Source organism: Numenius arquata, chromosome Z (genome assembly GCF_964106895.1).
Source record: "Numenius arquata chromosome Z, bNumArq3.hap1.1, whole genome shotgun sequence".
Classification (NCBI taxonomy): domain Eukaryota; kingdom Metazoa; phylum Chordata; class Aves; order Charadriiformes; family Scolopacidae; genus Numenius; species Numenius arquata.
Genome location: NC_133616.1, coordinates 74,537,568 through 74,681,746, shown reverse-complemented (window position 1 = coordinate 74,681,746; position 144,179 = coordinate 74,537,568). Strand labels below are relative to the sequence as shown.

At 40.8% G+C, this 144,179-nt stretch overlaps 4 protein-coding genes across 4 annotated transcripts in view; 2 read left to right on the top strand and 2 right to left on the bottom strand.

Moving 5' to 3' along the window:
* The first annotated feature begins 32,886 nt into the window (after positions 1–32,886).
* On the top strand, positions 32,887–85,618 carry SHOC1 (shortage in chiasmata 1). The gene is made up of 28 exons (XM_074166888.1): positions 32,887–33,057; positions 34,490–34,664; positions 35,551–35,687; positions 37,516–37,593; positions 40,376–40,505; positions 41,103–41,184; positions 43,420–43,610; positions 46,397–46,559; positions 47,933–48,035; positions 48,683–48,839; positions 53,968–54,097; positions 54,950–55,044; positions 56,069–56,311; positions 57,489–57,941; positions 60,204–60,329; positions 62,223–62,399; positions 67,095–67,202; positions 67,995–68,182; positions 72,192–72,264; positions 73,709–73,778; positions 74,364–74,548; positions 75,076–75,181; positions 79,078–79,171; positions 80,184–80,315; positions 81,008–81,157; positions 82,277–82,448; positions 82,663–83,211; positions 85,524–85,618. Exons 1-28 carry the CDS (start codon positions 32,887–32,889, stop codon positions 85,616–85,618), a joined length of 4,533 nt encoding a protein of 1,510 aa, XP_074022989.1.
* A 954-nt stretch (positions 85,619–86,572) lies between these two features.
* Positions 86,573–96,071, bottom strand: GNG10 (G protein subunit gamma 10). Its single transcript, XM_074165864.1, has 4 exons — positions 95,881–96,071; positions 92,505–92,637; positions 87,814–90,227; positions 86,573–87,710 (listed from the first exon to the last, which is right to left on the bottom strand). Exons 1-2 carry the CDS (start codon positions 95,959–95,961, stop codon positions 92,512–92,514), a joined length of 207 nt encoding a protein of 68 aa, XP_074021965.1. The 5' UTR covers positions 95,962–96,071; the 3' UTR covers positions 86,573–87,710; positions 87,814–90,227; positions 92,505–92,511.
* A 3,706-nt stretch (positions 96,072–99,777) lies between these two features.
* On the bottom strand, positions 99,778–108,054 carry DNAJC25 (DnaJ heat shock protein family (Hsp40) member C25). Its single transcript, XM_074165863.1, has 4 exons — positions 107,725–108,054; positions 105,660–105,812; positions 103,475–103,945; positions 99,778–100,826 (listed from the first exon to the last, which is right to left on the bottom strand). The coding sequence occupies exons 1-4, from the start codon at positions 108,043–108,045 to the stop codon at positions 100,704–100,706; spliced, it is 1,068 nt and encodes a 355-aa protein (XP_074021964.1). The 5' UTR covers positions 108,046–108,054; the 3' UTR covers positions 99,778–100,703.
* A 77-nt stretch (positions 108,055–108,131) lies between these two features.
* The window catches only part of ECPAS (Ecm29 proteasome adaptor and scaffold), a 69,884-nt gene continuing 33,836 nt past the window's right edge, over positions 108,132–144,179 (top strand). The window contains 22 exon segments of the mRNA XM_074166887.1: positions 108,132–108,182; positions 109,245–109,341; positions 109,852–109,983; positions 109,986–110,036; positions 110,039–110,194; positions 122,072–122,202; positions 127,729–127,845; positions 129,360–129,478; positions 130,199–130,351; positions 132,517–132,685; positions 133,177–133,316; positions 134,818–134,899; positions 135,166–135,285; positions 135,466–135,551; positions 135,828–135,906; positions 137,004–137,053; positions 137,606–137,672; positions 137,779–137,901; positions 138,914–139,017; positions 140,030–140,153; positions 142,761–142,841; positions 143,600–143,828. Coding sequence (XP_074022988.1) covers positions 108,132–108,182; positions 109,245–109,341; positions 109,852–109,983; positions 109,986–110,036; positions 110,039–110,194; positions 122,072–122,202; positions 127,729–127,845; positions 129,360–129,478; positions 130,199–130,351; positions 132,517–132,685; positions 133,177–133,316; positions 134,818–134,899; positions 135,166–135,285; positions 135,466–135,551; positions 135,828–135,906; positions 137,004–137,053; positions 137,606–137,672; positions 137,779–137,901; positions 138,914–139,017; positions 140,030–140,153; positions 142,761–142,841; positions 143,600–143,828 — 2,461 coding nt within the window.

The following is a 144,179-nucleotide window of genomic DNA, read 5'->3' as shown; positions in this document are numbered from 1 at the left end:
GCAGAGCTTGGTAGTCTTACAAGGGAATTTTCTAAAATATCTCACTAGATCAAATAACTATTTTACATTGAAATCAAGGAAAGTTTGACAATTGTGCATGTGAGTGTCTTTACATCTTATTATCCAAATACTTTTAGAAATCCAATCTGCACATGAATCACAGAATCATAGAATCATTCAGGTTGGAAAAGACCCTTGGGATCATCGAGTCCAACCATCTACCCTACTCTACAAAGTTCTCCCCTATACCATATCCCCCAACACCACATCTAAGCGACTCTTAAACACATCCAGGGATGGTGACTCAACCACCTCCCTGGGCAGCCTGTTGCAGTGTCTGATCACTCTTACTGTGAAGAATTTCTTCCTAATGTCCAGTCTAAACCTACCCTGTTGCAACTTGAAGCCACAGCCTAGAGCTTGAGCTTAGCTGTTCCTTGTTCTTGTCTATCTGTACAGGATACTATATGAAGCAGTAGCTGGTACAGTGTTAATTTAAAATTAACAGGAAGGAGTGAAAAAAAAAAAATAAAGAGAGATAAAGTAACAGAAAACCACTCTCAGTTGTAACAGCTAATCCAAAACTTGAAGGAGCAGAAAACTTTCTTCCCAAAGGTGCTATAAACTCACTACTTGAAAGAAACAGGATAAGCAAGTAAAACTGTACAGGCTGAGTAGAAGGAACTGTGCCCTCTGTTTCTCACATGGGCTGGAGGGAAGGGCATCAACAAAGAAGCAGTAGTAGCAGAGTATTTGAGATTAAATATTTGTTAAATAAAAAAAAATCAGGCCATTTCATTTTATGCATCTCTGTTAAGTGTTGGTGCTGTGTGGTACTAGCTGGGAATCCTCTTCAGCAGGCTGTTTTAAGCAGAGAGTGAGTTAGTTCATTGAGTTAGCCCTTCCTTGGAGCAATGACAGCTTTAAATCCTAAGTATTATTTTGTATTATTCTATGAAAAGAAGTGTTCTGCTCAATGCAAATTTACCATTCTAAAGTGAGGAGGCAAAGCTGGTACACAAAGGGGTGCAGAAAGTCTATTTGCAGTAACTTTTACTCAACTCAAGCCTGAGTGGCAAAGCTTGAACTGGAGATCTCCAGGTTTGTGTTTGGAGCCGACTTTAAGGGAAGTCACTCTGGAAACAGCATGAAATTACAAGTAAAACAATTTGCTAAACACAACTGGATCTGAATATTTTATCTATATATCAGCCCTACTTCAAGAGTTGTAACAGTTATGATTTTTTTATTACCCAATAATTTGCATGGCTGCAACAGATAGGAGCCCAAAGCAAACTATTTTCATATCTATTCCTTTTTCACTCATCTCTTTCCCCACAGCCAAGATTCACTGGAGGCTGAAATCAAATTGTTTGGAGAAAAAGGTACTTGCCACAGTACATTGATCAGAACAGAACCCATAAAAACTATGTCACAGAACCAGACGAATTTTTCCATTTCATTTTAAGACCAGTCAGATAATTTTCCAGAGGCAATTTCCTCTTTTAAACTATCCATGTGTGTTTCTCCCATTATTCATTTCAAGTGCCTACTGTATAGAAAAAGGATACAGGAGTTGCTGTTCTGACTGCTGCAGAGCATTCCAGAGGTTGGAGGCCCTTGCAACAAATTAGGGTCAAAATTCCATATTTCTAATGGATCTTGGAAATGAAGGAAAAAAAACAAAACAAACCTCTTATAGTGTCTTCTTCTTTACCAATGCATATTTGCCACAGACAGCAAAGAGGGGTCTCTTCTGAGAGAGTTTTTCTAAGAATTGGATATTATGATCTTATTTAATTACTATGAGGACCTGCACCTAACTACTAAATAACAAGTTCTTACGTTTTCATCTGAAGATTCTGGTGCTGGACATTTTGAAAAACATGACTCTGGTCATCACAACTTCCACATATAACTCGTGCTTCTCCAGCCCTTTTGGGATGTTCTTTTGGTGTGTTCTGTTTTGGGCAGGAAAAAAAAAAAAAGGTATTTACTTCCTACAAGACAAGGAAGCAAAGCAGAGAGAAAGAACCTGGCTAACATATGTAGAAATCCAGACATCTGGATTCCTCAGCTGTCCAACACTCTGCACTTTCGTGTTGTCATGTACTCTGTTATAATGGGAGACAAAATACTATTTTTTCTGCCGAGGCCAGTTTGCTAATTGCATTTATTGACTTTGTTGAACACTAAACATAAACAGCAGTGGAAAATTGTGCCGAATATATAACATTGGGCACAGCGCTGCCTAACACACCCACTGAAGCAGAAGACTGCAGGTAGAGGTGGAGTTTTACAAACTGGGTTCATCTGTCAGCTCTGTCATTGAGTTCAAAAGACAAGCTCCATTACCTGGTCTGCTTGAATTTGTCCACAATGACATATATACTCCAGGGATACTAACACTAGCTAACTGTCAGGGTTTGTGAATGAAAAATTGCCCATTTCCTAAAGATCTACAGAGGAAAAAGGCTAAAGAAACAGAAAACAAATGCATGTACTTTGTGGGGCAGGGTGGTTACAAACCATTTGGTTGAGAAGGCTCCAATGGAGCATGTGAGATTATGAGAGGAGATTAATAGGGCTTTTGCCTCTCAGTTTGTTTTAATTAGTTTGGTTTCTGCTTTTGGACTGCAGCATGTTTGAACAAAAGTAGTATGTTTACCAAGAACTTTTGCATGTAGAGAGTAAGTGATTCCTGGAGCACCAGAAATTATCAGTCATAAGCATGACCACATCCAGAAGAGTTTTTAAAAACATCTGAGCATTTTAATTATCCCTATTTTCCTGAGCTTTGTCAAGGTTAAACATGAATACAGAAAATTATTCTTGAGAAAGAAGGGCAGAAACTGAGCCCTTGGGTTGGAGATACACCGTGATCCTTTGCACTGCGTTTGTAGCGTGGAGAAGTTTGGAGCTGAAGGTAGATATTGCCCCAACCCAGAGTCAGCCCTGTGACTGCAGGCAGAGTTGCATTCTAACCTGTTTGTGCTCCTCGGTGTTCGGGGTATCCCATGCTGCTGCTCAGTGTCACCAACAGCAAGCCTTGAAGCATCAGCAGAGAGATTTGCCTAAAACCACGAGGTGGGCTTGAAAGTCACACAGTGTAAAAATGCTCTGGTTTCTTTCTCTGGTTTTGGTTTCAAAGCCCAGGCTGCGCTGAGGATGCTTCTAAGCCTGCGATCTTGAGAGATAGGAATGTCTAAATAGAAATTGTGATTCTTCCGGAAGCATGTGAAATTAGAATCAGAGGCTACAGGGAGGAAGAGCAACTTCCCTCAGAATCATGACATCTGAAATTCTACTTGCAACTGCGCCTGAGATCCAGGCCGCCTGAGTATGCAACTTCAAAGCTCTTTTTCTTGGCAGAAAAACTGTCTTCAAAGGTTCCCCAATTCTCTCATTCCTCAAACCCTCACTGCAGTTCACTGTTCCTGCTTTTGCACTCGTAGCTCAGCAGGTTTGAGGCCAAGCTATAAATTAGTGCACTGAAGTGGTAAGTGTTAAAAATATGATTGTTTTCTCTATAACATTTTTTTCACCCAGGTATCTCCAGTGAGGGTTTACGAAACAGAGGGCGATGAGGCAGTTTCTGCATTTTTCAGCAGCTGCTTTAAGGTGGATCACCTCATCCTTGACTTTTTTTGTGCAAGGATAGTAAGATGAAGAGTTTCTTTTCTAATGCAGAAAAGAGAAGCACTGGAAGGAAGCACAGCTAGAGAAAACATATTACATTTACTTAAAAATTTTAAATTATCTCAGACAAAACAGTGGACAAAATAATGCCTCACTATTTAACTTCTCCCAATATTAAAATGAAAGGGAATAAGCAGACAGTGATCAAGGTAAAATCAAGATCAAGGTAAGATTTACTGTGTATCAGCATCCCATTGCACTAGTCTTAAAGCAAAAAAAATTTCCGCATTTGTAGGGCAAACAAATCTGTGTCCAAGTTGCTAAAAACTATTAATAGAAAGTCCCAAGGAAACTGCTTGCTTTTCCTCATGATAACAGTGCAATTTAATTGGTTAGGTGCATATTAATTAACCTGGAATTAGCTATTAATGAAGAAACTAAATGAAAAGCTTATGTGTTCCTTTTCTAAATCATCTACCAAGACCTCAGTCTGGACTTTTCTCACAAGATTTGACCATACTCATAATCAGAAGTGATACGGCTTTCCAGACTAGCTACAGACTAACTCATGTGGCAAAAACTATCATATCTTGTAAGTGATCCAGGGTCCAAATCTAACCTGCTTTTATATACACAAAAATGGAATAGTCAAATTTCCAGCTTGTGGGAAGTACTGAGCTAAAAGTGATAATCTCTGAATTTTTTTTTTTCTCTTTTTTTATATAGAAAAAACAACTCAGGTCTGAATGTACCTTAGCCTTGAGAGCATGGACCACAAAAGGAAATAGTATGCATTTTAAAACAAGGAGGCCGGAGGAAAAATTATAGTTGAGCCACAGTAAAAATATAATTGCTCAACGCTTATAGTTTGCCTGCAGAACATTGAGGAAAAAGACACTTCTGTGATTCCGATCCAAAATCAGAGACAGATATGAGTATTTATTCTTAATTTCCCAAATTATATTTCCTGTAGGTCTTCGAGCAAATCTCTTGCAATAGTGTCTCCATAGGGGTTCTTTTCCTTTTCTCTAATACAGAAAAATGACAACTTCTTCTCCTCATAAGGTTACTTCAAGGTTAATTAATTCATTTTGCTAAAGTAATTTGAGAGTAGCTGCTTAACTTGTCATTTAAAATTAATTAAGAGCAGCTAGTTTTCAAAGAGGCCTTAAGCTTGACCTCTAATGATACCACTGTATCAGAGTGGCAACAATGACTGTGATGGAGTGCAGACCCATCTGAGACAGCTTAAACCAGCTGTCTCCCGTGCTCATAACTGCATGATTTTGGCAGTCCACATCTCTCATGAGCTGTAATTCCTAAACGTTAAAGCCAACGTGGCATTTATTCCCTGAACAAATGACACATGAGCTTTGCTATCCCAAAGGGGTGAAAGAATCATAGAATGGTTAGAGTTGGAAGGGACCGTAAAGATCACCAAGTTCCAACCCACCTGCCATGGGCAGGGACACCTCCCACTAAACCAGGTTGCTCAAAGCTCCATCCAGCCTGGCCTTGAACACCTCCACGGACAGGGCATCCACAGCTTCTCTGGGCAACCTGTTACAGTGTCTCTCCGCCCTCACAGTGAAGAATTTCTTCCTGATATCTAATATAAATCTACCCTCTTTCTGTTAAAACCATTATCCCTCGTCCTATTGCTCCACTCCCTGATAGTGTCCCTCCCCATCTCTCCGGTAGGCCACCTTTAAGTACTGGAGAGGGCTATAAGGTCTCCTCAGATTCTTCTCTTCTCCAGGCTGAACAACCCCAACTCTCTCAGCCTGTCTTCATAGGAGGGGAGCTCCAGCCCTCTGATCATCTTTGTGGCCCTCCTCTGGACCTGTTCCAACAGGTCCATGTCCTCCCTGTGCTGAAGGGCCAGAGCTGGGCGCAGAACTTGAGGTGGGGTCTCACCAGAGCAGAGTAGAGGGGTAGAATCACCTCCCTCGACCTGCTGGCCACGCTGCTTTTGATGCAGCCCAGGATGCGGTTGGCTTTCCAGGCTGCAAGCGCACACTGCCAGTTCATGTCCAACTTTTCATCCACCAGTGCCCCTTAGTCCTTCTCCTCAGGGATGCTCTCAATCCCTTCATCCCTAACCTTGTATTGATACCAGGACTTGCCCCAGCCCAGCTGCAGGACCCTGCATTTGGCCTTGTTGAACCTCATGAGGTTAGCCCAGGCCCACCTCTCAAGCCTGTCGGCGTTCCTCTGGATGGCACCCTTTGCCACCACAGTATCAACAAAGAAATATTCCTCTGTAAAAGACTCTGCTCACTATTAATCAGTACTGTTGCAAATTACTTTAATTTTCCATAATTCAGATACATAACACTCAGCAGATGTCAAGGGTTTTTTATTGTCATTTGCTTCAACTGGGAAAATACTTGTATATATTGCACTTTCAAATTATGTGCAGTTCAATCACCTGCAGCAAATTTTCCTTTCACTTAGGTACAACCTAAATTAGGAAATAAGTGAGAACACGCTAGCTATCATTTGCCTGCACTGAGCTCTTTTACTTCCATAGCGTGATCCTGGATTGCACAGTTTGTAACTGATCTCTTTTCCAGCTGTTCAACCACACAATCTCATGGAGGCATTTGTGGGGAAGGAGCAAAGGAAGGACATTTCCTGTTTTTTCTAACAAAACTCCCTTTCTGTTTCCAGGAAAGCTGGCTCACATTATTGCAGTGCTGTCCTCTGACAGTTTCCTGCATAAAACATTTCCAAGAGCTTTTCACAGCTTGCAATTCCTCAAATAAAAGGATTTCCAACTTTTCCTCTGGGTGATCACCCCCCAGTCTGAAAGACGTCATTATGAAGAAATGTGTTTCCTGACAATCCACCTACATATTCTTTGACTCAGTTTATCTCATTACACTTTATTGTACTATGGAAATAAAGTGTTTCCTGGTCTTATGGCTGTAGGTAAAAGGTCTGATAAGGCCTGTTAATATCTATGAATATTGTTAGAACTACAGGACTGGACTTGAATGAAGATACTTCAATAAAGCTGTTAAAAATTAATTTTTCAGTATTCCACATACTAGCAAGTTAGACTTGATATGTAGTAACAAATCAAACTTCATATGTAGCACCTAATTAAGGAATTTGGAATCTTTTTTTTTACTTCTTGTGTTTACATGTTTACATTTTTTTAGTTGATTAAGAGGTCTTTTTCTCACCCTCTGTTGAGAAAATGGTTTTGAGCTTAATCTTCACCATTTCTTTGAATCTCATTACTTGTTTACTTGAATCTTATTTCTGCTTACAAGTGGATTTTTTTTAATCTGTTTTCTTTTTTAAAATTGAGGTAAAAGGAAGACAATGAGTTATAAATATTGGCTTACAGAAAAAATTACTAAGCAAATAGCCTTTTTAGAAAAAAAAAATCAATCTTCTTAGTCCTATGTCCTTTAGCTTCCAATATTTGGGGGGCAGGGGGAGGGGGTTATGTGATTTATGATGTACAATTAAAATTGGGTCTCTAATGAGATATAGCATCAGCTAAAGTGGTATGTAGACTGATAACAATGGAGCACACCTCAGCGTGTCCCCACAGCATTTACCTTTTGCAAACATGCTCTTCTTTAGGCAAGACATTATTTTTTAACAGGAACTACTGTACTCAGTTCAACACTTCAGAGATGACTGAAGGGCAAAAGTTCAGAAAAAAATCAATTTCAAGCTGGTTTAAACAATATGACCGTATCTTTTATCACATGCTTGTACTGAGGATCTAATCTCCACCATAGCCGTTCAGGTGATCTTTAATGCAAAGGATAGAAATAAAAAGACATACTTGCAACTGATTTAGGCTAAGAAAGCAGCTTTCATGCAGACTGAAATTATTTTACATACACTTAGGCAGTCTATACCTGCTGTCATATAGAACAATGACAAACTACCTAAAACATGAGAATATGAATAAAAAAATCACATAGGGAAATCAAAGATAGGCATTTAATATTACTTGTCTTTATTTCTGTCTTCATCCATGGTGAAAGGCATTTATGGATATATTACTGCCTTCCTAACTTACCTGGATCATCATTTGACCACTATAGTAGAGACTCAGATTTTCAATTATTTGACCCTAATTATACAAATAATTGTTTGTCCGCTAGAGATCAAACACCACCTATGGATAGTATAGGTGTCCAGGGCCTCTTTAATAAGTAATTGCAAAGTCACGCTCTCTCTCTCCAAACCACCTTACCACTCTACATAGTGCTCAGCTCAGGAGCTTTAAAATTAGGTCATAGAATATTTTAGATGGCAAAATACCCGTGTCAATCTTTGGTCCAACCCCTTCTCAAAGCAGACGCAACTAGACCAAGTTGCTTGGAGTCTTGCTGAATTTTGAGTATCTCCAAGAATGGAGAATCCATAGCCTCTCTGGGCACCTGGGCCAGTGTTGGATCATACTCATAGCGAAAAATTTTTCTTCTTATATTCAGCTGAAATTTCCCTTGCTGTAACTAGTGAATAATGTCCATCTCTTGTCTTTCCACTGTGCACCTCTGGCTCTGTCTTCTCTGTGGCCCCTCTTTGGGCCACAGAATTTGAATTCAGTTAGATCCCTGCTTAGCTTTCTACTCTGCAGGCTAAATGTCCCAGTTTGAAGTAAAACAGAACCAACTTTCTGTTCAGTAATTTTACATTTTAGCTTGGCCTCTTCTAACTCTCTGACATTAACGGCATATTGTGGAGAAAACTGCTCCTTCTCAGAGTGATAAGACCAATGTTTGTGCTCCATGCCAAGGAATGGCGTGCAGGGAGGCCCTTGCTTATACTTATTGCTATAACAACCAAAGTCAGCCAATTTCGTTATTTGCCCCGTTGGAGGACTGGAAAGGGAAAAAGCGTAGAGGGGTGACACCTGTGGGGAGGAGCGGACAAGACAGGTGACTCGAACCTGGCCAACGGTATTCCATCCCATCTGCCCCATGCTCAGTATAAAAGCTGAGGGATCAAAGGGTCAGCTCTCTTTCTTCAGTGGCCGACATCCGAAGAGGACTCTGTCTGTTCATCTGCCTTTGATCCCGATCCGTGTGTTCCTGACTCCAGAGCTGGAACCAAGTTCCCATCCGTCGCTGAGTCCAGTCTGGGTCTTCACCAGTGCCTGCCAGCGACATCATCCTGGGAGCTTGATACGGTTTTGTATATATTATATCTATTTCATTATTTTCTTTTTTTTTATTTTAATATTAATACTTTATTGAAGTAGTTTCCTGGGTCCTCTTCTTGCCCTTTTTGAAGAACATTTGTGTAGAAACTGCCAAGCTACTGAGCAAAGCATTGGCTGGGATCTAATCTTAACACTACCCATAATAACAGATCCTGTCAAAGGATAAGCAAGTGAAAAAGACTGTACAGAATTTCAAATACCAATGTCTCTTTGTCCTTGACCTTCCTCATGTGGATCATTTTCATCATATACATGTCACCATTTTTCTGTCAGCACCCCACCTCTGAGCGTCCCCAGTGAATACATGTTAATTCTATGCTTCCCCCAGGATGTCTGTGAAAGCCTTCATTTGTTATACTATTTTCAGGAACACTAGGTACACTTACATTATTTATAGCATATCTGAAGCTGTTTCCCAAATTGTAGCTGTTCTGTAATAATTTTCCTTCTCCTTTTATTCAAGGTGCATGGCAATTACTTTAACATTGCTCTTGGAAAATGTGCCAGAAACTCTCATCTCATCTAAGCCCAGGATGTATTTATTGTTTTTTAGTTTTTGCTTACTGAAATACTTCAAGTATAGTATAGCAATATTATAAGCATATGCCATCATACATATTACATGGAAACAATTACTAGATATCCTTCCAGAATATTCATTCCTCCATTACATTCACATTCATTGAACCTTGCTGATCCAATGTTTCTTTTACTAAAATAGATAGAACCACTTATTTCCCTGATAAAAGTTGCTAATACTGTCCTGTAATATGGCGTAACCAATCCTAATAACCAAAAATAAGAGGCTCAGCATAACCGGGCACAGGCGTCACCAAACAGGAAAAAACAAGCCAAGATTCTGGTTGGTTGGATGAGGGGAGGGCAGCAGATGTCATTTACCTTGACTTCAGCAAGGCTTTTGACACAGTCTCCCATAGCATCCTCATTAGGAAACTAAGGAATTGTGGGCTGGATGAAGGGACAGTGAGGTGGATTGAGAACTCGCTGTGTGACAGGACCCAAAGGGTAATGATTAATGGAGCAGGTTCAAGCTGGAGGCCTGTAACCAGTGGTGTCCCCCAGGGGTCAATACTTGGTCCAGTCCTGTTCAACATATTCATCAGCGACCTGGATGAGAGGACTGAGTGTATCCTCAGCAAGTTTGCTGATGATACCAAACTGGGAGGGGTGGCTAACACCCCGGAGGGCCGTGCTGCCATCCAGTGAGGCCTGGACAGGCTGGAGAGCTGGGAAAGGAAGAACCTCATGAGGTTCAACAGGGAAAAATGTAGGGTCCTGCACCTGGGGAAGAAGAATGTTAGGCACCAGTACAGGTTAGGTGTGGACCTGCTGGAGTCAAGTTCTGAAGAGAAAGATCTGGGGGTCCTGGTAGACAGCAAAATGACAATGAGCAAGCAGTGTGCTCTTGTGGCCAGGAAGGCCAATGGAATCCTGGGCTGCATAGGGAAGAGTGTGGCTTGTAGGTCGAGGGAAGTCATTCTCCCCCTCTACTCTGCACTGGTGAGGCCACAACTGGAATACTGCATCCAGTTCTGGGCTCCCCAATTTAAGAGGGATAGGGAACTACTGGAAAGAGTCCAGCGAAGGGCAATGAGGATGATTCAAGGATTGGAGCATCTCCGTTACGAAGAAAGGCTGAGAGAGCTGGGACTCTTTAGCCTGGAGAAGAGAAGGCTGAGGGGAGACCTTATCAATGCTTATAAGTATCTAAAGGGTGGGTTGAAGGAGGAGGGAACCAGACTCTTTTCAGTGGTTGCCAGTGAGAGGACGAGGGGCAATGGGCACAAGTTGGAACATAGGAGGTTCCACTCAAATATGAGAAGAAACTTCTTTACGGTGAGGCTGACAGAGCACTGGAACAGGCTGCCCAGGGAGGTTGTGGAGTCCCCTTCTTTGGAGATTTTCAAGACCCGCCTGGATGCAGTCCTGAGTAACAAGCTCTGACGTGCTCTGGGCAATCCTGCTTCGGCAGGGGAGTTGGACTGGATGATCTTTATGGTCCCTTCCAACTCTAAAAATTCAGTGAAATTCAGTGAAATTCTTGGCTTGTTTGCAAATTCTTCATAGATTCATAGATTATAGATTGGTCCAGGCCGGAAGGGACCTCCAAAGGTCATCTAGTCCGACCTTCCCGCAGTCAGCAGGGATACCCCCAACTAGACCAGATTGCCCAGGGCCTTGTCAAGCTTCACCTTGAATATCTCAAGGGAAGGGCCCTTTATATTTCATATAAACAGGAATGCTCTCCTGCAAAGCAGAAGGAAGATTCTTTGGTCGTGGCTATGTCAAATAGCACTGAAGTTCCTCTAACATCTCAAGCAGACACACACTTCATCCACCAAGAGCTCTGGATGCAGTAGTGGCTTAAACTCTCTTCAAGAAAGCAGGTGCACACACACACAGAGACATTCACATTCCTCTCTCTTTGCATTGGCAGTGCTTCTTTAACGACTCACTGATGAGGCGGAAAACCATTCTCAGGTTTGTTTATGCTTTTTGGTTATCTGACAACTAGCATAAGGAATCCAGATTAAGAGGAAGAAGGAGAGAAAGGCTTCCCCTTTTTGGTGGGAGCTTCAGCCAAAACAAGAAACTGCATCAGTAAAATACAGTGTCGTGGTGGTGTAAGGAGAACCAGCTGCTGGCTGTCCTTTTGGGAGCTGGGAGTTTCCTCCCTCAGCAAAGGGCCCAACAGATGCCAGAGCTGGTACAAGGCAAAGGCTGGGATGTTCCCTTAGGGTGCGGGTCCACCCAGGACTGTGGCAATCATGCCGTGTACAGGTCTGGAGGCTTTGAAACATATCCACTGAAGTAGTAAACCACATATAACGTTAAAAAAAGAAATAAAAATCTAAGGTACTCTCTTAGGATGATGCTGTGCCACGGTGTTCACCAGGATTAACACCTAACACACTAATTTCATAGCTTCACGGGGAGGAAGTTATCTTGCCACCTTAACTATGTGTTAACACCTTAACTATGTGTTAAGTCTTGGAGCTGAGGTCTGCATTGTTATCTGCTGATATTGTTACCAAAGTCAGTGGCTTTTACAGCCACCTCTCAAATCCCTTCCCAACCAGAAAAAAAATCAGCCTATATAAATGTGAAATAACCCTACAGAACTCTGCAATGTATAGCCCTATATGCTGATCAAAAATGTCCTGAATTGAAGATTCATTTCTTTAGTAGGTATGAAGGAAATATATGTAGATGTTTAGCAGTTTACACCACAGACTTTCAGACATTTGCAGCCATGTCTAAGAACAGACATTTTATTCAAATAGAGAAGTGGTTCCAACAGAGAAAGATTAGAGCTGATATATACTGAAAGCAGACAGAATTCAAAACTGAGAGATACTAAAAGGGAAGAGGCAGTCCCTTACTCTGAATCAGGAAATAAAATAGCTGAGGTGTGCACTTCCCTAAATATTCAGGGGGGGACACATTATTTCTGTAAGAAAACAAGACAGTAAAGTTGGTAGGATAATGGAAAGTCAGGAAAACTAGATGACATAACAACTTTTAGTACTGCCCGCTGGGAAAACACACAGCTATCAAGGCTATCTTTGTGTAGCTGCAGTATTTGAAGCATTGTAGTCAGTTGTGATGCATTATTATAATTATAGTCATTTAAACAGTGGTAATACTTGGATAGCATGTCCTACAATTAAGTATCTTCTGGTATTTTCTCATCACAAAAAAAGGGGGATGACTCAGTGACACATTTGCTCCGGTGACGAAGCTCGCCCGGGAAGCTCCTGCCTCCCCATTCCTCCTGCCCTGCTGCTCGTCACTCATGGCTCTCACACACCCATTGGCTCTGACGTGCAGCTGTCTGGGGGCTTACGAAATTATCTGGGCTAAGGATCAACCATTTTTTCCCTACCTGAGACGGTTTATTTGAGACCCAGATAATTTTGGAAGCAAATCTGATCTCCCTATCTGTCTATGTGTTTACACTTGCCTGAACGCCAAGTCATTTGACAAGCCTTACCTATGTTCCACCTTGCCAGCATGAAGTGGTGGGACTCACCAGCCATTATATCTATTATAAGCAACTCCAACAATGCATGTGGGGCAATCCCCAGGTGGGGTGTGGCCACCCACACAGGATGGCCCATGAAGCACCTAGACAATACAAACAATAAACACTAACAAAAATAACGTCAGCTCTTACTCATCTTTGCCGTAAGAAAAGAGGAAGTGCATTCAAGTGGCCACCTTGTCAGCTTAAGGAAAAACAGGTCCCAGGGTTAGGGTACGGTACAGGTGAACTACTCTAATTTTAGGCTGCTGCTGAAGACAGCGGTTAAATTATCCAGCTGCCCTGCTTCTCTTTCACCACTATTGGTGCTTGTTTGACCAGCCTGATCAGAGAGCTGACATAAAACCAGCCCTACCAAAGAAATAAGTTAATAGTTTTGTCCTTGTTTGGCTTCCTACACTGACTGACCTCACCCACTAAACTCCTGCAGTGGGTCCTGCTCATTGTACAGCGTTTACCCCCCACAATCATGACAGCAGTGCCCTATCTCAGATATTGGAAAGTATCACCATTAGCTTAAATGTGTGTAAACCAGCAAGTATTGGTTTAATTAGTCTGGGTTTGCTAGGATTTGGTCTGAGGGTAACATCTTTAAAAGCAACCATGTCATACTGAGGAAGTGTTTTGCTGAATGACTTGGCACAGAGCTTCTGAGGACAGACGGGACAGAAACTGAATTCATGAAACTTACCCAGTAATTTCTGCATCAAGCGTGTACCTTCTGCCTCAGCATTTCCACACTTTTTTTCAGCAGATTTCCAGTCCTGGAGGAGGTGAAGAATTTCTGGATAAGTGCAATTTCCAGTGATTAATTTGCTTCATTTTTAAAAATCCATGCCTTACTTCCAGTCTGAATTTGATTAGTTTTGACTTACAGCAAGTGGATCTTCTTGTACTGTTGGTCCCTTGACACTGGTGTCTGTTCTATATAACTATGGAAACAGAACACTATAAAAAGCAGTTTTATAAAACTGTTATTTCACTATCAGTCTCAAATATTGCTGATAAGATGTACATTCCTGTGAATCTTCATATTGTCGCCTTCACCTCTTTCCTCTGGGCTCTAGGGAAGTCTGTCAAGGGACACATAGTGTACCTATAGCATTTATTGCTTTGCAAAGTTCAGGCAGTCGTGCTGCCAAAAACCTGGAATGGTTTTGTTTTGCTGAGAACAGCACACTCAGCTGCATGTATTACGGATTTTTCTTTTTAGCCATTATCTGATGTGCTAGGCAACAGCCATAGCTGGAGAAGAGACATCAGATGGTTGAGACCACTGGGCAAGAGTGATGCCAAGATGTCTGTTCTTGGATGCTCAAATGATCTGTTGACCTCACTAGCAGACTTACAATCTGGGATGATTTTTCTAAAGTTTGTCAGGAAGGGCCAGCTGGTTTTATTGTTCTTTTGCAGCTGGAAGATAAATAATCTGTTGGATCATCTGGGCATACGTCATCTAAGCAATTCCCTTACAAGGTCCATGTGGCTTCACTGCATGGTGAGAACAGAGGACGAAAGGAGTCCAGGCTTGCATTTGTGACCATGCAAGCCATCCTTGTTGGTGGTAGTGGCTTCTCCATTAGAATCTCATTTATTGTGAGGGCAACATGGCATACCTATGGTGGCCTCCAAGCCTGTGAGAGAAGCTTTTTTCTCATGGCATTAAACTTACACACACAAAGCCCACCTTCTCATCCTTAGAGCTGCAAAACACATTCATGACATTCAGTAATTGAATCCCATAGGAAAAACAGAAAGAAATCCTGTAGAGCGTGACTTTTTTTTACATTTAGGTATCAATGAGACTTTGCAAATTATTTTGCCTTTAATGTAATGAATATAAAAAAACAGACACAGATCCCTATGTAGACATATGATATGTAATAATACATCTAATAAAATTATATGATATATAATAACAAGGAACTAATACAATGTGTTCGAAATTTCCTAGGAAGGAAAATCCCAGAGTACCTAACAAGCTTTCAATGTTTGCTATGAATTAGTTATGAAATAATCTTCACCATCTTAAAATACAGTTGTGTGCTACAAGGCTTCATAAGGGTTACCATGGTTTCTAAGACATTCCCAGGATTTAGTAACATGTGGAAAACAGCTGCCCCATGCAGCTGTGTGCATGTGTGTTCTCACAGCCAGCCAGGCTGAGCCTCCTTTTGTGTGCTGCTCACTAGGGCAGCAGCAGCTGGGAGTACAGCCCTTGCAGGTGTTCAGACAGCGAGCCAGATTCACCCTCTGATTTTTCCAGGCCATTAGCCTCCAGCTGTCTTGTCTCAGGGGGACCATTCTACCACCCCAGAACCACACCACAGGACAAGCCCTCCTGATGGCTGACCAGCCCCCAAAGAGGTCTGAGGCTGCACAGTGCATGTGCTGCAGCAGCAAGACAAATGCCCTTTGCAGCCCAGTCTCAGCAGGAAAGCTCAGTCCTGCCCTCTTCCCTTCCAACTTTGCTCTCCTACATCAGCGGAGGAAATGATTCAATGAAGAAAGAGCTGAGCCCAAATCCAGTCATCTGTTTTACATGGTGACTTCTGAATTCCTTCACCTTTATAGGTGCTGTTTGTAACTCTTTGAGAGCGAGGACCTGGGGAAGTGCCCTGCACAGCCATAGTCATGGTATGTATGTACCATCCGTGACAGAACTTAGCTGACTGCTTCAGGTATGCTGACAGTACACACACGCCACACAGCTGCTGACTTCCTCTCACAGGTGAAACACTATGTGCCAACACACTCTATAAACGCTCTTTGGACTCCTCTTCTTATACACTGTTCTGAAAAGTCATGCTGTCAACACACGATGGGCCATTTTGAGAGAGGGGTAATGACCATAACTTTTGCATGAAAGAGACCTGGGGCAAAATAAGATCATACTGCTACTCTGTAGATCTGTTCAACCAAGGAAGATACTCCACCTTGGATACAGGACAATTTGCTTGAGAGTCATATTAACGTCTGCTTGAAATCCCAGCTTGAGATTGTAAATACTCAGCACATAAGACCCCACAGGCTGCACTGAAGAGAGTCCTTGCAAGGATGCTTAGATGTTTGAAAGGTCCCTAACAACTGAAGGAAAGGAAACCTATCTTCACCTATCTTCAAGAAAGATTGAAAGGACACACTGGGGAATCACAGGGAAGTCAACCTCACTGAGGCTCGAGCAAGTCCTCTTGAAGCACTTTTCTGGGCACGTGAAGGAGAAGGGGTGACAGTGGACAGCCAGCATGGACTTTCTAGACAGCAGCTGGCTGTCTTTTGTGATAAAATGACTGGAACTGCAGATGAGGGAGCTGGGGTTGTTCAGCTTGGAGAAAAGGAGGCTCCGGGGAGACCTCATAGCGGCCTTCCAGTACCTGAGGGGGGCCTACAGGAAGGCTGGGGAGGGTCTGTTTACAAAGGCCTGCAGGGACAGGACGAGGGGCAATGGTTTTAAGTTGGAGAAGGGGAGATTTAGATTGGATATTAGGAAAAAGTTCTTTACCATGAGGGTGGTGGAACACTGGAACAGGTTGCCCAGGGAGGTGGTTGAGGCCCCTTCCCTTGAGATATTCAAGGTGAAGCTCGACAAGGCCCTGGGCAACCTGGTCTAGTTGGGGGTGTCCCTGCTGACTGCGGGGAGGTCGGACTAGATGACCTTTGGAGGTCCCTTCCGGCCTGGACCAATCTATGAATCTATGAATCTATGAGGGGAGAGTAGTGAATGTCATTTACCTCAACTTTAGCAATGCTTACAACACTATTTCCACAATATCCAAGTTGGGATATTACAGCCTGGATGGGTAGACAGCCAGATGGGTAGATACCTGGTTGTGTGATGGGCCTCAGTGGCTGGTGTATAATGACTCATGTCATACTCTGCCTTGAGGCTAGTAACAAGGAGGGTCCACATGGGCCTGTACTGGGACCTGTCCTGTTTAAGACCTGTATCACCTGACGAGGTGGACAAGGTGACAGGGTGCAGTCTCATCAAGTTAGCAGATAACACCAACTTGCAAAGACCAGTTTTATGTTGAACAGTCTAAAACCTCTGTGTGAAAAAAAATAATCCTTGACCCCAAAAATTCCTATAAGACTTTTCATCCCCTGTGGTTGTCTTTGCCAATGTACTGAGAGTGGATTCACAACTAGAATTATTCCTACGGATTAATTGTGATAGAATTGTCTTTGGGAGGCCTTTGGCTGTATTTCTTCCTTGTTATTGGTTGCTAGAGATTTAACTCTGCTGGAATGACAGAAAAAGCCCCTTCAGCCCCAGAGCCCTTGATACCGATTCCTGTGGTGTTTTGTGTAGCAGTCCCTCTGTTATGGTCATTTCTTGTGCTGACTGTTCTTTCAAAGATGCAGTTTCCTAAGCTGCTTCTAAGGCTGAACGAAGATGTTCCCATGCCATCCACCACTAGACTCTCACAAAACACAATGGAATAAAAGCCAGTGTACCTGAAATTCTTGTCACACCTCAGAATCTGGTTAGGCTTAAAATAACAGGACAGATACTTGATTCATAGATTAAAATAAGTTGACTTACTATGTAGCTAGGTAGCTTCCACACATATGTTTCATGTGTAGCTTCCATAACATGTTTTAATGATTGCCAAATGGACAAAATAGGATTAAGACAATAAAAAACAATCTGCAGCTTTTCTGAATAATTACAGTACATCTGTCTTATAATTACAGTATATAAGTCTTATGAGGAGCAGCTGAGGGAGCTGGGGTAGTTCAGCCTAGAGAAGAGGAGGCTGAGGGAAGTACCTTATCGCTCTCTACAACTACCCGAGAGGAGGTTGTAGAGAGGCAGGAGTCGGTCTCTTCTCCCAAGTCACAGGCAATAGGACAAGAGGAAATGGCCTCAAGTTGCACCGGGGGAGGCTCAGGTTGGATATTAGGAAAAATTTTTACACTGAAAGGGTTATTAAGCATTAGAATGGGCTGCCCAGGGAAGTGGTTGAGGCACCATCCCTGGAGATATTTAAAAGACAGGTTGACATAGTGCTTAGTGACATGGGTTGGTGGTAGCTTTTTACCAGATTTAGGTTGATGGTTGGACTAGATGATCTTAAAGGTCCCTTCCAACCTAGAAAATTCTATGATTCTATGCATGCTTTAATATCACAGATGGGGATTTCATAGATGGGGATTTCAGATTTACTGATTACTTCTGTTTCTCTGTTTTGTCTGTCACATTGTCTAAAACCAACTTTTCCTGGTTGAGATGATGACTCCTCAATACAAAAACAGCTCCCGCCTGGGCATATTCCCAAGACTAGCCCAAGCCCTGCTAACTCCTGATCAAAGGTTTTCACTGGGACTGCTCATGGACTGCAGTGCCATTAAGCATGAATTAGAGAGACACAATCTGCATCTGCACAAGCAGTATTATATTAAAAATATCAATAGGCTTAATATATGCATACTGGTAAGCAAGAAGCCTATCACTTTTCACTAACAGTCCTCCCTCCTATTTCCATTACCTTGTATAGGGGCACCTTTGTAGAACACATCCAACCTAAACTGCAGGCTTTTCAGGATGGGTTCTCTCCTTTACCTGTTCATTTAAGTGACAATAATAATATAATGCAGAACTAGTCACAAAACCAGAGGTGGAGCTTCTTGTCACCATTTCAGACAGCTAAACACTGAGTGGGAGTAGATTTTGGCAGACCAAGGCAAAAAACAAGTTGGCTTGTCTTTGTCCTGTATTGTAATAAATCTTCTAGCCATGTAAAAGTGCCATCTCAAGACACAGGACCTCAAGAGAGTTCCACAGATGTGAAAATTAGGTGAAAGGTGAGTCTATAGCATAAATCACTGGGAGCTGAGTCAGCAACACGAAGAGTTTTGTTACATGAAAAATGTTTCTCTCTTTCAAACAGATCCTACTGTGTAAATACTTTAGTATGTAATACTGAGTCTGACTGAGAAAAACCTGATTTGCTTATAAGCACATGTGAAGCTCACTCTCTTATTAAGTGTATGTGCCCAGTGCAGCATAATGGGGCCCTGGTTTGCACTGGTATCTTGTAACCACCATAGCAAGTATCACTCGCAGTGAGGATGTTCATCTTAGGAAAAAAAAAGACAAATTTCTTGATTAGTGTAAGACTGGACAAAGCCCAATGAAACATCACATGAAGATCAGAGAATGGAGTAGCTGTCTTATTTTTAAGAGTGATTTTTATCTTTGCCTTCTGTGATTTTAGTGTCTCTAAGACCAGCTGCAGTCACGGACATAACTACCCACAGAAAATGACTGTCATACTGAAGAAAGTCTTTGCTCATTTGATTTTACCCAGCAGAAACAAAGGCTCTGTGTTCCCTGGCCAAAACTAATATTTTTTTTTGCCTGTAAACAAATTTTATTTAAGAATTATAAAAAAAAAAAAACAGGAGGGCATGTAAATATTATACAGTAAGTTAGTATATAAAGCATACTTATATAACATATGCAAATCAATATAAAGGGGAGAGTGAAATTGTGTCGGAGGGTGTTTAAATCTTGGGGACAACACCGCAGCCACACATTTCAAGTAATCTTACAGCTGTGAGCTGCTCCTTTGATTCCGGCTGCTTGCCAAAAAAATTTCTAAAGGGGATTACTTTGTTGACTTTGTTGCCTTAACCTTGACCTTGTAGATTTTAGGAAAGTGTGGAACACCCCAAAAGGGATTTTGCATGATACGTGTTTCAAGGGTGTACCAATCCACCCCGAAAGACCAGAAAGAGTCTGTTGGCTCACTTTAATACCTGCCTCCTTACAGGACAAGCTTTAAGAAAAAAAATTATCAAGATTTTTTGCTTCAAGTAAGAGTTAAGTAGTTGATTATTATAGTGCAAATGAAGTTAAACCAAATGAAAAGTGAACAAAATACTTTTTTAAACTCTGTTTGAAACTATGGCATTGCCCATTAATTTCAGTCCATGGCACATACTAATAAGGAAATTTCCTCAGCTGGGTCTGGTGTTAATCAATAACCAAGGGACGCTTCTCAGCTTTTATAGCTGAGGGTCTCATTCCTAAAAAGAACACCACAGCCTCTAAATACTGCATTACAAAACAAGACACAGGCATGGGATCCAGCTTACACAGCCTGAAATTTCTTCATTTTCCTTTCAATCAAAGTATCAAAAACCTCTTCTTTCTTCTTTAATTCACATTAGATGAATCCACAAGGCATGTAAACGTATCAGAAAGATCTCTACATGGTGCTTTACTTTGCTTCTCTCTGCTAATTTATGAAAATACAAATTAAGCACTGTTAGATTTGCTTCTCTGTATAGACATTTGATTTTTATGCTTTTGCTATTCAAGAGTTCTCTCCAATAGTAATTCTCTGCTCTCATCACCCTGCTCAGCAGATGGCAGGGAGAGCTGACTGGACTGAAACTTCAGCTGGACTTTGTCTTAGGCCACACAACACACATCATGAAAACCTGCCCTTAATTTTCCAAAGTCATACAAAAGCTATAACCAATGTCATATAGGTTCCATGGGAATTCTGACAATGTCAAAACTTCTGACAGATGCTGTGAGTGAGGCACCGAGAGCATGACATGACATATCAACGTTGCAGAAGACAAACGTGGCAAAGAGTCTTGTAACTCCTGGCAGTACTGACGGAACACGAAATTACGCTCTGGAGGTGTAACGTAACCTGTGTTATGCAAAGCTCTTCTTGCATGACTCTATCATTCTTACGCCTGTACATAATAAATCATGCACTGTAAGAAGCCTTCTCATTCAAATAACTTACTAATTTTATAGTTTACCATTGCTGCATGACATTGCAGGGAAACTAAACACAACACATGATAATGGACGGATGCCTGGAAATGGATGTCAGAATGGGATTATTTGGCTTGATGTGAGGGTCCAGCCTTGGTAGCTTTCTGATCTTGAGGCTAGGGAAAGCATGTTTGATTTTTAACCTTACTCCTTTGTGGGCTTGGTTATTTGGCCTTGTTGGGGGGAAAAAAAAAAAAGGTGGCACCTGAAAAAACACACAACCTTTTCCTCTCTGTGGGTAGTGGTACAACAGGAATATTGTGATTTCACTACAGAAGAATATCCTGGTGACCCCCAAACTTGTCCGCCTGAGAATTTCCACTCTCTCTTTAGTAAACTTCACACAACTGGTGCCACATGAGCTTTTTGCTACTACTATAGCTTTCAAAGCTGTGTTTCTTCCACTTTTTCCATGAGTCATATAGAGTACAGGGTGATTACAGCCTATTGGGACAGATTCTGTGTATAAGCTATTGCAACTATATTGATAACCCTGAATTTGCATCAGCTGTCTTTTCCCTCTTTTCCATGTCTCCAGTAGTTAATATTAAGTGTAATGTTTCAGCAGGAAGCCAGGCAACATCACTTTCATTAATTTATGCAGAATAAAAAAATCTGCCCTTATGTACTGCAGCCAAGATAGGAAGGGAAAGTTCCAGCACAGAATCGTAAATATACTTGGAAGGTCTCAGTATACCAAATCATTTGCTTGAATACAGTCATAAGCAGAAACCTGACTTAAAATGTTTTGCAACTATTATGACACTTTTGATCCATGATCCTGAAAGTACTTGGTGGTGAAATAATCTACTCAAGGTCAGGCTTGGAGCCAGTGATAAGAATTGGCATCAGAAGTGAGAAGACAGCACTTAGCAGGTAAAATGAAGTTTTATCTCTGGCTCTTGAGCAAATAACATCCTCAAAATTGTCAGTCCCCCAGAGTACATTAGCCACCGTGTGTTAATAAAAGCTTGTGTCTAACAATAGTAACATACGCATGAGAAGAACTGGACCTTTACCCCAAATCAATTGATCCTGGCTATGAAGTACCTATAGAATCCATTTTCTGAAGTTTAATTTCTTTTTTTCCCTTAAAATACCAAAACCTTGTTATTAGGTTTTACAGACCAACATAAAGAGAAGCCAGTGGTGTTTACACGGATTTGCTAAAGATGACAATTTGGAAAATATTTTACTCAATTACATTTACAGTTTCAGTGACACTACACTTCAGTAAACAATGGTTGGTGGCCTTTTAGTAGTTAATCTTTTACGGCACTTTAATGTCAATGCAAAACAAAGCCTCCCTCTGTTCTCCATCAGGTGTGGAACATGAAACCAAACATATGACTAACTAAAGTCTAAGCTAAAAATGCTTGGAGACTCACAGATATTTTGAAACATGAGATGTAACTTCCTAGATTAAACCACTATTACACCCAGCCTGGCCTCACGCCTCCTCCAGCACTTACCAATATTCAATGCTTCTGTGGAGGGAATAAACAGATAATAACTGGTTGGTGTGGAAACACCTAATGGAAGGTGAAAGGTAAAGGGAAGAGGAATAGTCTGTCATTACTGGTGTATGGCTTTCTGACCGCAACGCTGCCTTTCACCACCACCAGCTGTTGGAGGGGTAGTTATCAAAGTGCAGCAGAAATAGCATCAGCACAGTCCTAAGGCAGGCGACTTGGCTTGGACTTCTCCTGATCTCAGGTAAGTTCTGATCCTGATCATTATGTCAATGCTTCCGTCTCGTTAGAAGAACTGAGCTCTCCTTGGAGCCAGCACTGCTACAGTGAAGCCTTGAAACATCTCATTGCAGAGCTCTACTTACTATAGCTCCATAAAAATCACATCTTGCAGGGCCAATTCCTTAAGCATCCTTTCCTATACCAGACATCACAGTTCCTGAGTGCACTCCGAATGCCATTAGTGTGTTATCTCATGTATTAAGTCACAAGCCTTGCAAAAAGCTGCATTTGTTTTGGATTATAACGTCCAGGAAGCTGTCAACACCTTATCATTCTGGCAGCATTCAGTGTACAGTTAAGCCTATGAAAAAGGAATTCACCACCAGCTGTTGGTCCTCCTGAGATCATGATGTCACTCCCTGCTTGCTGCCCACTGTAGTATGGGCTGGGACACTTACCCCATGCACAAAAGATTTCACAGGGCAGTTGCTCCCTTCCTCAAACTCTCCAGCTAGGAGCAGGTGAAGCCACAGAAGACCAGGCTCAAAGTCTGCACTGACCACAGGGAGATCTTTTGAATGCCTTTTCTGGCCAGATGGATAGCACTAGATGTGGTGACACAACTGAAGACCAGGCTCTCAGTACACAATGTCCACTCAAATTTCAAAGCCCACGCCCAGCCTCCTCCTGCCTCTGTTTGTCAAGAGCATCAGTTTTTCCAAACTTCTGACTCCTCTTTTCTTTGGAAGGGAGTTTTCAGGACATATTCTCCTGAGCCAACTTCTTCCCTCATTTCCTTACAGCTTTGCTATGTTTGTTCAAGGCCTTCCATCCTAATGATCACAGGGGGCTGATGACTCCTTTGGCAGAGGGAAAGAGCATTCTCATTCTGTGATTTTTTTCTCATTATTGTCTGAAAGGCTTGACAGACAACAGCAGGCCATCCTTCCAGCAGAAATGGGATTACTCAGTGCTCAAACTAGTGCCTCTGCTCTCCTAGTTGTAAGTCACTCCTAGCCACAGTAGAAACTTCTGAGATGGTATCTGAACTGCAGTTTTGTTGCGAAGCTGGCAGTTATCTGGCTTCCAAGTCTCTGGAGCTGCTATTACCTGTCAAATCCAGCACGCTGCAGAATGTCAGCTGCTTGGCTTCATTTCAGCTCAGGCCAAAAGACGTTGAGTCTGACTCTGATAAGGAAGCATCCAGAGGAACTGCCAAAAGTCTCTGTCAACCCTGTCTACCAAGGGAAACTGCTCAACCATAATTAAAGAAGCTCATAAGTTCAGACACTGTCTAGATGCACCTGTGCTACTCTTCACCCTACCATCAGAAATATCTTCCTCTAGTTCCAGCAGGGAAAAAATTAGTCTCTCTTTTCTGTCATGGAGTGCATGTCTCTTTCACTCAAGCCACTTCAGCAGGTTATAACAAGGTATTCTCCCTGTTCAGGAGAGTTATGAAAACTTATATACACCTCATGAGGTATAATGCTTTCTACCACTGTCAGCATTTCCTTGTTTCTGTTACAGTTTTCTGTCCTGGTGAATGTAGCTTGCCAGGTATAACTGAAGTGCTATTGTGACAAAATACTAAACATTAGCTGGTCTAGATGTTTAAAGATGCAAATCATATTACTGTGTCTTTATTACATAGTTATTCTTCATTTTACGTGCAAAAATGTTCAGTTAGAAAAGATGTCCATATTTAAACCCATATGTAAGCCTCACAAGTAAAAAGTGTCATACGTAAAACAAGCAGATTCTTACTAAGCTTTTACATTAGAATGCAAGAGTTGATAACTTGCATGAGCCTCACAGATTTGCCGTAGCATCTTATTTGCTACCCCAGTCTATAAATACATCACAAACTATTTGACTTAACAAATGATCTTTTCAGCTGAATTATTCAAAACTTGTTATTTTGCTGCTTATAAAAAAAAAAATGGCCACATCAGCAATTTATATTGTAGCCAGTGCTGAAGCACTTAGCTTCTCCATACCTGACTGCCAAGGTGCCTGATGTTGGCTGCTCGAGGTGGCTGCCCAGGATGGTAGAGCAGTTCTATCCAGTCATAGACCCATCCTGAAGAGAACTATTCAGCAGAAAACATAGCCACCATGACTACACTGCCTCTTTATTTAGGACACTGAAAACATAGACACTGAAAACATACAAGGTGTTGGTATGCTTCAGACACTGGAATGAAAGGTATCGTAGTTAATACCATCCCTTACCATGCTAGAAATCTCTGTGTCTGCAACAAACAAACTAAAAAATGTGAATGGAAAAAAAGGCCATTGTAATTGCTCTCTTAGCAATGAATACCTCACCCTGGCTAGGATTATGACTTACTGAAAACTTGTTTTCTGTCAGACCTCCAAACTGCACAGAAGGAGAAGACCACCAAAAGTTCTGCTGCATTAGTCATGGCATATCCTAACACACAAGCAGGTTGGGACAGTAGCGAACAATTCTAAAGAAAGTTTTATGGCAACTGATATTTAGGTTGGGATATGGCTGCAAGACTTTCAGATTTTAGAACTGAACTTGTGCATTTAAAAAGAAGATGTCGGAGTGGGAGATGGACCCGGAGTAACGATGAGTCTCAATATGAGTATGATCGTTCTCACTTTGTTCAAGTTCTCACAGAGTATATAAAGACAGACAAGCAGAGCACGCGCTAGCGACAGCTATACGATTGGCTTACAGTCTCTGTTCACGCGCCTAGAGCACTGACACAATTAGTGCAGACCTCTTGTCCACGCGCAGCAGATGTTTCTCTATCTCCCGGAGGCAGTACCGCTTATCTTTTGTTTATCATGTAGCTACTTCTTCATACTTCTGTTTTTCAAGGAGAGTTCACAGCCTCCTCTGGGCTTTCATCCCTATCAAAGACTGGGTTGCTCATTGCAATCAAGTCATGCCCCTTTTCACTCAGCCATTCCTCCACAAGAAGATAGTACTGTATTGAGTCTTTGTAAACTGCTGATTTGATTTTTTTTTTCTCCCTCTATTGCCCATACTTTTGAACAGGGTGATTAGAAGAGGAGTGCTATGGTGACAATCCTCTCTCCAACATGAAAGCTAAGAGCCCAGCCAAAATTTATAACAATAAAGTTGGCAAGGCTCATATTGCCTGCCTGAGACGCTGAGGCTTCTGCAGCATCTCCACTGTAGGAATGCTCCTATTTTCTGTGCCTGCAGAGTCACAAGAGAAAACATTCCTGTAAATTAAGGCTCTTTTCTAAGACTATATGCATCCTACCACTCAATGGCTTCCTTTTCTAAGGTTTACAGTAAGTACCCTTGCAAGCTGCCACATAAAGAACTGTACCCATGCCAGCTCCATAAACCTGAAGAGAAACCAGTAGCCCATGACCCATTGTGAGGAAACTGCAAAACAATTAAAATTTTCACACCAATGTCTTTATGGTAACAACATACACTTCAGAATTGCGCTTCACTTCTAAGATTAAAACAGATAATACACTCAGTAAGTGCTACATCTATACGGCAAGTGCTACATCTGACATTAAACTTGGATGGAAACAAGAACCGTGAAGGCAGAGCATAAGAATATGTATCACAGGTAACACACCTCAAAAGACGAGAGATGCATCAAAAGCCTGTGAAATAGAGATTAGTCTCAGGGTGAGAGAGGACATCAGTTTATAAGGTCACCTTTGAACCTTGGGAGAGGCATGACTGAAGCTGTTGATTACGTCTTGCTTAGTGTTTCATTAGTTAGACTAGTTAAGAAACTGAAACATTTCATCAATAACCAACCTTATCTGCAACTTTTAAAAGTTTCATCTGCCTCTCCCCTGAGAGTTCCCTGAGAAATGCTGTTTTGCCTTGTGGTTTTCACTGAAACCACGCTCAAAGACTAGGTCTCAGTTAGCCAAAATTTAATTGTTCTCTGAGGCAGTGCTTTATGCTTTCACCAAGTTTCTACAGCTAGCGTACCTGTGGCATGCTATACTTCATTATCACACCACAGAATGTCTTAGTCCTGTTTGTAAAATAAACTATAATAGAACTCCAATCTTAAAGAAATCGATGAAATAAAAACTCTTTCCTTCCTAAGGATTTCATGTGTCTCCAGGGATGTCTGGGGCTAGCACTTCTTCATAGGGTCACTTTTAAATGGGTCTCCTCCACCATGAAACGACCTAGGACTGCAGACATCTTCTACTGTCACTCTGATGCTTGCTTTGCTTAGTGTTAGATGAGGTTTGCAAATGTACTTCAAAAAGTATTCTTAATATTAGACTGGTACTACTCAATTATTTGAAATTCTTTCATGTGTGAAAAGTATTTTTCACACACACAAAAAAATGTAGAAATATTACATGATACTTCCTCCTCAACAAGCAGAGTGTGCAAAAACAATGCAAAAATCTTTAGTGTTATATGTGAACAACTGCATACCCTACATACATTTTTTTTTCAAAGAAGATGATGTGATAATTTGCAGCATTCAAGTCCAATTAAACAAAAACGTTGAAGTTCACAATGTTTCTGTGGCAGCATAATAATTTAATTGTCACTAACTTCCATTTATTTTTTCCTTTGGAAGTAAATAAATCAAACAGCAAAGAAAATACATCAAAATTCCATGAAAGCATTGCACTTTTTGTTGCGCAGGGTCTATTACTAAAGCCAATTCCCCTTTTGAGCTTCCTCTGTTCTGACAGAGGAGTTGTTTCTTTAGGCTGATAGAAGATCCCTTGCTTGGGAGATACCTGGAGAGCTGAAGCCCTTCTCTTTCACTCCCTGTGGGATTTTTCTGCCTACATGTTGCTTTTCCAAGTGGAAGATGTTTACCTAGATGCGTGACAATGACAGCCCCTAGTGGAGCACAATTATATCCACAGCAGCCTTTCACAAAGCCTCTTCCGCAAGCACTGCAGGGTTTGCTTTATTTGCATGTATGTTTTCCTACAAATGTTGGTGATGAATGGATATGACCACAGGTTTCTCCATTTTGCATTCACTCTAACTAGATATTAGCTGCATGCCCTGGTTCATCAGGTTGTTTTATTTTCCTCCCTTTATCATTTATAGACTTAACAATTATATTTTCTGTTTACTTTTTTTCTGAAATGAAAGTGGGTATAAAGTTTTATTGCTATTCTCATTATTCTGATTCACAACTGAAAAAAAAATTATTTGGCATTTTTTCTCACTTGAGTTGGCACGGTATTACTTACTACCAGGTATCTTTAATATCTTTGCTTTTCTCTGCAAAAGAGAAAAGCTGTCATGTTTGAAAGTGGAATTTTTGTCTTTCTCTCCCTCATGAAATTGTTTGCCAATATCATGTGACTTCCTGCCAATAAGCAGGAATTTTACCTTGATGTGAAAGTTATTATTATCACTGTTATGATGAAAATTGGCAATTCTGGTTGAGACCTTCTGAAAAAGGGCAGTCTCTTATTGACTAAAATGATCTAACCCATGGTAAGATCAATCGTGATATTATCTGATTCAAAGTACCTGTGAAAAAGTAAACAATGAAATAATGCTGTAGGTGTGAGCAATGTTGCAAAACAAAGACCAATTTAACAAACCGTAACAAATTATAAGATAGATAATATGGTTCCTTGTGGGATAAACATAATCTCATCAACCCACATTTCTTCATACGGAGGCATCAATCTTAGAGGTCCATTATATAGTTGATGGAACTGGAGCAGCTGAGGCTGTAAAAACCCAAAGACCTTACAGCTCTTGTTTACCAGTTAAGCTCTTCCAATTTTCTCAGGGAAGCAAAATTTTATAACAATGTCTATCTAGCAATAAGGTGATTTCATTCTACAAATCACTGTTCTTTTTGTTTGGACAGTAAATTACAAAGGTGGTTTCCCAGAGCCAAACACTTCTTCATTAGGGAAATGGGACTATTGCCTTGTACAAACCAGGCCACCAACTTCAGTAGGTTCTCCAGTCACAATGGATCATTCTTTAAACCTTTACATTGAATAGGATGGGCCTTGCTAACTCTAAAATGCAAATGATCCAGTAATCACTTAGTAAGATCAATCCACTTCATGCCTTTCCTCCCTATTCTTGAAAGGAGAATACCATAGACACGCAACATAACATATAGACATATAACAATAGATCTTAGAATAAGAGAGGAAAACCTGGTTCACACGGATTGTGCAGTATGCGTTTTGTGAAGAGGGACAGATCATTCCTTGTTTTATCTTCTCCTTTTCACTTAATTGTAAACGAACCACAAGTAAAACAGAAAAGCAAAGCATCTATTTGAAAATTTGGCTACCATGCCATGATGTGTCCTCTACCATTATTAAGTGCCTATGCTTCCGTAAATAACAAAGCAAGCCAGGGAAACGAACTAAGTACGATCAGGAGGAAAGGACTTGTCAGCTGAAAAACAAGTTACTGAAAGTCAGGATGCCTATGAAATGACGTGGAAGCACATTAGTCAATCTTCAGAGGTGCTGAAGGCTCTTGAAAAGCCATTCCTGATCAACCCCCAGGGGTTGCAGGTATCAAGAAACTGCATTGGTCTGGACAGACAGAGATTTTCTTGTGCTGCAATGACTGCATCAGTTGATTTTATCTGAATCCTAGTACTTTTAATGAAAGATGTTTGGATAGCAACATCTAGATTCATTCACCACCTGGTGCTTACAGATGTATTCCAAACTTCTAGTGCATCTGTAAAGTATATCATGGATAGTTTTTATTTTTTTTTCATTTTCTGTTAGATGTATCAACCACAAACCATCCTCATGCACTAAATCGCAGAACTACTGTGACTGAAACTTCAAACGCTGAATATTGTAAAAATAAGTCATTGGCACAGGAAGTATGTCAGCTTTATTTGATACTGCCCTAATCTCTGACTGCCAGTTGACTCCAAGGCTGATGTCTTAAATAGGCATTTTAGCATAATCTTTCGACTGTCAGAACTTAGCATATGTGGCAGCACTGAAACAGGCCTACCAGCAGCAGATAATGCCCAGGCAATTGCTGAAATAAGTGCAAAAAGGGCAAAAATTGCAGCAGATTTCAGAATACCAAAGTACTGTTCTTCTAAGAGAAATATTTTGCAGTAGAGGCAGAAATATAGATTTACTAAATGACAGAAAAGAAGCCAAAACCCCTTTCACTGGGATTGTTAAGAAAAATCCCATTGGCTTCAAGAATGCTGCTTCAGCATGTACATTGATAGACTTCTGCTTGTAGTTGGGAAAAACTTTCATCGATCAAGGTAGTCTTGCTGAGATCAGGACTTCAGGGTTAGCTGCTGTTGCCAATATCTAACTGAAAAGCCAAAAGATTTGTTATGGTTTTGCATTTAAGAAAAAGAATCAGGGCTGAGATGCCTTTCCAGAGAAGTCAATTACAAAAGCAGATCACTGAGAAGTCTTCAGACCCTTCTGCGTGCTGAGCTACAGAGCTGTGAGAGACAATTTTCCCTATTTCAGGCTATTTCAATCTGAGAGTGTTAGCTGTTATCAGCTAAACATACATGTTTGGTAGCAGTAACAGATGACTTTAGCTACAGGATTTAGTTGCGGAAGGAAGACAATGTGGCTTTGTTTCTTCTAAAAATCTTAATCAAAGGTCAGTCAGACAAGTGCTTGAAAACTCATATTTATCTTCTGGACAGCTTTTTCCATGCTGTTACCTTTAACTCCAGCTGGTCAGATGTAAATCAATGACTATAAAAAGTATTCAAGGAAATGGTATTCATAAATCACAGTGATGCAGTGAAATGGTCTTAACTTTTATTTTGCTGTATTCTTCCCCCATATCCTGTATCTGTAGGTTTGTTCTCTAAAGAATTTAAATTTCAAATAAATAATTCAGATTTTTAGTAACAGTTGGAGTATATGCTAGACATCAATAAAAAGTGCCTCTTTTCTTATAACGATGATGGCCAAATAAAAGGCCAGATTACACCAAATAAAGTGCAATGTAAAGCACATTACAACTATGGTTGAATTAATAAATGCACACAATTTGATTCACATTTGCAAAAGAAAGACTGGCAAGACAGTATGGCCCTACCAATTTGACCATTTAAGTGACTAACAACACAGAATCAATTTGTTTTCTTTGATGGAGATTTTATCTAACGTATTTTCTTTCAAAAAAACGGTACTTTACTGAGATGTAACGTATCATGATGGCAATCTACATGAAGATGCAAATTTAATATTCATGTAGTTTAGTTTAAGTAAAATTAGGCACATGCTTACAAGTGAATGAGTGTAAGTTACTTGTAAACACTTGCAGTGAAATGCAGTGAAATGCAAAGTCGGCTCTGGCCATCAGGAGCCTCTATATCGAAAGTTTTCCTCTTCCCAGTATCTTTAGCTACCACAGAGCTGTGAGCAATTGCTACAAAATTAAGGAGTTCAAAGAGCAGGAATTCCCTTTTCCTATTACAAGTTATGATTAGAAATTAGATATGAATATTACTAGCTCAGGCATGTTGAAGGAATTAATAACTAGAAACAGTCACTTCAATTCACAAATAACTCCTTTATTTTAACAAGTTCACTTCAAATGGCAAATACAGTTTTGCATAAGAAAAGACAAAAAAAAAAAGTTTTTATAATTTATTGAATTTCAGTTTCTACCCAAACAGACTTTGAGACAACAATAAAAATGTGAGTCACACATTTTAAAAAGCATCACCTACCATTTGCAAACAAAATAAAACAGATCAAAATGAAGAACCCAAACAAGACCATTTGAAGCTATTTACCTTAATAAATATCCCTATAAATGTTTTTCACTGGAAAAAAAATATCAAGCGTCATGAACTGACTGCATTTATTTGACAATAAACTGGGGGAAAAAAAAAACAAAACAGGCTAATAAAGATTTTATTTAAAAAAGATTAAGTAAAATCTGAAAAAAAATATTAAATTGTGAGGAGAGGAAGAGATGAAGCAACAGTACTGTTGTTTGGTCTTATCAATGTTTGGAAGACAGCTCCAAATAGTCCCTCATTTAATGCTTTGCCTTTAGTACCGGTTAGTCTTGCCCCACTGGACTCCATCGTTTTGGGTTTTTTTGGGTTTTTTAAGTACAGAGTTTCTCATTTCTGTCATTTTTTTTATGTTGACATCTTGTTCTGTATCCACTGGTGAAGGCTGGCCAGCTACATAAATATTATCCACTTTTTCCTATCTGTAAGGATCTGTAATTTCTCATGTTCTTGGCTTGTTCACATACCACAGGTCAGGGCTGGCCACTTGCATAACTCAACATGATTTAGTTTATTTAAAACATGTTTACCTGATGGCTGATTTAACCCATGACCAAAACAGATTAGCTCAATCATTTCAATGCTTTACCCTACCCTGCATGTCTACTTTATAGTTAGTAACTTAACACTGTTTTATTCTACTTTTCAGAGAATCAACCCAAAAGATACATGAAAATTTTGTTTTCTGATGCAGATTCACCACAGTATTTGAAAAAAGACTACCCAAGGTTGCCATTAACATATCTGCTTCAAGTTGCTTCCTGTTAATTCTGTGAAATTATGAAGCATCAAATGGCTTTCCAGCCCCCTGCATTTAAAATCCAGTAGAAACATTGGTTTCACTGGACTCATTGGAAGTAGAGCTGCAAAAGCAACTTTAATGTCATATTCATGTGTTAAAATTGTGAATGACTGACTTTGCATTAAGACACTCACCTGTGATGAAGTCAGGTTTCTTTAACTGGAGCACACATTAGCAGCATTTTCTCTCTTAATAGCCCAGTAATGGAGTCACACCCAGATTAAGTGTATTTATCACAGAAAAAAAGCTTTATTCACACGAAGCTTTGTGGAGTCAGAAGGCAGCGAGACTACGCACTGGGTCTGCTCACACAATCAGAGGTCAGATGGCACAGCCCTCTTACTCACCCTACCCATAAGAAAGAATTCTTTCCACTGAGCTCAGTGGGAGTCTGCAACATGAGTAAGAGAGAAGCACCAAGACGTAAAGGATGACCCTCTAAGAGTAGTTTTCATCCTGAAATGCATGCTTATCTGTGATTCTTGCCACTTTTCACAGTACTGTGACACAGACCACTTTGTAAGATGGATTCTCCCTGCTCTCCCTCCCGTCTTCATTCCTCCTCCTGCACAGAACAGTATTTTACCTTGCAACTAATTTAATTACCTCATTCACAAGGAAACAGACAGCTCATTAAGGACTCAGTCACATACTTTACAGAGACGGCCCTAAGTAGGATATGAGGCAATTAGACCACCACAGAGGTATTTTTAAAAGCTTTGTGTTCCTTCATATTAGTGATTTTTCTGCATTCTTTTCTTCTGCTAGATAAGCATGTATGTATAAGCCAGATTTTTCTCGGCTGCTGTTCTAGAACTGGCACAACTGATTGTATTTATATAACCATATTTACAAAAGATACAACAGTTCTAGCAACAAGACCTGTGCCACTCAATTCACAGAATCCAAAGCAAGGACTGGGACAATGAAGTACTTGCTGCTCACCGTAGGAGAAGATCAGGTTCAAGACCATCTAAAGAACCTGAATGTGCACAAGTCCATGGGACTTGATGAGATGCATTCGAGGGTCCCAAGGGAACCAGCAGACGAAGTCGCTAAGCCACCATTCACCATATTTGAGAGTCATGACAGTCTGGTGAAGTTCCCAGTGACTGGAAAAGAGGAAACATAACCCCCATTTTTAAAAAGACCTGGAGAACTACAGACTGGTCAGTTTCACCTCTGTGCCCAGCAAAGAACATGGGGTGGATCCTCCTGGAAACTCTGCTAAGGCACATGGAAAACAGAGAGGTGATTGGTGACCGCCAACGTGGTTTCACAAAGGGAAAATCATGCCTGACAAATCTGGTGGCCTTCTACGACGGCATTATAGTGTTGGTGGATACAGGAAGAGCGATTGATGTCATCTATGTGGACTTGTGCAAAGCATATGATACTGTCCCAACACAACACCCTTGTCTCTAAATGCTAATTGGCACTCATGTTATTCTCTTCCATAACATTCTCAGCTTCACTCACAAAAAATCCAACTAAGATGCAGCATGTTGTCTTATGAGGAAAGTGTGTGCTTGTCCTGTGAGTACCAAAGCTACCACTTGGATTTCACACAGCCCCCACTGGCATCCTGTATGGAGGAAGGCTTTGCCTGGATTCAGGTAGCAAGCTGGAAAGACTTCTTCCATTCGTGATCTTAATCGTAACAGCAGTAATATAACTAGTATACACCACTTGCCACCTTTGTCAGCCATCCAAACAATCCCCATGCATCTGTTTAAAAGACACCCAGATCTACAGTTATATCTGAGGAAAAGTCGTGGATGTAACTATGAATTGCTGCCATTTTTTTCCTGTAGGATGTGTACCCCATTAACCCTTCAATCTGATGAAGAAAAACTGGAAATATTGTAATCTTCACAGAACACGTCTATCACCTTACTCAGAGTACGTGTTGCTGCATTGTTTCGTGGAGTAACTGCGTAAGGTGCTTGATCTGCTGTAGTGGTTGTCATTACTTTTACATTTTCCAGGTACTTCAAAGGCTTTGGTATTAAGGGGCATTTCTCTGCTGTAACATCCTGTTCAGTTACCCACCATACACTGTTATTTTGTTTCCTGGTTTAGGATAAAAACATGCCTTTCTGTATATTCCAACTGGGAGAGGAATGCTTATGAAATACTTTAATTGGAAGTTCCTGTGCTTTGTGCATTATGCCTACTTGGCCCAACAATTTGTCTTCTAATTCTTACAGATCAGAAGATAAATACTTTTTAAAAATATAAATACTGAGATAATAATAAAGTATTGGCACTTGCACTTTTTATAGGAACAACTGTCTGGGAAACATTTGCAATATGCCTGTGCTTGGAAAAAACTCTATGCTAATGCTGGGCTAAACCCATCCTCTCAGTTAAAAAAAAAAAAAAAAAAAAAAAAAAAAGGAGTACTTTGTAGCTGTAAAGACAGCACTAGACTGCTTTTTGCTTACTTTTTCACTCACTGGGATGTACAAAAGCTGACGGAGCACTTAAAACCAGAGTGAAAAGTGTAACTTTTGTTTTCCCCACAGAAATCTATCTCCACCTGGGACTCAGCCCGCAAGGAGTTCTTGGAGGGGCTACATTTTCCAGACTCCCCGGACTACGGCAGCAACAGGCTGAATGCACCTGCTGCAGCATTAGCAAAGATTCCTGCACTTCTGATGCATCCCCTGTGGGTATCCGCTTCTAAGGTAAAAGGAGGAGGTAAGGACACCCAATACACTGACTTTGTGGTGCCAACCACAGTAAGAAGAAGGTCCCATTTCAGCAAGAACTACACCAGGAGCCTAACTGTAGCTAGGACACATGTAAAGACAAGGGAGGGAGAAGAAGGAACATTCTCACAACTCATCTTGAAATTTCTGTCAGTCCAGCGATTAGTTAGAGCCTGGACCACAGCAGAAATCTGATGCTAAACTGCCTGCTGAGAAACATAGTGATTTGTTCAACAGACAGCAGCCTGATTTAATTTATGCAGCCAATTAAAAGCCGGGGGGTGGGGGGCCTTTTTCTCGAAGTTGACAGCTACTTGTATAAATTGACATTTCATAGGCTTGCTGGGCATATGAAACGGAAGCATTTCTGGGTATTAAATTCTGGCCTCGTTCGATCTCTGCTCCCCAGGTAACAGACAGCAGGTCGGCAGAAGTTCTAGATACAATCGCTTTAAAAAACAACCTTATCTCTTTCTTTAGCTTCTTCTCCCATACAAGCTGCTACTGGTGGACAAAAGATGAAACTTAGTTATTTAATTGCATGTACTGCTTTGAAAGTATTTTCAGCTCTGCTTTGAGGATCACGTAAGTTTACCTATCTGCTCCTCCTGACAATTTTTCTTTTATTTAGGGATTAGGGGCTATCCGCTTCTAACCCCTTGGTGATGCTGCCTGTAGAGGGAAGACTGCAGTATTTAAGAATAACGCAGCACCCACGGTCGGTTTCCAGGGGCCTCCCGCGGACCGCCCTGAGCCAACTCCGAGTAAATAGCCCTTTCCCTGAGGTAAAATGTCTGTCCGGATACCCTCAGAGGCCATGGACGAGGCTCGCAGTTAGCAGGCAGCCCGTCCCCTCTTTCTCTGCCCCCTGGCAGCTCCGCAGTGGGGACTGACGGAGGCGAGGGGCGGCCATTGGGGGCCAAGGGCGGGAAGGCTGCAGCCAATCAGGGGCTCGGGTGGCGCTTCCCGCGCGGGCGGAGGGCGGGGCGGGACCGGCGGCGGTCGCCCTGAGGTAAAGGCGTCGGTGGTGGCTGAGGCTGTGTGGTGTTTGACTCCAAGTTAGTTTGTGTCTTCACTGCTCTCCTTTTCCACCGTACATCGCCAGAGTCCCTGCCGGTTTGTCACCGATTTTGAAAACTGCGGGTTTAAAAACCTTTCATGGCGGTAGAAATACCTGATAACTGCGTATTTCACCTACTTAAAGCGGTGTTCCTCTAGAGTTCTCAGAGATTGAAGCGGGATGCCGTTTTTCTGCAGTTGTATTGTTTCTTCTTAAAAAGCTTAAAAGGTTTTAAGTATGCTTGAATTTCCTTGTGTCCTCACAGGGTAGCATTTCTAAGTCCCACTTTCCCATTTTATACTGGAAACTTCAGACACACCTGATTGACACAGTTTTGATGTTTACTGGTTGACACAGCTTTAAGAAACTGCTAGTACCTTAAGTGGCTACTGTAAGTTCACTACTATTAGCTGTATTAATTCTCAATTGTATCACTGCGAGTATTAGTTGCAATTCTAATGCTTGTTTATATTGCTATAAGGAGACCTTATGAAGTGATACTTATCAGTAATACTAAGTTGCAGTTCTATTCCCTGCATCAATTTCCTTGGATAGAATTATTCCTCCTGCACTTAGTACTGAAGTACAAATCTGTCCCCCCTTGCAAATGCATCCCTTCATGTTCCACCCTCCCACACCAAGTCTGTTGGACATAGACCTGATAGAAGGGCCAGCAGGTTGTCCAAAGAGTTTTCCTTCACATTCCCAGAATTTTTGGTCTATGGGTCAGGTTCACTCCCATCTCTAACCATCCACACTCCTTGCATCAGAAGGTTCCCCTAAACTTCGTTCTCCATCCGATTTTATACCTTATCCCCTGATTCTTTTCTTTTCCTGAACCTACCTTTATAGCTCCACTGCGTTTCCTTTTCTCTGCACAGACTCCTCTCAAGTAAGCAATCAGCCTCTTACTACTTTTTCCTCATTGGTCCTAATTCTGTTATATCTGTACCCAAATTTGGTGTTTCCAACACTGTTACCGAGGCAATTCTAGCCTAATATCAGCCTTGACTCTCCTGCCTGATTTTAATTAAGAGCAAGTATTCCCTTACCTTATGCATACCTGAGCAACAATATGTCCTGTTTTGCACTCACACTGTGTCTCTGTCCATGTATAGTTTTCATCTCACTCCTGGTTCCCATCAGAAGCATCAACTAATTTAGAGACCTGGTGTTCCAGCAGGACCTCTTCCTCACAACTAGCCTACACAACCACCTTTTCCCTTGTAAAACTGAAGGATGGAAAAAAAGTCCCCTCATAAATACATGAGGCAGTGAAAAGTTAATAGTTTAGAAAGTTGGAATGCTATCTTTAAAAGCTAATTTAGAATCCATAAAAATTAATTGAATCAGTTCCTTTCTCAAAATTAGTGCTTAGGGGAGGTAATTTGTATTGCTTAATGTTCGTTTAATGGTTTGAGAGGTTTTCTGTGAAACAAACAGCAAAAGGCCAAGCTAAAAAAAACAACCCCACCACCAAAAAACCAAAAAAACCCCCCAAAACAAACCAAAAAAACCCCACCAAACCAAAAGCCCAGTTCTCTTGGAAAAAAATCAGGTTCAAGTGTCTGTGGTCTGTAGTTAGTCTGTTACACCCTTCCAAAGGAAGAATTCTGAATGCTTTGGGTAGCCTTCCTCTATAGGAAATTGACTCCAAGGTGCATGTGCAAATTAGAAATTAGGAAGTTATTCTTGTTGAACCTTAATTTCAACCTTCTCTTTCAGCATTTTTCATGATACAGGAAGTTTTTAACTAATCCATAGTCAGTATATCTTCTAGACAGATGAAGTGTTGAAAACATCACAAAACAAGATGTTTGCAGCTTTGAAGTATCATTCAACAGACTATTTATATGAGGTATAGTTTTATCATTTCCCTTAATATCTGAAAGAAATATATCAGTAACTGAAGAAAAGATTGAGTGCACATTAAAAAAGACATAGAGAACTACTTTCTTAGGAATTCTATTTCAGTGAGGCTGTACTGCATTTGCTAGGATAACATAGTTAAGTGATTACAGGTTTTTTAAGCAAAAAATTAAAGTACAATTTTGCCAAAACTAAAGAGCATCCATGTTTTTTTTTAGTGTCTGTTGCACTTATAATTGTGTTTTATAGTCAGTTTCCTGCATACAGCTTTCTTTGGAGAATGCACTGTGACTTCTAATGCATAAAATTCAATTAATTGTCTTTTTGGAGAACAAATCCAATTTTCCAGCTACTCCAATATGTATTAGAATAGTGATACACATACATCAGTATTCCCTACTGATGATAGGGAAGAGTTTTTACAATGTTTTAGATTAAGTTCATGGAGAGCAGATGTTCTTTTCACACCTACAATGAATATTTTGGCTTGATAGATATTGATCAGTTAAGACATAGAAACATTATGAAGTCTTCTTTTCCTTCCTGTCTACAGCTGCCTGATGTTACCAACTGCTTATCACTGAAGCACACAATCTTACTTAATTGAGTTTTTACTTATTTATGTTTTGAAAGAAAAGCTATGAGCCAAATAAAAAACCTCTCTGGCAGAGTGGTGCTTTGCAAAGAGGGGATATTGCCAGTATGTGAGCAGAAGAATGAGGTAGTGAGACATGATGCCTTCAAGAGTTCAGGGAGAGTGCAAGCCCATATACCACTTCTCCTGGCACATAGCTGGAAAAATGCTATGTGCCTAACTTTTTCTGTCCTGCTAGAAAGTACGTGGGAGTTAAAGTGACTTTTCAGGCCTCTGATATATCAAATGCATTTGCTGAATGCCTCCAATTCTTAGGAAATGCTGGGATTCAATGAGTGTATCAAACTCTGATTCCTGCTCACATCTGGCTCAGCTGGATGTGGAATCCTTCTCTTAATCATAGAATGGTTTGGGTTGGAAGGGACCTTTAAAGGTCATCTAGTCCAACCCCCCTGTAATGAAGAGTGGCTCAGAGCCCTGTCCAAAATGACTGTTCTTTCCAATTTCTTTCCAATTTCTTTCTGGTCTGTGTCATATTATTTCTTGTAATTACTTGTTCAGTAGTTTCTACTGAAACTCCAGCAGGTCATTCTTATGTAAGAGTACTTTGAGAGCTCCTATGTCACAATCCTTGAAGCTTGTTTTAATGAAGAGAAAGGTTATCATCAGCTCTTTCTGTTCCTGTGATCTCTACCGGGAACTTCACTAGCTGGACTATATTTTATGATAAATGCAGTTGTTTAGCAGTAACTTCAATACAGATTACTTAAAGTGATGTGTGGCCAGTAATATGTAGAAAACATGTCCAGTTGCCTGTACCTGTCTGTTTTTACCTTCTTTGTTCAGAATTTGCAAAGAAGATCGCTGAGGAAATGTCATGCTTTGACTTGGGCAAGAGGGAATGCATTGGATCAATATGGTGTTTATCAATTTTTTACAAGAGTCTTCTAAAGAAAAGATGCAATGATGGCAGTATTTTTTGCCTTTCTTGTTAAAATTAACTGGCATTTACAGAATTGTAACTACCCCACAAAGGATTAAACTGGAATGGAAAAAGGATCTGTAATAGTGACCTCTCACAGATGTGACACTGTTTGTTCACATTGCTTCCCACATCTTTTTTTGTCGTGTCCCCCCCCCCCCCCCCATTTTATCTCTGCCTATACAGGAAGGTTTGACAAGTGCACCAACAGCACTGCTGTTCTGGTAAAATCCAAGTCAGTGAACCATTTCTAGTTTGTCACCTGAGATGTCTAATGGTAGAAGCTATAACTGGTTTGACTGTATATGCTGAAGTGGGTGAATGTTTCTAGGACCTTGAAGCAAGAGAGCTGAAGTCAGGCAATGGACCTAGAACTAGAGAGAAGTTTCTGGTGTCATTCATGATGTTCTCCCCATTTGTATAGTTAGTTGCCTTTTCCAATATGCCTTTTACATCCCAGAATATTTGAGGACAACTTCTTTCTAAGTTATATACTTGTTAAATCCAAACCCCTGTGTAAGAATAGTTTTTCTCTACTTTCTAAACTCACTGTTTATTCTGTGGTTCTGTGCTATTTATACAGTACTGCACATGGGCTTGTGTGACAAAAGAAGTGTTGGGTAATTTATTGAAGTTGGCCTTTAGTGAAGATTTACTGAATTTGCCATGTTGACTATTTAATTCTAAAATGAAATTGATTATTACCATGCTTCCCTGTTGCTTCTCTTGAAGATAAAAAATTTTATATAGGCCTTTTGTTGGCTTAGAATGGTCCATGAAAGCTGAGAAGCTTTAGAATCTGATGAGCACTTGAAACAGCAATAGTAGGAATGACTTAAAATTGTTTCTGGTCAGCTTATACACGTCAGTTCAGGAGACCAATGCAAGTGTTAAGATAAGCCCTTATAATTGCACATGCAAAGTTCAGGTAAGTGTAGCTAGGCATATGTGCAGTTTTGCATATGCAGAAGTGTAGATCAAAAGTTAAATATCAAGTGAGGTGAATGTTAGTATCTTCTTTTAGTTTGGACTGTGTCAGTTTTACAAAAATTAAGTTTAAATATAAAATATCATGTGCTGGCAGAAAACACATGAAAACAGTGGAACTGTTCAGTTCAACTGGAAAGGCAATGCACAAAAAGAAAAAGAATCAAACTGTCTCATAATTTTATCACGTGCCTTGTTTTTGTGCAGAGCATGGCAAGGCAGAAGTTTTCCATCTGGAGATTATCACTTTGCTTGCCTCCTTGTTTACATCAAGATGAAAAGTACCATCTCACTGGACTCTTTGCTGATGATAAGTATAGGAAGCCATGGACTAGAAGTAGGTTATACAGTCCTTAAGTTTCAGTTTAGATTTAATGTGGATTAAAGGAAAAACTTGTGTTTGTCCATAATATGGTAAGTCTGGTAAAAAAAAAGTAATTTCCAGAAGTAACAGTATGTCAGTTCATATAGCTCTTGAAGGTAAAATGTGTTCATTGCCTAAGTAGAAACAAATGGGTAATGGATATTTATTTGTGTATAGCACCATAAATGAGGATGATATTTGATTAATTTGTAGATATCTTTGGGAAACATTCTGTCTGGCCATGTGGTTATGGAAGAAAAGCAATTATCAGGGATAAGTAAAGTACTAAATCTGATTAGTTGGGAGAGGTTTGAGAGATGACATTGAGGTTTTGAGATGCTGAAAAAAATGGGGATTTCCAAGTATAGAGGTAAAAATATATATGAATGTATTTGCATCTTTCTGGTGTATTTGCATCTTTCCTTTCACTAAAGGAAACTAAAAGCATTGTTTCTTCTGTATGTCCTGTGTAAAGTATGGTTAGCCTCTGCAACGGTTTGATCAGTACATAAAAATAAAAATTAATTTTAATATTTTCTTTGTGATTCTTTTTGTCTCTTCTTGTCTCAGTTACTTCAACGCAAAACATGATCACTATTTCAGTATTGGATCAATGGAAGCAAAGTTCATCTGTGGAGGATTTCCTGGAAAAGTCAGTAATGTTAAGTTAAAAACATATATGATTCCTTTGATATCATTCAGGTATTTTGTGAATCATAAGCTAATGATGATAACACAATATGGGAATGTTGTTGACAGTAGCAAGTGTAGAGTGCGCTGGAGTTGTGCACTGTAGCAGACAACTTAGAGTTGCTCTTTTCACTAATAGTATTGTGGTTTTATGGAGTTCTCTGCTTCATTATCTCACTTTTGTAAGTGCTTCTTTTATCTCACATATGACTGATTGGAAGAAGTCTCTGAAATCAGTGCAGGAACATGAAAGTAAACCATGGGGACATTTTTTCCCCCCTTTCTGTCTAAGACAGTTATCTCCCATAACTGTAGATGAAGCTATTCGAAGAATTGTATTTATAATCTTTGAAAAGGTGTAAAAAGCATCTATAAAAAGTCAAATTTGCATTATAGCAATTGAAGATAGATGTATTTATTTTGAAATTATATATATAAAGTGAAAATATATCAGATGGACTCTAAAATAGACTTAATTTTAAAAACAGAATTGCAACACAGTCTTTACAGCATACATAAGACAGGAAAGAAAATCATGGTTCTTCAAACCAGTAAATTGTGTGTATTTCTGCTCTCAAACATTTGTCGGTGTGAAAGAAATAGAGAAATTACAATTTTGATTTTACAGCCCAGTCTAAAATCTGTTTTATCTTCAAATCTGCATTAAAAAATGGTTGTGAAGAAAACTTGTGGTTGTGGAATCAAGTAATCATGTATGGAAAATGCTGGCACCAGGCTTGCTGGTACCTTACAGTGGCACTCTTCTGTGATTTCACTGTGATACAGTCTTTAATTGCATTGCTTCATACTGGTTTTTCAGCATAATCCTCTGCTTATTCGTGGTATGGAAATGATCATGCTTATAGAGTGGGTCAGGGCTGTGCAATGAACGATGTGGCTGGCTGTGAAATTCTGCCTCTTGTAGGAATGGAGAGGTGCTTTTCCAGGGGAAATGGTACTACATGTGCGTAGCTTTTCAAGGGGCTTACTAAGGGCTTGCCTCTGGAAAAGGCTGGCCCTGTAGTCTCGAATCAGCAACTCACTTAGGCACGATCGTTCTATAAAACCATCAGGATATCCATTGATTTCAGTGAAGTTGGCCCATGTGTAACTTGGCAGAGTTCTAAGGTTAGTGGGTTTTCAAAGGCTTATACCATGCTAAAGTTTGGACATTAATTATTATCAATACTGCATATTTATTGCTTGTGAACTATACTACTTGTAGTTTCAAAATTAACTTGCGAGCTATGCTATGTTGTAAAATAGTTGATTTTTTTTAAGATGTGTAGTACAGATTCCTCCCTGTTGCTGCCTAAACATTAAGGTCTATACTGAAATTCAGAGGGGCAGTTCATATACTGATTCCATTTATGAGATTTACCTCCAGATGGATATCAAACAGCAAGATTTTGTAATGCAAACAGCCATTTTAAAATTGAATTAATCAATAGGATACACAGTTGATTAATCAATCATCTGAAATTAGAATATTAAGTTCAATAGATATAGATGAGCAGATAATTTGGGTTCTTCAGAAACATCAGCACTCATTGGTCAGAGTCAGTTTATTGTTCCAGTCAGTTTACACAGATAACAGCATTAACATGATCATATTTTAATTAACAATTCAAATATTTTGTTCAGATGCATGATTAGCTCAGGACTATGATGTTTTTTTTCTGTAGTCAAATGATTTTCCTATTTTTTTGGCAAGCAGGTTTTTTTCCTGCTAGTAGTAGTATTGAGATTAGTAATAAAAGTGACAGGAAAATGAAGCGGTTTTGTTTCTTCATTTATTCTCTCTTTTCCCTATTGCAGTTACTGCTGTCCTTGTCCTTTTGAAACAAGACTGTACATTTAAACCAGCAGCAATTTTTTGTCATAGATCTTATGACATCAATAGATTTGATGCTTTTTTCTAGCCATTATCCTTTTGTTAGTTTAATGTTGGGGGTAAAGTTAAAAGACTTTTTTTGGGGAAGAATTAAAAATATAATTTGACCATGGATCTAGTGAATAGCGATAACAAGTCTGTAATTTCTAGTCTTTTTCGGTGAATACAGTGGTTATCAAAGTTCTTACAGTATCTTTTTGGGTGCTGTTGATTCACTGACCCATCAGGGCAGTTATGACAGTGCTTTTACAACAGTTTAGGTATAAGATTTTTTTTATTTTTTTTTTTTTTGCTGCTTTTTAGGAAACCTGTCTCTTCTGTAGTGTTCTATATTGGTAATGAATTAATAGAAGTTATTCCAAGTTCAAATCCCTGCTCTCAGACTGACATAGAAGGACTTTTTTTACTTATGGAGAATGTTTTTTCAGAAGAATCCACCCAAGACAAGTATTTGAAGACTAACTATGCCACTGAATTTAAAGAACAATGGCAAGGTAAAGTGTTTAATTCACTGTTTTCTAACTTTTTATGAAGTCAGCTTGTTAACTTCCACATGTTTTTTGTGTGTGATCCACAGACAGTGAAGAGATCATTTGGGTGATCACAGCTTTTGCAATTGCAGAAGTTTTAACCATTTTAGAGAGAATTATTACCTGGAGAAGCAGGGCTTGTCTTAACAGTTCAAGATAGATGCAAGCTAAAAGAAGTTTCAGACTGTTCAAATATATGGCAGAAGGTTACAAAAAGTATCACAATAAGTAGTTCTTACCAGGCATTGATCACAATGCTAATGATCCGTTGTACCTCAATGAAATTAGATCCTTGTGGCATGTTCCTTTACCATGTCAAGGAGGGAAAGTAGTAAACTTTTTCTGCTTTGTTGCTGGGATGAAGACAGTTCAAATTGGATAGTGTTCCTATGTGTTTTCTGAAATGTTATGATTAGTAGCGCCCTAATAGGTATAATGAATTCTGATCACAGAAAGCGAAATGTTGAGAAAGTGTTTGATTCAACAGTATTACAATTTATTATTTTGAACTACCGAGTTTATTTTTTCAATACAGGGGTTTGTGTCTCTCTGTCAAACACATAACTTCAGAAAAGGAAAGTAATGTAATCATTTACTAAGAACTTTTTTCCATGGTCACACAGAGGAGGCATGTGGTTCTTGATACAATATTGTACAAGATAACATTTACAAGGAACATAGTATCAACAATGCAAGTGCATTACAGTTAATAATTGAAAGACAGTAATCTTACAAGTTTTGCAATACTTACAAACAAGTTTTCAATATTTAGCATGCTGTTAAGAGCCTTTGTGTTTTGCATAGGCAGTGTGTTATGAGAAAGAGGTCACAGTGGAATGACAGCCGTCTTTGTACCATTAAGCTGAGGAGTGCTAACATTACTCTAGCACGTGATAGCACTGGCAATAAAAACCCCATTCAAACATGAACTCAATATTTGCTCCCTGATTGACAAAGTACTTAAGCACATGCTTAAGCCTATTAAAGTTCATTTGATGATAAAGTCCTTTGATCATCAGAAATTACTGAATCGAAGAAAGCGATGATACTGCATTCAAGTTACAATTCTGAAAAATAAGCCTATTAAAAATGTGGAACTGCATTTCGTAAAATCACAAAGTGGCAACTCGGTTCAGTTTTGTATGGATTTCAGACACTGGCACTTGTGAATTTCAAGCTGTACCTATTGCTCCAGTTGCAAAATTCTGTATTGTGAAAGTAGTAAGGTATGTGATTGCATCTGTTCCATGTCAGGAGGGCACTTCAGTAAATGTGTAAATACATTCTTGCATAGGCATGCTTTCCTGAGGTGGAGACTAAGAGGTTAAAATTAACAAGGAAGAGCACTAATTAAAATATTTGAATCACAGCAGCATAATGAGATTAACTGAAAAAACCTCATTTTTTTCCATATACTTTTAAGTACTAGAGCCGCTTACAATAAAAAGATACAATACAAATTAATATAATAAAAAATAATTAAAGGTATAGCTAAATTGGGATAATAAATGCAGATCAAGTTGTGCCTCATTTGACTGGATATAGTGTTAGGATATTAGGAGTTATCCTGCTTTATTTGAATTAGCAAAAACTAAATGAGATATTATTTGAGGACAGCATGATCAAGTTTATGTCATTGAAGCAGCCTTTATTTTCTGATTGATTTAGTACCTAATTTTGCTACCACTGTATGCCTGAATATTGAGGTGCTTCCTACTTTGTTTTCCTGGTTGCCTGAGGGAAGCAGAATAGATCAGGGTTTATGTAAATTGTATCAGAAATTGTCAATTGTTTCATTGGAAGTACTTCAAACTTCGTAGGCTACTAGAAGCTTTAGTAGCCTGTCCTGAATTGTTTGTCTCATTAAACAGAGGCATTTTATAACAAGGATTTATTTTTTTTTTTACTTTATGGGGATCTTTTTGTGTTAGCAGCATAAAAAAATTTTGGTGGAACATAATCAGTATGTGACATTCCGAGCCGCCAGGAAGGAAAGGAAAGCTACTGCAGATAGGGAATCATACAGGGAGTGAAAGGGAGATGTGGGAATAAGGAGGCTTCCATGTTGTTAAAAAATAAAAAAGAAGAACAAAGAACTCCTTTTGCCCTTCTATATATATGTATAATATGTGTGTATATATATATGTGTATATTATATTGCAAATATAAAGGACTACATCAAAGAGAGTTGTGATTACTGCATGAGTTCTGTCTCTTGGAGAGCAGTAGTCTAAATTCAAAAGAAATTAAGGACTATAATGTCATCTTTCTTGAAATCAGAATAATTTATAACCTATATTTTCTGCCTGCTCATTTTGTACATAAATTTTTCTTTCTTCAGAATTAGAGAATCGTGATTAGGTTTAAATGTGTATGGAGAGACTGCCTCATTTCTACATTAAAAATTGCACTGAACTAAGTTTCTCAGCCAAAACCTACCTGAAAAGTTCCTTTATTATACGTTACAATGCAAACAAGGGAATGTGAAGAAAGTACCTTTTCTTTGTAACAGGTGTTATGTAAGACAAAAGAAAAAGCAAAAGAAACCAAAGCTTATCATGTGGAACATTGGAAGTCTAGACTTTGTTGCATTTAAAGCTTAAAAATCTTAAAATATTTAAAGTAAAAAGCAGTTATTGTTTTGCTGACATTTACAGCATTCCAACAGTTGCTCAAAAATTCTCTTTATTCTAATAATTCTTATTATGTTTATATTGTTTGTTAATGTATTTTTTCTTATTTTTCTTCAGATTTATGTATGGAAGAGGAATTTGTTTTTATTGATAATCTAGAAAATTTTCGTAAAAAACTGCCTGCTTCATCTGTACTTCTGAGCAGACTACAGTATTTTCTAGTGAAAGATCCCCTTTTAGATTCTGAAGGACAGAATTTAACAGAAGAGAACATTTTCAGGTATCTACAAATTGTTGTATAATATTAAACATAAATAATAGTCTGTGTGTAATACCATTAATATTTTAAATCTTCCGTTGTATGTTAAATTTTTAACTGATTTGTATTTGTGACAGTAAAGACTTCAGCTTTTCTTCTTGCTTATGAAAAAACTAGTAGGATGAAATGTTTATGCATTATTTAAGAAAACTGGATAAATGAAATTATGTCATTTCTACATTCTGTAAGTGTGAAATGTGCTCAGGATATTAGTTTTGGGATACTGAAAAAATGTCCATCTTTAAGGGACCTGATTCTCCCTCATACTGATGGATTTCCTTTAAGTAAAATGCCACTAAATTTAGTTGGGCCAGGATTTTACACGTGCTCCCGTGTTCCTTCTCTCTCTCCTCTCAGTCATGCTGTCAGTAAATCCATGTTCTTACCCTGCTGAACTGTATTTCTTCAAGTGTAAATATTAATTATTCTTGGGGTTTTTTTCACTTTCATATTGCTCCGTTGATTGAATTTAATTGAATGATGTCTTATGTCAGGAATTTGAACAAACTGGTACATTACAAGAGGTATATAAGTTATATCCAGAATGTGCCTAGTATTTTTTAAGCGTATTGATCTGTATACATACATTCATAAAGCCTGTCTAAATTTTGCACTTGTTTACTCCATGTCTGGATCACTAGTGCAGCTTCCTTTGCACTTGATAGGGTTGCATGATTCACAGGCAAGGCAAAACAGATTTAAAATTATTTAACTATACCTATATAACAACAGTACAGGGAGGAGTGGGGTTGTTTGCCTGTTTTTCCAGACATGAACCCTGATCTCTCCATGAGTCTTGGACATAAAATTATATGCACATGTGAGTACTGTAAATATCCAGAGAAGAGAACATGATCCAAATCTTGCAATGACTTTCAGAAAAGCCAGTCACAGGAGAAAAAATACGCTACTGTGAACCAAAAGATAAATAAAGTCAACATGATTGATTACAGAAATTTTGTATACAGCAGAAAAACTTGTCACTAGAATAAAATTAGGTCTGCAGCTTTTGCAGAAAGCGTTTTTACATGACAGGCCTTATGTGTTGAAATGATGAACAACTTAAATATGGTTTTTTTCTGTAATTTTTTCAAGGCAGATCCCAATATTAAGTGGTTCTACTCTGCACGTAGCATACTATTTCTTGAAAAACAATTTGTTAATTACACAGATTGGTACAGCATCCCTTGGAATTGCTTTCTCAGAAAAGCATGTATTTAGAAAAAAATAACTTCTGCCACACATATGGCTATCAAAGCAACTGCTAAAACTTTTAGTCTTAGATATGAAGTAATACAAAGAAGTTACTTGCTTTATTTTATATTCTTTTAAAGGGAATGTTTGACTTTCCAAAATGAAATGGAGATGGAAGAGGTTAAAAAAGAATTGCAGGGGATTAAAGAGAACTTCTGTACCATATCTGTAAAAGATGAAGAGGTATCATCATGTTGTTTCTTACTAAATATTATATTAGCAATTGCTTTGTGTTATGCATAAGTGTTTGTTTGTCTGCAAGTCATTTCACTGAATTCTTTTCATACTCACCAAGTATTTGTAGCGTTCATATTTCCATAATTAGAAAACACTGGTATTGTTTGTGTTTTTTTAATTCTTGGATGCTGTTGTTGGGAATCTCCACTTTGATCAGCTGTTTCTCCTGGGACCTGAGGTTGGCAGTTTTATGTAGGTTCTGTTACACTAAGAATAAAAATGAATCAGAACAGGAGGCATGTTCTGGGATTTGGATGTCCAGCTTGGCTACTTTTTTAAAAGAAGTAAAATCTACTTTTAGCTCCACTTTTCAAAATTCTAAAAAACAAACTTTCAATTAAATAAATGAGGATTTTACTTGATTTGTAACTGTAAGTAACTCCACTGACTCAATTTGAAATACTGTAACCCTATTTTTTTCTTTGTATTGAGCAAAGCTTTGTGTATGCTGTGTAAAAGTTGTATGAATTCTTTCTTAAAAGCTCTTAGATTGGTTTAGAATTAAGCTATTTCAAGACTTTGAAAAAGCTTTGACTGTACAGTAACATCAAAGGAAAATTACTTACTGTTCTGTTGTGATTAATAATTTTCAGTATTTCATGTTGCCTGTTGAGTTAGAATTCTGCAAACCCAGCAATGGCAGATCAGATTCTGTTAAGATTCCATCATATGTGGAAGTGAAAGAGTTATTGAATTTAGCTCCAGAAACTATGGCTGAAGAAGACATGCACAAAGACGTGATCAAAGAAGGTGAGGGTTGGTTTTCTTAAATGCTACACCTAATTTTCCATTCATTTGCACCCATTTAATGCAAACTAGCTCGTTTATATTCAGTTCACTTGTGGATTACTTCATAGCCTATCAAATGAGAATTTCTCTGTATGAAACTGTACTCAAATTTCTGAGTATTAGAAATGCCTCCCCAAGTAGTCAAGGGGAAGTAAACTATTTGCCATTTAGATCAATCCATGGTTGTGTTGTAATCTTGGAAACAAATGTAACATAAGCCGTGATTCATGATATCCAGTCTACCATGAATATAATAATTTAGTGTTTTTTTTTCTTATCTGTAATTAAATCTACTTTCAGAGACATGTTTAAGAGGATTATATGCAGTGCAGTTATACTGTAAAAATTGCTTGTGTTACATTGTAACTGCAAACACAAAAGCGGATTTCTGGGAAAAAAAGGGGTTAAATATTTCCATGGATAACAGGAATATTCTATATGGCAGTAGTAATTTCTTTAAAGGAATTTAAGAAGTGTTACTAATTGCTTCTATACTATGGATAAGTACAATTTTAATGACAGTTATTGGCTATAGGATTGATATCTATGATAGTATTTTGTGTAGTTAAAAGAAAAAGACAGTGCATGAGATTTTTTTTTTTTATTTTGATTAAAACCAGTTTGCATTGGTTTTGGCAAACAATTGAGGAAAACCACCCTTCTGGTGGACAGGAAGCAGCTCAAAAAAGGAAGATTCATGCTTCTGAGTGTTGAGGGTGTGTGCCCAATTCTGTTTCTGAGAGGGCAGCACTTTGGAGTCTCTTAGTGAAGACAGGAACAAAACTTTTAAAAGTGTATATTTGGCTAAGGCAGTTTCATGTGCATTCCTGATGCATTTAGTACATCACAACCTACATGCCATGTTCCAAGCTGAATGACATGACCTCCACTGCAGAGGTTTGAGGATTTGTACGTATACGTCAAACTATTATTCTTTTTTGTTCTGTTTTAGTCCTTTTTAGTAGCAAGAGAATCTACATACACAAACTCCTGGTAAATTACATTTAGGTTACCTACTTACTCCAGAAATCACAGCACTGTAGTTATAAGAATTTTGAATAGTTCAGATAGTGACTATATATTGGATTTTTTTTCTGGCACCTTTAAGGGACGAGAGTGAGCACTGCACTGATCAGCTATGGCATTTGGGTTAGTAAGCATAACTGTAATTTCTCAGAACAATATCTTCTGGAGATTCAATAAAAAGATTGAAAGAAAAAGATTGCTCTGATAGGAAAAAAGAATAAATGGTTCATTTATGGCACCTTTTAAAATGTGTTTTCAGATCTTAAAGCAGAAATTACATATGAAACAGAAATTTCCAAATACTGTCCCAAACCAGAAGAGGTTTGCTCCACTAATAGCAGAAATATGTTGGAATTCTGTGAGTCAGGTAGGAAAATATACGTAAATCAAAGGATGATACTTAAAATAAATTCAAGTGATTGTTCCCATATTCTGTTCTTGGGAGCGTACGCGTCATATAGATTTAAGATGTTTCTCCTGTGGAATCTACTATTTTGTACCTGTACTGGAAACAGGTAGAAGTGCCATACCCCTTTCAAAGCTTTTGAAAGCTAAATACTACAACCAACTTCACAGTGCCTTCATGTTGCTTTTGGCTGCAAGTGGTGTCTCTATCTTTTGCACTTGATTAGCTTTTTAGATTTTTTTATCTAACAACTTATCTACCCAGAGAGGGCAGAGGAAAGTTAAGGCAGATTGATTAAAACTGGGGAGTCAAAGAGCACGGTTTGTTAAAGTCTTACACAAATGCTTTCAAAAAGTGGTGGTGGAGGAGGATCCAGAGAGAAGTACTAAGTTTATATCTTCTTGAGGTTCAAAACTCCTGTGCAGACATTTTGGTTTGTAGGTGGCTCACTAATGCTGTGTGGTCAAGAAATTAAGTCACGTAGTCACCAGAGCTGTTTTCCACAGAAATAAGCTGGAGGTGTTGAATATTTGCTAACGTTGGTGTTGAATCCTGGCTTCTCCTACACTGGCATCAGGAAATCCTTTACATGTACCCACCTTTAATAGCTTGAAAACTCAGTCAGGTACGCTGGTTACAATGCATATCAATGCTGGACAGGTCTGGTGTCTGACTGTTCAAACTAAGTATCCAGCCTCAGTTAAAATTTCTTCAGGTTCCAGGAGTAATCACCTTTAATTTCATGCAGAAAAGCCTATGCAAAGAGTGACGTTTACAAATGGATGTGATCTGGGCAGAGTGGCAATACTTGAATGAACATATACCTCTCTTCCTAATGTATAACCTATCTTGGAAAAAGTCTATCCATTATTGCATTGGACCGCAGCAGCATTATCCTCCAGTGCTTGTTCACTTGGTAGTTTTCCATCCAGCAATTACTCAAATCCTTAAGAAATTTTGAGTTTTCTCTGACCAAGATCCCTCTTCTTGTCTTAGTTTCAATATGATTTAAACTGGACTGATGGTTGTCCCCTTCAGGCTAATAGAATCACTGTCCTAATATTGTGTTGTAGTGGGCTTTTGGTAGGAGAAATCCTATCCGCTCAGAGTGTCTGATATGAAAGCTTAGCCACCATATGTTGTCCCACCAAGACAAAGTTAAAATTAGTTTCTATCTGGGGATTATTACCTGGCATGACTAACTGTAATCTGAATCTAGTGAGCTATCTAACTGCTCTTTACCCTCCTCCTGTATACAGTAGTAACAGGTTGACTATGATCTTATCTAGGATATTGTGCATTCTTCTGGAGTAGATGCGTAGTCAAACCATCTTGAATTGTTTTTAAAAGAAAGTGATGGCATTAATCTGTATTGCCAGTTTGCTGGCTTAGCTCTGCCATTGAATCAGGCAAGAGTCAGTCATTGGTGCACAGGCAGCTTCCATGTCTTTTTTTTTTTTCCGAATATACTCAGATCTGTAGGATGGAGACCTGCAAACCTGTACATGCACAGCTAAGGCACTATTAACTAATGGAAGTGACTATATCGGGTGTAAAATTTTAGCAGAGATACCCTAGAGTCTTCTCCTTCTAATTAATTTTGTTATTTATGAGTTACCGGAAGTGAAATAAGTTTGCTTGAAGAGGAAAAACAGTCATAAAATAATGGTATTTTCTGTAAACATTTCATTGTTTGCCTTCTCTGCTGCTGGGTATGGGGATTGTTTATTGATAAAAGGGGTTGAGGGACAAGAGAATTCACTCAGTCATTAATGCTCTGAGAAGGGGAATGGCACCCTGAGTGTAGGCAGAGTTTAAATAATGTAGCTGGTCAAAGTGTTCCAGTCTCAAAGGCAAAAATAACTAGACAAGAACTAATAGGAACACTATTGCTCAGAGAGAAATAATTGTTCATTTTAGATATGTCAGGAACTTTTGCTGTCCTGAGATCAACTCCTGTCCTATTCAAAGAAGAATGCTAAAATTGTTTCTCATTGCAAAAAAGCATTCGTGAGCTAAAGTTCACAGCAGAAGTTCACTGAGCTTTTTTTGTTCTAAGTAAATGGAAAAGAAATTACACTGATTGGAAATCTGTTTCTTTCTTTTGTAACCACTTTTATTTCTTACCTTGCTCAGCGTGTACTGTACATTCTCTGGCTTTCTAACACTGTCCTTTATCCTTCCTGCCCTTCCTGCCCTTCCTGCCGTACAACCTTCTTGTTAGGTCAGACAGAGAGCTGTGAGCAGCTGGTCAGGTGGCTGATCCGTTGCCTGCTGTTTGCCAGTTGGCCAAACAATGTGTGTATGGTGATTGCAGCTGCTTACTGCCTGTTGGAATGAATAGGGAATTTGTTACAAGTGTTTTTCCTTATGGAGGCACTTAAAATTTTTCTGGGTGTTAATTTTCTCAGAACATGGAGGAACTGTACTTTTTGTGACATTTACTTTCTGGTTAAGCCTAACAAGAAATATTATTAGAAGAATGCCAGAGAGATGAATACCAGCACAATTGTGCAAACCGCCAGTTTTTATGGAATGACACGAAAATCAATGAAATTACAAATTCCTTATTAGAATAAAAAGCAATAATCCATTAAAATGTCCATATTTAATATGATTGGCCAAAAAAAAAGGATGTGAAAACTGACTTTGAAGGGAGTTATAACACGCCAGGTTTGTTTGTGCACTGCTTTAAAAAAAATTGGTGTTGTAATTCATTTCAGTGGTCATCCCTAGAAATTACAATGAGTACTAATTCTGCTTGAAGGAGTAATTTTGTCTTTAAAATCCTGTCTATTTCTGAAGTTCCTGTGTCCGTGGAACTTCTGTGAAGTTCCAACATTACAACCACTGCAATGTTGTCTGAAGTCTCTCTCCCATCTAATTAACTTCATTTATGTAGGAATGATTGAGGGAGCTGGGACTGTTCAGTTTGAGGAAGAGGAGACTGAGGGGTGACCTCATCACTCTCTATAAGTACTTGAAAGGACATTGTAGAGAGGTTGGTGCTGGTCTCTTCTCACAAGCAAATAATGATAGAACAAGAGGGAATGGATTCAAGCTGCAACAGGGTAGGTTTAGACTGGACATTAGGAAGAAATTCTTCACAGTAAGAGTGATCAGACACTGCAACAGGCTGCCCAGGGAGGTGGTTGAGTCACCATCCTTGGATGAGTTTAAGAGTCGCTTAGGTGTGGTGTTGGGGGATATGGTGTAGGGAAGAACTTTGTAGAGTAGGGTAGGTGGTTGGACTTGATGATCCCAAGGGTCTTTTCCAACCTAGACGATTCTATGATTCTATGAACTATCTAAGGCAGCCAACAGGGATGAACACTTAATATCAAAACCTCAGCCATAGTACCTGGTGATTTAATAATAAAAATAATCTTACATGGGAAGAGTATGTAGCCAGAACTACATTACAGAATGAGTAAAGGAATGTGATCTGCACATTATTGTTCCCAAACTGTCTGGAAATTAAATGTGAAGTATTTGGGTTTTATTGCTTAAGTAGTGAATTGTCCTATGAAAAGATTTTATATTTTAATCCAAAACTTCACTAGTGTAAAATTTGAACATATGCGTTTCATTCACAAGTAGCTTTGTGATTTAGATTTTTTTATTTTTGTTTTGGGTGGGGCTTTATGCAATTTCTAGCTAAATCTGTTCCATATCTGAGAGACGAAATGGACGTACCTTTAACCCCTCCATGCAGACAACAAAGATCGTGGGTTAATTTTCTGTGCACAGGACTTCAAGGAGAACCTATTCCTCTTTCTGGTAACAGGTAATGAAAACTTTGTAGTAATAAGTCCTGTCATAAATCATCTACATCATAAATCCTCAGAATCATTCCAAAAATAACCATAGTCTATTTGGAGTTGGTGGTTATGTTCTTTGAGAGACAGCTGCATATATTTTGTGTTTTGCATGAAAGAGTGAACAGAGTGCGTGATCCATAGCTGTGATTTTTCAAGGGAGTTTGAAAAAGGAAATGGCAGTCACTACTGTAGACCTCTTTCTCCTGGGGGACTTAATAGCCTGAAAATCCAATCTCCTTTTTGGAGTAGGCAACAGTAAATATTTATGTATATCAAGTATGTATGTGTGTATATGCATATATTTATAAATATGGAGAACACTTATGTTGAACAAGTATCACCTAAAAAATCTCCAGAAGAGGTACAGGAGGAAAGTGTTTTCTGTGTTTTGGGGATACCTTCCTACAATGGAATTTAAGCCTTTTCATGCTGACATAGGATTAGGATTGCTTCAGCCTTTCCTTCTCGTCTGATTTGTGACTAGCTTTTTTTGCCTTGCTATCTTTCTCACATATGCACGAAGAATTTAAATATCCTTTTCAGGAGGGAACCACATTCTAGGTAGAATTCTTGTTCAGTGCTGCTTTACTTCATGAACCAGCCTTGGTGGCTCCTCTCACTCCTTCCTGTTCACCACGATGTTGCATGAAGTGACCCTCTATATAGACAGGAAGAAATTTTAATGAATGAGTAAATGAATAAATGAACTGAAAATTTAGAGAGAAAGTAGATCTTTAAAAGGTAGTTTTGTATAAATCGAAATTCAACAGAAAATGCTGTTTAGCTTCATACCTCCAACTCTTGTTTTATGTTCTTAGTATTTTGATTACAGAGCCCTCTAGGAAATACTTAGAATGTTTGGCATGGCAATCAGAGAAGTATCAGGATAATATGAACTCTCTTTTGCTTGTTGGTAAGGATTTCTAATTGATGATCAATTTCTAATTGATGTTGAAGACTTCCATGTACATGGAGAAAATACAGCAAAAAAAGTTAATGTTGTATTACAGAGCACATCTTTTGAGCCATTGAAATTTATCCAACTAATGTAACTAAACTCTGAAGTTTGGATTATGTGATTCTTTTAGTACATATAAAAAGTTACAGTATGATAACACAGAAGTCAGTATGCCATGTATCCTTCTATGGAGGCAATTTGAACGAAGGAATGGTTTTATTTCATGGTGAAAATACTCAGCTCACTACTAATTATATTCAGTAACTGTGGTAATTGAAATTTGGCAATCTGTTGAATTTGTGTGCTATTTTTCCTTAAGTAATGTTTCAAAATATGTTATCAATCAATAGAAAAGTATTGATTTCCATTGTTAATGGAAAATAATAGCTTCACTAGAACAGAGTTCATGTTAGGAAGCAAAATACACAAAACCAAAATAAGGTGCAGATTATTTCTGACCAGGCCAGAATACTTATTACCACTGTTCTTTCATTTCATTTTATTTGCCTTCATTTTACAAGTCTCAGGATTAAGTTATGTATATTGACTTATTATGTTGTCCAATTCATTTGTACATTCATTTATAGTTGAAAATAATTCATGGTAGGCTTGTTACTATTTAAGTTCATTTTTTTTTCAGGTAAAGATTATGTTAAATCTGTGTAAGCATGTCAAGTAAACCCACAAATAATAAACAAGATCATTTGTAACTTGAGTAATGAATCTACACATTATAAGATCTGAAAAAAGTTTAAACCCCCACCTTACTTGTATACTCAACAATTAAAAAAGCATACTTACTCTGATAACGCTCAACTGCTCTCAAGTGTATTAATGGACACTGAGTTACAAATGGAATTACAGACAATGGATATATGTAGTAGGTCATCAGTACTTGGGAGCTTTCATTTCCAAGATGACATTCTATTTTCATGTTTCTAGATTATTAATGTTATGTATTGATTTCTGTTTTTTGTAGAGCATCAGGCTGTTAAACTTGCATATCAGCGTTATTCACTTACAGAACTGAAGGAAATGCTACCAGTTGAGGTAGAAGCACCAGTGCTTAGCTCACTAGAGGAGGGCTGGTGGCTTCATTTGGGTTTAAATCCAGTCTCCATAGAAACTTTGGAGCAATTAAATATGGATACCAGTAATGCAAACCATTTGCTTCCCACAGAAGTAGAAACATTCACACAATTTACATCATATCAGTTAGAAAGTAAGTATCTCTTTTTAAAAAAGTGATAAAAAAGCAAAGATAGATACTTTAACAGAGAATCACACAATGACAGTTACATACCTCCAAGAGGGAAGGAAATGGAAGATTTCTTATTCTCAAGAACAAAATGTTTTATAGCAATATGAAGTAGCAACACTACAACAATTGAGGTGTACTTTGACAACCTCAGAACAAATTGTAGGAGCAAAAGTGTTACACTACACAAAGTTATCTTTTCTGTTAATGTGTAGATGAAAAATAGCCTCTACCACCCACACTATTTTTTAATACAGGAAAATTTCTTAACAAATAGTAATTTTACATTGGAGTATTTTAACAAAGCGGGTATTCATATAGTCCTATCTGCAGAAGATCAGTGGGGACAGTATGTTACAGTGAAAATTCTTTATTTTGCGATGAAGCTTTTCAGAGGGGGTTTTGTATGCTGGCTGTCGTTTCAAACATGCACCATTCATAAACTTCAGAATTACTTATGGACCATTTTGCACACTTATAATCAAACTGTAACAGAACATGCAAGAATTTATTTAGATTTTATTATATAACTATATCCTGACAGCAAGGTATCAGTTATGGTTGTAGAACTCCAAGGATTTCTACTAACTATATACTACTATATATAAGTTAAATTGTGTAACAGGATTTATTGTGAAACAAACAGGTACAGCTCATGAAAGAACATTTCCACTTAACTGCTTTTTACGTATCATAAAGTGTTTAGCTACTGTGTTTAACATGGATGTGCAGCAGCAGTGCAAAAAATTGCAGTTCTAGTGAAGCACATCTTTAAAGGGAGCTAATTGGGTGCTTTACTTTTTTTTTCCTCTAAAAAGAAAATCTGTTAATCTTCTAATCTTTCTTCCTAATGAAATGTGTTGCTTCCCACTTCCTAGAAATCTAACACCATTAAGCACCATGCAGATGGTGAGAACTTTTCCAAACAGTAGCATGGCCTTCTGTTTCTCAACATTGTACATTTTTACTTAGGACTAATCAGTACAAATTTTCTAAAAGCAGATTCTAATGACCTGGGAAGGCAGAAAGTAGAAATTAAAAAATTCTTTCTCTATACTTATCCAAACTAGTTAACTCCAACCTGGAGAAAGAAAAGAAAAAAATCTCTGTTGCAATGAATAAATTAAATTTTATTTTTTAGGATGGCTTGAAGAGAAGAATTCCATGACAAACCAGGAGCTTCCTTCTGCTGAAAGGCATCAGTTGGACAAAGTAATTAATCCTTCCATGTCACCACAGACTCAAAGGCAGTGCTTTGCCCCGCACATGAGTGCTGCACCATCTGCCAAAATTCACAGTACAAATACATCTGTGGAAGAGCTCACTGGAGGAAGCATAAGAAAGAGTAAGGTAGAAGAGGCAATTTATTCCTTAAACCAAGAAAAGAACCCCCCCAAAACACCTGAATCAGTCAGCTGTAAAGATGTGTCTTCTAAACAAGACAACTCATCCAGTAGTCAAAAGCCTGCATCACTTGCACTTGCTACAAAATGGGACAACGATGATTCTGATCTGAGCAACTTCATTATGCTGAGATCTAAACACACACTCACCCAAAGAGAAGAAGAAAATGATGTAGATAGTCCTGGAAAAGGTATGTGAACCAGATTAATATGGCATTTTCCAGGTTTAAATCTGGTCTCTTATTCCAGTTACAATAAATGCTAGTTCCTGTAAGTAGATCTATGTGGAAAAATATCCTTTGAAGTAACATTTTTATGATCTTTATGTAGCTGAATTTTCAGCTAAGGATCTTACCTCTTGTTTTTTCCTTTAGATATCTCAGGGGATTTTGTTTGTTTGTTTTGTTTGGGGGGTGCTTTGGTTTTGGGTTTTGGGTTTTTTGTTGGTTGTAGAAGTGGTTTTTAATAAAATAAACATATGAGTTCATTCGTATTCTGACAAAGTAACTCTAGATGGTACTTAGTCCAGAAGATCTCTTCTACCCATATATTCTGAATCAGATGTCCTGGCCTCTTTGGAGAAATAGTAGTTATCAGTTGTAGTTATCAAATTAATTGTAGCTATCAAATAGTAATTATCAATACTTTTACTTTTGTAGAACCAACATAGCCCAGACAATAAACAAGAGTTAAAGTTATTCTCTGGAAAGAACCATTTGAGCCAGTTACCTTTGTGCAAACCCCATCAAACAATGAGGCCAAACAGGTCTTAGGGAAAACAGAAAGTTGTTGGTAGCCTTATTCTTGTTAATGACAATGCTTATGAAAGAATCTCAGACTACGCATTGAGCATGGCAGAAATGCAAAATAGCAGAGAGGGAAAAGAAGTAGAAGAAAGTCCTTATTTGTTTTAAAAAAGAAATATTTGTGACACAAAATATTGGGAGACACTGACATATTTCCAGATTCACTTTTCAGGATAAAATTGTGTTTAAAAAAAAAAATTTTCTTTTATGGATTTTTATGGCAGAATTTTGACAGTCACCTTTATCTGTGTTTCATATGTCCCAGCATTAAAAAAAGAAAAAAAAAATTACAATTGTTGCATAAAAGCTTTCAGCAGTAACTTCTATACAATAGAATTGGGATTTAATTGCAAGCTTAGGTAATCTTGTGGTGTAAATTATTTCTTGGTAAAATTCGTCTGTTAGTGACACTGGCAGACATGCATAAAACACTTCCATGGCCTCAGAAAGCAACAGTCCCGATTTTAAAAGTAGGAGAACACAGTACGTGAACTGAAGTTTTATGCTACCATCTAGTGAACTACGTCTAGAACTGCATCTCCTAGCAAGAAATCCAGATGTATTGAAAGACAAGCTGTGTTACATTTACAAATAGGCTTGTGTAGGTTTAAGTTAAATGCAGTTTAGAATATGTTTACTGGTAGACCCCAGTGTTGCAGATCAATTATGTCTGATCTATAGAGAGCCCATTAAAATCTGTATGTCTTACCACTTTGATGTAGAAATTATGTAAATTATTGTATGCTTTTGTAATAATGTAAAGTTTTTTTAAGGGTCATTCTAAATTTAACTGGAAATGAATAATGCCAACACTGCTTGTAGGGCTCTTTCTCTACTGTCTTTGTTGTTTATTTTATTTTTTAAAGATGTCATTGTGTATAATATTTAGTTCAGAAAACACACAGGAGGGAATTAGTAGAAACACTTCATTGATCCAATTTTGAGCCCTGTATAGCTTTTCAAAATCAGAAAGGTTTTTTTTTTAAAAAAAATTGTTCGTTCTTTTCATTCTGTCTCTGTAGGATCAGTTTGTTTTCTGACACTCTTAACTAGAAAAAAACCAGCATTATTTAGGAGACACTATTCAGGCAGAAGTCCTCACAGAAATAAAGAGGTAGAACCGCCAAAGGAAGATTTGTGGACAGAATCTGTAGCTCCTGCATCAGTATTTATAAGGAAGAAGGGAAGGGGACTTAGAAATACTAACATGTCACAGAAGATAGCTCTAAGACAGGAGAAAAAGTTCTTTTCAATAAGCAATTTTTCAGGGGCTTCTTCCCCCTGCCATTTGCAGCTTCCATGTTCATTTACAGTATCTAACCTTTTCTACTCACACTCACTGAGACTTTTTTAATAATTTGAGCTCCTCAGAGTCAGCAGCATCTATCCTCTCTCACATGCTTTTTCTCCATATAAAGGCATATGAGCTTTCCTATGGAGCTATATTATAGAGCTATAATACCAGCTCCTGAATTTTCCCAGCCCATGAAAAAAATAAGAAAGTTCATGAATAGAAAATGTATGTGTCATAGAAACTACTTGATAATATTTTTGCATGTAGAGTCATTTATAGAACAGGTTTTTTATTCATTGAGCTGGTTTTATGATATTTGTATCTAAATGTTCCCTCGTGGTTTAATGATTTAGTGCCCCAGCCTGAAGAGCAACATATGCACATTCATGAAGAAGACAGTTCTGTTTGTGAGACTGTAAAAACAGATGAAAAAGAACCAGAGAATGAGGACAGTGTCACAGTCAATATTAAAGCATCAGGTATGCTTTTTTTGGATATTCTTTATTTAGTGTAACTTTGCAATATAATTTTATATTAAATAGTGCTACTCAGAAAATAGGGGAATTATTAGGCTTAGTCTTTGTTCCTTGTGACTGAAAAGATTCCAAATAGGTGCATATTTATTTTGATACAGATGTGAGAACAGGCTATGGAATTCTGTTTTAAGACTAAAGCCAGTTGCATGCAAACTAAGAAGCACAGACTTTGAATTATATCTGATGTAAATCAGCAGACATGAAATCACTTCATGCCAATCAGTGCCCTCAAATTACCATTCTGCATTTTTCTCTCTGACAAAGTAATTGAGACAGTAGAAGGTGGAAAGCATTGGCAGTCATTTTGGTAGGAAGTCTTTAACAGTAGTAATCCACTATGGATTTATTTCATACATGACTGAGCGTTTCCCTGTGAACTCTTGCTGTTGCACGTTTCAAGACATTGTATCAAAGAACATGCACTGACAGCAATTTTGTCATGCAGTAGAATGTGGCTAGTGAGAGTCAAACCATGTGGCTAGTGAGAGTCTCTTTCACAGAACCAGAGTGAAAGAGTGGAGCACTATTTTGATTTGTTCCCATCTGAGATGGGAATCATGTAACAGCTATAAGCTTATTTTTTAATTATTTTTTTAATAAATTTTGAAGGAAGAGTCTTTTAATGGTACTGGAATAAATTTGAAGCTTTTCTGCAGTCAAATCAAGAATTATAATTTTGCAAAAGTAGTATTTGTTGGGACTGAATGTCCTATTACTGTCCTTGAACTAAAGTTTCAGTGTTTCACCATGGTGGCCTTGCAAACGAAGAAAAGAAATCTCTCTCAAAAACAAGTGATAGCCAAAACAGAGATTAGAAGGATTCACACAAGCATTTAACTTAGCAGTGGAACATTGAAGATGCATGATTAGAAATATATTTATATATATATATTATACATTAATACAGGAATGCCCCAATGAAATTATACAATGACCATCCAAAATATATTGTATATCTGACCTATTTCCCTAAAGGCTGAAAAACTGGACATAATAATATACCTTTTCTTTGAACGCTTAAAAATATGGAGTAGTTAATTGCTTATGAAATGGTGCATTGACCAAGTGAAGTCAGCTGCTAGTCAAATTAAATAATTTGTGTAGATCAGTTGAAAATATTTTTGAAAAGTAATCATAAATCTTTGAAAATGAAGAACCACAGAGTTCTGGTCTTGTTGATGTGATCAACTCAACTATAATCTTTAAAAAATGGGTATGGAGAGTTTTACCTTCTTACCTGAGGAAAAGGACATCCCTTTGAACTCATTCAGAGATTAACAGCTCTGTCATAGATGCTAATAGCAAGAAACCCAGTTATAATTTGGAAAGAATTGTAAAACAGCCACCCAGAAGCTATTAAGAACTGTTAGCATGAAAACACAAAGAGACTAACAGGTTGGCTTGTTTAGCCTTGCTAGACAAAGACATTAGAAGTTAAATACCAGAGAAGGAGAAGGGATGTTGAAGTTATAGTAACAAGTGGATTTAAAGGCACTAAGTCTAAGTTTAGACTATAAAATAGAAGAAGGCTGTGGAGCAATGGAATAATAGTACAATCTTAATGGGAGTCACAGGAGTAGAAAATCCTAACGCTTCATCATGGAGTTTGATCACTTTATAAAATGCACAGCATAACGTGGTTGCCTGCTGTGAGGATCAACTTAATTCTACCATCCAGAAGGCTTGCTGGCAAGCAACTGCTTTTTCTATTAATGTTACAGATTTCATGAAGAAGTCAGTGGTGTTTGTGTTTTGCTAGGTCTTTTGAACATTCTTGTCCAGTGGTAGTACATGAGACCAAACTTTATTATTATGTTTTGTTTATTGTGTATCCAGAAAGCCAATGCCAGGCATACTGCCTCTTGGAAGAAGCAGCCACTCCTGTTCTAAAGGATTTGACACATCTGCGTGTACTTGCTTCTGTAAACTGGAGCTTTGACAGCGTTAAATTTGATCATACAAGGTTTTTCTTAAAACAGCAAGAGAAGGTGATATGCGATCGTTTTAAAGAAGGTATGTATTTTTTTTTAAATCATTGTTTTTTTCTTTAATAATAATACAGGTTTAATTGTTGACACAAGATTTAAGATGTTTAATAAATTAATGATAAAACTTTCAGCAGTTTGTCTCCTAGAGTATAGTAATTGTTTTACTCTTTTATTTCCAAAATACTGTCTCCTAGTTCATCAGCATCACATTTATTAACCTGAATATTGTAATACAAAAAGTATTCTAATTGAATTGAATTTTAAAATATTTTAGATATGCTTCAGAAATGTTGTTTCTATATCAATGTGGGGTTTTTTTTATGCTAGATTTTAAAATTAAAAGCTGTCTATGTGTTTTTGTTGTTTCTCTCCTTTTAGTAGCTATTATTTGTCACATCTGCATGATGCAAAATGCTAAGCATATGTTGGAAATCAGGAGAAAAAAATATTATGTTAATTTGGTTTCTTTCTCACTTCGTTTCTCTCCTATGGGGCTTGTGAAAACCCTATAAAACCAGAAAAATGAATACAAAAACCAGCAAAATCAGTGACACTTTACAAAGATTTTTGGCTATAGATAAAGAGAGGGTCAGGAAGACCTCACAGCAAAACCTCAGTGGTTGCCAGTGAGAGGACGAGGGGCAACGGGCACAAGCTGGAACATAGGAGGTTCCACTCAAATATGAGAAGAAACTTCTTTATGGTGAGGGTGACAGAGCACTGGAACAGGCTGCCCAGGGAGGTTGTGGAGTCCCCTTCTTTGGAGATTTTCAAGACCCGCCTGGATGCAGTCCTGAGTAACATGCTCTGACATGCTCTGGGCAATCCTGCTTCGGCAGGGGAGTTGGACTAGATGATCTTTATGGTCCCTTCCAACTCTAAAAATTCAGTGAAATTCAGTGAAAATACAGGCTGTGTTTCAGGAATATTTAGAAAGCTATTAGGTATTTTGGATTATTTTTTGAGTTGTACTGCTCATAGTTGAGAACTACTTGTAAGGACAGGCCGTCTACTACCTGCCAAGTTTTTATATTATGCTACAAGTTATGTGATGAACTTTAGCTATCTCAACTTTATTGCTTTCTGTGCTGAATGTATTTTTCTCAAAATAAAGATAATGAAATTGTAAATGAGAAGGCAAACAAAAAAAAGGTTGTAGTGTCTCTGCAGAATGATAGCCTGTGATCTATAGAATTACCATCTTAAAATTGTTGGCAGCAGGGTTCTCTTAATTTGAGGGAGCTTACAAAAAAACAAACGCCATCTTCACAAAAATGAGGGAAAATATCAGTATCTATATCTGTATCAGAAAGGAAAAACACTGCTGATAAAAGTGTACAGAGAACTACTTGTTGCATTAAGACACAAAATAGTTTTGGCAGAAAATAAACGCCCTTGCGTTCTAACACTCCTCACCAAGGTGGGAGGCTAGGTGCGGCTAGGTTTAAATTCTGAGTGCTGCCCAATTCACCACTATCGGTCCAGTCGTGTTTAATATATTAAACTATCACGATTCCAGATACACTAATAGTGGACTGCAGCTTCAGTCTAGTCGTGCTCATGAACTAGCACGGCCGCTCTCCAGTGTTTGGTCGCGTTCAATGAGAAACCGAGACAACTAGCTACTTAAATAGTGCAGTTTATTTAAGCAACAGATACAAAGGTTCTTATGGATTGCCGATGATAAATACACTGTCTGCAAAGCACATGCAAGTTAAAATATTGTTAATGATACTAAGCACGCGACAGAGTTACAAACAATACAGCCTGTCTATAAATGTAAAAAAGTAACCCTCTAGAGAGATTTCTAAGTTTCCCGGGGAAGAACTTGGTGTAGTCTTAGTCTTACCCAAAGGCAACCCTATGGGGGGGAAGAAAGGCTCAGCCCGTCGACTGGTCCCAGAAGTCAAAGGCAGTCTGTGATAAGAGTCCTCCTTGACTTGTTCACAATGGTGTCTTCCCTAGTATCTCCCCTTGCTTGGACTATTTTTATACTATTTTTTACCTTCAAGGTGGAGTTTGAGTGACTCTGGTCATAAATACCTTTATTATTATTGGTGTAAAATTCTCTCACCTCACATTTAAAGGTATAGTTTACAAAAAATTCAGGGCGCAGACTCAAGGAGCAATGGTTGCACCTTGGAGGTGGGTAGCCTTTGGGATGGAGGTGTGTTTTGGTATTATGACATTATAATGACCAAAGTTCGCACAAAGGACAGCATTTCATCAAAATTTAACAGACTGTTGGCTCAGGGTAGCAAATATGCGGCTATCAGTTCCATAGGACCATCTTATTCCCATATCTGCTATATGATCACAGAGCTGGACTGTGGAATCTTCACTCCATTCCATCCTCCGTGTTGCTTTGCAAGCAATATTGTTCAGGGAATCGCAGATGGAGCAGATTCCTCGCATATCAGCTGCCACTGTTTTCCACCCTAGAAATGTTTCGATTTTATACTTTTCCTTAATGTGTGAACAATGCTATATTTTTAATATAAGTTTATTTTAGGGATTATTCCACACTACTCCTGTTTCTCAAGATGAAGTAAGATATTATGAAGGAGTCTGCATTTTAATTCAAGAAAACTAATATCCTTTCAAATGCAGTTTATGTGCTATAGAAATGTAGCCTAAAGTAGGAGCTGGGCCAAGTGGCATGCTTATTCAAACTTCAGGGCCCTCTTTGCTTCTAGATTAGCTGTGCAATATATTACCAATTGCTAAAATTACAGCAACCAAATCAATGAAAATGTTTAGGGGCTGAGATACTGATGAGGTAAAAAGTCATCTATTGGACTTTTCTTTCAAGGATGTTTTCTGAGGAATGGGTAATATTTACCCATCCTCTGTTATACAAAAATAACTTGTTGAACATGAAATTGACCTATGAAATAGATGGGTCTTTGGACTACAGGTCAAGAAAAGCAGTAAAAACTTTCTGTTCTTCATTTAAAATACTTAAAAAATTCAGGTGGATTTAGCTACTGTTGTCTGCACTAAGAGACAGAAAAGTGCAAGGGAGGTCTTTCATTTTGTCCCCAACTGAAGAAGCAGAAGGAGTTAAGAATTTTCTTGCTCCAAGGTCCATAGAAACCTAGAAATGAGGAAGACTCTTGACATATCCAATCCATTCCTAATGAATATTTCTCTAACTGTATAGGAGATTCCAAAACCTCCCTGGTAACATTCTTTTATTGCCTTTCTAGTTTTAAATAGTTTCATAATACCCAATCTCATTATACTTTACTCCAGAATATACTGGTGCATTTTCTCATTAATATCCCTGTGAACATAGAAAACAATCACTTACTATGATGGTATTGATCTATTAGAAGATTATTATTCCCCTGCTGGTCTTTTCTTTCTGCACCAAGTAACACCAAATGCTCCAGTCTTTCATCATAAACTGTGGTCTCTTACTGTCTTGCTTTGCTTCTCAATGACCTGTATTCCTTACTGAGTTTTTATGGTGAGTCATGTCAAGAACTGGAGAAAGTCCTTCAGTTTCAGCACCTTCACTTGCAGAGATGAACAGTCACTTTCTGATTTTTGTAAATACAGACTAGTGGCAATATCTTTGTCTTCCATGCTGTTTCCAGCTAATTCTTCTGGATGCTGTGTTCATAAGTTTGATTTTTCTTTCGTAAGAGCTTCACTTCTCTTTTTGAATTAAAAGCTGTTTTGTTAGCTTTTAAATAGTTAGAAGTGTGCTTTTTATTATGAAGTCCACTTGCTCTGCAACAATCACATATTTCCTTTCTTAAGATAATGACATACACCACTCCCTGTGTGCAGTTCGCAAAAATGCCTTCCTCCTTCAGACTAGCAATTCCTTCCTGTTCAGTCAGGTCCTTGAAGATTTATTCAAAATGAGTATGTAATACAGAATAGGTTGCCCGTAAATTGTTTGTTTTACTCTGTGGGTCAAGGAAGCAGCAGACGTTCTTCAAATTTACCTTCTCAAAGAATGTTAAGATTCTCATTTGGAGAAGTTAGTTAGGTGTGGGGAAATCAATATCAGAAGTTAAGACTCTACATGGATCATTATTGGAAAACAATGGGACTTTTTCTCATTATATGTATGAAGACTAGCTGGGTCCAAATCATTTGCCATAAAGAGTGTGGCTTTTAAAGTCTAAAATTTGTTGAAAAGTTTCTGTGAAAAACTCAAATTGAGGTTATCACTCCTTTAAAATTTCTTATTGCTTAGTGGATAATCTGTCATTTTGCTTTCTTGGAAAGACCTCTGAAATGTTTGGAAAACAGGTTAGGAGGAGTTACTGTTAAAAAATTTAGTGATTTGACTGATCAGATGAGTAATGTGAACAGCTAGGCTTGTATGATGGACCAAAGACGGGAAATTTAAAAGCTTCTATACATATTTAAAGATTGCCTTACTAAAATCAGTAAGGCAGTGTGGATTTAATGGCACACCTAGGGAGACTGTTATCCCCTCCTCCAGCACCATCTATCCCTACTCACCTTTCAAAAACACTTCCCTGTGTGCTACTTGCTCTGAGTCAAGTGACATGGGAAAAGTTATGCTGTATCATAAGCTATTGGCCAAGATCACCACGTCTGACCTTTCAAGATTATGTCTGTCTAAGTGTGTTTAATGAAAATTCTGAGATACCAGGATCTTTTAAATTGATTAGACAGGTATCGCATGATTTCTGCAATTTTATACAGACCGTGTCCGTTTCTTCTATTTGTAAAGGTAAAGTGGATGAGAAGGAGATCATGTGGTTCAGACACGCTGCTCTGGTGCACCTGCTGGTGACAGTTCGAGATCTTCTGTTGACATGTGGCTTGGACACCGCACTAGGTTTGTTTTCAGTAGTGAATAATGATACCCAGAAAGCAAATGCTTTGTGTGTATTCTGCAGGCTGTCCTTCATGTATGAAGGCTGGGATTCTTTGCCATCAGAATACCACCAGTGTAGCTGCAAGTTGAGAAATAGTTGTGATAATATGAAGAGTGGTGGAAACACAGGACATGTAAAGCTTTGGACAGTGGGAATATAAATAGTATAAACTATATGTACTAGTTAAATAGTGCTGCTGATGGTATCTGTAGCTATAGAATGCAATATTCTACAATTGTTCTACAATTGTCTGACAGGATAAGAGGAAATGGGCACAAACTTGAACATAAGAAGTTCCATCTAAACATGAGGAGGAAATTTTTGACTTTGAGGGTGGCAGAGCATGGGAACAGGCTGCCCAGAGAGGTGGTGGACTCTCTGTCTCTGGAGATGTTCAAAACCAACCTGGACAAACTCCTGTGTAACCTGTTCTAGGAGGACCTGCTTTGGCTGGGGGGTTGGACTAGATGATCTCCAGAGGTCCCTTCCAACCCCATATCATTGTGTGATTCTGTGATTCTGTAACTCTAGCTGGAGTCATATAGCAGGTACTACATGAGGTATAGCAGTTTTATAAAGGCCACTGATTAGTAATAACAGTATCCTTCCAATAATAGTATTGATGAGCCATTAAACTTTCATCTTTTTTTGTGCAAGATACCTTCACATAATTTTTAATGTGTAGATTCAGCATAAACCTTGGCAATTATCTTTTGTCACTGCAAGTACTTCTTTTGTTGCTTTATTAACAGGTTATTTGTCCAAGGCAAAGGATATCTATAAAAACATCTTAGAATCCTGTTTGAATAACATCTGGAGGCAGTTGAGGATTGTGCAGTACAGCAGCCAGAAAAAGCATGAAATAAATCCCAAAATAACAGAGCTTCAGTGTCAAATTTTAAATTGGATGCAAAGATACGGAGGGGAGCACAGTGTTAAGGTTAACAATGTAAACAATTTCTCTAAGCAAACAGAACTTCTCCAAACTATGTGAATAATTATAAAACCATCTTTCAACAATGGTTGGTTTATGGAAGAAAGTCTTACCAGTTACCCTCCAACTCACACCATCTGTTAAATAAGGGTAACATAAAGTTTAAGTCCTCTATCAGGATCAGTGCAGGTTTCGGTTTGATCAAATCTCCCCTTGTTGCATAACTGAAATAACATGCATATGAGTTTTAACATTGCCAGTGCTTCATCTTGTTGCAGGTGTTTTTGTTTCCCTGGTAAGTACATTGTGCCACATCACTTACTGAAAATAATGTTACAACCTTTTATTTGAAGCCCTCATTCTTCTGGTGCAAAGAGAATCATAGCACAAGTCAGTATTGTACATGTGTGTGGCTCAGCACACACATGCCATGGAGTATATGGGTATTGTTATCCATAGATGACCTCTGGTTAACTCATGTGTCAGGTCAATCTCCTGGCATTATCATTATATATAAGAAGCAAAAATGCATAAGTGATAGTTACAGCATGCAGAACAGAGTTGTGCAAGACACTGAAATTATCCAAAGGTGATTTTTTTTCTGGATATGTGATTATTTTGGGTAATACTATGCAGTGCAAAACATCATTGTCCTTTGCAGAATATTTATTATTTATTTACAGAATACTTATCACATAATGAAACAGGAGGGATAAAATATGTAATTTTTTTAATGTCCTGACTGTTTGGAGTAGAATTTATGTTGCTGAACACACAGCCAAAAGATGAATCTTCCAGCTTACTTTCATTTATTTAAACTTCTTTCCATACTTCACTTCTTGGAGCTTTCTTCTCCTTTTGTTTCTGTTAAGAGTGGCACTAAGATCTCTGGACATCTTTGAGTAAATTTTCTTGAGAAGAAAAATATACTAGCTTATTGTACACCCTTTTAGAATTTAAAATGAAAATGAAGCAACCAAAATGGAATGGTGTTGATTGTCTTGGCATCTGTCCTTCAATAGATCCTCTAAGCTTGTTTTCAGCCTCGTTTTCTTCTTAAGAGTAACACATTTTGCTTTATGATATTAGGATTATGCTGTACTGGGAGACATATGACGGCTTTGTCATCTTAATGTCAGCTTAGTGACAATTTTACTTTTCTTCTGAATTCCACTAGATATGATTTTTTAAATTTTTAACTGTACTCTCCTGAGTTTTCACTTGCTTGCTTGACTTAAGAGCATGCAGACATACCAATGCAATGTAAGAATATATATGATTTTATTTACAATTAATAAGATTGTTTACTAGAATCAGAGATGGGTTTCTATGAGCCAGAATAGGCACAAGGAGACTCTGGTTTTTATAAGAAGAAAAAGTTATATTGAATAAGCCATTTCCTGTTCTATCATATGATGTCACATCAGCATCAGCTAATATGATGTGAAATTTGATAATCTGATTGTCCTTTTGTTAGCCAAAATTGTTATTGATGCAGGATTATAATGGGACATTTCCATTGTAAGTGAGAAGATGCAAACGGAATAAAATAAACTGAACTTTACTCTTTTGTACTCATGATTAGACAGAACATGACTAAAAATGTCATCTAGCTCACAACAACAAGTAATGAGGAGCACACGTTCAGCACACAGGTAGCACACAGGTAGCACACAGATAGCACACAGGTATCACATGTTTAGTTTGTATCAGTTGAAATGGTGGACAAGGTAAACACCTTATCTGGTAGTGATTCTTTTTAAAACTGTGTCAGTTTGGTACATTCCAATACTTTTCAACATTTTCTCCTTAAGCAGTATTTAATGCATCTCAGAGATAAGCGATCTCTGGCAGGAACACTTCAGTGTACTCCATCTATGGTCTGGAAAATCTTTCTAATTAGTTCAGCAGTACATCTAGTACCTCCTTCCAGTACATCACCATCTTGCAGACTGAGTTCTAGATATCTTCAGTTTTAAGTTTTGCCTCCGTAGGGATGGTGCCTCTAGTGGGACAGTAATCATCTGTCTAGTGCAACAGTAATAATGTGGTATAATGTCTCAGATGATAATATCTTTCAATAGCATTTTCACTTTGAATCAAATATTCCAGTTTAAGATTTCTTGTGGAACAGCTTTGTTCATAAAACTGAATTCTGATACTGATGTCTTCTGTAATGTTGTTTCACCAACTCTTGTAATAATGCACACGTACACCTGAGTTTCAAATCATTGGTGACAGGAGAAAAACAGTCAGCCCTGGATATGGGGAGAGCAGACCAAGCTGCTGAAGGAGGTAGTTAGTAAGTGTGTGAGACAATGCAGGCAGGACACAGTTACAACCACAAAACCACGGATGAAAGGCAAAGAACAAATTTAATCTCGATACCTCATGGATGGGGAAATCTCCAAAGCAGCACCTGGGCAGAGGCATGCAAGCAGGAAATGCAGGCACCGTGGAGCGAGAGAGAGTTTTTATTAGCAAGAGAGTCCTTGTTAGCAAGGGATTGATAGAGTGAGAGCTCACACTTGCTGTTCTGGCCTGTATTTCAAGGATTCAGGCAGGCAGAGTTTTCTGCTGTGCTTTGATCTTCAACAGCAGGGCAGGAATCTCAGGCATGTTCAATAAGGTGCCCCTGAGTCCATCCTAGGCCTATGTTATCTAAGTGCAGATGTTCTACTTGTTGAGCACATAAGACTAGACAACAATTAGTGTGATATATGTGTTTTCCAGTACGCCACGTGAAAGTCACTTGAGTGTGTTTACAGTCCTCCTCGCCAATCTTCCGTTACTTTCCCACTGTAAGGTCCCCTGGAAGTCTGCTTTTGAAGGTATTGGGGTCCAGGAATGCTGGTCACTTTTCAAGAGCCATCTCTTAAGAGTGCAGGAGCAGGCGATTCCAAAGTGTTGGAAGTCAAGCAAGCAGGGCAGGCGGCCATCTTGACTGAGCAAGGATTTTCTTCTAGAATTTAGGTAGTGAAGGAAAGTGTATAGACATTGGAAGCAAGGACAGGCTTTCTTGAGAGGACTACAGAGATGCTGTTCACCACTGTAGGGAGAAAATTTGTGCAGCCAAAGCTCAATTAGAGTTTAAGCTGGCCAGCACTGTGAAGGACAACAAAAAGGACTTCTAAAAATACGTTCATGGCAAAAGGAGAATCAGAGGTAGCAGGGTTGTTGCTTGCCAAGATCAGTCACTTCACAAATAGGGACATAGACCAAGTGGAGATGTTTTATGCCTTCTTTGCCTCTGCCTTCTGCACTGATGATGGGCCCTGGGATGGCTGAAGCCCTGTGCTGGAAGGCGGTAACTGGCAGCCAAAAGGTCCAACTATGTTCTGAGGTGCTTCAAGCACAGCAGAGGTAACCGGGTGAGGGAGATGATTGTCCCACTCTACACTGCACACCACCTTGAGTCCTGTGTGCAGTTTGGGTGCCTCAATGTAAGATGGACAGAGCGTGTCCAGAGGAGGGTGACAAAGACAGTGAAAGGCCTCGAGGGCCAGACTTCGGAGGAGTGGGTGAGGTCACTTGGTTTGTTCAGCTTGGAGAAGGCTGAGGGGTGACAACTTCTTCAAGGAGGGCAGTGGAGGTGGAGACGCTGATCTCGTCTCTCTGGTGACCAGCAATAGGACACAAGGAAATGGAATGAAGCTGCGTCAGGGGAAGTTCAGGACATTAGGAAAAGGTTCTTCACTGAGAGGGTGGTCAGTCACTGGAACAGGCTCCCCAGGGAAAGACCACAGCATCAAGCCTGTCAGTTCGAGGAGCATCTGGATGATGCTCTTAGTCATATGATTTAGTTTTGGGTAGTCCTGCGAGGAGCAGGGAGTTGGGCTTAGTGAGCCTTGTGGGTCCCTTCTAACTTGAGATATTCTATGATTGTCATTCTGGAAAGTTCTGAGGTTTCCATTTTTGCCACCTTCTTTCTATGCAAAGAAGAGGGAAAGACGTATGCAGGCTGAAAGAACCTTTTTTACAGTACTAGAATTTCTTTTACCTTGTTTTCTTCCAGATACTAATCATAACAAGAACAGACTCTGAGAGAGAAAAAGCTGCCCTCATTCACACTTTATCTACAGTAGAAGGTAAATAATTATTTTTATATATATTTTTGAAAGAAAAAGTGGCTGTTATTCTGTGTTTCGCTTTATTCCTGTTGGTATGCTTTTTGCAGATATCTCTCCTTTTTCTCCTCATCAGTAATCTTTCTACATACTGTTCTCACTCTTCCATTTCATAACTCTTCTAGCAGCCTTTTTCCTTTCTTGTAATTTTATTTTCCCCTGATTAAGAGTTCTGGTATGATGTGTTCTATTGCAAAAGAATGATATTTCATCTGTCAAGTCAAAGATTTATTTAACAGAACACAAAGGAGATGGGGGCAGCCCATTGCCTAATTATAATTGCATCTGTTGTCTTCGTCAGATTGTCGCTTTGTTTTTAGCTAATTGGTGCTCACAAGTTTTTCTTCCTTGCAGGTTTTTCAAGAGCAGTTAGAATTTAGATGTCTTAACTAAGCTCCCTAGCATAAGACCTTAAATGAGTAGTTAGCTACAGATCATGATTTCCCTTAGAAATCTGTTGCTGACGTTGTTTGCTAATTTGCTAAATATGTAAACACGAACTGTAGGAATCTATTAAACTCAAGGAAAAATATTATACTATTTCTGGTATCCTGGCCCCCCCACTGATACAAGCAGCACTTTCATCAATTCATCATTTTACCTATGAGTAATTTTTGTACAAGCTTGTTCAACATCACAGATTCAGCTGATAAAAGAAACATGTTTCAGGAAGACTGTTATTTAAGCCTGTGCTTATGTTTAGAGCAAGCCACTGATTCCTTTCATATTGCTTCTTAAAACCCATTTTTGTAACTCCTCCTTGCTTGAACTTTATCAACAGTGTCATGTATTGTATTGCTCTTTTGCCTTTAAAAAGCACATTTCCTGTGCTGTTAAAAGAAGAAAGCCTGTCTTTTAGAATGTTTTGAAAGGGAGGAGGCATGTTCACAATGCTTTTACTAATAATAATATTTAATGAAAAATATTTTATTTGTTTTGAGATCTTAAGACTTGGTTGCAAACACGGGTCAATCCAACTTACTAAACTTCTGAAGAGAGGCATTTGTGTTATACAAATATCCGGTTTTAGCTACATCTTCTAGTCATACTTGTAAAACGAAGTGTACAGAAAATGTAAAGGAATTTTAACAACAAAGGGACAAAGATGCTTCTTTTTGCACTAGGCTTTAGTTTTTCATTTTAAGGTAATCGGATTGTGAGTTTGTGAGACATGAAACTTATTCACACTACTTCTTCCTCGGACTCAAAAATGGAAGTTTCTAAACCATTTTACCCACCAGTGCAATACAAATTGAAAATGCATAGAACTTCATCAAGACAGACAATGTAATACATAAAATTTTAGTATCTTGTTTTGTCCCACATTTACTGCTTACTGCTGTGCATTGATGCATACCCACAGAGACTCATTTGTTTCATTAAGGCTTTAATACTTTTTATGCAGGTTTAAAAGCTATGGATCTGAATTCTGAGAAAAAAGGAAACATTTTAGGTTGTAAAGATATCATAAGCAAGTAAGTTAAATTCTTGATTTTTCAGAACAAAGACTTGGGACTAATATCAGTGAAACTTTTGTTACTTTTGTTCATTTCCATGGGACTTTCAGTCTGGAATAAAAATTTCAGAATATGGATCTACAGCTTCATTCTAGGAGGTGAAAAGTTTGTCCACACTGTAGTAAAATGCTCAGTTGCGAGGCTCAGAGGAACTTTCAGAAAACATGAATTCCATGTTTTTAATGTTTTGTTTTGCATGCTTTAGAAAAACTTGTTTAGAAAAATGTGCAGAAAAACATGTTTCTTTTGCATGTTTTAAAAAAGTTGAGGGGAAAAGGGCATAAGACAGAAATAATGAAAAATTATGATGTTGCAGGAAAATAAGAATACTTCAAATAGATAACTGGAGAAGGGGAAGTACAGCTATTAATTTTTAAATTAATTTTTAAAGAAATTACAGTTTTAAATTCAGGAAGGGTAAATGGTTTTTTGTAAACAGGCTTTAAGCAGTGATAATTCTTCAAAGTAAAAATTTATTTAATTTGTTCTGAGGGTAATTCTACCTGAACTTAATTTTATTAATATTTTGTTGGGTTTTTTAAGCCTTGGTAGATATTCCTGTATTATTGTACATAATCAGCAAATCGGAGCTGACTTCCCTTGGACACACTTCTCATTAGTAGTGGAATTTGATTACTCTGAAAACTCTTGCTGGAAAAATCTGTGCAAAAATCTAAATGTTGGTTACATGACTTTTAAAACCACCCTCCCTGCAACAATACAAATGGGTAAGTGCTCTCCAGAATCGTAATAAGTCATTGGGCTGGCATATGAAAGGAAACCATTTTCTCTTCCCTAAAATGCTACATTCATGTGCCTGTGGAAGAGAATGAGTAACAGATTATGCAGGCTAAAGCCAAGCAAACAGAGCTGGTTTATCTATACAGCAAGAAAGGAAGGTGCTTTTCTGAGGGTGTGAGCTTAGTTTTGGCCAGGATGTAGTAGTAAATGTTGGTTGATAAAGGCTTGTGCCAAGTTCACAGGTTGTTTACAGTTGCTACAAGTTGTATCCACCCTTCCTCATCGTAAGGGAATGTTGCTGTAGATCTAAGGGAATATAAATTAAAGCTTAATTTCAAAGATATTCAGAAGAGTTTAATTTTGAAAAAAAGAACAAAACAAGCATATAATAGAAGCATTTTAATGGGGATGAATGAAAACTGCATTTTAAAAAGATATGTCTATTTAAATACCTAAATGTATCTTTAGTTTTTTGCTTATGAAACTATTGTCTTACATATACAAACTGTTTCAGGGAATGCCTGTGGTTCCTTTCTTCTGGAGGTCCAGATTCCATATGTATTTCTGGCAACTGAAGGTCTTCTTAATATGCCAGACACTCTTCAGCTGTTGGAATCCAAGTGAGTGAAAATAACTTATTTAATCTTACTATTTATTTTCAGTTTTCCAGGACATGTATCTTGTCCTACTATATCTTGTAGTAACCATCTACTTGGCTATCCAGTATAATACTGCAATTACACTTTTAGCTTATTAAGATACAAGATAATTTTTCTGCTGAAGTTGGTAGCTTAATTCTGTAGATTCACACATGAGTCAACCAAAGTGGAACTGGCTGATTTGTTTATTTTAATGATGAGTTGGCACTTTTGATCAAAACAACTTATAAAATTGTCTACTTTCCCTGAAAATCATAATGTTACCCCAAAAAACTTTTTGCTTTGGAGCTTCTTGGTGCTTGGAAGACTTTGTGTTTAATTCTTCATAAAAATTTCTCTTGGATTTTTTTGTGTTTTATCTACCAGAGCTATGCTAAAAAACAAAACAAACAACAGTAAAACAATCTCATTTTTTGGTGCACCACAGCTTTTGGGAGAGGCTAAGCTAAAAACAGAAACTACTTTATTTGCAAAATTCAGATCTAATATTCTGCTGATTTTGAATACTTTTTAACCTGTACAAAAATTTTCATGTTTCTAAATCATTGCATGTGTGTATTATTTTCTTTGACATAATTTTCTTGCATTTTGCTTTCACAATAATAAATACCTAATAAAAGTGCCTTATATCATGGGGAGGAAAAGAAAACCACAAAAACAAAGAAAGGGGACAGAGCAGCATCATCTCTTAAACATAGTGCCAGAGATACAGATGGTTGATTTCACCGTGTTGCTGAAGAGCAAACTGTGAAGCCATTTTTGAACTCTAAGTACAGTACAATAGGAAAAAAAAGTTATATGTTTCACATTTAACATCTGAACATTTAATTGATGTCACTTTTAAACTCTGACCTGTTCAAATTCTCTGTTCAGCCTGACCTTAAGCTAAGTAGATAGGAATGCTTTTTGGTACTTTCTCACTAGTTTGGTTTAGCACTGATGAAGTAATTAAATAGGTGAGCAAATGAAGAGCTATATAATTTCAGAAGAGCTTATGCTTCACATTTTTTGTTAATCTCTGAATACACTCTCCGTACAAGTTTCTAGAGGACTTACTGCTGGCAGATTCAGGCTTAGGTCTCTTGTGTTTCCTGGGGATGAGGCCCAGTAGCATGACAACTGTCTCTTTACTTCCCTCCTTAGCCAGCCAAGGCTCACCTAAAGCCCTAACCATGTGATGTTCATTCAGACATGTCTTTGCTGACACAGCTGGTAACAGGTGGCTGCACTGCTGGCAGTTCTCCTTCACTCAGAAAAATTTAGGGTCATACCAATGGCAGTCAGGGAGTTTTCACTCAGCTTGCTTTCCCTGTGCTGCACAATCATGAAAGAAAGAAAAGAAATGCAATGTACATTTAATTACTCAAAAGAAGAATCCAAGTATATCTTCTTGATTTATCTATCTGTTCCTGTATTGTGTCTTTTTTTTGTGAACTCAAAGCCTGTATATCAAGGTTATATTTGGTGTGGTTAGGAACATAATTGAATTAATCCAGTAATATTTCATTAAGTCACTGCTACATTGATGTGCATTCTTCAAATGTGTCTTAAAGTAAACTTGAGCATTTGAGAAAGTTGATGTAGAATGACTGTGTAATTTAAAAAATTGTATTGAGATATATCTTATTAATTTCCTTTAAGAAAATCTTATTATTTTACTTAATTGAGATTTAATAAAATAATTTAACTTCTTCAGGTACAGCATTACCTTTGTTGAGAGAAGCAGTAGTTACTCCTTAAGGCTCTTTGGAAGTACAGATCAATATGTTGTGTTGACAATAGATGAATGTACTGCTATCTTTTTGCAGGTACAAAATGAAACCAGTATGTTCATGTTCTGATATGTGTTGAGTCACTTCTAGCCCATATCTTCAGTCTTCTAACGTGTATCTTCTTCCTCATAATCATACTTAATTCATGCATTGTCTCATGACTTATTTCCAAACTCATTAACCAGAATTCTGTCTGTGCCAGTTTGACTAGTTTATAATGTTCTCATGTCTGTACCTACATTTCTGCACAGAAGTGTAACATTTGGCCTGATACTGGGTTGTATTAAGTATAATCAAAGGATGCATACTTGAAAATAGAGTTGTATAAAGGAATATTGTAATAAACAATTAAATGTATCCATGACTATATTCTCTTACCAGTGGCATGTTACTTCCTCCTGTTTCAGATAGTTATCTGAAATAGTCTAGAGAATAATTTGTCCTACTCCTAATAAAAAGTAATAGTTTAGACAATAGTATAATTCTGATATGCAGCAAGACAGGTGACTTTACAGGTAGAAGAACTGCTACTGAAAGATAGATATAGAATAAAATAATGAGTATTGCAAGCGTAACACAGACATTCCTACACGCTTTTGCAAATGCTACTGCAATTAGCAATCTTGTACTTTATGTACTCAGTGTACGTATAATTTGATTTGTATGGGTTAAGTAGGTATGTCAGAGGTTTGTAATAGTATTCTGCATTATTAGAGTTCTCAAAAATCCTAAGAACATCCTAAAAAGTTAGTAGCAGTGTTTACTTTTTAGGGGAGGGAAAAGAGGCATGAAGCAGTAAATCAGCTTCTTAAAGGTCAAACAAAATAAAAGTTGGGAATACAACCTAGTTTTCCTAACTCTCCCATATTTTTAATACCTATATTATTTAGCTGTATTTATGGTTGATCTAACTTCTGCATGATACAGCAATGCACATTAAAAGCTTGTGACAGCCGTGGTGATATATTTATTTAGTTTTTCTTTTCATATGACTTTCGTGGTAGAGCATGGAAGAACTGAATTATGAGAAATCCTGTGACAATGTAATATCTAAGCTGGTGGTGTTATCACTCCAATATACATGCTGTTGGATTCTTTTCTATTCCAGAGAAAGCATGAGTTTAGAGTAAGTTATGAAATTCTTTTGTTATCTTGGTATTTTTTAAACAAACTTGTCACTGAAAGAAGCTGCTTATTAAAACAAGCTAACACTCTTTGTTCTTTGAATTTCTCTGTAGGAACACATTACTCTTAGAACAACATGAATATTGTAAGCTCACATTTCTAGTGTGCTTTGGACATTTCAGTTAGTTACATGTTGGCGTGCTCCTACTGAAAAATTCAGTGGAATGATAGAAGTAAGAGTGATCACTGGAGACCCCCTCAGAAAGTTAGCAGAGATGTTTTTCATGTATTAGGATCATTTTAGTCTTATACAAGAGATAAAAAAATGGCTGTTAAAAAATAACAGGATTTGAGGAGGTAATGCTAACGTGAGGTGTATTTCAAATCAACAGGCCCAGAAATTTCGCAAGACTAAGGATATTAATGACTGCAATTATTCTTTATAACTGTTTGAAGTAAATTAACCCCTACAAATACATGGATATGAATTACTGTGTTAGCATCACTGTGTATCATTTGCAACAGGGAGACATTCTTGAAGTGTTGTCCCAATCCATCAGTAGTTTTCCTTTTGATGTGGGAGCACAGCTTTCGTTGATACAGTTCTTAAGCATTCTTTACTACCTATTGTGAGATTTTTTTTCTGTGAGCAAGTGGTAAATTTTCCATGCGTCAGCTTTCCTCTCTGTATGACCCTGATGCAGTCCTTCCTCTTGCTCGGGGCCAGGCTTCCTTTGCTGTGGTCTGACTCCTTTTTCTTCCTCACAGTGCATCTTTCAGCACTCGATCACTCAACGTGTGCTACTTCTCCTATCACAGATACTAATGCTCAAACTGTACTAGTATACTGAATTCATGAAGTGAAACAGACATTCATTAACACGTGGAGCAAACGTTTTGGAATTATTACATGTGATATTACATATGAAGTATTAATGGTCCAATGAAACTGTTTTGTAGGTACAGTCTCAGGGGAGATACCCTGCTTAACCTTGCCTTAGTTTATGCCGCTCTAATTGAACTTACACAAAAGTCAGAAGACTTTGAAGTGAAGGTAATTTTTTTGGTAACAACCTTTTTGTTTTAATCTTCACTGTATGATATTTCCAAAGCGGTTAATCAAGTATGCATTCTACATCAAAAACAGAAAATAACTTAAAATTACTAAAATAAGAGAGAGGAGCTTAATTCAGTGCTGCTGAAGTCAGTGAAAAGACTGTGTTGACCCTGGTACAAGCTGAATCAGATTCAAATGGCCACTGAACTGTTTTTATGACTAGGAGTCAAGAAATGAGATTGTACCTTACATTTTATAAATTATTAGAACATGTATTAATCTTGATTACATCTTAATTTGAAGTTTCAGTTTAATATTATGTTACCAATGTAGTAGAAGAAAATAAAGTGTAATTTTCTCTGCTGTTAGCTAGTTTGCTTTTTTTTAATGTTGTAAGAAAAATAACTTTTTCATTATAAATCAGAAAATGCAGTATCTAGAATAATCAACATTTAAAAATGGGGCAAAAGTTGCATTTGGTTTACCAAGGTGATGTCTGTAACTTACCTCTTTTGCATGAAGTAACATCTTTTTAGTCATTTTTTTACTTATTTGTATAATAAATTTTGTTTCAAATTTATCTAGTTAAATGGAGGTTAAAAAGAGGACAAAGCTTTTTTCATTCCATGTACTCAGCAGTGTAGTTCATGTGGAAATAATACCTTCAAAGTGTCACATGTCTTCTTAAACTAAATTATGCATCTCACAATTGCCTGTTTTATTAAGAACTTGTATTATACCCATTAATTTGATCACGTGTAAAAGACCTATAGAATAAACTAATTTCACCTACATAGGGTTTGCATAAATAAGGAGTGTAATTCGCAGCCAGGCTAATGGTCAGAGGTTGGAATTCCTCTGTGTGATAAGCATGGATTAGGTTTAATTACTCCACGTTAACACCTGTTGTATTCTGGGTCACCTTTAAGCTTTCCCATTTAACTGCTGTAGCTAGTGAAGACATTCCTTAGTATAAGTTTTAACCAAAAATAATTTGTATCACTTTTAGGTAATTCTTATGCCAGGGATTGAAGAGGCAGCACTGGTAATTCGTCAGATTGCTGACAACATTCTGATGGCATCTAATATCAGTCCTCATGAGTGGCTGGACAAATCCTGGCTTTCTGTCCTGCCATCTGAGGTTTGCTTACCTTCCCATTAAGATATACTCTAGCTTTTTTTATTGTTCTCTTAAAATATATTGTTAAAATAAGCACTATTATTCATATATATATGCACTTTTATATATGTGTATATATATACACACACATTTACATAAATAACATTTCTATCATCCTTGCTAGCACAATTAAGAGCAACTTGGACTCTTCCCGTGCTTTCATAATTAACCGGTAGAGAAGTTTATCTTCCACATCTGCTGGCCCATGGGTAGAGTTCTACAGTTCTAGGCACTAACTTTAAAAGCTATCCAAATTGTAAAAGATAAATATACAATGGCTCACTTGGGCAGGAAGCCAAATTCATTAGTGCAGTTCCACTACTGAATCAATGGTGTTGCTTAAATCTGCTAATGCATTTTCAAATCAAGTTTACATGATTCACTGGTTTTATCCTTTAGAATTGAAGCATCTTTAGACTGTGCTTCCTTTTTATCAAGCTATTATGCAGAACTTACTCTTTTGCAAAAATGATACAGTTACATCTGTAGTTAAAAAAAAAAGTCGGCCTATAAAAGTGCACTGTTTAAAAGCTCTATTTCTATGATATACTGTATAACCTATTAGTAGGGATGTCGTTTGGTAGAAACAGAAAAAAAAGAAGGGAAAAAAAGTTTGTCAGATATCAAGCTAACAAAATAATTTCCATTTCCAGACAGAGCAATGCCTGCTTACTTTTCCATGTATCAACCCTCTGGTTGCTCAGTTTATGTTAAAGAAAGCATCTTCGCTGAACAGATTGTTTCTTGCAAGCTTTGATCAACTTCAGGAACTCCTCCCAGAGGTTCCAAAAAAAGTTTTAAAGGTTGGCCAAAATTAATTTATCAACTAGATCCATCTTTTTGTACTATTGTAATGCAGGGTTTTTTTAATCTGAAGATACATGCACATTTACTGTTATCATTTATTTAAAATGTTAAGCCTGCTAATTTTCAGCAGATTTTGTCAAGTCACCATTATGTTAATGTGAAAATTACTAGAATATTTCCTTAACTGGAAAAATACTCATTTGATCAGCTTCCTCTTCAAGCTTCATTGTATCAAGTATTGTATCAGCATACAACCTTATATGTTTCCCTAATACAAGAAATGTTTTCCAGTTCAGTATTTCCAGGACTTTTGTCCATTCCTTCCTTCCTTCCTTCCTTCCTTCCTTCCTTCCTTCCTTCCTTCCTTCCTTCCTTCCTTCCTTCCTTCCTTCCTTCCTTCCTCCTTACACAATAATAAACTCACCACTTATAAATTCATAGCACTAAGGAGCCCTAGAGGTTAAGATGAAGAATTCCATTCACTTAAGTGCCACACTGCAGTTAGAATTGTGTGGTCCTACTGTTTCAGTTGGGCCAAGTCAGGGAAAATTACAGACTGATTATAGTCAGCTAATTAGATAAAAAATGCACAGCTTTTATCGGTCAAGAAAATGGGAGGACAAACTTCCACATCAGAAGCATTAAGTTAAGGTGAAGGAGGAAGTGAATAGACATTTGGGCACTGAATATCAATTTGTGCATATTGTTGTAATACTTGCATATGTGTAAAGCCGTGTTTACTGACTGAAAAACAGAAAAAGATCTCATCAGTTTAATTCCTCTATGATGTACGATATGCACCAATCCATTGCAGACACTACTTCCTACAGTCCCGGACTAATGAAAGAGAATAAAGTATATTAAGGTATTGATTTTCCTGTGTTTCCAAAAGACAGGCTATTACTTACTCTGTTTATAGATTTAAGACAGGTGGCACATTGTCTACTCTACATGCCTCTCCTTCTGTATTGGTAAGTCTTTTTTTTTCTCTTTCCAGTAAACAAAAAATTATACATCTTAGAATCCTAAAAACTGGGTTAACTTTTTATATTTGACAGTGTAGATGTACTAAAAACACTCCTCAAGTATCTTTTTTTTTTTTTTTTTGGTTTCAGCATTTTAGTGACATGACATCTTCATACAGCCTTAATACTGCTGCTCCACTAGAAAGAGCAATGAAAGGTGCATCACCCCTAGAAAACCAGAATAACTTCAACACATTCTATCCAGATTGTAAACAAAATCATCAGTCTTTAGAGCTGCTTGGTAAGGCACAAAACAGCACAGGTAATATCTTGAATTACTAGGAGAATGTGACTTCTTTGAAACCAACTGAAAATCTGAATGTATTAGAATCTTTATCTTCTAATCATAGAAAAGTTACTTATTCTGAGGAGACAGACTGCAATCGAAATGCTCAATGGCATCTTGGTTTTCTGTAAAACGTAGAGAAATAATTTTTCATTCTCCAAACAGAGTGGTTCAAATTTTTCTCTACCAGGAACATCTCCTATGAATTCTGAAGCCGTAATTCCTCCATTGAATCATCGTCAGGGCTTTCTTGGCTCTGATCTTTCAAGCTGTGGGCAAAAGAAATCATGTTCTTCAGAAATAATTATGGAGAGGAAGCAGAATTTCTTTCCTGTGCCAAAGGACCGAGAAGATTTTGCTCATCTAGATGTTTCCAATTCTCTTCATGTTCAAAGGCAGCCCTTCAGTATGCACCATAGCTCCGGTCGTTCTTCCAAGAACTCTGAAAAGGAAGATTTCTTTGCAACTTTCAGTGACTATGCACCTCAGGAGAGCTCTAAGAGTTTTCTAGAAGAGTTTAGAGACACAACATTTAAGAGCCCAGAAATTCTGATTGACCAGACCCCATGGAATGACTCTTCATCCACAGGCCCATTTGCATCTGATGGTTTTCTCTCTGATTTCTTTGATGACTCAGATGAGCCTCAAAGTCTGAATTTTCACCAAATAGGTAGAGAATCTAAAGGAAAGAGAAAACAAAGTCCACCATTCTTATGGACAAGAGAAAAAAATAGACCAGGTATGTCCAAAGCAAGCAGAATTTGCTGAAAATCTGTTTGTAACTCTAGTGGACTATCTGTAAGACTAGATTTTGTATTTTCTTCAAATAGTTGTTAAATCCAATCCAACCCAACAGTTGCATGTTTCCTTTACTACAAAACTTACTTGCATATATATTTCTTCTGTGATAAAATGTTCCTAAACATTTATTTTCCCCTTTGAACATAAAGAATATTAAAAAAAAAAAGTTACTGCCATTATTTTTCCCTGGTAAAATATTGACAAGTAGTTCTTCAATGTTGTAAGATTCAGCTTATTTTATAAACATAGGTTTGGATAAAAGGGGGAAGAAAAGACTAGAAAGTATTTTCTCTAAAGGACAAAAAGTAGATTCAGCAAAATCAAAGAGTGAAATTTAGCTACTACTACATAGCTGTGTTTTGCTGTCTGTTGATGGAGTAAGAATTTCACTCTAACAACTTTCTAAGTTTGTTTCATACAGTTCCCTTATACTTGGAATAATTTTATTTATTAGCTAATGTCTCCAGGGCTAAACTCTCCATCTTGCCATCTTCATATCATTCCAAAGCATATTTCTTCAAATAGATGGTACAGTGTGTATTTCAAAACTTTGTTTACCCTGACAGTGTACACAGTCCTCAGTCCTTATATGAAAGCTTCAGGCTTCTCTTTTTCTTTTTTTTTTTTGTAGTCTTATTATCCCTGGTTTACTTTCTCAAATATAGTTAGTTTTAGACCTTTTTTGATAAGCCTAATATGGATCCATGGAGTCTTAAAAGTAAAAAAACATCACTAGTGCCTGTCAGACTAAGTAATCCTGTATCATATATTCTAGTATTTTTTAAATTCTGCTGCTTCCCTATAGGTGAGGTGTCACATTCTGTAAAAATCCACAGTTAAGCTTCTTAAACAAAGTGCCCAACTCCTAGTACAGGTCTTTTAATTTATTTCTCTATTGCTGGCTGTCATTAAATCTTTTGGTGGTACAGCAAGGTCAGCACAGCATTAAATGTTTTCACTAATTAGATCACACTCATTCATGAAAACACAATTAACTAATTGATGTCATGTTTCATGGGCTGCTTAAGGCAATTATGGAAGTAAAGAGAGGAAAAGTTAATTGGATACGGTGAACTGCTTTTAATTTTCAGCCTATATAATATATATTTCATACGGAAACTCTGAACAGACCTCTTGCCTCCCCATTGAGATTAAAACTGAGACCTGTAGTATTGCTGGGTAGTTAACAGTATTTCAGTAACCTGCAACTAGCATTGATAGTATGAAATTCTAAATAGTTTCAGTAGAGATCAAAGCAGATTCTTCTGCTACTACATTTTACAATATTCTGAAAACACTATGATCTCCAACTTGATAAGCTTCCTGTAAAACTCTTGCCCAATAGGGCAAAGGTATACTTAAATCTGAATCAAAATAAAAAAAAAAAAAAAAAAAAGGAAAAGTGATTTTTGGTTTAGATTTTGGAAGAACTGGCTTATTTTACTTTATTATTCAGTAGCCAGGGGAAAACTAAGTATGTTAAATAGATGTGCATGCTAATGCAAAAAACCCTTCTTAATACAGTAAAAGCCTTCTGAAATCAAAAATTTAAGAAATGTGGAATCACAAGTGTAAGAAATGTGCATAGACTCAAATTAAAAAGACACACTGGGAACCCCCAGGGATTTCTTCGGGCTTCAGATCAAACATTTATTAAACCATAAACAATTAATGCCAGTATGCCAAGCCTGTATTTCCGCTGGAACAGATGAAATCCTTAGGTCACTGTTAAAGTTTTCTGACAATATGTTTTGTAAAGACTAAACAGAATTTTCTTACAGTAACTTATTTTGAATAAGCAACTACTCAAATATTTTGTTGTAAAAATACTTGAATCTTAACAACGTAAGCAGCTTTTTTAAACAACTGGGAAACATGAGCATCTCTGGTTAAAAAGAATTAACTTTCACAATTACTGAGTGTAAGATTAATGGAATAGAAATAAGCATTAAAATCTTTACTGAAATATTGTGGTTAAGCATAGTGCAGGTTGATGTATTTGTTTTGTATAAGGTTGTATTATTATTACAGGACAATGTGCAGAAAACTGATCAGTACTAGTAAGTAGTAGTTAATATTAATCTGTACACATTTAATTTTATGGCCATTGATATGTTTTGTACAGAGCACACTGGTTAAAGCTAAAGTCTGTTACTGCTTCTGAGAAATAAATAATTAAGTCTGTATACGACTGTACTACTTGTAGTTTATCATACATGTATTTTCTTTTCCCTTCTTTTCCAGATACAGGATTTGCAGAAGTACCAGAGTTCAAAAAAAGGAGATTGACATATGAAAGAGTCCCTGGAAGAAGTGATGGACAAACACGTCTTAAGTTCTTCTGAACAGAGTGGAGATTTGTATACTACACATACTTTTTAAAATTCTTAAACTCCTTGAAGGGAAATAAACTAAATTCTTTGTTAATTTCTAGAGAGAAATTAGGTTTTGTGAATCCTTACTAATTTGGGATTCTTTTGTATGTTTTTAAAATTTTACTAAACAAACTAGTTCCTTGAGCCTGGAGAATTGCTGCTTCTCTCTTTGTTCTCACGGGTGATATAAAGGTACTTTATCACTCCTTATACAAAAAAAATAAAATATGAATGAAAAAACCCAGACACTGAAGCTTGTAGTTTCAAGGCACCTGTGTTTGCTGCCTGAGCCTGCAGCTTTCCAAACTTAGAGGTGGGATAGATCTGCCGGAATCTCAAGGCTGCTCATAAAGCCTTTGAGCTTTCTTGCACTTACAGCTGTAACCCTTGGGCTCAGCTTCGCTCCTTTCCTTCTGAAAGCTCCTTGAGAAACCAGGTGATGAGTTCCTGAACTGCCTTTAATCACAATCAAGCTAGAGAAACAACCTGTTTGTTTTCACAACACGTGCAAGATAATGTTGAGATTTAGGATTCGAATAGATTTGATTCAGGGAGGCAAGAGACACTCGGAGGCAGTTCCAGATATCATAGGCTACAGCTGGAAGGAGTAAGAGATTTTTTTTAAAAGAAAAAAGGCTTTTCAACTGCAAGCCACAGAAGGGAGAGGATAGAAGAATACCCAAACCCCCACTTTCCATCAAAAGATTTGGCAACGAAAGTGGAAATACGTGTGGGAGCGATGGTAGACAGTGACTCCCTTCCGGTGCAGGAATGCATGCACGGTTTGCACAGGCGTGCCTGCCCACTCCAGAATGTCAGGGTCTGCTCAGTGGCCTTCAGATGAGATGATTCTGTTTTCAAACTCACAAATCTTTTCAAGTTTGAGGCAGTAACAGAAAGAAAAAAAAACAACCACCCACAAATGAAAAACCACCAAGTTCACGGTTTATGCTTGAAGTAAAATACTTTCTTGATATTCAGCCTTCATTAAGCGCATATTGACTATTTGGATAAATAAAACCAGCACTTAGGGGAGAAAGCTTTGGTCTTTCAGAGGAAACCGAGTGCTGATTTTCAGCTGAGAGTTCCTAAAAGCTATGATGACAGCACTAACAGCAATTTTACTTCTCATTAATATCCCCAAATTATCTGTACCCAAATTGCTTGCAAGACTTCAGAAAACACCTTTCAAGTGTAACAGAAAAAGATGAGAGACTTTTAATAGAATTGCAAACAAGCCAGCATTTCTCTGTTTTCCCCAGAATAAGTGAAAAACTTAAATAAAAATTCCAGTTTGCTTACTGTTTCTGTCCCATTTTTGTGGTCACTTGACCCAACCATTTTCCATCTCTTTGCTTCGTGGGTTTGGCTCTGTTCTTCAAAACTGTCTCCCAAATTGCCAGGCCCTAGAATCTGTTCTTTTTAAGGGTGCAGCTCTGCAAGATCTCAGTCACAGATGACCACAGCAGAGGAAATTACAGCTGCTGCTGCCAAGCTATGTATTTATGTTCTCCTTCCCAACAGGCGAAGGCTGACACACGAACTTTCACAGGCACGGACATGGAAGACTGGCTCAGATAATCCATAGATCACTTTGAAAACAAAGGCACATTGCCTGGATTAAATAAGTAAAGAAAATTCAAGTGCTATCTGCATTCAGCTTCCACTAGGTAGGAAAAATGCTGTGTACAGTTAGTTACTGGCAATGCAGTGGAAAATCAGGAAAAGGGCTTGCAATGACAAGTTGTTTTTTTTACTGTATTTGTTTATGACTCTCTCTCACAGGTATGTAGAGATTGGCAAATCTATCATGCGATAGATACCACATTCTCCCCCCTCCTCCCATCTGTTTAATGTGGAGGAAAACTACTATTGCACTGTAAAGATGCACTTTTTTTTTTTTCCCCCCTAAATTATCTACGACTAAGAAGAATTGGGATGTAACTAATTCTCAGACAAAAAGATTCAATACACAACCTTCCTCACCAGTCCTTCAGCAGCAGGTAGGGACACAGTTCTTTGATCAGATTTGCCAACTGCATAGCGACCAGGCAGGTGGTACCTGCAGATGGAAAAAAGCCTTCCTGAGGGACCACAAGAGATGACAGAAAAGGGGTCCTTGTGGCTCATAGGAGGCACTTGGCCATCCAGGTGTGTGCACTCACCAAATTTGCTTTGTCGTGGGCATGTCATGCTGCCATGAGATGGGTGTGAAGGCCTCTGTGTGGAGTGGAGTGTGGAGTTGAGACCTCTGCAGACAGCGCTCCCGATCCATCCATCTCCCAACCCCTGCCCAGGTCTTTCTACCCTCTGCCGGCATGAGACATGGATGCAACCAGGACCGGCAGTGTGATCACCCAGAGGTGCTCCTCTGACTCGTCCAGCGTAGTGCTCCAGCTGAAAGGTACCACACGGAGCCGGGCAGGGCAGCCAAGAGACAGGAGCAGCTGAGACCAGCTGGCCAGCCGTGGCTGCGCTCTCCTGCACACTGTCATTTGGCAGCTCCTTATGCCAGCTCTGCGGCCGCTCCAGAGCCCAAGCTCCACCTGAGGACACAAAGGAGGAAGGGGATGAAGGGCTACAAAGATTAGGGGACTAGAACATCTTTCTTATGAGGATAGGATGAGGGACTTAGGTCTTTTCAGCCTGGAGAAGACTGAGGGGGGATCTGATCAACACCTATAAATATTTAAAGGGTGGGATGGGGCCCATCTTTTTTCAGCAGTGCCGAGTGACAGGACAAGAGGTAATGGGCACAAACTTGAACATAAGAAGTTCCATCTAAACACGAGGAGAAAATTCTTCACTTTGAGGGTGGCAGAGCCCTGGAACAGGCTGCCCAGAGAGGTGGTGGAGTCTCCGTCTCTGGAGATGTTCAAAACCCACCTGGATGCATCCAATCTGCTCTGGCAGAGATCCAGATGATCTCCAAAGGTCCCTTCCAACCCCGTATCATTCTGTGATTCTGTGACCTGGGAGAGAAGTAGATATGGGGACAGGAGGGGAGGTTTTACTGCAGGAGGTTAAAAAAAATACTGAGGGCTTGCCTGGGAGGGAGTGACCAGCCAGCATCTGATGGCTGCTCAAAGGCGTTTGATGTGTATCTTCATCCCTCTCCCTCCCCGACTTGAGCATTTTGACCTCTATCTGAGCCTCTGGTCACCTCTGTGCAAGCAGGAACAATCGTGCTTCCTCTAGACTTCTGCAGCGTGCGCATGTGTCGAGGGCTAAAAGAACAACTACCACATTCAAATAGCCTACAATGAAAGGAAGCCAGAGCAGAGGAAAGCTCTTTAGGAAGGAGGTTCTCCTCTGCATTTAGAGGCACGATACTTTATGACTCTTGTTTCAGTGTCTTCCCACAGAACAGCGAGCACGAAAAGCTTCTGAGAAAGGCTGAACTGCCTGGAGGACACGCATTGCCCTGTTTCAGTTAGTATTAATGACAATTAAATGCTCAGACTGCCAACTCCTTCCTCACAGTTTCAAAATGTCTAAGTGAGCCTGATAACGTTGCTACTACTTACCATAAAAATGGTAAATCGCTACAAATACGATTTTTCTATTTATAAGACATACTTTCTAAAAATCCAACAGCCACTTTCTCTTCCCAAAAAGCTAAATAGCTTGTGGCCTCCCCTCCCACTGCAAAATCAAAGTACCCTCTTTCTTACTGCTCTTCATTACAATTAAACAATGGGCTCAAAGCCAGTAGGGAAAGGAATTTTATTTCCAAACTTCTAAAAGATTAATACAAACAATAGAAAGTAGACAAAATTAAAAACCTATTAAAAAAGTTAGTTGTCCTTGTAAAAGTGCTCCATAAAAAAAGGAAGGCAAATGACCAAGCACATTTTAGTAAGTTTTGTGTATTGCAAACCTTGACAACTATGCATGCAACTATCTTTGGGTGTTCCTGTGTTTTTAGTGTCTGTTTGGTCACATTTTAAACACGTGAAGGAAACTCCACCACAGCAGTACCTCTACAAATAGAAATTAGGAGAAGTGTTACAGATTAGAAGTCTCAGGAATTGAGCCTGTGCTATGCATTGTGTCCAGCAGTTTCTAACACGTGTCATTCATGGACCTACACGCACGTGAAAAAGAAGTGTAGTTGGTTCCAGGTCTTGCTAATGGAAGCAAAATTCCCTCTGAGAACATTACTTCAGTACTAAAAGCATATAGTTCTATACTTCAACAATCCATTTTTTGGATTTGGAAAAAACCAAGCTAGTTTTTACCACCATTCCAGTGAAACAGTTTACCAAGACAAGAGTAAGAAATTTGGTAAAAATTAATGTACTTCTCTTTTCTAAAATGTAAACTTCTCAAGTAATGTTTGTGTAGTTAGCACAGTGCAGTAACAATGGTGACAATTATGAAAAGAGCAAGAGTTACATTAAAAACTTTAAGAACAGTAGCAAAAGATAGTGAAGTACAGATACACAAGAACAAACAGATAAATATCTCGGATATTGTTTTAGCCACACAAAAGTTAGGACACTGAGAGAGACTTTTCTTGTGAAGGAAAGGCAGTTGTTATTCATGTCGTGCTTGAAGGCAACTCTGATGACCTTCCCTGTAAGAGGAAAAAAAGGTTTATTAAATGCTGTCTTCTTAAGTAGATACGTTTCTCTTACAAATTATAACACAAAAGCGCCTTTGCACTGAGAAAAAAATTAATAACCCCTTTCCTTTGCAGGATGTTGGCATACTTGAGTATTACAATTTTTTTTAATTGGCTTTTTGACTTTGCTCTCATTTTTCGCAATCCTAACATAACTAAATAATAAACTAGATAATTGATCTATCAGCAAAAGATGACTAAAAAGACATCTGAAGCTGAGCTATGCATTTCTAAAAGTATCATAAATTAACCATCAAACTCATTTGAGAAAATATTCTGTATCCTGTCTGGATGATGCAATCAAACTTGAATCCTAGAAATACATCCATACGCACACAGAGACACACACGGAAGATAAAAAGTAGAAATGCTGCTTCAGTAGCAACAGTCACTATCAATTTGATCTCATTTTCATGAAGAGTTAAGGGTAGCACCTAAATTAATAAAATCTTCTGCTTGTGCTTCCCCCCCCCCAACAAGTTTTCCCAGAAAAGCATCTTGTGCTCAGTTGTTTTCTCTCTTCAGGTTTACTCCTGTCTTGACCAACCTATGTAGAAACAATCAAAACCACGCTATTGATGAGGCACCAGCACAACAGCAAGCTCGGGACTCTGGCAGTGGGAAGGGGAAGATTTTGCAAATACTTTAGGTTCTAGGTTAAATTCTGACCTTAAAGAAAACATTAACTTTCACTTTGATAGCACTGTCAAAGAAAGAACAGAATTCAGTGGTTCTTTCTCTCTCCGTAGTTTCTCAGCTCTTTAGCAGGATCTCTTTTATTTTTTTCTCTTAAAGAAGAGTAACCCCTTCGGAATATCCTACTTCCACCTTCATTTGTCATGCAGAAGAAGTAAGAATTTTCCAACAAAAGTCATGGTGTGATCCTGCCCAAGACTGCAAGCACTACTAGCACCTGCCTGAGAGTACACGGCCTTTCTTCCTCCTGCTGCAACCACTGGTATCAGTGCGACAGAAGGGAGAAATACGTGCGGGAATTACGGAATGGGACCCCAAAGGTTTGCAAACGCTGGATGGCCACCACCCGTCCACCCTGCAGGTGTCACGCAGGAAGAAGCAACGCAGAGGGCTAAGGCAAAGAGAGCCCCGGGAGTATCTCATCCTTCAGAACCTGGGCTGGAAAAGGCTGTGGTTACAGATGGCCTCAGCTCCTCTCCACTTCCACCACTGCTTGGTGCCCTACCAACAGTAACGACAGAAGGAGCCTAAGGCCTGGAGTATTGTGTCCGGCTTTGGAGCCCTCAACACAGGAAGGACATGGACCTGTTGGAACGGGTCCAGTGGAGGACCATGAAAATGATCAGAGGGCTGGAGCACCTCTCCTATGAGGACAGGTTGAGGGAGTTGGGGTTGTTCAGCCTGGAGAAGGCTCGGCTCCGGGGAGACGTTATAGCAGCCTTCCAGTACCTAAAGGGGGCATACAGGAGATGGGGAAGGACTCTTGATCAGGGAGTGGAGCAATGGGACGAGGGGTAATGGTTTTAAACTGAAAGAGGGGAGATTTAGATTAGATATTAGGAGGAAATTCTTTACTGTGAGGGTGGTGAGGCACTGGAACAGTTGCCCAGGGAAGCTGTGGATGCCCCATCCCTGGAAGTGTTCAAGGCCAGGCTGGATGGGGCTTTGAGCAACCTGCTCTAGTGGAGGTGTCCCTGCCCATGACAGGGGGGTTGGAACTCGATGATCTTTAAGGTCCCTTCCAACTCTAACCATTCTATGATTCTATGACTGAGGCAGCCAAATGAACTGCAATGTGACAATGAAGACAAAATGCATTTTAACAAGGTTCTTACGCTGTGAGCAGCTCATCAGAGCATGTGCAGCTGCCACGGCTTTGTCTTGCTTCTTCAATGAGACTGGGTTTTACGTCTGGCTGCATCAAACGCAGCTGCGTGTCACAGACAGCTTTTATTATTTTGGATGCTGCTGATGCTGATGCTAGAGCTGCTCAAACACAAAAACTGACCAACCAAACGAAAAAAAAAAACACTCATAAACAAAACGCCTCTAGAAAGAGCTCCAGGAAAGAGACATGCTTCATTTGCCAGACAAAAAAGGAACAGAAAACAATTTGCAGAGCCAGACGGAAAGCGATGAACACTTTGCTACCAATAACTCAACGTTCAAACAACTACCACCATGTGCCCTTGTCCTTCCTAGGGCTTGAGTTTCAAATCAGAGTTGTTGTCGTGGTAGCTGTGACCTTATTACCTGGTTTTCAGAGTAGAGCACAGGAGCGGGGCTCTCGAAAGGGATTGCTCCCCGCAGGAACCCCAACAAGCAAGGCATCTTTGCAGGCATTTTGCATACAGTACTGCTGGAGCTCTGCAGCCGCCTGAGAGACCTGTGTCAGGGAAAAAGAAAAACAAATCCAGAGAGGAAACTAATTCATTCACAAGCATCTATTAGGCATTTCCTCTTGAAGAGCCGCTATCAAACAGGGCTGGAGAGCAGTCGAGTCAGCCCTTGGATCCAAAGACACCAAGTAAATCAGCACAGACACATATTTTCAAAGCTCCAATGAAACACGTGTGAAATATGCCAGTGATGAGCCAGAGGAGCGTAGAGGACTGAGGTGCAAGTGCAATGGAGTTTGTCCTCATTAAAAGCAGAGGGCTGTGACCACAATGTTTTCCAATCTGCTCTACTGTTTCCAGGTTTATATTTGAACTCCTATATCCTCAGATCATTTATAAAAATGTTTTTCATTTCTAAACTGTTAAGCAACACAGAGCATAACAAGGAATGAAAGCAAAAAGATGAGGATTAAAAGCTTTTTAAGTCCAAATTGCCACCTTCCCTGCCTGGGCAGTGAAGTGAGAGCTTCAAATCCACACTCTGGTCTCCAAAGAGGACAGTCCAGAGCTGCAGAACAAGCCCAGAAACCCAGCAGCAAGATGCCTCCAGCAGTGAACTCCCCTGCTCTCCCCATGGACAGCAAGTCAGCCACATGCCTGTATTTTTGAAGGCAAATATAGGGGAATTCCGAATTGACGCACATTGGTAACTGCTGCCGGGAACTGTCAAAATCCACAGTCTGCTACATTTTTTATAAAAGGAAATACTGAGCCTATTGGTGGAAATACAAGCTCCCCTCTGACTTCACCTCTGCCTTCATTACAGGACTCCTGAAATGCCGATTTTTCTTCCTGCACAACTTTGCGGTGTTGCCAGCGGAGGGACAAGAGAGTAGCCAGAAGGACCATCCATGCTTCCCAGCCACCTGATGGAAGGGGCTGTCCGGGAGCCCCAATGGGATTTTGGTTCTGGGCCATCCCATCTCACAGCATCTGGAAGCACGTGGGAAATCTGGCCTCCTGCATGCTTTCCTGTGCTGTTTCGCTGCTGTCCTGCTCACCGCCTCCCAACTCTCCTGCAGGACACTCATCCCGGTAACTGCCTGAATTTTCCCACAGTCCCCCAGAGAGCAGAGTCCAGGGAGAAGCAAGGAACCCTGCTGGTCAGTGGGCTTTGTCACTCTCCCCTTCCTTGAGGAGAACCTCTTTCTGGAGGTTGCAAAGCTGTCCCACCCTGCCCAAGCCCCTTGGACAACCCTGCAGCCCGAGCACCCTTGCCTCAAGCACAGTGCATCCCCCTTGCTGGTACCTAACTGTGGACCACACTGGTGCATCCTGGTCTATCCTGGTGCTCCTGGAGAGATACAAACCTGATTTTTGGCATCTGTGTGAGAATTACCTGCAGCAGACTTACTCCAGGACAGATGTGCCTACTCTTAGCCTTACCTATGCCCCCGCAACGCTCTTCACTCCTCCAGGTCACACAAAAAATACGAGTGTTTCTGCCCCATTTCACCACAGGACAAACACGCTCCCACAGCAGCCTCCTGCCTGCAAGATACGTGTGGGGACTTCTTTCCTACTCAGTTTCCTCTTTCTGAAAATACTGTTCCTGTCTGCTTTTTCAGCTGGCAGGGTAAACAAAACCACCACTGGAACTTTGTAGTACGGGATGTATTTTTAAAAATCCTTTCATGTCCAGCTTCCGTCTGAAAACACATTGTCTATTCAAAGTAGCCCAAAGAACGTTTTCTGCTCAATGCCTGCTAAAACTGATCCAAGTGGTTTTTCACCAGCTGAATATATTCCTCGCTGCTTTTACGCTGCATATCAGGAAACCCCTAGATGGTGCTTTTTCTACGAGACACATTTTTAATCATGCATCATTTCACCTGTGATTTTTATAAAAAGACACGAACGGGTCTGTAGAACAGCAGACCCGGGAAGCAGCTGCTGCGCACAATGCTCCAAGAAGGATGAGACTGAGGTCTTGCCAAGGCTGAGCCTCCCTGGAGGACAAGCAAACCCGTAATACAAACCTAGCCTTGAGAAGTCCAGCTACAGAACACATTACCACCACAAAGCAACCCCCAATGAACTACAAACTCAATCTTTTATACCCCCCTACCCGCCCCCCCCCCAAAAAAAAGGGAGGAGGGAGTATCTGCCTCAAAACGAGCAGGAACAGGAATCCAGGCTGGTGGTGGTGGTATAAAGCAACAGAAACGTCAAACACAGAAACCATTGACCAAACAATATCCCTCTTGCCACAGGGGCCTGCATTTCTACTCTGCATCATGCCATCTCTCACAGATTCCCACACATCACTGCAGTGATACACAGCAGCCCCTTTTAGCGACCCACACATCTGCCAACTCCGTAAATTCACTAACGAAATAACAACATTAATGAATTGATCAGGACGACGTCCAAAAGCCATAGTGGTTTCACCTTGCAATGGGCACTTCAAATTTTCACCAGCCCAGGACTGGAGCAGCAGTAAGAAGTATTCTAAATGATTTTAAGATCCATTAGCTGAGTTTCTGCAGCTGAGAGCGCTGGCGCTGTGGTCAGAGGAGGGAAGCTGGTGTTTGGTGACTGGCCAGAGAAAGATGGCGAATGCAACGGAGGTGATGACAGAAGAGGAAAGCGCAGGAGACAAATTAATTTGACCTCCCATCACTCCACAGCCCAGGCTGGATTTTCTGTGTGGCTGCAAAGCACGGTTTTCTCGAAGCAGCTGTGAACCCACCCTCCCCGACCCTGCTGGGAGCCAAGAGCGGCTCCTCACGGGCGAACCTGGGCAGCCGGAGCGGGGAGAAAAGCCACCCAAAGCTCAGGAGCTGGCAAGCGAGGGGACCGCCTCACCAGCCGGCCTTTGTCTGCGGATCGGCAAGGAGGAGAAGGTTCATGCATGCGTAGAAAATCCCCTGCTTTCCCCCAAAGAGCCATCGGGTCCGACACCACACGCCGCCTCCGCCGCCCCTCCCCGCAAACCCCGCCGGAACTGGGGAAGGGGGGGTGGGCCCCGAGGGGCGGCTCTCCGCCACCCTGCTCGTTGGTGCAGAATTAATGAGGAGCCGCTGTAATTATTTATGCCGCTGTAATTATTTTTACAGCTCCTTCCAGCAGGGGAGGGCACTCGCGGGGCCGCCAGCCGGGGCTCGGAGCTCCCTCCCCGGCCACCCGCACCCCTCGCCCCCCTTCCCGGACAAGCCGGGAAGCCACGGCAGGGGCGGCTCGTCCCCGTATCCTTCCCCCTCCCCCCGACACCCCGCGCCCCGGCCCACCTTGATCCTCTCCACGGCCGCCTCCAGCTTCAGCTGCTCCACCAGCCGCTGCATGGTGCTGAGGCTGCCGCCCGACGACATGTCCGGGCCGCGGGGAGCCGAGCGAAGGAAGGAAGGATGGAGGGAGGGAGGGAGAGAGGCCGGCGGAGACCGGGCTGCAGCCGCCCCTTCTCCCGGCACCGCCGCCGAGCCGCCCCGGGGAGGGGCCCGGGAGGCACCGCCCCGGCACCGGCCCTGCGGCCCGCCGCGCCTCCCCCGGCGCTGGGTGGATGCGGGAGCGGCTGGGGGGGGGGCGGGTAGAGAGGAGTGTTGGTTAAAATAGGACAGGAAGGAAAAATAAAAGGGAGGGAAAGGGGAGAAAAAGAGGAAAAAGGAGGCAAAAGGAAAGAAAAGAAAAAAGGAGGGAAAAGAAAAAAGGAGGGAAAAGGAAAAGGAGGGAGGTGCGGGGGAGAAAGAGAGGGAAAGGAGAAAAAGAAAAAAAGGGGGGAAAAGGGGAAAGGGTGGAAAGAGGAAAAAAGGGAGAAAAGGAAAAAAAGGGGGAAAGAAAAAAAGCAAAAAAAAAAAGGGAAAAGAAATTAAAAAGGGGGGGAAAGAAAAAGGAAAAAAGGGGAGGAAGAAAGGGGAAAAGGTAAAAGGGGAAGAAGCAAGGGAGAAGAAAAAAGGGAAGGGAACAGGAGGGAAAAAAGAAAAAACAAGGGAAAAGGGGAGGGAGGAAGGAAGGGAAGGGGAAAAGGTGGAGGAAGAAAGGGGGAAAAGCAGAAAAATAAAAGGAGAAAAATAAAAAAAGGAGGGAAGGAAAAGAGGGGCAGAAGGAAAAGGGGGAAAAGAAAAAAGGGGGAAGGGAAAAAAGGAGGAAAGGGAAAAAAATAAGAAGAAAAGAAGGAAAAGAATGGAGGAAACAAAAAAAAAAGGAGGGGGAAAGAATAAAGGGGGGAAAGGGGGGAAAAGGGGGAAAGAGATGAAAGAGAGCTCCTAGACGTCCTGGAACGATTTAACGAAATCTCAGCTCTGCTCACAGGCAGTTGTTGGGCTCAAACTGCCCGGCAGCTGCTGCCAGCGTTGCTGCATCCCCCCTGCACTGTTCATCAGCGTTTCACCTGTGACCACAAATAAGTCACCTCACTTTTTTGGCAGGGGTTTGCCAGCCGTCAGAGTTTGCTGGCCAGTTAAAAAGCTGGAGGGGTGAAGCTGATGGCCTCAAATGATTGCTGTGAAGACAGGGACAACCAGCTGTGGACACCTTTGAGCCCCAATCAAAGCCTCAGCAGGGGCATGAAAAAGACTCTTGAATGTGAAAGGGCCTGGCTCTGAATACCTTTTGGAGATTGAGTGAAATGTACATTTCACCTTATATACACTATATATTCAAAAGTACATACATGCTACGAAGCAGGTAACAGTTCTTCAAAAAAAGTTGATAGGAGGTAAGGTGGTTCCTCTCCGAGATCCTATTACCTTGCCATGTTTTTCCACGTGAAGGTCCCACCGCTACCCAGTACAGCAATACTTGTTCATGCAAACACTTCTCTGAAGTCATCTCAACTTACACTGGCTTTACTAAGTATAGTATTGTAACTCCCAGCAGTCTCGTTCCTGCTTTTTTCTTATGTGTATAATTGCTTTGTCAACTTTATTTCAATGTGAAATAGGGCCTGAAAATTTATGCCCAGCAGACAGACATCATTTAGAACTACGATGAGATGTTAGGCTGGAAACGCGCAGTAGCCCCAGCTAACGAGGTGTCACTGCAACGCTGACAGCTTAGTAAGGACACACGAGATTTTTCTGTCCTTCTTCACGGAGTTGCGACTCCTCTGTCACTGCCCAGAGAATTTTCACTGCAGCCCATGAATTAATGCCTGCGTCTGGTTATTTTCAGAGGGCTCAATATGTCGAGGAAAGAGGGAACTCCAAGCCGAGCCTGCGGAATGGCTCATTTCCAGCAGGTTGTATTGGCTTTCCCTTCTCCACTCACTGGGTATTTACAGAGACAAGACACCGCTGCCACTGAGAGACACAGTTCTGTCCCCCCCAAAGGCTGCTCCTCCATCACACCCATTTCCTGCTGCAGCGTCAGGTCAGGACATCAATCTTGATTAGAACTAGCCTGGGTGAAAAGGGGAAATAGGTCTGTGTTCTGACTGCTATAACCCACTTTCCTTGGGAGGGAGCGGATGGAGCAGAGCTGTGAGCCTGCAAACTGTGGCCACAGCTTCAGATCCTCTTGCATGCAGTGGCCCGCTTCTTTTCCAGATACAACTTACCTAATAATCAAACTCATTTTACTGTGCTTACAAACAAAGGGAATAAAGGTATCACAGAAGCTTCATCTTCCCCCTTCTCTTGCAGGAGGCCGATTGTGTTTCGGGGGATGAAGCAGCAATCCACCCACGCGGTGAAGGTCTCTCACTTCATGGACTTCTCCGCAGTGTCCCTGCCACACCACTACCGTGTCCCTAAAATGATTTCATGAACGCATGCACAGCTTGCTCTGGATACCTTCTTTAACAAGTTTTAGATTTGAATCCTCCATTAAATACAAACTGAATTAACTTTACATCTACATTTACATCATCAGGCACCAATACAGGTTAGGCGTGGACCTGCTGGAGCCAAGCTCCGAAGAGAAAGATCTGGGAGTCCTGGTAGACAGCAAAACGACAATGAGCAAGCAGTGTGCTCTTGTGGCCAGGAAGGCCAACGGAATCCTGGGCTGCATAGGGAAGAGTGTGGCTAGTAGGTCGAGGGAAGTCATTCTCCCCCTCTACTCTGCACTGGTGAGGCCACAACTGGAGTATTGCATCCAGTTCTGGACTCCCCAATTTAAGAGGGATAGGGAACTACTGGAAAGAGTCCAGTGAAGGGCAACAAAGATGATTAAGGGATTGGAGCATCTCCCTTATGAAGAAAGACTGAGAGAGCTGGGACTCTTTAGTCTGGAGAAGAGAAGGCTGAGAGGAGACCTTATTAATGCCTCTAAGTATCTAAAGGGTGGGTTGAAGGAGGAGGGAGCCAGACTCTTTTCAGTGGTTGCCAGTGAGAGGACGAGGGGCAACGGGCACAAGTTAGAACATAGGAGGTTCCACTTGAATATGAGGAAGAATTTCTTCACGGTGAGGAAGCTGTGAGGAGCTGGAACAGGCTGCCCAGGGAGGGTGTGGAGTCCCCTTCTTTGGAGATTTTCAAGACCCGCCTGGATGCAGTCCTGAGTAGCATTCTCTAAGCAATCCTGCTTCAGCAGGGGAGTTGGACCAGATGATCTATATGGTCCCTTCCAACTCTAAAAAATTCAGTGAAATTCAGTGAAATTGCACACGGCAGAGATGAAGGACTAACCTAGCAGCTCCTCTTCTATTTTACTAAGGCACACAGAAGTTAGCTGTTAGCTAGAAGTTAGCACAAAAGTTAGTTTAGCATAATGCCTCTAACATGCTTTGGAATATGTATTATTTTAAACAGAAAACTGAGATGACATTCCAAGAACCAGTGAAAGCTAAACTGGCAAAAGAGGCAGAGAGAACAGACTCTTCCTCAAAGAATGAGGACAGGTCACCTTTGAGGAATCAGAAACGTCTTGCTTCAAAAAAATCAATCAATAAGCATGTTAAAACTTTTAGCTATGATGGGCTTTGGTGGGAGTAGCAAGTTCAACATCATCCCTCCCAGAACCAATCTCCACGGAAGCCAGCTAACCTAGCACTGCTCTCAGCAGAAACACTTCTGAGGAACCTGCTTTTACCAATGTGATAAATGACAGGTGAAGCCTGAACTGGCTGTGCTCCCCACCCGCCTCCACCCCAGCAAAATTCCTGAATAGAAATACGGTAACAGAATCCCTTTTACCAGCAAATCATGGGAACTCTGACCTGGGATGAGTTACGGAGGAAACCACAGCGTGCTGTTGTGCATTATTTATTCTAAGTACTCCGAGGTCTGATCAGCAGAGATAAACATAAAGAATGCTTTAGATTTAGAATTTAAAACAAATTCAGTATGTATATTACATAAACTTTTATTTACATAAGGCATCAAAATTGCCCTTTTTAACAAAAGGGTCACTTTTACCAATACTTTGGTGAAAGAAACGTCACATTTAGTAGACTAATATTCACTGGTATACTTGTTCTGAACAAGTGGGTGCAATCCAACATACAAGATGAAAAACCAAACGCGAAAGATCTAAGCATACTATTTCATGAACCACTCTGTAGAACAAAGACTTAAGGCTTGTTTGCATCACGATGATGATCAATCATGCATCATTTATTCCCACAAAGAATAAAATTCATTTCCAATTGGAGCAGGAATAGCAAAAGAAGAAGTCCGGTATAATCCCCATATTGTCTACATCAAAAAAAACAATTTGGCATCTTAGAAATTAGACTGAAAAGTAGAGGGGAAGAGAGAGGAAAAAAGAAAACAGTCCTTGCTTCAGAATCCTTTATAAGCATTTCCAGTGTCCGTTTGCAGGAACCCTTCAGTTTAAAAAGGAAAAACAGGACTTTCAAGGAGTGATCTAGAAACATGTTCAGAAAGACTAAAGTTATGGTTGCACTGATCATGAATATGAAATATGTAGAGAAAATACATTGTTTGGAATAATGAATTCCATACCGAGATCCCCAAGTAAATGTCATATATACATTGAGTTGTTTAATAAGTCTGATTTATAAAAATGGTAAACCTGTAGTATTTTTCAGCCTGATTTAATAATTCCTGAGTTTTAGATCACTGCTGAGCCACAGCAGACAAAACTCTGAATGATATTGTGAAACGTTTTGCAAATCACTTTCAACATTAGCACACATTTTGTTCAGCAACTTTCAGTCATCAATAAAAGTCAGTCTTCCGGGTCCTTCATTTTTCATCCACCTCCGATATCTCTTCCATCGGGGATCCATGGCCATCTTCTTCTTCAACTCCTCCTCTTGTTCTCGTTTATAGACCTGATACAGACAAAAAACTTAGTAAGGCTGAAGAAACAGTGTAAGTGAACCTCAAGGTGGGTGTAAGCATTTGTAGTTCCACCGTTCCTGAGCTTACCGTTTTTACAGGAGACTGAATTGCTACACAGAAGCATCCCTTGACCAGCATGAAGTGTAGGAGTACCTTCAGCCGAGGAACCTACTGGTTGTGGTTGAGATGCTTTGCATTTTTGCTGAGAGCAGAACTACCTCCTTGTAAGATGGTGCTGGAAGCTCCAAAACTCTTTTTGCTAAAGAACTAGATGCTCATGCATTTGACAAAATAAAATTTACAATAAAGAACAGCTAATGCTCAGAAAGCTGTTTTTGAGTCCCTTCTCAGCACACACAGTGCTCAATGCAGTCATTTAGCTCCTCACTGTAGTTGTTTTCCCGTTTCAAAATCGTTGTCTAAATAGAATACTGCTATGGAATTTTTTATTCCTAATTAAGTTTCTCAACTAAGTTAATATTTCTGCATTAAGTACTGGCAGTACCAAATGATAAGTGATTACATTCTGCAAAGAAATGGTGTCATTGTAATGAAATGTACAATTACCAGCAAAGTAAAGTATCTAAAAAAAGCAACAGCATCTGCATTTTCATTCTGGAAGGCAGTTTATGTAGATACAGCCAGTGTAAATCTCAACATTATACAGGTTTATATCATCTCAGCATCGTCTGACTTCCTCCCGGAAGGGAATTAAATTTAAGGTTCTGCTATGCATGAACAAGATTTAAAAAATATTACAGATGGCTTTATAAATAGCCCAGCTCAATGTTCAGAAATCGTACAGGTTTTAAGAATTATTAGGAAAGTAATGGGGCTGCGGAGGGGGAGGAATATTGCAGAGCTCCACAATGTACCCATGTATTGAATTGTTGGTCTTTCCCATCCTAAAAGGACATCAGAAAAATGAACAATATGCAGATAGGTATCTCCGATGATCAAAGAACAGAGAAGCTTTTGGGGAGAAACGCCTAAGCATATTTTTCAGCCTAGAAAAGACATGACTAAGTTTCAAGGATACAGTAGTGGTACACAGGAGCACAGGTAGCAAGAGAAAAGGGAATACAGCATGATTATTCTCCATTTCCAGTAACACTAGAACCAGCAGGTGCCTGGGTGGCTTCAAAAAAAACCAACTTCTACATGTATTGCTGAACTCATGACCAGATGGCACAGCAGCCACTGAAAGTTTTACTGCGTTCAAGGAATGGCTAGATAAATTTATTAAAGAAAAACTCATTAAATCAATTACCTACAAGGACACTATCTCCTTTTCAGGAAGTCCCAAAGCTGCAAATCATAGTGGATAAATATTGCTATATGGGTGCAACTTTCATGTATTCTTCACTAAAAATCAACTGCTGGCCACTATAGGAGGTGAGTCAGGCCTAAAGACACTTCACTTCTGACAAATACAGCTCTTTTATATTCAGTGACCAAAATGTCACCAAACAGCATGGATCCCAAACCACGTCATTTTTTTCTCTACAACAACAGCATAGCCATCCTATATACTTCTTTCATATAACATCTGCTTTGACTAGTAACATTACTTGATCTCTGGACTTCCAGATTGTTTTGTAGCAAACCCAACAAAATTCAACATGTCTATGTACCTGTCGACTAATCCTTTCCTTACATTAGCATCAATTTTGCTATTTTCCGCTTCAAGTATCTAGAGTAATCCACTCCTGCCTACTTTTAAAGAAGCATTCTCTTGTCTTTGGTGCCCTGCCAGCAGCAAAAGCAGTTCCACAACCATCCCATTTCTTTTTCCAGCATATGCAGAGCAGCAGCAATATCTCCTCCCCTTAAGCAGGCCAAGTTTGTATTCCCGGTTTCTTTTCCCACCCAGATGGCCCACATATGAGCTTCTGTGGAACAATGAAAGCGTTTTGTCAATCTGCCACCCCCCAGCATCCCAAGTCATTCTGGATTGCAAATTCCATGCTGTGCCTAATGTTCTTTCACTGGTCTCACAGAAAGCTTAAAAAAAATAATTACATATTGACTATTTAGTAACTGGCTATCCATGGCAAGAGTAGCAGCTGTACCCAATAGAATTTCATATGCCATCTTTACTTGAATATGCAGCACTGCAAGAAGAGTCCTTGACTCACTGAAAGCCAAAGAACTATCAAGGGGCAATCAAAAGATTGTTTAAAAAGAACATGTTAGGAAGTAATGGCTTAGATGACTGATAAAATAGAGTTTCAGATGATCCAGGTAATCCTTATTACAAATTACTGCTGTTTGGAGAACACTCTTCAATCTACTGCAGTAACTTTGTCATACCACATAGTTATAATAAAGCCTTTCATCAGATTTGATAAATCTTGCATGCATAGATTGCCTATCATAGCTGGATGTCACCGAACCGAAAAAATCCCTTCCTATACTCATGGGCATGGTCAGGAGCTGCTATTTACTATGTCCATGAGCATGAACAGTCGAAGAAAACACAACCAGTGGTTGTCTAACAGTTTTCAATTTAGAAAGCAACAGCTAAAACTGAAGCAATGCTTCACACAGCCCCATCCCGAGCATCTTCACAAAACAGCTGTTCTGACTCTGGGAGCGCTGGATAACTAACACCAGCTTTTCCACCAGAACTACCCACCTCATAGTTTTCTCGGATCCACAGCTGCCGTTCAAGAAAGGTCTCTTTTTGATGATCTTCTAGGCTGTCAAACTGAGACTGAGACATCTTCATGTACCTCCGTATGATATATAGCTTCTCTTCCACGCCGTACTCTTGCCCTTTAATAGTGAAACAGTAAATCCACCAACAGTACCAAACTATATACTTGCATAAGTAAAAAGGAGCAAGAAGGATCTGAAATAGAAGGATATCATATATCTTGGGCTTCTGATAACCGCCTTTTATATCTATTTTATTTTTAATAATGTCTTTGATGATTTCTTCCTCCTCTTCACGAATTTCTTCTTTAGACCGCCTGTTCTTGCCTTTTTCTTTAGTCTTGTTGAGTAAACCTTGTTGCCTGGCAATCTCAGTAGCTTGTATACGGTATTTTGGCACTGTAGCTAGGTAGTTGATAGCTTCATTGTAACTACTCCACCAGCTGAAGAACTGTAATTGAAGAACAGTGAGAGTAAAACACGTTTTCATACAGACACATTCCTATTTGGAAGTTTTCCAGGGAAAAAAAAAAAAGAAAATAATGCTGTCATACACCTTTAACCACAACTACATTACAGCAAGGGTACAAACTGAAGGTAAGAGAAGTACTGCTGCAATATTACAGAAGCTACAATTATTCTTCCAAACTTAGTAAGGCACCTGGAAAATAGATGTATAGATGTTTATCTTGCAGCAATATACAGGGATGAGGAAGGACAAGCAGATGCTGTTCAGATTGGTTTTGTTCACGAGAAGATGGTGATCTCCTGAAGTTATTAATGCTACGCTGTGCTGGCCATTCTCAAAAGTCCCCTTTGGGTTTATCAGTAAAGTAGCTGGTATATGAAATTTTGTTATAAAATTGTTATCCGTTTAAAAGATTTAATTAAACATGGATTAAGTACATGACAGTCTCATTAGTCTGAGAGGATTCACTTTACAAGATCGAACATCCCTCTTTAATCTCCAGCTACCCTCTGAGTTTCAATGGCAAAAAAAAAACCTGAACAACAAACCAGAAATATAGTGCCTGGGGTGAACATGTCTTATTGGGGCAACTCTTAAAAAAAAAAAAACAACAGTATTTCACACTGTTCAACAAGACAAAGGGCAGACATATACACATTATACAACCTTAATGAAGGCCAAGAAGGAGAAATAACAGAAAGCAAGAGAGAGGCAAATCAGTTTACATGGACTTTTACACTGAATTTGCAATCATCTGGCAGCTGGACCGCAGGAAAGCGAGTGTCTCCACTTACAGCCAAAACAAGAAGAGGCAAAATGAAACTCTGATATTAGAAGTAAGTCTGAAGAGAAATGAAGTATTTGGCTGCATATGCCATTGGAATTTCTTATTCCAAGCTCTCAAATTCTGACCAACGTATTTTTGTTTTAACTTCCAATATCTCATAAAAAGGAAGCTATGCACCACAAAATAAGCTGTATCTTCATCTCTGAAACTTTTGGGGTATTTTTAATGACATTTTGAACCAGTAGTCTAATAGATGCCAAGTAAAAGAGTTACGCACCTTCTTCCACTTAAATATTTGTCAGCAATAGCACAAGTTTCCTATCCAAAACACAGGCTGTTTCCTTAACCTTGGCACTATCACCCTCAGGGCAAACTTCCCTGAATGGAATTCACGTCTCTCCTGACTTCTTCGTGGTGTTTAAAAAACATTGCAATGTAAGATTTGCACATTAGTAAACTCCTGATATTTAGTCCTATCATCTGAACTGAGTCTCGAATTTAGTTTGCAATTAGTCTAGTTTTTTTTTTTTTAAAAATTACTTTCGCAGCTTGACAAACTGATGCATACTTATTTGGAGCACTAGTCCTGGCTGCGCACAGGAACAGGCTGCTCTCAGCACACCATGAGAAACCAAGTAACTCCTTTAGAAAAGCTGCACTTGACCCTATGAAATACCCTACACCGTGGAAGGAAACTAATCTCTAACTTTGTCCAAGGTTCCAAGGGCAGTCAAAACACTGCTCTGACTTCGGATTTGTTATGGGCACCGCACAGAAGTTTACCAAAGCAGATAGGGACGAGCCTCCTCACTGACACAGTTTAATACCTGGCACGTTATGAGAGCTGCAGATACTTCTCCTCCTGTTCAGAAACTCACTGAGCAGTGTCAGGTAAACATGGAATTTTACCTGAAACACGGAGATAGCACACACCGTAACCAGGATCACTATTCTGACATCCACTTTAGGCGCCAATCTTCTGCTGTAGTAGTGATAATAATGCCTGTAATACTCTTCAGGATGGTCCAACATGTAGTCGTAATCTTTACGTGTTTCTTCATCCTGCAGGATGAGATGAAAAACATGCATAGGTTCAGATGCCTGTTTTCACTTACACTGTTGTAGCTGCATTTTACATCTCACTAATGACCATGCTGCTACAAAATTGGCAATAGCCCGACTGAGTACAAAGCACAGATGAAAATCTGTGGTCCTTTTCTCATACTCTCAATTAATTTGTTCTCATGTTCATCTGCCCACGCGCATCTGACATATGTGGTCTTAAACACATAAGCACATGCTGCACGAAGACATTTAATACTGAAATAAAGACAGGCAACTGAAATGCACATATTAAGTATGTTTCACTTCAGAATGGGAAATCCAGATGGACTACGGTTAATAAATACCGCTCAAGAAAAGATTTTCAGATGAAGAACCTATTAAAGAGATTGTTTTACAAATCTTCCAGCATTAGCTTACAGGGCTGTGGAATCTGTCCAAGGGAAGGCCGCTTCAAAACCCCATTGTTCTAATTTTCTTGGGAGTTTTTCCTCATTTTCACCCATGTAATTAAGAGATGAGAAATTTAATTTTGCCAGCCTCAACTGCATTCCTTCCCTACCCCCAAAAAACTTCCTTTTTTTCTCCCGTGCAGCCTTAAAACACCCACAGGTTTCTTTCTTCCATTCCTGAGTTCTGTCTTTGCCAAGTGACGCATATTTTGCCCTCATAAGCCTCCCTTACAGATCCTATAGACCACTTGAGCCACTGCTACTTTTTTGTTTTAAGGTATATCCCCAAGTTAAAGCCCAGTCAGTTCATTTTAAATACAAAGTGATTTTCAAGAGAACAAATTCTAACTAGAAAGGGATTTTCAAGAGAACTGTATCCTCCCCACACACCCTCTTGGCCTGGCTATTGAAGAAGATTTTTCGGCTTTTTCTCCCTCCCTCCCTGACTGCTGGTAGAGAGCAAGCCGGCTGACACAAAGGAATGCAAACCCGGAGTTGCAAATGCACACAAGTGTGACCCTGGGACGCTCGGATTCTGCCCCGGGGAGGAGACACCTGTGAGCTGTGCCAAGGCCAAAATTGGGGCAGGATTCCCAACGCTAGAGCCGGGTCTTTCCCTATGGGACAGATGCATCGGGTGAACCACATCCCTCCAGGGACAGATGCAGCAGGCGAGCTGCAGCCGCTCAGCAGAATTTGGGAGGGGGTGATGTACCTTGGATCACAAGTCTTATGAGGAGAGGCTGAGGGAGCTGGGGTTGTTCAGCCTGGAGAAAAGGAGGCTGAGGGGAGACCTTATCGCTCTCTGCAACTACCCGAAACGAGGCTGTAGAGAGGCAGGGGTCGGTCTCGTCTCCCAAGTAATAAGAGGAAATGACCTCAAATTGCACCAGGGGAGGTTTAGATTAGATATTAGGAAAAGTTTTTACACTGAAAGGGTTACCAAGCATTGGAACAGGCTGCTCAGGGACATGGTTGAGCCACCACCCCTGGAGGTATTTGAAAGAGGTGCAGATGTGGTGTTTAGGGACATGGTGTAGCGGTGGTTTTTGTCAGCGTTAGGTGGACGGCTGGACTCGATGATCTGAAAGGTCCCTTCCAACTTAGGCAACTCGTATGATTCTACCTTTCCGCCTTTTTTCAAAGCCACGGCTTTCCTCCTGGCCACACGCGGCAGCTTAACGTGGCTGCCTGCGGCCACGCTCTTGCCGGGCGCCACCACGGGCAGCTGGAGCCCCGGTAAACGGAAAGAGACGGCGAGCAGAGGCAGTATCCCCCAGCCTCGCACCTACTCGCCTGCTCTCCGCCTCTGTCCCCGCAGCCGGACCGCTGAGGGAAGCGGCGGCGTCAGCAGGCGGTCCCCCCTCCCCCCAACACCCGGCACGGACCACCCGGGGCGGCCCCCTCCCCTGTCTCTTACCGGAGCGGCTCCGGCCGCGGCGGCGGTCCCGCTCTCTCACCTTGAGGGTCTCGTAAGCGGTGGCGATGAGGAGGAACTTCTCGTGCGCCGCCTGCGGGCTGCTGCTGCTGCCGCCGCCGCCGCCGGGCTCCCCCCGGTAACGGTCGGGGTGGTACTTGCGGGCCAGCTGCCGGTAGGCGCGGGCGATCTCCGCCTTGCTGGCCTGCCGGCTGACGCCCAGCACCTCGTAGCAGACCCGCCGCCCGCAGTACAGGCCCTCCGTCAGGCCCCGCGCCCCCCGCGGCAGTAGGGCCGCGCACAGGCACAGGCACAGGCACAGCAGCCACCGCCGAGACGGACCGGCCTCGCCGACCGCCGCCATCTCGCCGCCGCCGCCGCCGCCGGGGCCCCGCCCCGCGCGCGCCTGCGCGCGGGGCGGGCCCCGGCGGCGGCGGCGGCGGCGGCGAGATGGCGGCGGGTTCTTCTCAGAGGGTGGTGGGCCTCTCCCGGGAGAACAGGGTTAGAATCGCGGTGGCATTCCCTGGGTTGGAAAGGACCTTTCCGGCCATCGAGTCCAACCGTCGACCTTAACACTGGCAAAAAAAAAAAAAAAAAAAAAGCCACCACCGCGAAACCGTGTCCCCTCAGCGCCACGTCTACCCACCTGTTTTTAAGTACCTCCAGGGGTGGTGGTTCCACCACTTCCCTGAGCAGCCTGTGCCAGTGCTTCACAAAGAATTTTTTTTTTTGTTTTGTTTTGGTTTTTTTTTTCCTCATATGCAATCTAAACCTCCCCTGGTGCAACTTGAGGCCGTTTTCCCACCAACCCCCACCTCCCTTCAAGGTAGTTGGAGAGAGCGATAAGGTCTCTCCTCCCTTTCTCCGGGCTGAACGCCCCCAGGTCCCTCAGCTGTTCTTAGAAAACTGGTTCTCCAGACCACTCACAGCTTCGTTGCCCTTCTCTGGACCCGCACCAGCACCTCAATGTCTTTATTTTATAGTGAGGAGCCCAAAGCTGGACACAGCACTCGAGGTGGGACCTCACCAGCGCCCCACGCCAGAGGGACCATCTCTTCCCTACTCCTGCTGGCCACGCTATCTCTGATACAGGCCAGGATGCTACTGGCCTTCTTGGCCACCTGGGCACAAACCTGGCTCATACTGCTGTCGACCAACACTCCCAAGCCCTTTTCCTCAGAGCAGCTTTACAGCCCCTCAGCAGCTTGATGCTGGAAATGTCTGCTGCAAAAATACCGGGCTGGCCTGAGAATGCAGAACGCTGTTCCTCTGCCGGGGATAAGCATGCACCGTACGCTGCTGGCCTCCTCTGCCCACCCCCTTTTTGCATGAATAAATGTCCGCTGTTTCATCCAGAGACAGAGTCCGAGTCCCAGATCTGCTTCCTCCGAAAAATTCCACCTCTTTGCAGTGTGTTAGCGTCCAGTCTCTCAGTGTCAGGGGCTGACACTCAGCTACTCGGGTCTTGAGCTCGGCAAATAAAGCAAAAATTGTCCACGGTCAGTGTTGTCACCCCCATTTTTTTGTTTTTGTTTTTGTTTTTTTCTTTTGACCTGGTTCTAGAGCTGTCAGGACAGGTCACCAGCCTGCCCCTTGCTGGCAGCGGTGACATTAAAGAAGCCAGCCAAGGGGTGCCACACCATGCCGTTGGCTGCCAGTGGTACCCCCCCGGGGGTCTCTCGTTAGAGCAGCCACCCAACATGCTCCCGGCAGAGACTGCTGGTGGCACCAGAGGGCTCGGGAGAGGGACGCTGTGGGGTGGTCACGCCTTCCTCCCGCAGCCTGAGCAGCCCCAGACCTGCACACGAGGTGTGTTACAAGGCAGATTTCTCCCTTTAGTTAATAACGATTTTGGAATACAGTAACTCAGCAGCGATGACATTGAACTATTTTTTTTTTTAAAAGAAAGATATTCTGAGGCCTTGGGCCAAGGCAGCCACAGCCCAGGAGCTGGGCGAGGAAGGCAGCCGAGTGGCACGCTGCCAGCAGAGCCCGGGGCTGTGCCGGGATGCGGGATGGGATGCGGCGGGATGCGGGATGGGCTGCGGGCAGGGCTGAGCCAGGCTGTGGGCGGGGCTCTACCAGTCGGTGGGCGGGGCTGCGCCGTGTTGTGGGCGGGGCTGTGCCGGGCGGTGGGCGGGGCTGTGCAGGGCTCTGTGCAGGGCTCTAGGCAGGGCTGCGCCAGTGGGTGGGCGGGGCTGCGCCGGGCGGTGGGCGGGGCTATGCCAGGCGGTGGGCGGGGCTCGCCGCCCGCGGGCGGCTGGCGCCACCGTGGGCCGACAGGGGGCGCAGCTCTGCCGCCCGTCGCCTGCCGGGCCGGTTCCCTTCTCCGCCCCTGCCGGTAGCGCGGACCGGCGGCGGCCGCCATGGAGGTCAGCGCGGACTCGGGTCAGTCTGCTGCCCCTCGCCGCCCCTCTCCTCGGGACCCACCGGGAGCCACGGGACGGGGGTGGAGGAGGGAAGGAGCGGGGTGGGGGCGGTACGGTAGGGCTCCCCGCGGCGTCGGCGGGCCGGTGCGTGTGCGTGACGGGGGCGGGCGGCGGGGACGATGGCTCAGCTCTTTCTAAATATAAAACGGCGGTGACGGGAGGGCGGGCGCTGCTGGGCCCCGCCGTCCCTCGCGGTGGTTGGCGTTGGGGAGAGCTGCAAAGAGGAGGAGGAGAAGAAGGAAGGAGGAGGAGGAGGAGGAGAAGGCGGAGGAGGAGGAGGAGGAGGAGGCGGGAGGCAGCAGCCGGCCCGGTGCCTGTACTGAGCCGCCGGCGGCAGCGGAGAGGGGCGGGAGGCGGGGAGCGGCCGGGGCCGGGGCTGCGGCGCCTCTCTCATCGCCTCCCCTCCCTCCCCAGCTGGCAACATGGCTGCGGCCACCGCGGCTGCTCAGGACGAGCTCAGTAAGTGGCGCCGGGGGGGGGATCCCGATCGGGAGCCGGGCCCCGTGGCTGCGGGGGGGGAGGGAGGGGGGCGACGCCGAGGAGAGACCCCGGTCGGGGTCTCTCCTCGGCGTCGCCCCCCTCCCTCCCCCCCCCCCCCGCAGCCACGGGGCCCGGTTAGGCCGAGGGAGGAGGGGGGGGGGATGGTGCGGCGGGGCCGGGCCCGGCCCTGGGCAGCCATGTCGGGAAGCGGAAACTTGAAGGCTGCGGCGGGCGGCTTCCCCTCAGCCCCGGCCCCGCCGCGGCCTGACCTTGCGGGGGTGGGGGGGGTCCGGAGCCACAGACACCCCCACCCCCGGGGGCTGTGGTGGCAGCGGCGACGCGCTACCTCCCCTTCTTACACCCCCCCCCCCCAATTTTTTGTTCCATCTTGTCACCTCCAGATCCCGCCCCCCCACCCCAAGCGATGGGCTTCCTCTTCAGGGGCGCCTATGGAACCTCAAGGAACGGGGGTTTTTTTCTGCTTTTTTTTTTGTTTGGTTGGGTTTTTTTTTCCCTCTAGTCTGGGAACAGACCCAGTTCTTTTAAAAGACAGCCGGGAAGAGTTAACAGCGAGGTAACGCATGACTCAGCCGAGCGAGGGGGCCTTTGGTAGCCCTGAAATAGCACTTGGCAGCCACCCGAGAGGAAGGGCAGAAGAAATAACTTCCAGCATATTTGTGCTGTTGGCTTTCGGTCTCTAAGGTGTTCCTGTGCAACGTGTCACTCCGGGGGATTTTGGTCATTCTGGGTGTGCTGCTGCGTAGGGCAGCATCCCTGTCCTGCTCTTTGTTAGGCTGAGTTGGAATAAGGCGTACCGTCATGGTGGGAATGTCCTCTATGCAGCCAAAGAGCTGGGATCTCGGGGTGGAGTGAGAAGGATCTTCCAGTTACACTCATCCTTGAATTGGAGGATGCAAACGCCAGGCTATTTATTCCATTGACAAGTGGGATAAATAGCAATCCTGGCCCTGACAGACCTCACTGCTGCTGTGGTCTCAGAGACTCTTTGGTCTGTTTCACGATGCTGACACAATTCCCCCCTGGTGAAACCGCTCAGCGCGAGATCTCTTGCTTGTAACTCCTTGGCTTTTATCTGTGTTGTAAATCTAGCTCCCCAGCTTCCAAATCTGATCCTGCAAAAAATTAGTCCTCAGCCATGTGCCAGTTGCTGCACAGCCCTTTGTGTTAAGCCGCACTGGAAGGACAAATGTCCTTAGATTGAGATTCATGTTAAAGATTATATGCTGTCATTCAGGTTATTTGACCGCTGCATCCTTCAGAATTAAGGGATTTTTTTTTTTATTTGGTTTGTTTAGAAATATTTTTTTTTTGGGATGGGGGGAGGAGGAAAGAGTGGATTTTTTTTTTCCATTTGGTTTTGGTTTTTTTTTCCCTAGTCCCTAATCTGTCACTGAATAGAAAGTACTGTAGTCTTAAATAAAAATTAAAGCTAATGGAAAAAAGAGTAATGTAGAGAAAGAGAGGGAAACTGAACAGCCTCCAGGTGGGCCTACTGCCTTTTGGTACCTTTAAATAGTTACATTTCAGCATGTTTGGAAAGAAAGCTGTTGCTTTTTAGGATGATGAGTAGTCCCAAAATGAAAAGAATAATTACTAGTACTTTAAGATTAGAAAACCCCTTTTCCTTGCTTTAAGTACACATGGCTCTAGGCAGCTTTTGATATAGCTCCAGTCAAACACAGGAACCCTTACTGCTTGCTTAAATTCTGTATAAGGGTGCTTACCATTTTAGGGGGTAAATTGTTTGAAGGCAGCGTAAGAATGGAGATATGGCAGTTAAAAAAAATTAATGCCAAATCAGTAAATTGGCCCTGAAGCTGTTCAGGGTTCAGATGCAAAGAAAGGAAAGTTAATCTTGAGTAAGAGTAGTCAGCCACTTCAATGGAGAGCCTGAGTCTGGCATGTTGCAAATATTTGGATTTCAGTATACTATTCAAGCTTTTCTATAAAATGGAAGAGCAGGATGAAAAAAGAGACTATATGCCCCCTCCACCAGGCCTTCCCAGCCTTTTCCAGTCAGGTCTTGTAAAATAACCTGGTGGTGACTGGCCTACTTTTACAAATGCCCCCTTAAGTGACTTGGCCGTAGGCACGCGACGGGTTACTGGTAGAGCCAGGAATAGCACCAGCAAATCCTGACTCACCCTTTGCTACTGTAAGCATTCTGGATATATTTTCTCCCAGAGCCTAATACCGTTTGAACAAGAATTTGACTCCTATTTTAGTAGTGGCACAATAGACGAGAACTTTATTCTTCCTTCTGTGCGCTGAATAGCGCAGACACAATCGCTTGGCTCGGGGGGGACTGAAGGGTGTGTTGGAGCTTGGGCTTTAGCAAGGACCTGTCCCTAAAACCACCCCTGCCACCCGGGCAGTGAAGCTGAAGTTCGTCAGTGTCCAGTACTCTTTATTTAGTGTAGGGACTTTTGGAGAAAATATGTGGGGTGCTAATGCGATGTAATGGTTCTACAGAGCTCAGGTAGTAGAGGAGGGGTTTTTGTTGTGTTCTGTTTGATTTGCTAAAATGCGGTTCCAGAAATGCTTTAATGTGGCAGTCCCACTAATCTGCTGAACAGACACTTTTCGGGAAAGTGAAGATAAATTATGGTTTTCTGCATAGAATTTTGCTGTTCCGCTTTCCGCTCTACTTTGCGGAAGACTCGGACTCTCTTTTCGATTCCTAGGGTGCTTTTGTGGTGATTAGTTAAATTATGAAGTACAGTTAGATTGGCATGTCCTAGTCCCAGTAGTTTCCTCAGTCAGTTTTCATGAAAAGAAGGGTGTGTGTTTCACTTGACATTCAACTACACAAATATACATTGCTGAGGGGTCTGTGCAGAATAGCTGACGTGCTGTGCATAGTATCTGTGAATGCCAGAGGGAGCCAATTCTTTATCTTGCGTGAGGACAAGGAGGAGAACCTGGGCATGTGAAATGGAACTACGCTTATCAAAGAAAGCTCCTCTCGGTTTGGCTAAGAAGATGGATAAAGAGTGAGTTAGCTACCTCCATAAGACCAAGCATTCAAAGAGTTCACTTCCGTGATTTTAATTAAAATAAATAAATAAATAAATAAAAAGGAAAGGAAACGCCCTTGGTGGGTGGAAAACGTTAAGCTGTTTATTTATTTACTTTGTCCTTTCCGTGTCTTTCACCTAGTTGTTCCCTTTGGCAAGCTACCGAATAGCAGAGCAGGAAGAACGGGCGTGTTGCTTCAGTGGCAGGCTGGGGTTTTGCTCTTGGCCTGGGAGGCTGCAAGATCAGTTCTGAAGTTACAAGTCTTAGAAATAATTCTGACCCTTTTATGGCCAGCGTTAGAGGATTTGGAAGTTTATAAAGCACAGGTTAGAGCCTTGCTGTTAATGTGACTCTCTTATAAAATTTGTATGTGTTATCTGCGGTTTTAAATCCGTTCCGTTCCTTTTTTGCATGAGGTGTGGTTTTAAGTGTTGAAACCTGTATTCCTCCTTGTAGTTTTAAATGGAGACTGGAAAGAACCAGAAGTGAAACAGGCATTTTGTCACAGATAGGTAACTGCATTGCCATGGTAACTTGGGGATTTCAGATTCCAAATACAACATGTCTGTTGACACAAATTGGACACTGGTTCTGGAAACAGGGATACAAAGATACATCTTGTTTTCCTGCCACTTCGGTTGTTTTATGTACAGTGAAAGGGAACATCTCTTCATCTGCAATTCCCATTCTTAAATATGAAATACTATGTGAAATACTGTGCAGCAGCATGGAAAGTGGTTATGATTCTGCCAAAAATACGTGAATATCTGTTGCAAATTTTGCATGGACTCAATTGGATGTACTTTAAAAATAAAACTACCCAATATTAATTTTCCTACTCAATGCAGTTCATTCTTGGTTGTGGGATTGGTTTATTTTTTTAATAGTAAAATTTGACTGTCATAGACGTGGCACACAGGAGGTTTCTAAGACTGCTTATTACACTAGACATGGTTTCTCAGGTGCTTTTTAGTGCAGTGGGCAGATTCTGGGTGCCGTAGCAGTCATCTTTCTTTCAAGAAGTTGCATCCAGCTTTCATGTTTGTAAAGGGAAACTTGCAAGAGTATCCCCAAAATAATGAATTTAGTGATGCGCTGAAGGGTAGTAGTGATTTAATCTCACTCAGGTTATTCCTTCCAACACTCCCTGGCAGGGCAAGGAGCTCTCCACAGTGGAGCGAGTCTAGAAGGCTCTCAGTGATCTTCGTGTGCCCTGTGCTTTTCTGTGGCTTCTGACCTACCTGCAAGTTTGTTCTTGGAGTAGTTTGTGCAGAGCCCTGCAGGATTGGGCACGGGGTTTTCCAGTTGTGTTTCCAGTAAAGTCCCCTTCCTTTCCTCCTTTCTCCCTTTCACTTTGGCTTTCTGACCAGCATAAGCAAAAATAAATCTTTTGGGGTTTTGGTTTTTGTTTTGTTTTAAATTCTGTGGACTGCATTAAAAGTTAGTCCTTTGCCTCTGACAGCATGTTTTTCCCCCAGCTGCATGTTCACCAGAGTTGAATTGCAGTAGCTTTATTAAAGTAATTTTATAAATATATATAATAACTACTAAAGAGGGTGCTATGGGGAGGAACCAACACCAAGGAAGTATTACAGTCCTACATCTGAGATGAGGGTTTAATGTGCGATTGAGGAAGGAGAAGCCTTTGTAAAATCTCAGATCTCTTCAGCATTGGCTTTTTAGATGGGGATAAAGCTATACTTTGGTAAATGTCATCCCTCTGTTACTTCTTTCTTCCAGTGCTTCCAGAAAACTTCAAAAATTATCTTTAACTGTATTAGTCAATGTTTGAAAGGAAAAACTGTAGGCAGTGTGTTATTGCACAGACTGCCTTTTAAGTTCAGTGGTGGCTAGCAAAGGTGAAGACTCAGATGAAGCTTTCTAATTAAAATTCAGTGCTCTTACTGTTAAGTTGTGGTAAGATTGCTGTGGTAGTTAACTTCAGCTGCTAAGGCTTATTCAAAGCGGTTTGTGTCATCTTTTTTTTCCTGTGGTATGTAAGAAAGTGAGTCAGACCTCTTGCTTTACTTATTTTGTTATCCTATAATCTAGTGGTTGTCCCCCCCTTGAAATTACAACTGTGCAGTTTTATAGCCAGCAGCAGGGGCAGTAAAACTAGATGGATAATAAGGTTTTTGGCTTTGTTCTTACAAACTTGTGAAGTGTGCGATGCAGGAACATGAGCTGGGTTGGGAGCAGCCCCTTTATATGGTCTGATGCTGGATGCCCAGCGCTCTGCTCGCTGGGTGAAGGTTGTGAGGAGACAGGACAGCCAGGGGAAGGAGCTTGCCCCGTGCCAGCCAGCAGATCTGCAACACACGTGGAGGTAGGACACCGGATCTGAGCCCCAGATACCATGTCCTCAGCTCCTCCTGGACCAACCACTGTGTGTGGTGCTCTAAATCTCCAGGGCTTCTGCTTTCCCATAATGAATGCTGTCCTCTTGAGAGATGGTCTTAATTAGTGGAATGAAAACTGGGGAGAAAATGGTTGATATGCAATACTTGGGAGGGTTTATAGCTCTTTGTTTTCCTGTCCTGCTGCTATGGCTACAGCCTTCATGAGCTGCACAGGAGGGTGCTCTGACGAACTCCTGGCCAGTTTCTTAACTACAGCCAGGTAACTAGTCTCCTTGAATTTACTGGAGTCCTGTTGAGCTTATGGTTGAGGGAAGGATACCTGATACTTAGGGCTTAGCAGTGGTACGGGAAAAGTAATCTCACAGCAGAGATAAGGGAAAACTTATCTCACAGGCAGCGTAAACAAGGAGGTAGCTTGTTTTTTCTCCTGGTCTCTGTTATTATTACAATTCTGGTTGCTGCTTGTAAGGACAGAATAATTCATAGATTCATAGATTGGTCCAGGCCGGAAGGGACCTCCAAAGGTCATCTAGTCCGACCTCCCCGCAGTCAGCAGGGACACCCCCAACTAGACCAGGTTGCCCAGGGCCTCGTCGAGCTTCACCTTGAATATCTCAAGGGAAGGGGCCTCAACCACCTCCCTGGGCAACCTGTTCCAGTGTTCCACCACCCTCATAGTACAGAACTTGTTCCTAATATCCAATCTAAATCTCCCCTTCTCCAACTTAAAACCATTGCCCCTCGTCCTGTCCCTGCAGGCCTTTGTAAACAGACCCTCCCCAGCCTTCCTGTAGGCCCCCCTCAGGTACTGGAAGGCCGCTATGAGGTCTCCCCGGAGCCTCCTTTTCTCCAAGCTGAACAGCCCCAGCTCCCTCAGTCTGTCCTCATAGGAGATGTGCTCCAGCCCCCTGATCATTTTGGTGGCCCTCCTCTGGACTCGCTCCATCAGGTCCATGTCCTTTCTATATTGAGGGCTCCAGACCTGCACACAGTACTCCAGGTGAGGTCTCACCAGAGCAGAGTAACGTGGCAGAATCACCTCTCTGGATCTGCTGGCAACACTTCTTTTGATGCAGCCCAGGATGCGATTGGCCTTCTGGGCTGCGAGAGCACATTGCCTGCTCATGTCCAGCTTCTCGTCCATCAGCACCCCCAGGTCCCTTTCCTCAGGGCTGCTTTCTAATACCTCATCCCCGAGTCTGTATTTATACTGAGGATTGTTTCTTCCCAGGTGCAGAATCCTGCACTTGCTTTTGTTGAACCTCATGAGGTTCAACTGGGCCCACCTCTCCAGCCTGTCCAGGTCCCTCTGAATGACATCCCATCCCTCTGGTGTATCGACAACACCACACAGCTTGGTGTCATCTGCAAACTTGCTGATGGTGCTCTCAATCCCTCTGTCTATGTCTTTGATAAAAATGTTAAACAGTACTGGTCCCAGCACGGACCCTTGAGGGACATCACTAGTCACTGCTCTCCATCTGGACTTAAAGCCATTGAGTACCACCCTCTGGGTGCGACCATTCAGCCAGTTCCTTATCCACCGAACCGTCCACCCATCAAATCCGTATCCCTCCAATTTGGCAAGCAGGATGTTGTGAGGAACCGTGTCAAAGGCCTTACAGAAGTCCAGATAGATCACATCCATAGGTCGCCCCTTGTCTACTGACCTGGTCACTTCATCATAGAAGGCCACTAGGTTAGTCAGGCAGGACTTGCCCCTAGTAAAGCCATGTTGGCTGTCCTGAATCATCCCCCTGTCCTCCATGTGCCCAAGCATGGCGTCCAGAAGGATCTGCTCCATGATCTTCCCAGGCACAGAGGTGAGGCTGACAGGTCGGTAGTTCCCAGGGTCCTCCTTTCTACCCTTTTTAAAAACGGGTGTGATGTTTCCTTTCTTCCAGTCTGCAGGGACTTCACCTGACTGCCATGACTTTTCGAATATCATGGAAAGTGGCTTTGCAACTTCATCAGCCAGTTCCTTCAGGACTCTGGGATGGATTTCATCAGGTCCCATGGACTTGTATATCTTTAGATTCCTTAGGTGATCACGTACCATGCCTTCAGTTATAGTGGGATGGACTTTGTCACCTGGATCCTCAACTTGTGGGCCATCAACACAAGAGCTAGGAGGAGAGGGGTTGTCAGTGAAGAATGAGGCAAAAAAATTATTGAGAACTTCCGTCTTCTCTTCCTCCGTTGATACAAGTTCCCCACTGCTGCTCATTAGGGGGGGGTACATTTTCTTTAACCTTCCTTTTCTGATTAATGTACCTGTAGAAGCCTTTCTTGGTTTTCTTTATGTCCCTTGCCAAGTCCAATTCTAGCTGTGCCTTGGCCTCCCTGACCTCATCCCTACACAGCCGGGCAACATCCCTATACTCTTCCCAGGTTGCCTGTCCCTTCTTCCATTTCCTGTGTAGCCCCATCTTAAACCTTAGTTTGACCAGCAGGTCCCAGCTCAACCATGGTGGTTTCTTGCCTTCCTTACCCAATTTCCTACATGTTGGGATTGAGATCTTTTGTGCTCTATGGAGAGCATCCTTAAAGATCTGCCAGCTTTGTTCTGCTCCCTTGTCCCTAAGGGCAGTTTCCCATGGGGTCCTATTTACTAACTCCTTGAAGAGTTGGAAGTTTGCTTTCTTAAAATTTAGCGTCCTGATGGTGTTCCTCTTGGGCTTCAAACTTCTTAAGAGAGTGAACTGCACTAGAGCATGGAGGAGCTAGAGCACTAGATAATGGAGGAAGCTGGAAATGGGGTAGATGCTGGGAATTCAATGTGCTGCTGCACTTCCCATGGGCATGTGCAGAGTGGTTTCTGTGCCTTTTGGAAGGTGTGTGCAGCCCAGTGGCTACAACAAATGTCTTTACAGCCAGCTTCACCCGTGTTTCCTTACACCTGAGCCTGATTTGTTGCCACGTGAAGGAACATGTTGTTGGGGAGGTTCCTCAACCAGCTTGCTTGAGAATGGTGGGTCTGTAGTGATCTGGACTTCCAGGTCCAAGGAGAAAGATTTGAGGATTTTATTCATTGTTTGAGTTACTTCAGCTGCTTGGTGTCTCCTAAGCAGTCCCCTAGTGCTGGTGGGGTTGTGAGACACTGTGGAGGTCCTGGAGGGGGAGGTCATTTGAGGGGAGCAGTGTGACATGAAAAGGAAGGTGAAGAGAGAAAGAAATTGCTGGGACTTTTTAAAAAAAAAAAACAAAAAAACGGGATATGAGATAGATTTCATGGAACAATCGGGCTGTCAGCTAGTCAATGACTTCACAGTATCTGTCTGAAATGAGATTGACTTGCAAGTTGCTTTGCGTTGTAGCTGCTGCGGAGTTTCAGCTTGTAATTTCCCTGACAGAAAAATTTCGTAGTCCTCTGTCTTTTCAGCTGCCTGTCATATTTGCTCAGCAGAAAATAAAATGTTGGAAGTGATACGTTTGTGTTTAATCTGCAGCTGGCTGAGTAGGGATGATGCTGTGAGGACTCTTAGCACAGATTTAAAAAATAGGGCAGTAAAGGTTTCTGCAGCTACACCATGATAGGTTTGCTGGCTACAGCTGTATTTGCATTTGAACATCCTTTTTGTTCACTTGAGTTCCAACCCTATCCATTCACCTTGATCTTTGCCCCTGCCCTGTACCAGTGCTTTTTTCTTTCTTGCTTCCTCAGTCCTGCACAGTCCACTCGGTGATCCACCTCCGCTGAAGGAGGGTTCTCCTTGGTCTCCCTCTAATCTCAGCTTGCAACAGGTCACTTCAGATTAGTCTTTGGGGGAATGATTTCTTCCTTGTTGGAGGTCTTAAGGCCTTAGTCCCTTCAAAAGCCCTGGGTCTCCTTGCTGCAAGTGGATCTGACCTGCAGTATGGAGAAGAGGTGCTCCTGGTCCTCTGCATGAGGACTCTTCTCAGTCCAGCCGTCGGGAATGCTGCTGTGCCAGGGGGTTTTTGCTTAGCTGCTGGTTTAGCTGTTGGGGCAGCTGCATGCTGGCACCTAAAATAGGGACTCTTCCATACTTTTTATAAAAACAGATGGTCCTCAGTCTTTGTGCTTGAGCTGCTGACAGAAGATTTTGGTCTCATCTGTTTCCTTGGAACGATCTTCTGCTAGCTCACTGAGAACACAGATGTTACTGCCTTCCCTCCTACCCCCATTTTCTTGATCTTGCAGGAGTTGCAACTTCTACCTCTTTGAAGGTGTTAAAAAATTTTTGTGTGTGTGTGTTTCTTCCTGGGTTTGAGGAGGAGACCTGATGGCTAGAGGAAGGTGAATTTGTTACAACAGTCCGGCAGCTTCGTAGAGTGGTAATAGGAGGTTTGTGTTTTAAGCTACGGCAATATGTCCTGCGTGTCACTTGTGATCTTACTCCTGTTGATGGTAACTAATGCCATCTTTTGGAGAAAAGACCAACAAATTGTAACAAATCAGTAACTGGTTCGGTCAATGGTTGTACAGCTTTGTAAAGATTTTCTGGAAGACCTATGTGGCCTAACAGAAAGTCGCGGGCGGAACAGGTTAGCCTGTGTCAAGATGTCCTATGAATACTCCTGTGACTATCAACTTTACCCTGGAACAGTAGTCTCAAGCTTTCAAAGAACTTGGTTTTCACTTTGTAGCTCGTTTCTTGTGCTTTCAGGTGTGCAGCCTCTTTATTTGTACCCAGCTGCCATGGTGTGCCTTGCCCCAGGCTTATAACTTGTGCTTTGCCTAGGCTCTCTCCTTTCTGCGGTACTCGCTGCAATTGGCTTTGTGTTCTGTTGTGTGTGCTTGGTGTTTTTGTTCTGTTGACACAGCGTCTGCAACAATGGGGTCCCTGTGCATGACTGGAACTCTGGGTTTAAGAAGAGTAATAACAAGAGTTGGCCAGATCTTTTTGACCTCTGATTAACTAGTGGAGATACAGATTCATTCAGATGATGATGTTCTGAGGAGAAGGCCTTGGGGGTGTTCGTGGATGAGAAGCTCAACATGAGCCGGCAGTGCGCACTGGCAGCCCAGAAAGCCAACCGCATCCTGGGCTGCAACAAGAGAATTGTGGCCAGCAAGTCGTGGGAGGTGATTCTGCCCCTCTACTCTGCGCTCATGAGACCCCACCTGGAGTACTGTGTCCAGCTTTGGAGTCCTGAACACAGGAAGGACATGGACCTGTTGGAACGGGTCCAGCGGAGGGCCACGAAAATGATCAGAGGGATGGAGCACCTCCCCTATGAAGACAGGCTGAGAGAGCTGGGGTTGTTCAGCCTGGAGAAGAGAAGGCTCCGGGGAGACCTCATAGCAGCCTTTCAGTACCTAAAGGGGGCATACAGGAGAGCTGGAGAGGGACTCTTTTTCAGGAAGTGTAGTGACAGGACAAGGGGTAATGGTTTTAAATTGGAAGAGGGGAGATTTAGATTAGGTATCAGGAAGAAATTCTTTCCTGTGAGGGTGGTGAAGCACTGGAACAGGTTGCCCAGGGAAGTTGTGGATGCCCCATCCCTGGAAGTGTTCAAGGCCAGGCTGGATGGGGCTTTGAGCAACCTGCTCTAGTGGAGGTGTCCCTGCCCATGGCAGGGGGGTTGGAACTCCATGATCTTTAAGGTCCCTTCCAACTCTAACCATTCTATGATTCTATGAATGCAGGTCATAACAAGCGTTTTTTCAGAAGTTGGGAGCGCCACAGCTGCACACTTCTGCTGTGAAAGCAGAAAGGAAGGGAATGATTTGGAGATCCTAACCTTCAGTTTCACCTTTGGAGTTGTTGTAGCCTCTATTTGAAACACTGCGTGAAGCAAAAGAAATCTTAATTGCGTATATCTTCGATGGGAATGGACTCCATGCAATTGCAGAGGCTAGTACTAGAAGCCATCAGGCTGGCTTCTGCCATCAACATTTTGCATAGCTAGCTTTAAAAATACAAGATAGATCTGTGCTGAGTGCTGTTCAAATGGAATTGCTTTAAGAATTCTGTGTGACATTTCTTACAAGCCCATTAAAGGATGTTCAGAAAAAGTTGTTTTCTTGGTCCATCAATTTTGAGTTTCAACCAGTTTCTCTCTTTTCCTCTTTTTAATTTTTCTGGTTTTTTTTTTTGTTTGTTTGTTTTAACTGCAGATCAACTTGAACGCGTATTCCTGCGTCTTGGCCATGCAGAAACAGATGAGCAGTTACAGAACATTATTTCCAAATTCCTACCCCCTGTTCTCCTCAAGCTGTCCAGCACACAGGAGGGAGTTCGTAAAAAGGTAAGGGTGCAATTTGCCATAATGGTATGTTGTCCTGATCAGGGAGAAGGAAATGCCCCGATGTATGGTAGTTTACTATACTTGGATGTCCTCTGTGGAGAAATTTACTCTTTGAGGAAAAGTTGTCATGGATATGACAACATATGAGCCTGATGGAGAATGAATTATTACAACTGTTAGGGCTTACAAGCAACGACTCTTTTTGTTATCAGCAAGGTCTTTGCAGCTGTGTGGAGGCTGCATTTTTTTCCGCTTGAGGGCAGCCAGCTGTGAGTTAGCCTGAGCCCGAGACTTACTGCCACAGAGGCAGTTGCTGTGGCTTCCAGATTAGGGCTGTGGTGTGTCCACCTGACTTAATGGCACGTGTGGAGCAAGCTTGCTCCTGTGTGCAAAAGACCATGATGACATACACATTGATGTGCTTCACCCGTCTGATAATAGGAACAGGAGCAAGGACCAAACAGTTTTGAAGATTTGCCCTTCAAGCTGTGAAGAAAGGCATCCAGCTAGCTAGTGAAATTTCTTAGGGTGTTCTTAAGTTATATTTTTTCCATGAACCGGGATGGGTTGTCTGTATTTTTTTGGAGCGTTGTGAGATTCAGGGAAGGGGGAGGACTACTCCTTTGAAAATTGCATTTCAGGAGACCTCTCAAAATCAGACAGTATTCTTATGGTGTATTGTAGGTTTTTTTTTGTTAGAATGAATAATGAAATAAAACTCATTTCTTCTGTTTCCATCTGTGTGTTTAAACTATAGATTTTTGTCTATGCAAGATGATGATATTATAAGCAATTACAGGAGTTCCCTGTGCTTCTTGATATTTTTCCAATTCATTGCAGTCAAGGAAATTACCCTGAATTCTGCTCTTGCCATATCAGTAAAATACTGAGTCTCTCAGTATTCTGTTTTTGAAATAAATTCAGAATGTAACAAGAAGGCTCTGAATGTGTTGATTTTTATTTTGTTTTGCCTGGTATTTTTTACATATCAAAATAATTTATCAGAGTGGGGAGGGAAGGACAATATTTTTTTATTCTAATGAACATCGGTGGAGATTTACTGTGGAGTGTATAACCTGCAGGTAAATCTGTTCAACATACACACTGCCTTTTTCTGTTACTTACCTCAGAACTCTGCTTTTCAGTCTTCTACTTACCCTTAATTGCCATTAATCTGGTGGGAAAATGTGTTAAGAAATCTGATGCATTTTCAAATGCTAATGACCTTTAAACACAAATACTTAGCTTTCTAGTGCTATTTTTGCCTGCTGGATAGCAAAGAATGTGCCTATTGTTCGACTCCAGCCTCAAAATCATGTTAAGGCTATGTACGTAAAACAAAAGCACATGTTTTTTTTTTTTACATGAGCTTTCAGACAGTTGGGAAACTAATCTAATAATGGAGCTGAAATAGAATGGAAAGAGAAGGACAAACTTTTTATTCACCCAGTAACTGACTATAGGCAATGACAAAACCCTGCCATCCCATGTCATGTCTCTCTCCTATGATTATTGTAGTGGTTAAAAAAAAAAAAAACAAAACAAAAAAGACAACATCAACAACAAAAAATGTGTGCCAATATAGTTAATTGTGGTTTGAAAACTTACACCACTTTAATTGAATTGACAGTGTAGCTTTTGATAGTATAGGTATACAGGCAAAAAAAGAGCATCTCTGTGTTGCCAGCATGCTGCTGAAGTGTAGATCAGTACAGTTGTTCAAGGACTTCCTTTCACCCAACTTCAGGAGCACAGTGTAGTTCATTCAGTACACCAAATGGATTGACTACACTTTAATTTTACTCTGACTCCCCAGACTAACTTTCTTCTCAAGCTTGTACTTCTAGAAATTAAAATTCCATTCTTAACTTCCCACTGTCTTAACATATTGCTTTCTTGGTCTTATCCCTGCCCTTAATTTTGTGACTGTCAGGCCAATATTACTGCCTTATTCAGTAATTTGAACTCATTGTCCTCATACATTTTCAGATCTAGGATGTAGTCTAGATCATAGAATCATATCATAGAATGGTTAGAGCTGGAAGGGACCTTAAAGATTATCGAATTTCAACCCCCCTGCCATGGACCTCCCACTAGACCAGGTTGCTCAAAGCCAGATCCAGCCTGGCCTTGAAGACCTCCAGGATGGAGCATCCACAGCTTCTCTGGGCAACCTGTTCCAGTGTCTCACCACCCTCACAGTAAAGAATTTCTTCCTAATACATCATCTAAATCTCCCCTCTTTCAGTGTAAAACTGTTTCCCCTCATCCTGTCATTACACTCTCTGATCAAGAGTCCCTCCCCATCTCTCCCTTAGGCCCCCTTTGTGTACTGGAAGGCTGCTATAAAGTCTCCGCTGAGCCATCTCTTCTCCAGGCTGAACAACCCCAACTCTCTCAGCCTGTCTTCATAGGAGAGGTACTCCATCCCTCTGATCATCTTTGTGGCCCTCCTCTGGACTCACTCCAACAGGTCTATGTCCTTCTTATGTTTGGGGCCCCAGAGCTGGGCGCAGAACTTGAGGTGGGGTCTCACCAGAGCAGAGTAGAGGGGCAGTCACCTCCCTTGACCTGCTGGCCACACTTCTCTTGATGCAGCCCAGGATGCCATTGGCCTTCTGGGCTGCCAGCACACATTGCTGGCTCATGTTGAGCTTCTTGTCCACCAACACCCCCGAGTCCGTTTCCTCAGGGCTGCTCTCAATCCATTCTCTGCTCAGCCTGTATTTATGCTTGGGGTTGCCCTGACCCACATGCAGGACCTTGCACTTGGCCACGTGTAGACATGGCACTTCAGGGCATGCTCTAGTGCCCAAGATTGTTGGTTTGTGTCTGTTTGTGGGTGGGGTGGGGTGTGGTTGTGGGCGTTTGTTTTGGTTTGGTATTGGTGTTGGTGTTCTGGGATTTTTTGGGTGTGGTTTGGTTTTGGTTTTTTTTTTTGTTGTTGTTCGTTGGACTCTATGATCTCAAAGGTCCCATCCAACCAAAAATATTCTGTGATTCTGTTGAACTTCATGAGGGTCATACGGTCCTACTCCTCAAGCCTGTCCAGGTCCCTCTGGATGGCATCCCTTCCCTCCAGCGTGTCAGCCACGCCACACAGCTTGGTGTCATCAGCAAACTTGCTGAGGGTGCACTCAATCCCACTGTCCATGTCTCCAACAAAGATGTTAAACAGCTCTGGTCCTAGTACTGACCCCTGAGAAGCAGCACTCATCACTGGTCACCACTTGGACATGGAGTGTGACCATCCAGTCAATTCCTTATCCACCGAGTGGTCCATCCATCAAATCCCTGTCTTTCCAATTTAGAGACCAGGGAGTCACGTGGGACAGTGTCAAATGCTTTGTGTAAGTCCAGGTAGATGACGTCAGTTGCCCTTCGCTTATCTACCAATGCTGTAATGCCATTGTAGAAGGCCACCAAATTTGTCAGGCACGATTTGCCCTTAATGAAGCTGTGCTGGTTGTCACCAGTCACTTTCTTGTTTTCCATGTGCCTTAGCAGAGTTTCCAGGGTGATATTTCCAGATATGTGGTTAAGCTTGCAATGCATATGCCGCCTTAATCCATTTACTCTGAAAAGGTAATCCCTCTTCAGGTCACAATTTGATAGATGAGTTAAATTCAATTCTAGGATGTCTTCTACCAAATCAGTTACCCCAGCAGTGTCACCCAGGGAACTAATCCAGGATAAGTTCACTCTGCCGGTCCAGATGTACTCCATGCACCGGCAGCGTTTGTGCCAGACTGGATACCGTGTTGTTTTTATGCAGCCCATGTGAAGCCATCAAAAGTGTTAAGAAGCGCTCATACTAGCAAGTGCAAACATTTGACCTGATTCAGGTCAGGTGAGTACTGCTGGATGAGATCCTTAGTACACCAATTTGATATCAGTGATCAGAAGAGCTAATTCCTCACAAATACCCAATACGCAAATACCCAAATCCAGCCATCTCTTTTTTCACCAGCCACTGTGGGTAATTTGAGCAGGTTCCTCAAACTCTGTGATAGTTGTGTGTTTCTCTTCCTTCACAAAAAAAAAAAGTGTGTGCGGGCAGGTTTTTGCCTCTCTAAAAGAAGAGGAATTTGTGACTGCCATTATAATAATTTTTAGCAGCAAAATTTGTTAGCTGTCAGCGTTGCTTAGTTGTCAGCTTAACTCTGGTCTCAATCACATGCTTGTGGCCAGCGATGCAGTTTCTCTAGATTGTATCTGGGCGTTATTTTGTTTGATACCTAGTCACGGAGTGGGTGCAAAGATGACACCTTGGCTTGTATGCAGCTCAGCAAGCATACGGTTCTGCGGTTTCCATGACAAACCTCAGTGACGGCAATTCAGCTGCTTTTTCACCATCCTGTGACCAAGGAAATGAGCCATCAAAAGCACAGGACTGTGTGCCCACCCTGGCTTTTCGACTTTAATTGCTTGAAGTCAACACGCTTCTAGGACTGGGTCTGTCCAGTTTTACTGGACCTGAGTTATTTAACGTCACCTACATGTTTGTGCCACCTTGCTTGAGAATCTGGTAGGGTTTGTGAGTGAGACCCAGACGTTCAGTGTGATTTCTCAGAACCCGGTGTTCCAGAGTGGAGATTGTCGGTAGTTTTTCAAGTTCCTCCATTCAGTTACGGCGTCTCTTGTAGTGGATTTGCAAACGACACTTTGCTGGTGCTATGCTAAGCAACTACTTCATCGTATTGTAGAATCGTGAGATAATTCAGCTTGGAGGGAACTTCAGAAGGTCTCCAGACCAACCTCCTGCTTAAATAGGTCCATTACAAGTTCAGACCAAAACGCTGAAGGTTTTATCAAGGTCGGTCTTGAAAAAACTCAGAAGATAGAGACTGCGCAAACTCTCTGGGCCCCTGCTCCACTACTTGAGAGTGCTCATAAAGAGAACGGACCACTCTGCACCTCTCTTGTTTCAGCACACTCGGCCACGGCTCAGCTTGTTGTCCACCAGAGCTGCTGCCCAGCCCCATTGGTGTTGCTGCAGGGCAGGGCTGGACATTGCTCCTGCCTGACATTCACAGGGCTCGTGTTGGCTTCTCCTCTTGCCTGAAGGATTTCAGTTCTGTCTTGTTCCGCTCAAAGCATAGTTTTCATACACTTATTTGATAACTTTATTATGGGTGGGGCTTTTTAACTTTTTTGTTATTGCTCTGTGTGGTGAATTGGACTTACTCTACAGCCACCAATCTGGCAGATTTCCAAACCAGGCTCGGTTTTGAGGGATATTAACCAACTGTGTAGAAAGAACTGGTCATCCTCAGTAACCATTTCTTCCTGACATTTCTGTTGATGGCGGATGTCGGTTGTGGCATGGTTTGGGACTTTTTACGTGTTTGTCTTAACAGTGCTTTGAGACATATCAGAGTGGTTTCAAGATAATACAATACACGGTGGATGCCATTTAAATAATCAGGAAGCTCAGGCCTGATTTGTTTATAATAGGCCTACTTAGAGGACTGAGGGTGATGTGTGGAGTCCAAAGTAGTAAATTTTTTGTTTTCTTCCTGTCAGGTCATGGAGCTGCTGGTTCATCTGAACAAGCGCATCAAAAGTCGTCCGAAAATTCAGCTTCCAGTAGAGACGTTGCTAGTTCAATATCAAGATCCTTCTGCAGTGTCTTTTGTCACTGTGAGTGTCTGTTCTTTCAAGAATAGTTGCTGATTTACTTGCAACAAGCAGAATACTCTTTAAAGCTCCTGTATTTAACTTTGTAGGTTTTCCTAGGAAGTAGATTATTGTCATGAGGTTAATGTTATAAGAGATTTTTTTAAATTAAACTTTATAGTTTGGTGTGGGTGAAACTTAGTTTCATAAAGCAGCTACTCTCTTGATTTTGTTCAAATTAGTAATACTTACTCTTGAAATTTCATGAATGCATGTATTGTCATTGCTTGTATTGTAGAGGTTCTATGAATTGTTAGAAGCTCCATTTTACAAGCAGGTATCAATCCTTATCCTGATGCCTACCCTGATACTTAAAACATCTGTATTTCTCTGAACACGTGAGAACCTGTATTTTTATGTGTTTTTAGGGTCAGGACCGTAGTTGAGCAAGAAAAGATGAAAAAAACCCAATGTTATAGATGGGGAAACTTTACTAGATGTTTTCACTCAATGTAGTTTAAAAAGTGAAAATAGTTTTAAAATGTTTTTGTGAAACTAACTATGAAGACAGTTTTCATTTCAGCTGTGGTAGATCTATTGCAAATCACCATCATGAAAAAAGTGATAAAATCAGAGGGAAACTTTCTGTCCTCCTCATTTGACTATTCAGTCATATGTAGCATAAATGGGAATCACAGCATCTTAAAAACTGATGGTGAGATATTTAGACTTTAAGCAGTGGTAGCATAGAAGTAATCCTAGATTGTCTTTAAGCAAGTGGAATTATCCACAGCTCACTTTTTAGAAATGGCCAAGGGCTTCTAGAGTGCACGTGTTCTGCAAAGCAGTAGGAGAACCATCTTGTTTGAAGAAAAACTTGACATAAACTGTGCTTTCAGCTGGACATTTCATTCAAAAGATACATTTCATTCATGTGTCTGAGTGTTGCATGTTGTTTCGTGCCATGAGGCTTTATAAAATTTTAACAAGTGCCATCTCCAAAGAAGTGTAACACTTCCCACTTCAGTACTTCTTTCAGCCAGGTCATTGAACACATAAATCTTATCTCTGCAGTTCTTGGCTGGATTTGGATCAATGTGAAAGCAGTTAGATAGTCCAGTATTCAGTGTTGCTCTGCTGTGCTGTCCTGTCTCGGGACTGTTTGGATTGCATTTGCAGCTTTTAATTACAATGAATTAAGCCCCATTTTCAAGAGAAACCTTGGCTATACCAAGGCTATGATTTTGGTGAAATCAGCAGCAAATAAGAGAAGCTAGAGAGGGTTTTCCACCTTTTAAAGTGAAGGCTCAGCAAGACTTACACAGAAAACCCTTTTTAAGGGTTTAACCCCTTAATTAGCCCTTTATTAATCATTTAATAGCTGTCAGTCTGATGAGCCTTAGAATTAAGAAATTGGTCTTCCAAAACATAGGTTGTTTCCAACACCCAATTATGTAACACAACATACAAGAAGAGTTTAAAGAACAGATATTTCTTCTGCACTCTTGCAATACTGTGTGTTTTTTTCACTCCTTTAGAATTTTACCATAATTTATGTTAAGATGGGATACCCCCGTCTGCCTGTGGAAAAACAATGTGAATTGGCTCCGACTCTTCTCACTGCAATGGAAGGGAAACCTCAGCCACAGCAAGACAGGTATAACTAGCTTATTCCTGGTGTGAATTGTGCTGGTACTGTTTTAGTAAAATTATTTGTATCATTTGATAAAAGTTTTTTTTTTTCCTTGGTGATACCTTCATTGCTTAGGATGTTCTTGGCTTGTACCATTTGGATCAGCAATTCAGTAGTTCAGGTAGTACAAAGAATTCATATAGTCTGATGTTGTAACAATATACAGGGTCTGCAGCAGCAGACTCTCAGTTTAATAATAGGCCTGTGTTAGGATGGGTATGCCTGTCCGTATCCCCCATCCATCTTCATCAAATTCTGGTTTACAGCTTAAGGCCAGACCTTCAGTAAATATCCTCTGTCCAGCAACAGGAACAGCAGTGAATGTCTCAGATTTAAAACTTTAAATTTCTTATGGATGAGACAGTCCTAGGCTGTATTGAAACATTAAAAGTCTGGACAAAATCAGTGACTTTATCTCTCCAGATGTGTGTGTGTGTGTGTGTACATGTACGCAGACATATATATTCTATGTTAAGTGCAAATCCTAATTTATCTTCTGCCTTCCATTTTTAAGTACATCAGCTGGCAAATAGAGGCCACTGGATTGTGAATCAGTTTAACTTTTGTTAAGGTTTTTTTTTGCTATTAAGGACCAGGTTTGTTGTTAAAGTTTCTTTCTTGAATGTTAAGAATAAACAGGTGTGGTTTTTTTAAATGGTTGCAGTAAATATAATTGTTTTTCAGCCTAATGCATCTTCTAATACCAACCCTTTTTCACATGAAATACCCTACTGAACCACTGAAAGCAGCAGCTTCTCCATTTAATCTTGCTGAAAAACCAAAGACTGTACAGCTGCTTTTGGACTTTATGTTGGATGTTCTTCTTATGCCTTATGGGTAAGTAGAAGTTAATACCAGTCTTCTCTGGTATTGATGTGTTCTTTATGTGTGAACCATTACAAACTGCACCCTTGGAAACTGATTTAATATATGCTGTTATTTCCTGGCTCAAATGAGGCAAGTTACATATTTCAGTAAGGTACAAAGCAGGGTCCTAATTTTAAGAATGGGACCACCATCTTCCTTATTTAATAAAATGTCTTTTCTCTACTTAATTAGGTGTTATGGTATTCTGTCCTTGACCTCTTTTGGGATCAAAGTGAAGCTATGAGATTTGTGAGCTATCTGTTAAATAACCAAACCTTTAAAATAGAAGCCAAATCAAAATGTGTGCTCATCTTCCTGCAGTTGAGTTTAAAGCTTAGTCCTCCAAGGTCATAAGCACGCGTAGTCTCTGAAAACTTGTGCTTTCCAGGACTGAACTTTTAGTAACAAGATTAGTCTTTCATCTGTTCTGTAGTGAAAAGTGTTTTAACTGTAATGGCATGTCTTGGTGTGAGCACTGTTTCTGGGAGCAAGAATGATTTACAGAGCAACTTAAATTTACTGATCACTGCTTGTTAGGAATCTCTCTAGTGTCTAAAATCAATACTTTCTCAAAAATCTATTTTCCACTAACTTTTGTAGTGTCTTTGTATTGCTAGGGGAGCTTTTGACAGAAAATAGAAATAATTTTAACAGTAGAACACATTTATTTTTTCTGACAGTTCATTGATTCCTGTAGAATTGTTCTGAGCACCTACCTCTTGATCACCCAAGTGGATTAACCTGAAGGAACGACTTCTAAAGTAGTGAGCATGTGATGTTTCTCTTTGTAGCTTTGCCGGAGGTCATGCTCCCATCAGATGTTGTGAGGGCCACTTCCCTACTGTGGAGTGTATGGAGTTCTGCAGTTAAAAGTTTAAAATGCCTGGCCTGCTCCTCAGTTCACAGCTCACGCTCTTCAGGTTGCCCAGGTTTATGCTCTCAGCTTCAGCAGCTGAAGTCCTTGACTTCATTTCCTTCCATGCTTTTGTACTCCGGCCAAGCATGGCAGTTTTTAAATACTCAAGGGAGACCTCGAGGGTAGGGGTAAAGGTTTCATTTTCTTCCCAGAAGGTGAAGTCTTCCCTGAAGACACCCCCTAGTGTCTTCAGCTAGCCTGTGGCTCTGGATGCCTGTCTCTTAAAGTCTCGTTCCCTGGGGTGAGACCGTTTTCAGTTCTCTTCAGCTAATTTATGCCTGGCAGAACTTGTTCTGTCATTGCCCAGTTGTGAATTAGCCTTGCCAGTCTGCAGGCAGTAAAACAACCAGAAAGCCTAGCTGTAGGGCTTAAACCTCATAATCCAGTTCAAGTGTTTAAAGTTTTAACTAATGAGACTGGGGATGAATGTTTGTCCTTATTGTTGAGGCTTTTTACTTCCTTTTGTTGCCTGTGCGCTGAATGCAGAACAGATAGTGGCTATCTGGAGTAAAATAATTCTTGTTGGTCTCTACACTACAATTTTGATGCCTTTTTGTGTTGACCAGCTTCCAAGGATACAGGGAGAGGTGGAGTCGCTTTTGTGAGAGTATGGAGGCATGCGCAGGGCATCTAGGCTAGCCAGTCTCCAAAAAAGGCTAGGATCTGTAAAATTTACCACTATTGTTTTTGCTTTCCTTCCCTGCCCAGCACTAAAACTGCTGTTTTCCAAGACGTTATTTTTTTAATTTACTTTTTATATCAAGGATTGTTTCCTGCCACTTCATTGTGTTGCCTATGCTTCATTATTTCCCTTGTTAGGTTTACATTTTTCATAGAAATCATACAAATGTTCTTAAAGCTTTTAGTACAAGTTTCTGAAACATAGTACTGTCTGAGTATTCACTTCTCATACAGAAGAGATCATTCTTTCTGGTTTGTAACTTGAGATAAATGCCTGTGGACCCTTCCCTTTCCTAACAGAGGTTTGTTTTCTTACAGTTATAGTGAGATCCTTATGGCTCTTACAGAATATGCTGGGATAACTGGTAGCTGAGTCTGAACTCAGTAAAATTCTGTCCTATGTCAGAGTCATGGGATTAATTAAAGAAGAATACGTGAAGTTGGACAGGTTATGTTTACTCCTCCGTTCCAGCCTCTAATTCAGTTGGCAATGTGGATTGGTAAAGCCTCTATTGAAACTCCTTTCCCACCTGCCTAGGTTTGTATTGAATGAATCTCAGAGTCGACAAAATGTGCCCTCATCCCAGGGCTCTTCATCGAGTAGCGTGGGAGGCCCTGGAATCCCTCAGCCGCCTCCAGGGATGAGCTTTTATGCAGCCAAAAGGGTAATTGGAGATAGCCCATGGACACCAGAGCTGCTGGAACAGGTACTTGCTGTGGGGCTGGTCCTCAGTGAACTGGGGATGGTAACAGGGATAGATACAGACAGAGGAAAAGAAGGCCAGAGGGAAAACACATAACTAATTCTGACCAGGTCTTTAGTTGCCCTGAGGGAATTTATTGAGGGACTTCACCCCATCTCTGAAGGAGCTCTGCCACGGTGGGATGGGCTGGGAGGTGCCAGCAGTTCCTGGTTAGGAAGCAACCATGACTGCAGGCTACTCCTGTGTTTTCCTCCTAAAGAAGGTTACAAAACTCTCTTATGTTGATGAAGTGTCCCTTTTCAGCAGAGCAGTAGCAGAGTGTCCCTGATTTTAATGCTGATATTACTGCTGGGCGCTGCTAAAGAGATGGGGAGCGTGTGGACTTCTCCTTAGCAAGCAGAAGCCATCCGTTCAGACAGCCAAACTGCTGCAGTTACTGTAACCAACGTTTTCTTGTCAGTAACAGTGCCTTTGCTTTCCCCTGTGTTGAACAGTGTAAGCTGGGGATAGTGAAGTTCATTGAAGCTGAGCAAGTGCCGGAGCTGGAAGCTGTGATACACCTGGTTGTAGCCTCCAGCGACACAAGACACAGCGTTGCCACTGCAGCAGACCTGGAACTAAAGAGCAAACAGAGGTATGAGTTTGGGTGCTTGGAAAATATGGTGCTGGTGTTCCTGACAAAGCTGGCTGTGGTTAACATGGTGCTCTGGAGAGACTGTGGTCCCAAAGGAGGAAGGCTGCAGTCCTCGCGTACCTGTGAAGCTGCCCTGTGTTCACAGGGGCTGGGAATGGTGTGGCTCGCAGTCTTGCAGCTGGGAACATCGCTTGGCTCTGGAGCTGACAGCTTCAGCTGTTTGTGTTCAGTCATCCCTGGTATTGCTTTTGAGCCATTTGCTTACTCCTTGGTTTCCAAATTTCCCTCTGTGGTCAATAAGGACTTAGTAAGTGATTCACGGCTGGTCAACGTATCTATATTGTCTTTCCCAGAAAAGTATACTTTCATTTAATTTATTAAGGCAGTAAAGAGACTGTAATTGCGAAGGGGACCATAGTCTAGGAAGTTTGGCAGCCACTGTTGTCTGAATTATTAAAGCTTTTACCCATCCGCAGTCCACCTTTCATCATCTAAAGACGATGCTTCTGTCTTTAACTCCTCAAGAAGCCAGAGTAATCACTGTTGGTACTATTCACTGAGTCATTGATGGTGTGGGGTTTGCTGGCTCATGTGGGAGATTTGGAGTGAGAGAGTCCTGCCTTTGAAATGTGTAGGTGGCTTCTCTATTACTAGAAATATAGGACTATTTAACTTGGAGTCAAATATGTAATGTGAAACCTTATCCATTGGAGTCTATTCGTGTGCCTCAAACATGGCGAGGGAAGTGGTTCTAGTAAGTGACGACAGCCTGGTTAAGGAAGACGGTCTCTCCTTGTCTCATCTTTCCCTTTGTGTTGGTATTCTTTGTCTGGAGAGCAAAATACGTTTGTGGACAAAATGCATGTTATTCAGTGTTAAATGTCTTATATTGTAACTAAAAGCTCGGTTGTTTGGAAATCAGTTCCTCTACTGAAGGAATGAGATGATTCTGTCTTCTCCACTTTTTTGAAGCATGCATGCTTAACTTTTCATTTTCTGTGGGGTTTTTTGGGTATATGTGTGTTCCAAGCAGTCTCATCAATAGCTAGCATTAGATGGTTATCGTGGGCAGATGGGCTTTTCTGAGAGACCAAGATGAAATACTTCTAGAATTAAAAATACCCTCTTCTCTATTGAAATGTCAAAGTGCCAAAGTTGAAGAGTGTGGAGAAATTTGTTAACAGATGACCGTTCTGTATTCAGTCACTAGACAACAACAGTTTATATCTTGTTTCAGTGGGAGAGAAGGGAGCATGTAGGTTTCTCCCAAATTATTTTGAATTATGTTTTCAGAATTTGTAGGTGAAAGTTGTAATTACTTCACATTCTTCATGATTTTGTATTATGTGAATGTGGGAGGAGCGATTAGAAGTCAAATTAGATCTATTAAAACTCTGGTAAGAGTATGAATATGATGCAAAATGCTGTAAAACATATATTTTAAAAAGTAATCCAAGGTCGGAATCGTAACATGTTGGTGTTCAATGTGTTTTTTCTTTAGTTTAATTGACTGGAACAATCCTGCTATCATCAACAAAATGTATAAAGTGTATCTTGGGGATATACCACTGAAAACCAAGGAGGTAAGATTTGCCTTCAGAGTTGCATACCTGCTTAAGTTCTGAAGCTGTAATTTTAGTTGACTTACTGTATTTGGAAAAGATGTATCTATTTCTTCAATCTGTCACCTCCTGTTATCTCTGTTTTCACTGAACATTTTTGATACTGAATAATTTTTTTCTCTGTCCCAGTGTGTTCTGGTTTGCAGTAGGAGGTAATTTAACTAACTTAAAAGTACTGCTGTCCAAAGATGCACTTTGTTGTATTATTTCAACTCTCTTTCTCACAGGGATCTGTTCTGAAACCAGAAATGAAACGAGAGTCAGTCAGCACCCGTGTTAAATTAAAGATAGTTCCACATCTTCTGCGATCCAGGCAAGCTGCAGAAACGTTCCCAGCTAACATTCAGGTAATGCTTACGTTCCTAAGCTGCTCTTCCTAATGAGCTTTAATAATGCAGTTCCCCCAGTACTTAGGGGAGGGGAACACTGTTACTGATGACAGTGTTTAAAGAAGAAGGGGAATTAGAAAACCTTTGAAAGTGAGGCCAGCCACTCTCTATAATCTGCTCTTTATTCCTTTCGGCCAGGTGGTTTATGATGGACTCTTTGGTGCAAACACAAACACAAAGCTGAGAAGTCTGTCCTTGCAGTTTGTGCATCATATTTGTATCATGTAAGTAATTTGGAGTGAGCACAATGTTTTTTAGCTATTTGCCTAGAAGCCACCCTGTTTACTAAATATATAACTGAACTAAGGGCAGAGAAAGAGTACTAAAGCTCATAGGAAAGTAGAGTTTTTTCCTTAATCCTGAATTCTGTGTATGTGGGCTCACACACATTAAGTTGTTATTTCTCAACTTAAAAAAGTTGAGAAAAAACGATGCTGAGAAAAGATACTTTTAAGGGATGCAAAAGATAATATTTTGTTTATTGGTGTCTCTAATTGCAGTTGTCCAGAAAGTAAAATAAAGCCGTTGGGTCCAATGCTTCTAAATGGACTTACGAAGCTGATCAATGAATACAAAGAGGTAAACTGAAAGGTTCTTCGCTATAGAGCTATAGTTCTTCCTACGAATACAAGCAAAAGACAAATACCTTTATGAAGGATACTGATAAATCTGTTTTTTGTAGTTGCCTGAAATGGCTATCAAAGGACACTTATTAAGAAACATTGTTGGAAGAGAAGCAAATACTTTTAATAGGCTGCATAAGAAAACTGTTTTATTTAACAGCTATGGATAGGTGCCTGGACGCTATTTGCAAAGTCTCAGGAAATAACAGTGTTGGTAATTTAAAGAGCGAGGCCAGAGTAGCATCTAGCTACTGTTACTCCTTACTCTGGAGCACACAAGGGCCTCGGCTCCAGGCGTATACCCAGTTTTGATAAGCAGCTGCATAGCCCTGTTTGTAATGCCTTCCGTCCCCTCTGTCCAGGGATGGTGTTTCTGTGGCAAGGGTGTTACAAACAGAACCGCAAATGCCAGTCTGGCCAGAAGAGGTGTTTCCAGTGCCACTTCAGAAGGGAAATCCCCCACGATAATCCTACATGTGTCTTATGAAGGGCTGATGCTGCAGACCTCCTCTTCTGCAGCTTTGATCCTCTTGCTGCTTTATTTGAACTGTTGGATGTGACCTTCTGGCCTGAGTTGGTGTTGAACACGTGGGGCCTCCCCTGCCATTGGGAAGGGCATGGAAAAGGAGTGTACAGGAGGAAATAAGCCCATATATTAATGTGCTGCGTTGGTCACCTGCACGGTCCATTGTGATAACAGCTTCCTTTGTGTAAAGCTGCCGTTTCTGTCCCTTTGCTACTGTTTCCCATAGTTGCTGAGTCTCCCTAGCTGTCTCTCTTAAAATAAAATACAAGTAGCTGAGACCAGAAGGGAGATTTACATCTTGTCACCATTTGTAATTTTCTGTTTCTTGTGGAAATGCATGCTTTCTCAGTTCCTATGTAATGCTTTTATTCCTGGATACGATTATTTTATGTTCCAGGATTCTTTGTTCATGAAAGCCTGTTTGAGCACTTTGGAGACAGAATTTAAAGTAAATGGTTAATTATAAGAAATATGCCTTTATGTATTTCTGGATTTGCTGAATTTTGTTTATTGTTTTATCATTCAAGGATTCAAAACTGCTATCAATGGCATATTCAGCGGTTGGAAAACTCTCCAGGTAACTGAAGCGCCATTTAAGCAATGGGACATGGAATAACTTTTTCAGAGTAGTCTGTTGATTTATCAGGAGCAAGCTTTATGCCAGCTGCCAATTTTGCAATTGAGTGTACAGTGCAGAGGAAAGTATTCTTCTTTTGACATCTCCAGAGGTGTAGAAAGAAATATGTTTTTAGCTGATAGCTTCTCTGGCAGAGATTAATGGCAGTTCATGAATTATGCACAGAATATAAGAAATGGTTCCACTTTCTGGATTGCCAGAAACATCAAATTTAAGGAGTGTACAGACCAGAGGGCTTGAAGCTAGACGAGTGGCTAGTTCATTGGTATGCTGGTGATCTAAGTGATCGCCCATAGAGTATCTTGCTTTCCAAACTGTGTTAACGGGAGTGTGCTGTCCCATGATGGAAATGGATACAATAGAGGAAACTTTCTGTGCTGGGTCTGTTTTGTTTGACAGTGAAAATGTGGGATGAGGGGAAGACCAAAGAAATGTGAAGCATTTCAGTTTAAAAAACCCCAAAACTTCACGAGTTAAAATATCTTGTTTCAGCCGAATGCCTCAGCTCTTTACCAAGGATATAGCACTGGTACAGCAGTTTTTTGAAGCTTTATGCAAGGTGAGTGCTGGGGGGGGTTTGGGAAATCATTAATATTTTGTGCAGATTTTGCTTAATTCTTGTCACTGCACACTGTAACATGAAAACTTCTGGTTTTGTACTGCAGGAAGATGCTGATACTAGGCTTGCCATTCAGGAGGCCTTGTCTATGATGGTTGGAGCATACAGTAACTTGGAAGGAGCCCAGCGTACTCTGATGGAAGCTCTTGTAGCTTCTTATTTAATAAAGGTATTTTCAGTGGAGTCAAAATTAAGTACCTTTAAAAAAGAGCTATTCATTTTTTTCCTCTTCCCTGACACTTCCCAATGTTTACTTTTTGGAACAAGCCTCCCTCTTCTTACTGATTGTATTGGTCTGTCTGGGAGACGAGGGGGTGTGTATGCTCAGATTGAATATTTTCACTATGGCACGATGTCTGCAAGAAGGGTGACAACGCAGTTTTCTATTTGTGTTCTGTTTTGCAAAGAAACAAAGCCATTGTGATTGTGCTGCATGTTTCTCATGGTCTGTGTGATTTCTAACATTATAAATCACCTGGGAAACTCCCCAGAAAGTCAGCCTTGGGACTGTAATCCAGAGAAAACCACGCTTCACTGGCTGTCTTACGTTACTGAGTATCTTGTTTGTGTTCAGAATTCCCCAGAGGTCTGGGTTTTCAGAAAGAATGGTTTTTGTATGCTCTGTGTTTGCATTGGGTACTGAAGGTGACTGCGGAGGTATATGTATTTTTTAGTGGTTGCACTAGTAACTGTGTAAGAGACTATTTTCATGCTGCTGAAACTCTTTTCATGACTCTTTTGCCTGGGTGCTTGAGCGACCTAGGTCTCCAGTCAATACAGTTTTGAGACTATCTGAACCCCTCAGGGAGAATGAACACCCTAAGCTAACATTTCTTTTCCACCTCTGGCTGTGCTGCTATTAAGCGCAGCTCTGTTTTGTGTGGATACATGACACATGTCATTCTTCATTTCAAAACTGCCTGGGTGGGCAGTTCAGATGTCTGAGAATTAGTGATAACCCTCATTTGTGATTCCTGAAAATGTGAGAAGCTAGCTTTTCTTTTCCCTGTCTCCTGCCATATGAAGAGTCAGCAAGAACAATGTCTCAGAATGTCTAAACTATTGAGTTGTGTTCGTACCAGAGGACAAAGCAGACAACTGGTGATTTACAAGTGATGAGTGCAGGTCATTAATATGTTCATTTAAAACCCAACCGTATGTTTGTGTCTCTTCTCTTTAAGCCTGAAGTTCAAGTACGTCAAGTGGCTGTGAAATTTGCTAGCACAGTATTCCCTCCAGATCATATCCCTTCCAGATACTTGCTCCTGTTAGCTGCAGGAGACCCGTAAGTTGTTTTCCTTTTTAAGTTACCTTCTTATAGATATATATATACACACACATATTTGCATCCAATATATATTTGGATGAAATATAAATGCATATATGTGTGTGTACGTATGTATGTACATAAAAACTCACTGAAAATTAAATATGGTAATTTGAAAATTAACCTTTACATAGGGCATTCTTGACAGTTCTGTGGAGAACTGCTACTGTGCCTTATGGTAGTCTTTGGCTTGGATTTGTGTTTCAGAACTAAAGCACTTCATGTTAATGATCAATTGCCATTGCAAAGTAGAAATGCGTTAACTGAAATCACCTTTACAGGGGCTAGAAATGATTTTTTCCTGGCAAATTTTGTCTGCCTTTTTAGTTTCTATTTGCAAAGAATCAGGAGCATGCACTTGTGAGGGTTGCCACTCTCTGCTAAGGAGTAGTTGACTCATTAAATTACTCTAATAATTTCATTTGCAGTTCTCTGTTACTTCAATTTGTGTTGGGGCTTTTTATGCAACTTCCTGTAATTGCTCTATTTTTGATGTGAGTAGCTATTGTTAACTAAGGAAAGCTAAACAGATCAGTTGCAACAAACTGGTCTGTCATTGCAGCATCAGCGCTGTTTCAGGAGCTGATCTTCTGCTAAGCAGAGAGCAATAAAGCTGGTAGGTGTCAGCTGAAGCTTAAATATAGGAAGTGATGGGAGGGAGGAGCAGATAGGAAAACAAGGATGTGGGAACCAGGAACTGGTTGGTGGTGAACGCTTGCAGGATGTAAGAGGAGCAGAAGTGGGCAGATCCAGACTGTTTTGCAGAGGCCCCTTGTAACTATCATTTTCTTCCCCCTCTCTAAAATAAAAAAATCGTTAATGCAAGCTTTTTTTCCCCTTCCTTTAAAAGAAAACACTTCTCATTCAAAGACTTTTCTCTGTTCCCCAGCTTCCCAAGATATCTTTTTGCACATTAAATGCCATTTGTTCCGTGCAAATAATGTCTGTTTCTCATCTTTTCTTCTGAAAGGCGGGAGGAGGTACATGGAGAAGCACAACGGGTGCTGAGAACATTTCCTGGTAAAAATGAAAAGGAGAGTTCTGGGAAGCAGATGCCTTCCTTCCCTGAAATGGTCCATTACATTCAAGACAAGGTACAGTGCTTCTGTCCCAGCAAATGACAAATACATGCCTGATGCTCAGGTTTGTAATAAGTGTGGTCTGTCCTTCCCCATATCTGTCTCCCTCACCTCCCCTGAGGAATAAAGTTAGCTAAAGTCACAGTGAAGATAACACACAGTATTGCATTACCAAGATTAGCATTCATCATTACCTTCTGCTGGCAATAATTGCAGGAGATCCAAGTGTTGAGGAGGCACATCCTTTAACAAAGAAATTATTTTGCCTTGATGCTATTTATGCAGAAGGTGTATGGAGCGAGAAATCCAGTGCTGAAGGGTGATAATCCAGCATGTTTCACAGACACAGTTTGCTCACAAACACATTCTTGAAGGGCTGGTGAAAAATAATCCCGTGCATAAAACAGAAAAAATATTTCAGTCTAGGAAAGGAGATATGGGAATAAGTGAAGAAGTCCGTTTTGGGGACTTAAAGGCTTAATTATTCATCTTCATTGCAATATGTGGAAATAATGGGTATGTAAATAAAACCTATCATGAGTCTAGTGGATTATGTGAAAAACTGTACCAGTGAGTTTACGGTCACTGTTTGCACTCAGAGATCATCTGGAAAGTGTTAAAATATAGTCTGTGCTACACACGTGTGTATAGTATAGGCTCAAAGGTATTAAGATGATGTGAAGGATTGCTGCCAGTACTTTTTTTCCCTCTAATAGTCTACTTTTTAAAAAAAAGTCACAAGTATGTAATGTTGGAGGACATCTGGTTTTGCAAGAGACCTGTGATAGAAGAACTCATACTTGAGAGATGTCTTGTGAAATCACAGAATCACAGAATGGCTGGGGTTGGAAGGGAGCTTCAGAGATCATATAGTCCAACCCCCGTGCCAAAGCAGGGTCACCCAGAGCAGGCCAGACAGGAACGCATCGAGGTGGGTTTTGAATATCTCCAGGGAAGGAAACTCCACCACCTCTCTGGGCAGCCTGTTCCAGGGCTCTACCACCCTCAAAGTAAAGACATTTTTTCTCATGTTGAGATGGAATTTCCTGTGTTCCAGTTTATGCCTGTTGCCCCTTATCCTGTCGCCGGGCACCATTGAGAAGGGTCTGGCACCATCCTCGTGACACCCGCCCTTTAGATAAGAGGGGGGGGTATTGATTGATAAGCATTGATGAGATCCCCTCTTAGTGTACTCCAGGCTAAACAGACGCTGTTGCATTAGAACAACAGTATATGACAGAAATGTTGTATACTCTGCTGGTGTACTCTGCCAGTATATGAAATATTTAAAGCTTTATGAAAAAACTTGCTTTTGTCCAAAATGCTGGTTATGGAAATACATATAAAAAATAAAGAAACCAGGTTTGAGTTTTAGATGACACTATTAAGTGCCTATCCCCCTGCAGCTAATTTTTAAATTTTCCTTGACTTCTGTAGTGTCGTTAAATAACTGTGGATCAGCCTACTTTAATCACTACTGAGAAAGACAAGATTCTCTCACTCCTGGGTGAATTTAAAAAAACATTTTTCAAGTACTTTTCATATCTTCCTTACATGTCCCAAAGACATATGAAAAAAATCCTTGAGGTACTTTTCTTTGGTTAGTTACCTCGAAGTGTGAATTTTCACATATCATCAATAATCTGTGAGTGTTGGAGATGTTGGAGAAGTTTGTATGCATTGCTTGGCACAGCAGGCCGAGATGCAAAGTGGGTTTCCTGCATGAGTTAGCATGATCCTTCTGTCCCTCTACAGGAAAGCGTATGTGAAAAAGTAGGTCATGATCTGCTAGGTAGGGATAGGAACCTGGTCTTCGAGGGAGTCGTCTTCTGGTTCACTAGTTCAGGTTTTCACTGATGGTTCTGGAATGTCATTGAAGTTCCAGTGCAGCAAAAGATCTGAGCATGTTAAGAGATCTGAAGATCTGTTGACTTCAGTGCAGCTGCCTCATGCGTTTATTCAGAAGCAAGGCTGCCGTGCTGAACCCAGCCCTAGCACTGGTGTGCACATCACCTGGAGAATATGAACATGCTTTCTGCTGTGTTTGCAGCAGGTGTTCTGGAAACCTTCTGTTCGGATGTTTTGCTGCTGGAATATTCCTGCATGTCAAAGCCAACCTTTCCATGGAAAGGAGGTGCTCACTTGCTGCAGTAGTAGACTTCTGCCTCGCAGGTAGCAGGGTCTGGGAGACTCTCTGGGTGTCCACCTCCCAGTGCTGGGGTCATTTGGCTGCTCTGCAGCCTCTCCGAGCATCCTGGCAGCCAGTCGGCTGGGGCGCCTCAGAGTTTGCAAGCTTATGAGGTATTTTGTTTTTAAATTCTAAAGCACTTCTTTTTTTCCTGAGGGGAAGAAAGAATGTTGTCCTCCTGCAGCCTCCCCTACTGTTTCCTCTCATGAGTTCAGAGTTTCCACTTTCTGAGTTGATGGGGACATGAAGTTGATGGACCTAAACTTTACCATTACCAAGTACACCATGCCCTTCTTGTCATAGAACTGTTGCCCATTTTCAGTTGCTAAGTGCAGGATAAACATAGTTGCATCAGCAAAATTTCGTCGACCTTTCCAGCATCTCTGCCGTTCACGGGTCTGAATGTTCCACTTTTAATATACTCTGTTGTTTAGGCCTCTCACCGAATGAAAACTCCAGCTAAATATATGACTGGAACTGCAGCGTTGCCTTTCAATCCTGCCACATTTGGAGAGGTAATCGCCTGGATTTACTTCCTCAGATATGCGTTACCAATATTTATTTAGAGGGCAGTGTAAGAAGCTAACAGTTACCATAAGTCACCCTACATTCTAAAATTCCTCTTTTAAACAGATGTTGGGATTTACTCTCTGTCCTTTATCTGTCTGTCTGTAAATGGCAGTCTGAACAGGATTTTCAAGGAGGGTGGGAGGACTGTTCCAGAGAGGGCTGCTCTGCTGCTGTCTTACCTGGTATAACAGCTTCTCAGACGGAGAAACTGGCAATCCTGTGAAAAAGTCACGTTGCGTTCCTTGAGGGCTGTTCTTTTCGCAGCAGATTCCCTGGCTTCAGTGATCCGTAGACACAAAACTCAGATGTGGTGCAAGGTCTGTAGTAGCCATGCATTGTTGGGTTGCGTTTGTACGCAGCCAAATTGGCGCAGGGTACAGGGTGAACTGCCTGCAAGGAAGTTGCATCAGCTGATGATAAACCAAAAGCCTGTGTACGATTTAATCTTTTGAGAGTGATGCAGGCACCATAGGGTTGTCTGCTTACACAGGTGTATTGTAGGAACTGGCCCTAAGATTTGTCCCGCTTTATGTTTGTTCCTGTCTCCGTGCTGACTCTTCTGTCTAGATTTGATGAAAGAAGAAACAGTCTTGTTTTAGTTACATTAAATGCTTCATATTCCCTGCTGTTTTATTTTGCCTCCTCCGTGGTTTTCCAGGTGCTCGTGCACTCAGCATCCTGTGTTCTTCTCTTCTCTACTTAGATAGTCCTGTACCTGCGGATGTGTCTCGCTCACAGTGCAGGTGTGGTGCCAACCTCACAGAGCTTGGCAGATATGCAAGATCATGCTCCAGCCATCGGACGTTACGTAAGAAACCTCATGTCTGGCAACCACATAACTTTCTCTTCCTCCTCCTCTTCAAAAAGTGCAGAAACCAACCCCGTACATATATATATTGGCCTTCTTCAGCAGCTGCTAGCTGGTGTTGGAGGTAAGCAGCTGTGTGCAGCTTTTTTCTTGAAGAAAAAAAAGTACCTTTTCATATTAAAAATGAGTTGCCAGGCTCAGTGCTTTGAATTTGGCTGCAGCTATCACAGATCTGCAACACAAACTATAAACTCTTCAGTTTAAACTTGTTCTCTTCTATGCTGCTGCGTAGGTAGGAGAAAGCAGAAGAGTGAAATTGCAGCATCGGTTGACATAATGCTTTAAAATTGTGAGGCCATTGTCTATAGCAACTTCCTCACCAGTGAATGCTGTGTCTTCCTCACTGATAACAGCGCATCTGTGACAAGCGTAGTCTTAAAGCACTTCAGTGCCTTTAGAACAAATTGCTAACAGA

What these genes read in the sequence shown, in the direction of transcription:
- SHOC1 (XM_074166888.1), top strand. Translation starts at nt 32,887, where the DNA reads ATGAAGTACTTGCTGCTCACCGTAGGAGAAGATCAGGTTCAAGACCAT. An exon ending in GTGGAGGATTTCCTGGAAAA is followed by an intron (nt 41,185 to 43,419) that starts GTCAGTAATGTT and finishes GCTGCTTTTTAG; the next exon opens with GAAACCTGTCTCTTCTGTAG. An exon ending in TTTCTGTCCTGCCATCTGAG is followed by an intron (nt 80,316 to 81,007) that starts GTTTGCTTACCT and finishes TTCCATTTCCAG; the next exon opens with ACAGAGCAATGCCTGCTTAC.
- GNG10 (XM_074165864.1), bottom strand. Translation starts at nt 95,961, where the DNA reads ATGTCGTCGGGCGGCAGCCTCAGCACCATGCAGCGGCTGGTGGAGCAG. An exon ending in CGGCCGTGGAGAGGATCAAG is followed by an intron (nt 92,638 to 95,880) that starts GTGGGCCGGGGC and finishes TCCCTGACACAG; the next exon opens with GTCTCTCAGGCGGCTGCAGA.
- DNAJC25 (XM_074165863.1), bottom strand. Translation starts at nt 108,045, where the DNA reads ATGGCGGCGGTCGGCGAGGCCGGTCCGTCTCGGCGGTGGCTGCTGTGC. An exon ending in GTGCTATCTCCGTGTTTCAG is followed by an intron (nt 103,946 to 105,659) that starts GTAAAATTCCAT and finishes CTTCAATTACAG; the next exon opens with TTCTTCAGCTGGTGGAGTAG. An exon ending in GGATCCGAGAAAACTATGAG is followed by an intron (nt 100,827 to 103,474) that starts GTGGGTAGTTCT and finishes TGTCTGTATCAG; the next exon opens with GTCTATAAACGAGAACAAGA.